Genomic DNA, 136,967 nt, shown 5'->3' on the forward strand with positions numbered 1-136,967 from the left:
ACACGCTCGCTCGCTCTCTCTCTCTCTCTCTCTCTCTCTCTCTCTCTCTCTCTCTCTCTCTCTCTCTCTTTCTCTTTCTCTCTCTCTCTCTCTCTCTCGCTCTCTCTCTCTCGCTCTCATTATCTCGCTCTCACTTCACTCTCATTATCTCGCTCTCACTTCACTTTCATTCTCACTCTCGCTCTCATTCTCACACTGGAGAAGACCTGTCGATTGCCCGCTGATTACGCCAAAGATTGAGCCAAAGATCTGGATCTTACTCCTGCTTCTTTAATCTATACTACATTATCCTCTCCATTCTACATTGTATCTCCCTTCCGTGCCTGCTTTTTCTCCCCTCCCCATTTTCTTCTGCCCTCTCCTCTTGTAAGTCGTCTCCGTGTGGGAAGGCACCATTGCCTCAGTTTGCTTGAACGACTATAAATAAAAGCACAACAAACAAACAACAACAAACAAGACTTGCCAGGAGTAATACTACTTGCTTTCGTGGAGTTTGGCTGGTGAACTGTTCGTGCTCTCGTCTGCAAGCGTCGTGTGGTCTCGTCGGGTCAAATGAAAAACAACTGTATTCACTTTGTCTTGGGGTTTAACCACCGGTTAGACGGGGGAAGTTGCTATACCGTGATGTAAGTCCACCTCGCCGTACCGGGAGTACAGCTCGCTCGACTCGTCTCTACTAGTACTGAGTAAAGAGGACCCACACCTTGTTCTGGTGTGCTGCGTCATGGAGATTTGCAGTCAGATGTGCGACTGAACAATGCACCGAACACTGCAAGGAGAACAGTCTCAGCTTCCGGCCGGTAGAATCTACGCTGTATACCTGGTATACCGTAGTCTACTCAACTCCCGAAGAAAAAAGTTTTTTGATGGCAACATATTATTAAAAAGAGTTGGCACCTATGAATTCAGGGGATGGCCCACGCCTGGTAAAAAGAAAAAGAAAGAAAAAAGAATGTCTGGCACCTATGAATTCAGGGGATGGCCCACGCCTGGTAAAAAGAAAAAGAAAAAAAAAGAAATCATATTAACAAAGAAAACTAAAGAAAAAGAATGTTTGGCACCTATGAATTCAGGGGATGGCCCACGCCTGGTAAAAAGAAAAAGAAAAAAAAGAAATCATAACAAAGAAAACTAACTAATAGCGAAAAACAATACAGCCATATAACAAGAGGTGAGGGTTAACCCAGACGACACTCAGCATTCACTAGAGCTGAGGGGCACTCCAGCTGCTGATCCAAAGGTGCTCGCCTGGATCGATGACCTCTTAAGGTGGCAGACTGGTTTCGCGACCTTTTTTCAGACTCAAACGAGCTTCATCGAGCCGAACTTCGGTACAAATCAATGGATTCACTTCAAATTTTCAACACTGAATCCTTAGACGAACAGATTTCATATAGGACACTACCCAATGAGCTGTGTTTGTCGATCATCATTTCACCGTCAACCAAATTTCCCAGATGACGGGCGAAAAATAGCCGAACTTCGGGACAAAAATACAACAACGTAAATGACAACAACCTGTCAAAAAAAGATCCAAGAGTAACCTACTGGCTATTGAAAGTATCATGGACCAAAACAACTTGGTCCAAAAGCTAAAACAATCAGCCTAGCCACCGATCAAGTCACAAATGTCCGATCGCGCATAGATAAGATACATTTCAATGGAACAAAAATCCATTGCAGTAGGAACTTTCGGCATAAACTGTGGTCCATGATGACACAAATGCACCACAGTTTCCAAAAATGTATAGTTTTCTATACCTAAAACTGAGTCTCAACAGTCAAAGAGTGTCCCAAAGTGCCGGAATAGGGCAAAAAACAGGAATATTCTGCTATCTAAACTAAGTGTTCTCAACTACATTTTCCACTCGAAAACTGCTCAAAAGCCACCAGAAGCATAGGTGACTCCCTCTTCCTCCATTGTATCCTCCTCCAGACCCTTCCTGACTCTTCTTCTTCTTTTCCTAGCCTCTTTCTCTTCTGTGGAGTGCTTTCTCTTGGAGAAATACAGGCGATCAGCATCCATGCATGATAGCCTAGTCGAGGTGCTGCGGGACGTGGCGCACCCCATTTCTTCAAGAACACGCTCAAACATCTTGGAGCCGTGGTTGAACTTGATGACAGCAAGTCCAGCAGATGCCTTGACAGTTTCAACACCACAGAAACCAGTCTTTGGGCAATACTGCCACACCAAACCATTCAGAGCTTCGTTTTGGTTTTGCGTGGCTCCACGTCGGCAGCGCTCCAAGAGTGGCTTGTCCGCTAGCCGTTGATATATCGGCTTGACGGCTTCAAACACTGCAGATGGTAAGGGATTTCGATGAATATATGGTGGTGCTTTCCCAGCCTTCCACTGCTGCCACTTGCAAAAGCTATCGTCATCTGTTGGGCAGAACTGGTGCATTGGCTTTGCATCCGTAGAAGCCCGGTGGCAAATTGACGCCCAAACGAGTCGTGCCATGTTAGTGATTGGGTCGCCAGGTAGTTGAGCGCCATTCCTGATGGCTAAGTTGTAATATGTTTGCAGTGAGTCGCATAGATCATCTGTCAGGCGCCCTCGACCACTAAGCGGCTTTCCATCACTCAGCGGTGTTTTCTTCTTCTTGAGTTCACGCAATGCCTTGCCCAGGCGCTTCGACACATGCCCGACACACTCCTCCTTCGTGATCTCTACGTCTCCGTATGGCTTGGCATTGACAACTGCCTGGAAGCCTTTACTGTCACCATCACCAATGTATGTGGTGTACATCAGTTTCCTGGTAGCGACTGAGCGATTGAACAGTGTCACTACACCTTCAGTTTCCATTGCCGGAGATGAAGCAGCAGTATTGACATCGCACACATGATCCGCACTCCACGCTTCAAATTCCGCCTGGGAGACTTTGCCAGAACGCCTGTCGGACCTCCAACGCTGGCAGCTACTGCAATGTTTGCTCAGAACACAGAAATCCAGAACTTGGCCCGTCTCCCACGAAATAGCAAACACCATGCCGTACCGACTAGAAAACCCACGTTTCATCCAGGTGCCGTCAATCGTCACAGCAACTTGGTCTGGATGATCTGTATCGGGATTACTAAGAGTAGCCTGCTCAGCTGCTTTCAACATGCTTTGCTGAACCACTGCTTCAATACTGGAGCACATAACACTGCTGTGCTCATAGTATGTGCTCTTGGACATGGGACGCGGCAATCCAAGAATGCCAAATAGCGTCGTCATTGCGGAGTACCCTTTTCCGATGCATCTCATAGCCAGTGCAGCTCTCCTGTTAACGTCATAATGACGACCTTGTATTCCCTTTACACCCAGAGCCTGAGTTACGGTTTCACCACATGAGGCACACTGCAAACTGACATGCGGAACAAAACCTTTCAACTGGTCTTCAACAATACTCAGCGTGGGCTGCTGACAAGAGCTGCACAAGGCCGACGAAATCAAGGTGTTCAGGCAAGAGATGTCAACTAGCCGCCGCTGTCCAGCCTCTTCGCCATCCTCTTGATCACTCCCGGAACTGCTATAGTCAGACGCACTGCTGTCACTTTCAAAGCAAAATTCTACGAGCTTTCTGTGCGATGCATCTGCATCTAATTCCTCAAACACGTCGTCAGCTTCAGGTGGCGCTGCTCTGGTCTCTGCCGCTTTCTTTGTCCACTGATTTCCTCTAAATTTAGATGATACTTTCTTCCTTCCTTTACGATGCTTGCGTGAGATGCTGAGGGACATCCGGAAAAACAGTCAGAGCGATCGTGACAATTTGGTCGCAACTGTTGAGTATTTTTGTAAGCACGCACGCACGCCCACGCCTACGCCTGAGCCAGCTACATTGTGCAGCTGAACTGATGTGGATCAGTTCATGACGTTCATCAGCGCGAGGAATGACCAGCATGGTTCCCCTGGCAGCGTAAAACCGCTGGAACTGCTAAAAATCTATAGGTTACGCCGGATGTATTTCCAATAAATTCTCAATTCAAATTTTGAATTTTTCAACGCAAAGGGCAAACTTTGACGGGCTGTATGGCCACACAGAGAGGTCTGACGATGCTAAAACTTCAGTAACATACACTACAGAGCTATACCTTTCATTTGAGATATCAATGAACATATTCTGACAACTTTCGATTTTTTCGATTTTTGACCCGTCTGCCACCTTAAGCTTGCAATCGCCGATCTGTCGGATGAGGGCAAACCCTAGGCGGCAACGAAGGTGAGCCATCACCATGGAGAACGGTTCCTTCCGCTTCTCGGCCAGCATTGATGCCCGAAGAAAAAAGTGCACTCCGATCGTTCTCGTACGGTAGGGTCGGTAGGGTCTACGAGTACATGAACCCTTCACCATGAACCCTTCACCATATCCGGTTCGTGACTCTTCGTGCCACGGAGTGCGTCATGTGATGTGAACGCGCGCGCTCCAATGAAAAACAAAAACAAAAAAACAAAAACAAAAACACACACACACACAAAACAGAAGCATGTCAAAATCATTTCAAATCGATCTGTTTGACTCTATGCTACTGTACAATGAATGTACGACCTTTCAAAGTCAAAATTTTAGTTCGGCTTGAACTACAAAGTCAGTGGAGCTGATCGGCAGACTTATTGTTTGCGTGGTGAGAGCTGGTCTACCCAGCATGGTCTGCTGGATCCGATGCAAAAAAAAAGACTACGATAACAGCTGAGCACTTCAATTTCTCATCGATGCATCATTGAACAAAAGAGCTACAGTGCAGTCATGATTGTAGACCTACATTATTTTTTGTACGTAGCAGTAAAAAAATCCATGCCATACGCGCGCCAGTCAAGGACAACGCGGGGAGGTCGAGTGGACTCATCAAAGGTAGATCTAATAATGATAATAATATTCATGGTAGATAGGATTTCAGTACCCCCGGGCCGCAGTCCCTGGTATCGGCAGATCTTATAGACAGTACAGTCACGGTGTCAAAATTAATTATGAAATACTCGGCTCAGCGCTGACATCAGCTCAGCTGTAGATAAGACTAAGAGTGTAGACAGTAGATCTACTCAGTAGTGATAGCAGTAGTGTTATGTATGTAGATCGGTGGCTCGAATCTTTTCACTCATGTCAGACTGTAGCTCTACTGTACTTGTACTAACTAATTTACTTGTACTTGTAGCAGAGTCATCATGGTCATAGTCATTCTATGAGTGCCGATATGACTGTACGTGTCGACGCGACGTCTGCCACTTGCAAGAAAATAATTGTCACTATTCTGTTCATTATTATGCGCATTGACACAGTCGCAGTACTCAGCATTGTCACTATTGTCAGACTCTGATCTAGATTCTAGCTCTCGTTTGTACGGTTCCCTTGTCCTTGATGCATGTACCGCATGTACACATGTGCTAACAAAGGCGGGAAAAGTCGAGTATAAAAGCTGCGTTCCGTGTGGGTCAGGCTCTTCAGTCGCAGCTGCGCCGTGCAAAGTTTTGTTTTTTCGAACGCTGTTTGTCCACTGGAACTACAGTCTACAGTCTACTGAATTCAAGGCCTCCCGCAGGTCTGACTCCCTGCCAATAATTTTTCCTCCGCTCGCTTGTTTCCAAACCACTGTGATCAGCAACCGAGTCTGAGGAGCTTAGCTCGGCCCATTGCAAGGTCGGCAGCAGGCCGGCGTGGCTTGCTCGTATGCGCGTCGTGATTCAACCATTTAGCAGTGTCCTCAGTGAAGAAATAATCAGTTACAAGTTCTGAAACGTGTGCCGGCTCGGAGCAGCGAAGGTGGTTTTGCTGCAATGACAAGCAGGCTGTATTCCTCATTGCAGCGAGCTCAACTCTCCGTTGAATATCTACATACGAACAGGTATGGTGAAGCCCACAAGTCCTACCGTAATACTAGGCGTATTGGCTTCGTCGTGAATTTTAATTTTATTAATTTTATGTCTTGCCGGCGTGTTGTTGCTCTGCAGTACCACTCACGAGTTCTTGTTTGGAGCGCTGGCCGAGCTCGTCGACAACTCGCGGTGAGTTTTCGCCCTGTTCCCAACAACTAAACACCAATCGGACTTTGGCGGAATGCCACAGGAGTGCTACGTAGTGACATACTCAGTACATGTTGTACATGTGCGTGTATTTGAAATTCTACTGCCCTGCTCAAGCGCGCGACGTTTTTGCAACTGTCCCCGCCAGCTGTTCGCCTTGTATCCCATCCGCTTTGTTCTGATTTTTCCGAAATAGGGCACTGATGGTGTGGACTTTCTTGAGTAGTCTACTAATAACTAATACTTTTCCTTTGTGCCTGGGTTGTTTGGGTATATCTCATTATTCTATTTTGTGATCCTGTGATCGTGGTGTGTGTGGGTGTGGGTGTTCGTATGTGGGCATGTGTGATGTGCATTTGTGGTCTGCATGTGTGGTCTTCATTTGTGTGTTGTGCATGTGTGGTGTTTATTTGTGTGATGTGCATGTGTGGTGTGTATTTGTGTCTACATTTTACTTTGTTGTCCGTGTGCAGAGATGCAGGAGCCAGTCGTATTAATATCTACACGGGTAATGCTTCTTCCCCTGGTTCTTGTGATGTGTGTGTGTGTGTGTGTGTGTGTGTGTGTGTGCGTGCGTGTGCATGTACTCACATATGTGCGTGTGTGTGTGCGTGCGTGTTTGTGCATGTGCATGGTGTGCAAGTGCACGCACGTGTGTGTGTGCGTGCGTGTACATAACCACACGTGTGTGTGTGTGTGTGTTTGACATTGCACAATGTGATCATGCTATCGCGTTGCTTTCTTTTGCGGAGGCTTCCACGGCGACTTCTCACCAATGGACTTTGGAGAGTCCTTTCGCCGCGGAGAATAGTCCGGACACTTGTGGAAATGGAAGGTTGCGTGCGTACATGTGCGGGCGTGTGCACACTCGTATGGCAAGCCTCATCTCATGCGAGTTTTGTCCCCGGTTGTACTGGCCTCGGCATTGCTAGTACACCTTTTTTCTACGTCTTGTGCCATCCATAAGTCCCCCCCCCCCCCCCCCTTCCTCCACCCCCGACCCAATTCCGGATGAGTCCGATATTGACAGCCACCCATTTTTTTGTAGCTGGCTTTTTGTGCCGAGTGTGCCTGCCGTCCCGTCTTGAAGATCTGTTGTGTGCGTGCGCGCGCGTCTGTCTTCTTTTTGGGGGTCAGTACGGACGACTAGCCCAGTGGCTGTGATGCCAGCTTGTTGTATGACGGTGACCGCGGCCAATGAGCGCGATTTATGTGGCAGTGGTGTCGAGTAGCATACTGACTCCCTGCTCCCTGTGATGCGTTCCGCCGGTCCTGCTCTCGAGTGGAATTAACCACCAGGGTTGGACGGCCGTGCCGGTGTTGTCGCTACTGGTCATGTCGCAGCGTGCAGCGTATCTGTATCGGAACAGAGACGTGGTGATGGGCTGCAGCTGTTGCTGTTTTCCACTACCGTGTATTGCCAATGTGTTATGTTTTGTGTGGACGACCACCGCCACGTGGAGTGCGCACACGGCACTGTGGAGCGATAAGATGCTGACTATGCATTTGTGTGTGTGTGTGTGTGTGTGTGCGCGCGCGCGCGTGTGTGTGTGTGTTATCAGTGGTTTTATCAAGCCCGGTCATGCCTCTGTGGTTCTGGTTGGCGTCCTGCCGATTCTCAGTGTTGCAACCCATGCCGTGTGTGTGTCTTTCCACTCGCATAGTACCCATTTGAGAGAATGAGATTTTGCTGTCGTCACATGGACAGCGTAGTCATGGCAGTGACACTTTGTATTCGGTGTCCATTGTTTCGGGTTGATTGTGGCATCTTGGTTTGTTCGGCATGGGGGCTTGCTTTCTGCTAAGAAATGCACTGTTTCCTTGGGGCAAATCTTCATCTTGCGATTCTGCAGATGTCTGGCATTTCTTTGCCCGTGGTCTGCCTCCGTTGGCTCGCAAGTTCACCAAGGCACCTCTGTCTTGCTGTTTGTCAGTCTTGTCACCGGCATTATTTCTGAACACCTACCTTGGTAACAAAGCTGTGAATAGAACAAATGATAGTGACATAATACCATGATAAACAAACGGAATACCCACCTACCTACAGTACCTTGCCATTTGCCGTTTATTTGTCACTTTCATTCTTTCTGAAGATCTGTGTCGTTTCCTCACCCAGTTGCCTGCTATCTGCCCCGTTCTTGTGCATGTGAATTGTCCTGCTGTTTCTTGTGCGTTTGTGTGCGTGGAGCGGAGTTAGCGTAATGGGCACGGTGCGCGAAAAGACGGCAGCTCCTCTGCGGTGAAGCCAGAATCTGCAGTTTCTGGATGTCGGCGCTTCCGATCTGTGCCAGTAATCAGACGACTGACTGAATAAATGGAGTCTGCATAGTCCAGAGTGGCACTGCGGCTGTCTGTTTGAAGGGATTCTGCCTGTGACGGCACCATGCCTGATCATCCCATCACCCCACAGCCATGGTGCCTTTGGAGCGCAAGGAGGGCATTTCGAGCAACTGGGGCCATCCCCGGTACGTGCAATGGAGCAGCCGCATGCACGTCCTGTCGCTCTACGGCCCTCGGCGGAAGGAGCATTGAATCTCTAGTTGGTGGTGTTGATCAACATTCACCAGCTCGGCTCCCGCAGACTTCTGGCTGACTAAGGCATTGTTTTGCTGTGCCCAGTGAGCAGTTAGGCTTGTTTGCAACATCGTGGCATATGGAGTCAACGTGGACAGCGAGTCATTCATCCAGAAGAGCAGCTGATGGTTAAGAAAGTGGGAACAAACAAAGTGTTTGATCTGTCTCCTGCTGTCGGTGGTTTCGTAGCGTGAGTGTTGGATTTCTGTGGCACATCAGCCGTTTTGTATGACTGAGTCGGGTCACTGATGCTTCCAAAGCAGGGCCACTGTGCTTGTCTTCATCTCTTTCAGCAGGAACTTGAGGAAGCGTGCCATTCATCTACTCCCTGCATGATGCACTCCTCATCTTCCCTTTCCTCCTTCCCCATTTATGTTTCCCTTGCTACTTTCTCCCTCTCCTTCCTCATCCTTCCCCATCTCTGTTTCCCTTGCTCATTCCTCCTTCCCCATCTCTCTTTCCCATGGTAGTTCCTTCCTCCTTCCCCACCTCCTCCCCCTTGCTACTCTCCCCCCCCCCCCCCCCCTCTCCTCCTCCTCCTCCTCCCGCGCATCCCTTCAGCCTTCCCTCCGCTGGCCATATCCAATTCTGTTCAGTGAAATCCGATCAAACAAGTAAATTCCATGCCGTGCGCTGTGCAGCTCGAGACCTGGCAACACTGGGATGTGAGCTGGTGTGGAGCGCAAACTTGACTCGCGCGATCGGATTTCGTTGAGCAGCACTATATTTTTAGAAGGCACTGCGGACATGGCCTGATCCAGTGATGATCAGAGCCCCCCCCCCCCCCCCCCCCTTACCTACGGGCAAGGTCTTATACCCCGAAGTCCGAAGTCCCCCTCCCGCCTTGTTGGTGCGCACGTCTCTGCAACTTGCGCCGCCCGACCTCTTTTCACCATCGACGTTCTTCTGCTTGTTGCGAACGTTGTTTTATCAGAGATCCACCGTACTTCATGTCCTACGGCCACTCCTTACAAGGCATATTTGTTTGTGCCGTGGTGTCCATAAGTTACTCCGTCCCTTATAATAATGTTCGGTGCGTGACCCTAATTTGGCGCTGACGTTGTGTGGAAAGTTGTCTTTTAGGGAGCTCCTTTTGGCAGGTGGTGACGTACATGTATGGACTTGGATGTACTGTGGGTGCTGGTGTACCTGCTGGCTTGGTTTTCATGAAGAGGCTTTTCTACTCTAGCGATTGCTCAACTTTGCGCACAAGTTCTGGCCTCGTTGCTAGTGATGCCCTTCTATGGATGCAAGCCATATTCGGCTTGGGAGTGGATCTCTTTCTGCGTTTTGTTTTCGCCCGCCATTTGATGCAAAGTGTGTTAGCTATGCCAGCTAAACTGCCAGCTAAACTGCTTCTCATGCGGGAAATTCTTCCTTTGAGTGAAGCCTCCGCATAGTGCATTTTCGACACTTTTTTTCATGAACTTCTCGATCACAATCTACCTGGCTGAAACCCATATTTGCACATGCTCTACATTTGGTACACTACTCTTTTTCCAGTTTTGATTTTGTGGAGTGGACTAAGAAATGTTGGGTTTTTTTCCTTTCAGGACAGAGTTTCCTGTTGGAGAACCATTCAGAAAACGTCTTTTTAGTTTAGTGAGGGACACTCAAAGTCCAGGACTCCCCGCATTTGATATTTTCTGGGCCTTTGCCCGAAGAACTATTATTTTGGCTTTGTACGCAAGTTTCGAATTCTTATAGATACAAGTCAATCTGTTCCCGTACACTCTTTTACTTATAGTTGTGGCATCATTTATCAGCACACGAAGAGACGAAGCCAGTTGTAAATCTGAGGCCTTTCGTGCCATTACTTCTCGAATCAGTACATGGTGATAATGTGACGAAGCGCAACAATGTCAATTTATACAGCATTATTTGTTCTGACACCTAAACTACTTCTGTTTGCCAGATCCTTAATGTCAACAATGAATTCTACTGGTGATGATGGTCACTTGAAACGAAGATAAGGGGCCACCGGCGCTCACTGCGTAGTTCTGTCTGGCTTGTACTTCTGCTTCCAACACTTTCTGTGGATGAACGCGACGAGCAAGACATATAAAACAGCGTGTGGCGGTGTATTGCTTCCAACGCTTGTGCTTGTGACGGCATACTGCTTCCGATGTTTTCCTCTCATGAATGCTACGAGCAAGACTTGCTATACAGCCTGTGGCGATGTGCTGCTTGCAACGCTTGTGTGCTTTTGACGGCATACTGCTTCCAGCACGTTCAACTGCTGAACGCTACGGGCAAAACGTACAGTACAGCTTGCGGCGGTATACATGTACTGCCTCCAACTCATTCAGCTGCTGAACGCTATGGGCAAGATATGCAATACTGAGCCAAGAATCATCATAATGACTGACAGCGCTGTTCACTAGACAGCAAATAACTCTTATTGGCGATGGTGCCATCGTGAGAATCAAGAACTCAAAAAACTCGACTGATTTCTTCTCCATACTAAGCTCTTTTCTTCTTTGTTTTCTTTCTCTTTATTTGATTGATTTTCCAAAGGCAAATAGATGCCTATCATGGGAATCTCAAACGTGACAATACATGTGTCTCCATCCTCGCCATACATTGCTTTATGTTCGTTTTAGCGACTGTGCACCTTCTTTTCTTTATCGTTTTTGTTGCATACTTCTGATTTTAGAATAGGCCATTTGAACGAAGCTGATCGACAGCTGGAGAACAGCATCATACAAAGTTGCAATTGCGCATGTTCAAGCGGCTGCTGCGTACCATGCCCTGACAAAACAAAAACAATCCCCACCCCTATTCTCCGCGACGGCCACACCATGGCACAGTGGTTAGAGCATCGCTGGCCTCTCCTGGTGGTGTCACTGAGTTTTTTCTTCGTACGTTTTCGTTTTCCTATTTCAACTTTCTCAACAAATAGAAATCAGGTCTGTGAGAATTTATCGGTCTATAAGAGTTTTTTTCTCACTTTTTTTGTGTGTTTCTTCTCATATAATTTTGCCCACTTTTTTATTCTTTTTCTTGCATTTCATTTTGTCATCTGTGTATCGAGCACACAGGGTCCTACAAACATGTCACGCTGCACTCACCCAAGCATGGTAATTTTCTGTATGGCTAGCTGTAATTCCAATTTGCTCGCCACTGCACTTTCTATTGGAACAATCTGTTCAGTGTGTGTCAGGGTCCATACCATGTTTTGTCTGGGTTTTTTTTGGTGTTTGGGCGCGCGCGCGTGTGTGTGTGTGTGTCCGTGCGTGGGCATGTGTGTGTGTGTGTGTGTGTGTGTGTGTGTGTGTGTGTGTGTGTGTGTGCGTGTATGTTCATTGTTCACAGAGGATTGCGCTTCAGTGCGCGGTGAGAAGATTCTATGCTTCCTCGACGATGGCGAAGGCATGTCTCCCGGTGCGTCCTTTTACGCTTGTGTGTGTGTGTTCGCATGTGTGTGTGTTTGTGCGCGTGTGTGTATATGTGTGTGTCTGTCTCTGTATGTGTGCGTGTGTGTGTGTGTGACTGTGTGTGTGTGTGTGTATATGTGTCTGTGTATGTGTCTGTGTATGTGTGTGTGTGCACATGTGTGTCTGTGTGTATGTGTGTGTCTGTGTATGTGTGTATGTGCACATGTGTGTCTGTGTGTATGTGTGTGTGTGTGTGTGTGTGTGTGTGTGTCTGTGTGTGTGTATTTGTGTGTGTGCGCATGTGTGTGTGTGTTTCTGTGTCCATCTTTTTCTTTCAAGATTCCCACCTAATTCTGATCTTTCCTTTGTTTGCTTGCCTATTGTTCTCTTTATCCCTGCCGTCATCTGCATCTCCACGGCAGAGCAAAGCGCAAAGGTAATCCAGTTTGGTTACTCTGGCAAGCGGAGTCGAGATGCCCAATCCATTGGCCAGTATGGCAATGGACTGAAGTCGTAAGTTTACAGCCGCAGCTCTGCTCTCTTTCTCTCCTGTCGGCGATGCTCTCTTTGTGCCTGTTTCAGATATGCACTGTCCGGCTTGCTTGCTTGCTGGAGTGAGAAACTGTCCACTTCAAAACCGTGTGCATCGTCACCTGGTGGCTCCCAAGGCTGAGCAAGGATGAGATTGGCAACTTGAGCACGCCAGCCAGGAGCAATGCATACGACACTGCCAATATGCTATTGCCTGCCCGAGCACAGAGCGGACGAGGTGTGCTACTCATCCACGCTGGTCACCTACAATGTTGATCTGGTGAACCGAGTGCCGCCACACCTGGCCCAGTTTGAGGTTCCCAACCCTGTGTCGCTGGCTGAAATTGGCCCAGCATCTGAGCCAACTTGACGCTGGACGATTGCAACAATAGCACACTCCCGCACTGGTGACAATCAGATTGCCTTCACCAGCTGTCCTGGAAACGTGTGTGGAAGGAGATCTTTCACAGAATGGGATGTATGCATCAATTTCCCACTGTTAGGTTTTGCGGGGCAAGTCCACTATAACCGTACACACCTTGATACCAAGTCTGCATAAATGGTCGTGAACTTTGTGAGGTCATACTCATAAATGTACTAGAATGGGTTGTACCTGCCAAGTATGGAATGACTTGTCCCGCAAAAAGGTGAAGGCCATCTTACAGTTGTAGACGCATGCCTCCCATTACTTTCCGCCACAAATACATCCAAGTTATGAGCCACAATGTGGACAATATATTTCTCCAAATCTCGCGAACCCTTTCATCTTGTAGCGAAGACAGCTCCCACACCCATCCCTCAGTGAATGTTTTTCGATCAACAGGTTGCGGGTTCAATCCCCAGCGCACCCAACACACGTCTGTCTTCTCTTTCTCATTTTCCTGGCTTTTCTTTCATTCTCCTGGGTGGTTACCAACAACCAGTGCATGACAGAGTATGTGGTGTGATGTGTGTGTGTGTGGAAAAAAAAGAAGAAAAAAATAGGGATTCACTGGCCAATAAAGGCCACTTCGAAAGGAAATCTGTGCAGTGTAGACCGGGTTGAATAGTGGCGACCAATTCTTCAGCCTTTGGAGCTGTTGAATGGTGCAATCCACACATCACAAGTTGCTACGTCTTCTGCCGTAGCATTGCCTCTGGCTATGGGTGTCAAGGTCGAAGGTCAAGGTTCGCCTGGAGAGTGGACCCACTCTCTGTGTCAACGATGTCTGGCTGTGTGTGTGTGTGTGTGTGTGTGTGTGTGTGTGTGTGTGATGTGTCTGGTTACCCCAGCAAGTGTAGGTTGTGCATAGGTAACTGTCTTGGCCGTTTTATGCCGATGTACTCCGTGTGGTGTAGACCAGGTGTGCATTGGTGGTCGATTCACATGGCTTCGCCAGTTGTGTGGATTAGACAGTTATCTGGCGCAAGTCTTGATCTGTCTCATTCAGATCTTGTCCGCTATCGTTGCTATAAGAGAAAATCTGTGGGTGCACATCCAGCGCATTTGCAGATTTGCGTGCTTCTCTTGCGACGGGCGTATACATGGTACATGGTGATGTGTGTGTGTGTGTGTGTATTTGTGGGGAGTGGGGCATTATACTTGGCACACAATGCCTGTCTGTGAACAAATATTTCTATGTACATGAACTGTAGTCAAGAACTTTGAAGAAGTAGTGCTAGTTGAGTTTGTTATTTGACTAGGGCAATGCCAACAGGCTTGTCCCTCTTACAGAGAGCCCTAACTAAGCACTATGCTCTTTGACAAACAGCTGGTTTACTCCCAGTGGTGTCAGTGCTGTGTGTGGGTGCTTGAGTTTGATTTGCTGCTACTGCTAGCCTGGCTTGCCATGCAGGCCTGAGTGTGTGGATGGCATGCAGGCCTGAGTGTGTGGGTGGCATGCATGCCTGCCCTGGTGTATCAGTCATGCCCAGACTACAGAGTGTAGTAAGGCCATACCTGTTGGCACTCCCCTAGTAAAAATAATAGCACACTCTACTACTAGTACTGCTTTTCTACCATAGCAGGTGGAAGTACTTGTGCACAAACAGCCAGATGCTGTGTGTAAAGTATGCCTCTCCCCAGACATACACACACACACTGCACACAACCACACACACACCATCAGGCAAGGCCTACTACTGTGCCACCACTCACCAGGGGGTGAGCCTGTCTTGCCAGCCAGCCATGCAGGCATGATGTGTCATGTGGTCTGGTGTGCACTGCCATCTCTGGGTTGCCTGAGCTCACACTGGGCCCCCATTGTGGCTTACATCTACCTGTCACAGCATGTCTTTACACTGTACTGCTTGTGTGGGTCATTCTGTACAGTACCACTTAGACTCTGTGTGTGTCTCTGTGTGTGTGTGTGTGTGTCTGTGTGTGTGGGTGTGTGGTGGATGTGTGTGTGTGTGTGTGTGTGTGTGTGTGTGTGTGTGTGTGTGTGTGTGTCTGTGTGTGTGTGTGTGTGGATGTGTGTGTGTATGTGTGTGTGTGTGTTGATGTGGATGTGTGTGTGTGTGTGTGGTGTGTGTGTCAATGTGCGTGGTGTCTCTGGGATGGCTGGCTTAGTGCTAAGTAGCACAGCTCTTACCATGTAGTTTGTACAATGGACTTGTGTAGGGCCTGATGGAGCTGCTGCTGTGTGTGTGTGTGTGTGTGTGTGTGTGTTTTGGCAGCGTTAAGCCTATGTATCCCTGCCCCAATTAGCCTGCTTCTGTCAGGCAGATACAGACAGGCCATAACATGTTGAGCACGCTGTTTATCCCCTCTCTGTGGCCTTGTTAGATGGGGAACCAGTGCTCTAGTCAGTGAATCTCTTGCATCTCTCTTGTACTTTGATGCTTGAATTGTTCTGGCCAGATGGTATTCTATGACCGTGGTGGCAGGATGAGCCTGCTTTTATGTGCAGGCAATCATGCCCGAATATTATTATTATTTAATTATGCCCCGTGCCAGTGCACAATGTCTGGTTTCTTTTGCTCTTTCTTTCTCTCTCTCTCTCTCTCTCTCTCTCTCTCTCTCTCTCTCTCTCTCTCTCTCTCTCTCTCTCTCTCTCTCTCTCTCTATCTCTCTCTCTCTCTCTCTCTCTCTCTCTCTCTTTCTTTCTCTCTCTCTCTCTCTCTCTCTCTCTCTCTCTCTCTCTCTCTCTCTCTCTCTCTCTCTCTCTCTCTCTCTCTCTCTCTCTCTCTCTCTCTCTCTCTCTCTCTTGTGCAGAGGCGCTATGAGAATCGGTAGAGACTTCATTTTGTTCACAAAAAGGTTAGATAACAGCTTACGTTTTGACTTGCATGCTCTCTCTCTGGATTTCACATTCTTGCCATACAAGGGCATGTGCATTCATCCAGGCCCGGCTGTGATGCCTGATATATACATGTATATAGCACGGCAGACTGCCTGAAGCACTGAGATGTTTTACCCAATGCTCGCGTTCCAATGGGTGACATTGAGTAATACGCTCCCTAGCATCGACTCGGTTGAGCACTCTGTCCTGTTCTCGGTCGCGTTCTCTCCCCTTGTGCAAAAGCTCGCTGTTTTTCTCTCAGCTAGAGCGCCCCAATTGTGTTGCTTTGAGACCACAAGATGCTTTTTTGCCAATCACTCTGAGCTCCGCCGACGACACCTGAACCTAACAAGGTGATAACAGGTAGCTGTCCGGAGATCTGTGTACACGCACACACAAGTGTCGTGTGATGACACACACATCTGCATTGGCTCCAGTGATCCTCGTCTCCAAACTGTTCTCTAACTTCCCCCCGATCTTCTTTTTCTCACCTGTCTTGTTCAGAGGCACGACGATGAGTTGCGTGTTTTTGTCCCGATCATTTCACGAGTCCGAGAAGATCCAGGAGGTCATAGTCCCGATTCCGTCCTGGTCCCAGGCCACCAAGATGCCGCTTGGAAGCACCCAACAGGAAACTGAAAAGGTAGGTGCAGTGCAGGCATATTGCACAATGTGTAGTCTTGTATTTTGGCGCAGTGTGTGTGTATGTATGTGTGTGTATGTGTGTGCGTGTGTGTGTGTGTGCACACGTGTGCGTTTGTGCGTGCCATGTTTTTGGTTCCGAGTTCAACTGGTTGGAACTTTGACTGGACAATGGTGGTCCTGGACAATGTTGTTTGTGAGTTTAACCAATGCCTGGTATCACTCCTGATGAGGAAAGGAGTCCCATTCATTCGTGCAAAATACTTCTTGGCAAATTGAACGTACCAAATGTGGACCACCAATGCAACCCGTGGTTCTTTTCTGGTCTGACGCTTCTACCAACCAACCATGGACAACTATGACAGAGCTAGTTCTCACACCCTTTGTCTCCAAGTTGCCTTACCTTGGCCTGTACTCTACCCGTCACTTTGGCATTCGTGTCGGCTGCTGTCACTTGATCCTCAAAATTAATGATTATCTTCCAATCAAACATAGCTATTTTTTTACACACATTGACGCTGTTGGCGTCTTCGTATTTTCCACAATCCCCCCCCCCCTTCTTTCTGTCTGTAACTCGAAGCTCTGCACCTCTTGCATCGAGCACTCTCTCTCTCGCTCTCTCTCTTGCTGTCTCTCTCTCTCTCTCTCTCTCTCTCTCTCTCTCTCTCTCTCTCTCTCTCTCTCTCTCTCTCTCTCTCTCTCTCTCTCTCTCTCTCTCTCTCTCTCTCTCTCTCTCCCTCCCTGAGTGAAGATTTACTATTCTATTATTTTGGTCAACTGCAATGTCCACCACCTTACGAATTTACTCATCGTCACCTATTTTTTTTTAAATGCTTAGCAATGCCAAGTTCTAGAATTCTAAATCTGGCCGTAAATGAATCTTGCCCTCTAATTATCCCCCCCCCCCCCCCCCCCCCCCATTTACGGGAATTTAACCTGAGTTGTCTCCCATATCATGAGATTTAGCCGCAATCCAAATTTCCATGAGCTTCCTCCTCAATATGTTGCTGCAAATTTTGGCTCACTCGGTTCGGACTTTTGATTGGCACTGCGAGTGAATATCGATATTCGATATTTTTTTCTTTATTTGACTGCAGCTTAGCGGTGCAAAATGCCCGCATTCTAGGCCGTTCTCCGCTCTACACAAATCTTTAGTTTTATTTCAATATTACGCTCCCTTGCTTTGGATTGGTTGAGCTCTCTTTCTGGTTAGCGTCTGCTTTCATAAAAAGCTCGCTGTGTTACTCGCAGTTGGAGCTTGTGGATGCTTTGAGCCGATTCGAAATTGCTTTCTTGTTCGTTAGGCTTCATCGCGATCGGCGCAACCAGTGACTCTGAACTCCGCTAGTAAGACCTAGCAAGGTCGAAACTGCTAGCTGCCCAGAAATCCATTGCAGCAGTCATGTAGAAGCGCAATTTCACAAATTTCAGCAAGGCCTTTGCTGCCCCATTGTCTTTGCCCCTTTGGATTTTATTTTCTCTTCGCTTCATTCTGCACATTCTTCATATTTTGTATGCATTTCGGAAGATTCTCTTTGTGCCCATCCGGTTTCTCTTCGGATTTTGTTTCCTGTTAAATGGCCCCCGGATGGAGAGTTCATTTCATACACAGTGAAGAACCTGTCAATGTGGTCACGCTGATAAGGCGACCACCTGTCCCAGAGGACCACTCGTATAAAAGGGATTTTGTTTTCAGTCGAATAGCCCTGGATGGATACAGATGCCAACTGTACTCGGGGACCTCATTTTGAATGTCCTTTGAGCACACAGTACAACGTGTGTGTCTGGGGGAATACACGATAGCAGGAAGGACAATGTAGTGCTGTCACACAACCTGTCTTCAGCCATCACCCATCTCGGCAACTGGCTTGGTGAGCGCAACCTAATCCTGAATAGTCGAAAGACAAATATTGTTCATTCCTGCCAATCGTCATGACGACAAGACATTGAATGTGCACTGTGCAGCTACGATAAGGAGGTGAATTTCAACAAAGTATTGTTTTCGTATTCGGTACCCAGCAGTAACTGGTCATTCTCCATGTCCATTCAATGAACATGTTCAAAACGAGACTCCTGAACCCCCCCCCCCCCCCCCCCCGAACGAAAACTTTTCATTTTGAAATACATGTAAAAACAACAATTGGTGACCTTCAACGGTCCCTAACAGTTAGGAGTCGTCCGTAAATATCGAACTTTTTTCACCAAACGAATTATTTTAGTTTAGACCCAACCCCTCCTTCCCTCTCAGAACGTACGAAATGTTGACCTCTACATGCGTATACAACAAAAGTCGCAAGAGTGTCACTGCTCCTACGGCCATGTACCTGTATCAATATTTTCTGAGACAAAATTGCTCAACCCCCTCCACCCCCGTAGCGAAATTATTTCGTTTTGTGCAAAAGTTCGGTTATCTATGGACGACCCCTTAGGGGCCATCCGTAAAGTGGTGTTTTTTGGGATATAAATTTCACTTTCTTTTTGTCTCCTGCTTCTATTTCTAACACTTTGATTAGCTTTTTACCTCGCTCTCACCCTTAGTAATCTTCTGTCACCTATTGCACTCGTATTAATTTTGTGATTGTTATTCACTATTGTTCATTTACCTGTATTGTCTCTGATGAGAAGGCTGGGGAAACATTCAAGAAAGCAATATGTTAGGATAATGACAGGGTCCTTGTTGGCGGTGCGCGCTTCTTGCTCTTTTCATCTTGATCACTTGTAGATCGTGCCCTGAACAATACGATATCAACCCCTTGGCGCCTGATGAATTCACTGCGAAAGACCTATTGTGGCAAACTTCCCATTAAACAAACCTTTGCCCGATATTCCACTGTTCATCAGTTTCAAGGAACAAAGGGTGGAACATTTCAACCAGTATTCGACAGACATGTAGCAGAATTAAACGAGCTCTTTCGAACCAACTTTTCTTTCGTGTGCGACTGTATTTCTCGGCCGTTCGCTGTTAGTTTGATTGTTTCATTTTGACAATGGCCTATGGGCAAAATTTGATGAAATTGGAAAGACCATAATTATGAAGAGTTAAGGTGCAGGACGAGATCCATTTTATCACTTTTCGGACCATGAATTCTTATGTCTGGTTTCATCTAAATCCGTGTGTGGATACCAGTTTTGTTTGAAGTGGTTTTTTGTTTGATTTTGAGTGTGAAATTTTGCTTGAAGGTCGCCTAGACTTTTTGATCACACTGAACTTAAAGTCCCAATATCTCACATTTGCCGCTTGTCATGATCTGTATCTAAACTCTTCACATCATTTTTATGACTACCGGTACTAGTGGCTACAATCAACTACTCCGACAAGCTTGGAAGTTACTTGTCCAAACCGGGGCTGGTCCCAAGATGGTTTGGACAACTGAGACTCGACTGACTGTATCTTGACACGTTGCCGTCATAGCTGTGGAATCCTCTGGTTCTTTTATTATGGTTGTACGCTACAAGGCTTTCTGTGGTGTCCGTGTGTGTGTGTGTCTGTGTGCGTGTGTGTGCTTTCTTTTCTTCTGCTCAGCACAAGATCGAGGTCAATTTGATTCAGCGGTTTTCGCCTTTCAAAACCATGGAAGACATCATGGGGCAGTTTGACAAGATTGTTGGAAATGGTTAGTTTCTAACGGATGTTTTAACCCTTTAAGAGCCACAGGAAATTTTCAAAATTGTGCATTTTTTCGTGTTCTTTGGATCATAGCTTCAGTTCTACCCACTCAATCCTCACAATCTAGGGCTTCCTGGAAAGGTCTCCGCGAGAGGAAGAGAATGAGGTCGATCATGATAGCCAGCACACCGTCTATCCAGCGCTAGATCGCAGCGACAGTACGAAAAATGCCCCAAATGCGTCCAATTGCGTCCCGCTCCAGATATTTCATTTTACTCGATCGTGGAGTTCCAATTTTTTCGTTGTGTACTCTTGACAATATCAACAGTGAAACCCGTGCAAATTCGAGTAAGCCAACTTGACGAAAAGTCTCAAAATTCTCAATACTAAAGTCGCACTGCGCGCTTTTGAAATTGCCGCGATCGCGGCTCAACTTACGAGTGATTTATCTCAGGAACCGTTGCTCGCAGCGCTTCGCGGATTGTTTCTCCCGACAGGTGAGAGATTTCTCTTCGCCCTGGATATTTCGATCACTGGATTTGAGCGAGATTGGACTGAGTTACGATCTTTTGAAGTTTTGCATTTGAATGCGTCGTTTACGACGCATTCAAGTATGGGGCGGCTCTTAAAGGGTTAACAATGCGATAAATAGAACAAATGATGCCAACATATTAAATGCCATGTGATGCAAAAAATGTATAAAATGTGAAATGTTTTTCTTTCGATGGTCATCAGTGAACCTACATCGAATGGTGATTTACAGGTGAATAAACAACATCATATGTACTCAAGCAAAGCTAGCGGATGTGCTCGGGATATTCGTTTAGCCGATCTTCTAGAAGTGCAGCTAGACCTTTGCAGATTCTGCTCAACAGCGTTGGCATCGGCAGAACCATACAAGCCCATCCACCCTTCCAGGAAACTTCCCTGATACTTGATAAGCCTCCATTTATTTTCGGAGAATTATTCAAATAAAATCTAAATGAATGAAGATGACGGCAGGCAATTCCTTGAATTCTCCACCTCGTCCTCATCTGCATGTCGAACTTGCATGACGCGTGCCAGAAAAGTACCACATTCTCCAGGTCCTCTTGCCTGCATTACCTGCCAAGTGCTTGGTACAGTCACGTCACACATCACCTGTCCAACAGTGTGCATAGTATCTGTATACTGTAGAGGCAGAACATTTCGTCAATGAATAATTTCGTCCAACTCCAAAGAAAGGGAGTTCGTCCGGTTGAAAATTTCGTCCATGGATAAGAAGTGTGTAGTGAAAAGCTGGACAAATCGACATTAGTCCGGTACTTAATTTAGTCCAAAAGCTCCTTGGACGAAAAAGACGAAATTAAATTCCAGACGAATATTTCTGCTTGTACAGTACCGTATTCACCCACATACAAGTGCATGCCCTTATATCCGAAAAATGCTTTTTTTCCATTTCGCCGGGAAAGAAATACTCCGGATATAAGGGCATGTCTCTTTCAATACGAAAAATACTATTGGTAACCTTGGACGGCCCCATACGAGTACCCATTTGCCTAATTTAGTCACAAATTTCTTCGTTCTTTGCTTACAGGCACGCTGGTTATGATCTACAACTTGCGACTTGGCGACTCCGGCCAGACCGAGCTTGATGTGAGTGGTAGCAGTGTCTGGACCTTGTTTTAGCTGTCCCCCTCCTCCCCCCTCCCCAAATACACTGAACCATACTTTGTCGTATATGCTGGTATGCTGGTTTGTATTCGTGGGTTGCACAGGTCACGCGTACTCATCCGGCGGATATGTGTGAATAATATATTTTGTAGTTCAGTGTTCAAGCGATCACCGCCGCCACCACCACCACCACCACCTCTTTACAGACCTTATATGTACATTGCAGTAGGCGATTATGGCGTTGCCACCACACAAGTCAAAGCAAATGTACCTGCGGATGCGATAGCATGCACGCATGCTTGCAAGTTCTTGCATGTCCTGACCTGCCCCGTTTGTTATTCCTACGGCAGACATACCGTAAAATCCCGCCAGAGCGCCCCGTCTCTCCCATCCGCCCCTCCCTGACTTCTTGTCAGGGACGTGATTGATTGTATCCTCGTATGACTCTGTCACAGTCTGTGATGCCGTACTGTTCTGCAGACGCGTGCTCGACCCCATTGGAAATGTACGCAACAGTGCCCACCCTCTTGACCAGGGATCGCACAAAACCTGAGTTTTGACGGGTCTGTACGACTCCTGGCTCTTGACCTTTGGTGGGTGTACGAGATGCACGAACAGTTTTCGTAGGGTGAGTACTTGTTCATGTACAGTACTGAATGCGGCAAGTAGGACTCGCCCATCCGCCCCTCCCCACCCGAAGCGTCGAGGAGGTAGGGGCGCTCTGGCGGGATTTTACGGTACTAGTACTTATGGTATTTAATTTTCTGTATTTTTACTCATTTCTCTCTCTGTCTCTCGCTCTCTCTCACTCACTCTCTCTCTCTATCTCTATCTCTCTCTCCTCTCTCTCTCTCCTCTCTCTCTCCCTCTCTCTCCTCTCTCTCTCCCTTTGTCTGTACGGTAGTTTTCAACGAAGTTCGACGATATCCTGATGGATTCCCGTGACCCGCTCTATTCCGAAACGGAGGCAAGCATGAAGCCAGAGAGGCGATCATTCCGTGCCTACTCCTCCATTCTCTACTTTGATCCCAAGATGAAGATCTATATCCAGGTACTGTAAAACATGTAATTTAAGGTGCATTAAAATTTTCGGTGCCAGGGACCTGCCAGGTTTCAGGTGTAATCTAGAATTAGGTGACCGGCGTTCCCTTTACATGTACATACATTGCATACTCTAGTCCCTTTCAGGCGTAACTTAAATTTAGGTGCCTGGTTTCTTGCACTTGAAAATACCGCCATTCCGGCAACAGGCTCTCAGCTGCACCAAATAGATAAATAATGAACTTTGCCAATACAGTAAAACCTGGTTAAGCGACCACCAAAGCGGTCGTTAAAACCAGATGGTCTTTAGAACCAGGTCCCACAGTGTCTGTGTAGAACTGTCGGTGCATGGAAAAACGGTCGTTAAGAGCAGGTGGTTGCTAAACCCAGAGGTCGCTTACACCAGGTTTTACTGTATTTCGCCCATTGGGCATCATCAGGGCATGCCTGGTTTCTCTACCGAAATCACCGAAATTAAAGTTACACCGCAAATTGCATGTTTTACAGTAAGCGGAAATCTCAACCAGACCGTATGGTGTACAGGGTTCTCGCGTAAGCGACATAGCGGAGCGCTGCGCCCTCCTTCACTTTTTGACCGCCCCCTTTCGAAATGAATACGCCGCCCTTCAGAGTGCGAGCGCCACCATCTCATATGCATGATGAAGAGACATCATGTCGCAGCACGGCCTTGCACGAGTCATTAATGACGGCGGGTTCCAGTGGCCGGTGAATAAATACATGAAATGGAAATACATACTAGCTGGTCGGTCGCTTACTGGTGTCGTTGAAAGTAGCGGCCAAAATGGCGGCACATTATGCCGGTAAAATCACAAAAAAACTGGGTCCGATGTCCCAGAGGGCACTACAGGGAGGCAACAGAATGGCACAGACGAGAGAAAAGAACGAAAAAATCTGATCAACGGAAGTGGTCCTTCGACAATCACGCCACCGAATAGTCTCTTTGCCTTGAAACTTAGTACAGTTCGTATCGCCTATAAGGTTGGCGGCTATAGTAATATACCGGATATAGTGATCAATGGCTCAAATTCATTTTCATTTGCCATAACTAAGTATACACAGTTATCGCGTATAGTAATAATCGCCTATAGTAATATATCGCCTATAGTGATCAATTTCATATTTCAAAAGACCTTTATTACATTATTTTTGCATCGGTTATAGTGATTGATGTAAAATCAAGCGATGTCAGAGGAGAACAGGGTGTTACTTCTTCGTGAAGAACTTGTCCAGTGAGTGTTGTTTGGTGAGTTTTGCTCGAACAAGTTGCCAAAATATGCCTCCATCATGAGGAAATGCTGATTTTGTGTGTCGGGAGCTACAGCCAGCTACATGACATTGTATATGTATGTAGTGCGTATGTGCACGGCGCGCTGAGTCGTTTGACACCCCACTCGCATACATTGCATGCAGTATCGGTCATAGTAATATATCGCTTATAGTGATAAAATGCTCAAAATCAAACACCAACGCTATAGGCGATACTGACTGTACTCGTAATCCATTGCAGTTTGAACATGGCCCGCAATCAGGGTGAAACGCTGCGAATTGAATCTAACGAGCAAAGACTGCACGTCAAACCAAGTACTGCGTTCAGTCAACTTCGCTTGTAGCGACTGCGGATATAACCACAATTCGCGAATAACGACAGAATTTCCATGCCAGAGCAAAGTCCTATGTAACTATAATAATGAGACTTCGGGTACAAGGACACTTTGCGAATAAGGACACTATTCTGATGCCCCGCGGAGTGTCGTTATACGCAATGCTGACTGTACTGTGGTTTTCAGAGTATAACTATGACCAAGAGTACATAAACCAGAGTGTGCAACTGTGCATATCAGATCTGAAACAGCGCAGTTCGTGCACTACGTCACCCTGATGAGGTCAGCCAAGCCGCGACTTGCGCACAGCTCAAATAATAATTGTCATGTTTCGTAGCCCGGAAATCAGCCAAGTTTGCTTGATTTTAGACGGTCCTGTTTCAGGATTTCGGTGTTTTGTGTGACTGTGTACATCCACCGACAAGTAAAGTCACCAGGCTATCCGTATCAAAAAACCGAAATCGGGACAAATCAGTGACCTGCACCACCGCGACTGGTTACGCAACTTTTCACCGTACCTGTACTCTGGCTTACCATGCTGTCAGAAATGACATAGTGCACGAATTACGCTCCCACAGGAACCATCCCGAGTTGCACACTCTGGTTTATGGACTCTTGCTATGACCAGTAGTGCATAACCCCCCAGAGTGTGCAACGCCTGATCCAGCTCTGCATATGGTCTTGGTCGAGCGTAATCGGATCTTTGCGTCATAATACCGTACACATCTGATGGGAACCCGGGGGAGTCGCGGGTACTCTAGGATCAAAAACAATGGTGCCCTGCCTCGAGACCGGCCTTGCGCTGGTGTAGAGTGTACGCATGGCATCAGAAGATCCGATTACGCTCGACCAAGACCCTATGCAGAGCTGGATCAGGCGTTGCACACTCTGGGGGGTTATGCACTCTTGCTATGACCCCCACTGAAGTATAAGCTGCATCCAGATTTTTTGAACATTTCCTATCAAGTTTCTCTTGAGTCTTTTACTTCGTGTTTTCTGCGATATCTCATCAATGTCTACTGATCGCTGTACTCTTCTTCTCGTCTCTTTCTCGATTCTAATCTCTGTGCAACAGAATGTCAAAGTGCGTACAAAACGCCTGCAAGATCAAGTTTACAACGGCAGGCTCTACCACTACACAACCAAGCGTTTCAAGAGGCGGATGGACAATGAGGTCAAGAAGGCCAAGGAGCTAGCCAAGATGGGTGCGTCGTAGTTTCTGATTTCTTGGACTGTGTTTATGTGCAGGCTTTTAGACCTACTGCTATCGGTCTACTAGTACAGGTCCTCCCTCGTTAGTAGATAATCTCTGGGCCATCGAAAAAGTTATCTTATAACGAGACTTATCTTGTAGCAGGACTTGCAGCTAAAGGTAAAATAGGCACTACTTCGTACTTACCGGGGCTACCCTCGATACAACATAAATTTTCGATGCTTCAACTCGTTATAAGATAATTGAAAATCTCCAACAAAACTCTTCCTTGGATCCAAAGGATCGTCCATATTCACGAATACATAGACATAATACGTTTCCTTTTTCTGCTTTATCCTACGTGTTTTGGCCTTGGTCCTGCATGGTCAATATTATTTTATACTGAGGGTTTGGCACTCCAGGGACCTGGGCAAAGGGTCGTTATAACGGATTTTTTGTACTAAACGGATTATGTTGTAACCGGACTTGTAAACAGTTGTATAGACCACGTTTCGCCAGGGGATTTCAGATTTCTATCTACTAACGGGGTTTATGTACTAACCGGACTTGTTATAACGAGGGAGGACCTGTATAAGGAATTGTGATGCCTTCTCTTGCGGGTCTGTATTTCGTCGTCGGTGTCCCCGCTTTTTCTTGAAATCTGTCTGTTTTGGTGTGTGTAAGTGTGTAGGTGTGTGTGTGTGTGTGTACGTGCCTGTGCGCGCGTGTGTGTGTGTGCAGGTGTGTGTAGGTGTGTGTGTGTGTGTGGGTGGGTGCGTGTGTGTGGGTAGGTGTGTAAGTGTGAAGGCGTGAAAGTGTATGTGTGTCAGTGTAAACATGTGTACGTGTCAACGTTTGTGTGTGTGTGTAAGTGTTTCTCTTGAAGTGTGTCTGTCTTCTTTCCCGTGCTTGCTTTGTGCTTACACAGCGGAGGAGGCAGCACGTGAAGCAGAGTCAACGGCAAGGGATACGGAAAGCAGGCAGGGTACATCCCGAGAAGGACGGGTAAGTAATGCAACGACGTACAGTCGACTCCACTTATAACGATATAGCGAATTTCGTGATAGAGCGAACAATTGTCCATGTCCCAGTTTGAACTGACAGTGTAGGTTCATTTCTGTTATAACGAACTTCGGCTATAAAGAACTAGTTCTCCTGCGCAGTGGTGTTTGTTATATCAGGAGTCCACTGTACACTGTAAACTCTACGCGAATGAGAGAGCAGTGGATGCACACCAGTGCTCACCGCACCGTGCACATGGCCCTCATCTCGTTCCGCACCACCTCCTTTGCGCTCGGTGTACCTATCGTGTGAAATGATCCCACCCACTGGTGCTGCTGCCTCTCTCTCTCTCTGCCTGTTGCTCTCCTCACCCGACATGCTGTGTCTCTCTGCCCGTTCCTCTCCTCACCCGACATGCTGCCTGTCTCTCTGGCTGTTTCTCTCCTCACCCTACATGCTACCTGTCTCTGGCTGTTTCTCTCCTCATCCTACATGCTACCTGTCTCTGGCTGTTTCTCTCCTCACCCTACATGCTACCTGTCTCTGGCTGTTTCTCTCCTCACCCTACATGCTACCTGTCTCTGGCTGTTTCTCTCCTCACCCTACATGCTACCTGTCTCTGGCTGTTTCTCTCCTCACCCTACATGCTACCTGTCTCTGGCTGTTTCTCTCCTTACCCTACATGCTACCTCTCTCTGGCAGTTTCTCTCCTCACCGTACATGCTACCTGTCTCTGGCTGTTTCTCTCCTCACCCTATATGCTACCTCTCTCCGCCTGTTGCTCTCCTCACCCTACAGGTATCCGTCCGCAATGCACAGGCGCAGGCGGCACGTGCTAGCGAAGAGGCCAAGGACCGGAAAGCCATCGCCGAGGCAATGGAAAAGTACGCAAGCGGGCGTTTGAGTTCGGTGCCTTTGTCTAGGACTTGCCGGTTGCCTGTTTGAAATGAAATTTCGTACGGAATTGAAGTTGTGTGTGGGCATTGGCCCTATTCGGTTGCTCATTGTGAAGCGATCCCGGTGGATGTAGAAACTTTACAATGCATGACCAGCCTGGCAGCCAGCTATGGTATGGTATGGTATTCTTTATCCCCAACAGGGTTTCAGATACGCTCCCATGAAGAGATTGCATCTGAAGTGTGAATAGTCATCATGCTGGGGTTTGTTCTGTATGTCACGTGAGCTTGTACGGCATGTTCTGATGGTGGCTTGCTGTTTGACTTAGGTCGACCCACCAGCCCAAGACACTGGACATGGTATTTGGCTTGAACATCGGCAACCGCTCTCAAGACGGAATCTTCGTCTACAACTGCAGCCGGTTAGTGCTGGAAAGTGTACGGATACGGTGTCCGTGTACGTACTGTGATGATGTGCATAAAAGCGCACCCTCACCTGTAATCGCATGGACCTAACGTTATAATGTTATAATATAAGTAGGGCTGAGTCGGGTAGCATTTTCTTCGGGTATCGGGTCCAGGTAGTTTTCCACGGGTAGCACGGGTACCCGATGGGGTAATGTTTCCATGGTAAGACCACAATGCACACCGGCCCCTTCCCTTACACACTGCGTGAGTTATGTGTACACGTGCACTGTAGACCTCTCTCTCTCTCTCTCTCTCTCTCTCTCTCTCTCTCTCTCTCTCTCTCTCTCTCTCTCTCTCTCTCTCTCTCTCTCTCTCTCTCTCTCTCTCTCTCTCTCTCTCTCTCTCTCTTTCTACATGATGTCATCTGCGACTTCGGGTTTTCGGGTACGATTCAGTACCCGTCTACCCGAGGTCCTCACGGGTAGCACGGGTACCCGACTACCCGTGTACACCACTAAAATATAAGTGAACCCAATCCTGCGACACACACACACTGCGACACAAAAGGAGATCTGGAGTTCAGGAGCAATATGGCGGGAGTTTAAATTTTTTTACTTTGAACTGCTATGGTGTTTAGGAGCGAGTTAGGCCAAGGCGCACCGAAAATTTCCCTCCACCGAACCCCCGGTTTTGGAGAATACCGAAAATTTCTGCTTTTACAGTATGGCCAAACCTGCATATGACCTGTATGTTTCTTTGCTCCTCTGTCCTGCACTATTTTGTGCTGTGCGTAGGCTGATCAAGATGTATGAGTACGTGGGAGGGCAAGCTCTGGGTGCACGGTAAGTGACAAGAGCTCTCCCCTGGCACACTGCACTGTACGTAGCCTGGCTCCTTTTGTGTGGCTTGGCCCATTGACAGGCCATGTCTCTGTATTGTTGAAGCATTGGTGTATGTTTTATGGACTAGATTGTTGGGTTTGGTGTTTGCATACACTAGTAAAAATTGTATGTCATCCACCACTGCCATGCCGTCATTTGTCACCGTCTTCGTCAACTTCCCATTGGTAAATGCATTGTTGTTGATGTGTGTTGTGGTTTACTTGTGGACAGTGAGTTAGTGAGAGGGGTTGGTGTGGGGTTGGGTTGGGAAGAAGGGAGAGGGTGAGAAGAGACGAGACTATTGTGTCCGTTTATTGGTGTGGTTTGTGAATGTCACATTGCCTTTCATCTGCCTCATGCCACTGTCGCGCCGTCATTTGCAACTTCATTGTCTTGTCAACGGCCAATGCAACCTATGTCACTGGCATCGTCTTGCCAACGGTAAATTCAACATCATCGTCTTGCCAACGGTAAATTCAACGTCACTGGCATCGTCTTGCCAACGGTAAATTCAACATCGTCTTGCCAACGATAAATTCAACGTCACTGGCATCGTCTTGCCAACGGTAAATTCAACATCATCGTCTTGCCAACGGGAAATTCAACGTCACTGGTGGTTTCTGTCTCTCTCGCCTCCCTGACAACAACTGACGTGTCACTATCATGTCGCACTGGTCTTGAATCACAATCAAATTGTGCAGAGGAGGGCAGATTGCCGACAATATGGGTGGATGTGTGAATGCAGGGTGAGTTCACAACGATATCCTCTTAGATCTAGGAACTTCATCTTCTTTTCTAGCCACTCGCGGACGCCACTGTAGCCATTAGAGAGGTTCCGCATAACGTAATTACGTTAGTAAAAAACGTAGTCGATCTACGGAAAGTCTTACGTAAACTGCATGCGCATCTGGGTTCCGCCATACGGAGTTTTCAAATCACGTAGCTGCCCTTGGCAACTCCGAACGCGGCAGTGTACGATCAGATCGACCTGGGGAGAGAGTCATAAATTTGTACCCCAATCCACTTACGGACCAGCTACGTTATCAGAGCCCTATCTACGTACTCTCCATAGACAACTTTCCATAAGTGGAGTGCAAACTCGCGAATTCACGTGTTTTTCCCGCCCACTAACGTAAAGTTGCTCAACTTTACGTATTGCGGAACCTCTCTATTTACACACTAGGGTACCTCAACTCAAACACTCCAAATACGGTCTCTTTGCTGCTGCATACGTCATTTAAACTGTTCTACTGTTCATCTTCACTACCGTAACCTCGCGCGTATAAGAGCATGGTGACCATGGTGGAACTCAGAGTTACAGCAGAAACGCTTTTGGTTCCTCTCAAGTGTGTAAGACCATGGTGTTATATTCGAATGCGATCGAATGCACGCAGAGTGGTTATTGGTTGCCCCAGCCATGTATTGCTTGGAATAAATCTAAACTGAAACTACAAGACCACCTCTGGTTAGAAGACTATGTATGATCTTCTAAGAGAACGAAAATCACGAAAAATCACGTGCTTAAGTTCAGACATACGTACATGCGCTTATATATGCGGAAGTACGGTATGTCCTTATATTTTTTTTGAAGGGCTTTGTCATCGTCAGTTTCCGACTACAGTAAAGCCTGTGACTAACGACCACCCCCTGGGGCCAGAGAAAGCGGTCTTTGGTGGCAGGTGGTCCTTAGTTAGAGGTTTGCACAGCACAACCACATAATATGAATGTGAGACCGTCCGTGCCTGGCGCAATGGTCTGTAGTACCAGGCTGGTCGCTAATCACGGTGGTCTTTAGTTACAAGTTTTACTGTAGTACCAGGCTGGTCGCTAATCACGGTGGTCTTTAGTTACAAGTTTTACTGTAGTACCAGGCTGGTCGCTAGTCACGGTGGTCTTTAGTTACAGTTTTTACTGTAGTACCAGGCTGGTCGCTAGTCACGGTGGTCTTTAGTTACAGTTTTTACTGTAGTACCAGGCTGGTCGCTAGTCATGGTGGTCTTTAGTTACAGGTTTTACTGTAGTACCAGGCTGGTCGCTAGTCACGGTGGTCTTTAATTACAGGTTTTACTGTAGTACCAGGCTGGTCGCTAGTCACGGTGGTCTTTAGTTACAAGTCGCTAGTCACGGTGGTCTTTAGTTACAGGTTTTACTGTAGTACCAGGCTGGTCGCTAGTCACGGTGGTCTTTAGTTACAGGTTTTACTGTAGTACCAGGCTGGTCGCTAGTCATGGTGGTCTTTAGTTACAGGTTTTACTGTAGTACCAGGCTGGTCGCTAGTCACGGTGGTCTTTAGTTACAAGTCGCTAGTCACGGTGGTCTTTAGTTACAGGTTTTACTGTACTCTCCTTGTGTGTTTCCCGCAGGGACATGAATGGCATCATTGGCCTGGTCAACGTGCCCTACCTGGTGCTGGAGCCCACACACAACAAGCAGGACTTTGCCGATGCCAAAGAGTATCGCCTCCTGCTCAAGGCCCTGGCCGACCATCTGGCCCAGTTCTGGAGAGACTGCGGCTTCGACATGAAGCCGGTGAAGGCTCGAGAGACGTGGTGAGAAAAGTCTTAAGGAAATCATTTTGAATTGGTTCTGCCACACCTGCTGTAATTGTCATGCTGCAGTGGAGTGCATACAGGTAGAGATTGGCTGTAGGGTTGACGGTTAAAGCAATATACCGGAAGTTATGCGACACACGTCATATAGTACGTTTGGCACCCCAAATTCTTCTACATGTATATAAGGGGTTTCTGTGCCCGCTTTGGGCATTTTGCCACCCCAACTGGCTCCTATATATGGCGGATTTGACGTTATCGCATAACCTCTTAAAGGGGAAGGTAAGGCAAAAATCAAAATTTCACCAGTTGTAGTCTTCGGGGTGCTGAGTCAAATGGTCTTGGTCCGAGAAAGCTGAGACGCTCCCTTCCTACTTGAATCCCAATCGAACTCGCGCACTTCCACCGAAACTGGGTGACTGCGCCCTACTAGATGAGGATTTGTATGCAAAATGTCACTAAAAGCGTCATTTCGTTCTTATAAAAGCACGGATTACCGCAATTGGCCCATATGTTGTAGTCTTTTGGACGCTGAGTCGACTGGTTTTGGTCCGAAAAGGCTGCGATGCAGCGTTCCTCCTTTATTCCCAATCGAACATGCTTGAACAAGCGGTCACGTGCTCCTGCGTACACCAGTCACCTGGTCACCGTGCCTGCAGGGTACAACTTACTAGCCTGTTTGAGCTTTTTTGGGTGCAGTCCTGTCACTCGAGTTGAACTCGAGTTGAACCTTGGTGTGAAAGTTGTATACGGCTTCCAAAACATTCAGCAATCTAGCACTGCGTACACGTGACACAATCGAAGAACAATCATCTGAATACACGGCACGACAATCAGGATGCTCAAACAAATGACTAGCAATGGACGACTCATACTTATCAGAACTAACATCAGAACAATCAGCATGTGCGGTGGACACATCCGATATCACATGGCTAGTCGAGTGGACTCTACGCACACTTAGGCTGTTAGGTAGGTCGTCAAAACCTCGTTAGTTACATGTATGTCCAGTGGTTGTCTCTTGTTGTCGCACTACATGTCACGCTTATTGAGTTTTCTCGCCCTTGCACCTTTGTGTCATTATTGCAATTTTCGCTGTCTACTTCAGCTATCTTCTTTTTTGCGCTGTTTTACCACCTTCTTACTGTATTTAATCCACTGTTCCTGTTCCTTTTCCCTTGCCTGTATTTCACCTGACGAGAAGGCTTGAAAGTATACTTGTGAAGACAAAAACTTTCAAGATGTTTGTAATGAGCCTGAAGTGTGTCCTTTTTATGAGTATTATCGCATTTTTGTCTCAGAGGAAACTGTTTACTTAAATGTGACTTATAGGCTATTTTGTACCTAGTCTCAAGAGGGCCTTACTGGTGAAACGAATATCAAAACCCAGTAGCCGGATATTCTTTGGCTTAACGAACGAATGAATATTATTCCTTCATTAACACGAATGACAATCATAGTCATGCCCTACTCTCATTCATTTTATTGGATATTGTCACTATTACTAGGCATGACAAACGGCTGTGCCGCATAGAATGTACTGTTAGATAAGGCTACTTTCGAAGTACATTGGCCCTTTGGGGCCTAGAACTGTTTTCAGAAAATGCGAAATTGCTGTTCTTCAAGGCACATAGAGAGAGTGATAGTCTCAATTATAGTATGCTGCTGATTCTGAGTTTCTGCAATTGTAATACTGTCTTCGACCTTCAGCCTGTGCATGATAATTATCACTTTTTAATGAGTATATCACTATTTAACATTTTCCTACGAGTCCGACCAAAATTGAAAAGACACACTTTTTGTTTATTTTTGTATGGAAGTCATTCAGAACAGAAGTATTAAGGCCAATTCACAATACAACTTCTTGCGACGCGACATGCGACATGCGACTTGCGACGGAGCTGCGACAGCGACACACGGTTCACAATATTCTTCATGTTTGCGACATTCTCATGCACAAGTAGTACTATGCACGTGCACTGCACGTGCACCCAGGTTGGAAACTGTACTCCATTTGTGTATGTCGCGTGTCGCATGTCGCAAAAGTTGAACTTTCTTCAACTTCTGCGACAGGTGCCTCGCGACAGGCAGTTTCTTGTCGCAAATCGCGTGTCGCGTCGCAGAAAGTTGTATTGTGAATCGCCCTTGACGCTCTGCCTCCGCGGTATTGAGCACTGTCATCACACCAGGTACATCCTCTGGTGTATGGATGTCACTCAATGTGCTGAGCAGCCTCTTTTGCGTGCCAAATCAGCACACTGATTTACAATGCAGGACTGGCTCAGTAGGTTGCAGTACTGTTCCAGGTTGTCCGAATGCATTTTCATGTCTATATCTTCCGAGCGGCGCGAGCATTTCCGTTCTGAGTGCTTCATCTCACTTAGCATGGTTTTGCAGCACCGTTAGTTCGTCCCGGCCTTCATGTTTGCTTGCTTCCATTTCTTTCTTGCCCCCGCTCTGGCCGTGTCACAAGGGAGCATTTTGGCTACGACTCGCCTGCCGTGCTTTCCCCGCACCCGGACGAGAGGTTCAAGCGCCGTCGCAACATGAAACTGCCAGACTGGATGCAGTGTGATGTGTGCGGCAAATGGAGGGAAATCCCCTACAACGTCAAGGAACCCACAAGGGACATTCCCAGCAACTGGACATGCAGCATGAACATGGGTGACGGTATCAAAAAGTGAGTTGTAGCCATCAGAGTGGGAGGCGCTGATGAGGAGGAGCGTGCGTTGTTCCTTGTTTTGTTTACATGTGTATGTGTGTGTGTATGTGTGCATGCGTGGGTGTGTGGGTGGGTGTGTATGGTACATGGTGTGGGTGTGTTTCTGTCTGTCTGTCTCTGTCTGTCTCTGTCTGTCTCTGTCTGTCTGTCTCTGTCTGTCTGTCTCTGTCTGTCTGTCTCTGTCTGTCTGTCTCTGTCTGTCTGTCTCTGTCTGTCTGTCTCTGTCCGTCTGTCCGTCTGTCTCTGTCTGTCTGTCTCTGTCTGTCTGTCTGTCTGTCCGTCTATGACTGCCTGCCTGTATCTGTTAGCCATGTGTCCGTCTGCAATGCCATGCCAGTCTTATTTCCTTCGCATTGCATGGTATGTATACTATACCCACTTCCACATTCCACCTTGCTTCCGTATGCCTATTGCAGCGCAAGTCTATTCCTGTTGTAATCGTCTACTGAAGTGTTCTTCTTTTTTTCCATGGCTGTCTATCTCCTCCCCCCCCCCCCACACACACACACACTACGCCTTAGCCCCTATTTCTTTACCATGGGAAGGTGAAATAAATAATAACAAAATTAATAATAGTGTTTTAGAATTGCGATCAACAGAACGAGCTGAACCGACATTTCACAAAGGCTTTTATTGTATTCAAAAAAACGAGTGGATACGAAGGCAGTGAAGAACATGGAAGAAAGAAAAAATGTGATAAGGAGAAAATGATGAACAAAAAATCGTACTTCGAACTAGTTTTCGCACAACACTCCTCAGGAAGCTACGTTGTACTAATGAAAAACAATCCAGAAAGATACTAATAAAGAGAAATGGAGTGAGAAGAAACAACACCTATGAAAATGATAATCCTAGCACTAAGGTAATAACAGGAAAAACTGCGAAAGCACTTAACGAACTTGTAAAGACTACTAGTATACTGTGACACAAGATATGACACCATGGCCAACCAGGGCCAAACAGACAGAACAAGCTGCTACTAGAACAATTTCAAACGAATAATGCTGTCCTTCTGGACACACAGATTAGGCTTATGAATACGTTGACAAACAGCTTCTAACACACTCAACTGCAACTTATAACCATGACGAGCACGGCACAAAACAGAAAAAGAAGAATCAGAATACACCTTGCAGCAATCAGGATGAGATACAAGATGCTTATACACTGATGACTTCCTACTAGAAAACACACGCTCGCACCCACTCTTACTCACACAATCATTCTCGCTCTCACACTCACCGGACTCACTGGACTCACTGGCCGAATCCTCCTCAACGACGTCCTGCCTTGGAGCAATCAGGTCCCGTCTCCTCCCATCCCTTGTCTCACGCTCCTGTTGTGCATTCCGTTGGCTCTGTACTTCCGTACTGAAATAGGTCATGGTGTAATTCGCAGTTGTTCTTGTGGGTCTCGTTGATATTGAGGTAGGTATTGTTGTCGTCTCTGCCGGTGATGCTGCACAGGGTTCGCAGCGAAGTTTGGAAGTCTGGAAAAAGTTTGGATTTTATAATTCAATTTTCCAGGTCTGGAAAAAGTTTTGAAAAGGCGCTCCTTTTGGAATAGTTTGGAAAAAGTTTTGAATTTCGAGTTTTTGGCCGTGGATGTGCTGCACTCCTGCAGTGCAAGTGGCCGTTTTGACTTCCGCGATAGAAGACGCGCTGGCGATGTGTGGTGTTCACTGATGTACGAGTCTCGTACAGTCATTTCAGTGCAGCTCAAGCGCGGCCGGTGATGACTTTTATTTGGCCGTTTTTCGTTACTGGCGCTCGCGCTCGACTTTGATTCTTTGAAGTCGGGACAGCAGGATGGCGAGGTCCTTTCGCACTCAGATGAGTTTGCTGGCGAGGATGAAGCCGTCTTTTGCGCTGAGACGAACACCAGCTATGTAAATGTTTCATGACTTTTATTTGGCCGTTTTTCGTTACTGGCGCTCGCGCTCGACTTTGATTCTTTGAAGTCGGGACAGCAGGATGGCGAGGTCCTTTCGCACTCAGATGAGTTTGCTGGCGAGGATGAAGCCGTCTTTTGCGCTGAGACGAACACCAGCTATGTAAATGTTTCATTGGAACCCCTTCTGGAGGCGGATTTGAACTTACGGAGGGGAACTGAGTTACTCTCGTCGTATGAATTCCCTTGCTATTTTCGGGGGCTCTAGCTGCTGAAGGCGATGCCATTGCAATGTACCTTGGTGAATTTGTTGATGGTAGTGGTACCAGGGAGGATTTTACTACTCCCTGGTTGTACTCGTAGTGGAGAAGACAGTCATGCAGAAGAGATTCATAATTTATTTTTCCTGCACGAGTGGGTTTGGAAATTCTTGAAATTGGTTTGGAAAAAGTTTGGAATTTTGTGTGCTTGGTTGGCTGCGAACCCTGGATGCAGCAAGCGATGATGACGCAAACGTGTCTGCATGCAACACGCGTGGCGTCGCCAAAGCCACATCCACCTCCGCTGGTGGAGGGAGTGACTTGGTCATGGCCACGGGAGCCAATGGTGGACTTGCCGAGTGGGACGCTAGGTCCTGTGTTGGCGAAGGTAGTGGTTGTTTACGGGGTCTTCCCCGCGTGGGACGCTCCAGTTGTGCGCTACGTGGGATAATGTGTAAAGGAGTGTGTTGCTTGATGCGTTCGCTCAGGTATTCATAAGCCTAATCTGTGTGTCTAGAAGGACAGCATTATTCGTTTGAAATTGTTCTAGTAGCAGCTTGTTCTGTCTGTTTGGCCCTGGTTGGCCATGGTGTCATATCTTGTGTCACAGTATACTAGTAGTCTTTACAAGTTCGTTAAGTGCTTTCGCAGTTTTTCCTGTTATTACCTTAGTGCTAGGATTATCATTTTCATAGGTGTTGTTTCTTCTCACTCCATTTCTCTTTATTAGTATCTTTCTGGATTGTTTTTCATTAGTACAACGTAGCTTCCTGAGGAGTGTTGTGCAAAACTAGTTCGAAGTACGATTTTTTGTTCATCATTTTCTCCATATCACATTTTTTCTTTCTTCCATGTTCTTCACTGCCTTCGTATCCACTCGTTTTTTGAATACAATAAAAGCCCCTACCTTTGTGAAATGTCGGTTCAGCTCGTTCTGTTGATCGCAATTCTAAAACTATTGTCGCCTCGACGCCTATTTAAATAATAGTGTTGTGCAAATTTGTCCAACCATCTGTGTGCAGATGTGCCGACCCAGAGCAGAAAAGAAACTTCCAGATTGGTCAGTTGCAACGGGTGCAAACTGCACCGGCACCAGCAACATCTGGAGCTGCTACAGCGTCAGCTGCCACTTCTGATAGGGTGAGTCTTGATGTCGGCTTTCCTGTTGGCGGTCTCATGATCTTGTGTGCTGGTGTTTGTGTGCTGTTGTTGTTGTTGTTGTTGTTGTTGTTGTTGTTGTGTGTGTGTGTGTGTGTGTGTGTGTGTGTGTGTGTGTGTGTGTGTGTGTGTGTCGGCGTGTGTGTGTGTCGGCGTGTGTGTCGGCGTGTGCGGTCGTGGGTGGCTGTGGGTGAACGTGATCCTTATTTGGAAGACTGCTTGGTCGCTGATGATCTTGGTGGCTGTAGGTAACCTGTCAAACTCTTGCTCTCCTAGAGGTCCCGCAAAGCAACTTGTTGTGCATTGTAAGGCTGTTGGAACCTGGCTCCCGCATACATTCTCACTAGCTGATATCATACATCCACCATAGGCAAAGATCGAGAATAACGGTTTTGTGTTGTTTGTGCCATGTGATGCAGGATGCCGATCGAAGACGAAACCGCGCCGAGGAAGCTCCAGCCGAGGTAACTAAACGAATGCTTGTGCGAGTGGGCAGATGCGTTGTTGACGAGCACATACTCCTTATTTCCTGCCGTTGGTGGCTTTGATTCCCTGGCACCGTGCTTCTTTGTTCATTGCATCTGCTGGTCTTGCTGGCTGTAAATGTTTTCATTCCATCTCCGTGCTCTCTCTCTCTCTCTCTCTCTCCTCTCTCTCTTCTCTCTCTTCTCTCTCTTCTCTTCTCTTCTCTCTCTTCTCGCTCTCTTCTCCCTGTCTTCAGGAGAATCGACAGCGGAAGCGAAAGCAAGAGGAAGTGGAGGTAAGTTGTTGCAGGCATATAAAGAGTAGAACGGTTATAGTGCCTTTGATGAGAATACTCCTTCATCTTGATATATCTGCAGTCATTTTACTCTACCGTTGTGCAGAGATGTTGTGTTTGTCTGTCTGTCTGTGCTGTGCTGCTGGTGTGCTTGGTGTGTGTGTATGTGTGTACCTGTGTCTGTTTGTAAGTGTAAGTGTGTCTGTCTGTCTGTCTGTCTGTCTGTCTGTCTACAATTGGGCGTGTGTGTCTGCGTATACCGTAAAGTACCGTTGATCCGCCCCGTCTCTAATTCCCGCCCCCTGTCGATTTTCTCCTTGTGAAGCGACTTTGGCGTATACAACGAAATACGATGTTGAATCGACGCATGCACTGCTGTACACAATACTTGCCAATCCAGGATCAAAATGTGCACAATCCAGCACATTGAGTCTGATCCTCTACGTTGTTGTACATCGTACTGCACTTGACAGCCTTGATCTAATTCCCGCCCCCTGCCGAAAACCCAGCTGGCAAGCGACATGGCGTGGGGGCGGATCAACGGTATGTACGCTTGTGGCCGTATGCATGGCCGTGTTTCTGGAGCGGCTTTTGAATCTGTGGTGTGGTGCAGTATTGAAGGTTCTTCGTTCCTTTTTTTCTTTTACATTTGTTCTTACGTTGTTTGGTATTAGACGTCCGTTCATGTCCCCGCTGCAAAGAGAGCGACACCTACGAACAATGCCAAATCTGTAAGTGAAGCAAATTGGTTTGTTGCGTCCTTTGGCATCAAATTGGTTTGTTGTGATATCCATTTAAAATAAAAGTCAACAACAACATTCTCTTATTGGCCACAGGCCATCGTGAGAATAAAATATTTCAAACATTTTGACACTCGGATGTTGAGCCGATAATAAATAGAGAAAGGAAAGGAACACTATGGATACGAGTTGAGAGTAACTGTCCAATGTAACTAGAATTACTAGATACTATATACAGTCAGTGGACAATTACTCTTAACTCGTATCCATATGTTCCTTGCCTTTCTCTTTGTACATTTTGGTTTCAACTTATCCACGCGTATCCTCCTATCACCTCGTTGCTGCACTTAATTTGTTGTTCGTGTCGGTTTGCTCTTGCCTGTATTCCAACTGAAGAGAAGACTTGAAAGTGTACCTGTGGAACGCTTTCAACAGTTTGAAGAACCTGACGTGTGTCATTGCATCATGTCTCCAATGAACTTTTTTTCATGCTTCAACTTATGTTTCGGATAATGAAAATTACTCCCTGGAAAATCTAGGTTCGAATTGTCAGTATTAAACTGTTGTATCAAGTTTAACTTCATTTGGGAAAGGGTTTGCTTCAATTGGATCCCAGGACAGATATGCTAATGCCATAAATCCGTTTTCTGCACCCTGTCCTCGCCCTCTTACTGGGGAATGGTTTCCATTTGTGTGTATGTGTGTGTGTGTGTGTGTGTGCGTGTGCGTGTGTACATGCATGTGTGTGTACGCGCATGCGTGTAATTGTATGCCCCTACTCGCATGTCTCTGTATAGGTGCCAGTCGAGTCCAAAAGCATTGCACCAAGCATCGTTCCACAGCGCAAAGCTGCAATGGATGTGAGTATTCACAACCGGGCCGGTCCACTTGCTGACAAGCAAGGAGTTGTAAAGTGCTGGTCAGAGAAATCCAACCTCATGAATAAAGTAGCGCCGCGTTCGAGTGCACAGAAGAGTATGTGTAGTGCTAGGGCTGCGTAGTGCCCGGCGCAATTCTATTCATGGGGTTGGATTTCCTTGGCCAGCGCTGTAGCATCTAGGGAGACGGCACGGGCGACTGTAACGCAGAGTGATACGTGTTTTGCTCGAAGACTGCCTGTTCCAGTCGGCGATGCCTCTTTCCTGCGTATCGTGAACCTCCTCCTACCGCGCCTTCACTTCTTATCCAGTTCTTACCCGGCTTGGAATTGTGGAATTTTCCATTCTGGCCTTCGTCTTTGGCATTCATTACACTTGGATCTGTCTCATACACAGCAAAATAGTCTTGTAAATCATCCGAGAAGGTTGTTTTGGTATGCCACCCCGCTTTGCCACCTGGAAAACACTATGAGAATGATCAACAGATCTCAGCTTTGTCTTCAACTTTGTTAGCCATGCTGGGGCACTGAATCTGCAATGTGCTGAATTCATCCATGTTACCAATGTGGAATACTCAAAATCCCTTTCCATGTTTTGCGACATTGAACGTGCTTCAAGAATGAAACAAGAATTATAAATGAATCTTTGAATTAAAGGGGAAGTTAAGGCAAAAATCAAAATTTCACCAGTTGTAGTCTTCGGGGTGCTGAGTCGAATGGTCTTGGTCCGAGAAAGCTGAGACGCTCCCTTCCTACTTGAATCCCAATCGAACTCGCGCACTTCCACCGAAACTGGGTGACTGCGCCCTACTAGATGGGGATCTGTATGCGAAATGTCACTAAAAGCGCCATTTCGTTCTTATAAAAGCACGGATGACCGCGATTGGCCCATATGTTGTAGTCTTTTGGACGCTGAGTCGACTGGTTTTGGTCCGAAAAGGCTGCGATGCAGCGTTCGGCCCTTATTCCCAATCGAACGTGGTTGAACAAGCGGTCACGTGCTCCTGGGTGCCCAAATCACCTGGTCACCACGCCAGCAGGCGACAACTTTCACACCAAGATTCAACTCGAGTTCAACTCGAGTGACAGGACTGCACCCAAAAAAGGTCAAACAGGCTAGTAAGTTGTACCCTGCAGGCACGGTGACCAGGTGACTGGTGTACACAGGAGCACGTGACCGCTTGTTCAACCATGTTTGATTGGGAATAAAGGAGGAACGCTGCATCGCAGCCTTTTCGGACCAAAACCAGTCGACTCAGCGTCCAAAAGACTACTACACATGGCCAATCGCGGTCATCCGTGCTTTTATAAGAACGAAATGGCGCTTTTAGTGACATTTTGCATACAAATCCCCATCTAGTAGGGCGCAGTCACCCAGTTTCGGTGGAAGTGCACGAGTTCGTTTGGGATTCAAGTAGGAAGGGAGCGTCTCAGCTTTCTCGGACCAAGACCATTCGACTCGGCACCCCGAAGACTACAACTGGTGAAATTTTGATTTTTGCCTTAACTTCCCCTTTAAGTTGTATGCCTTGCTTTTTGTCTTGTTTAGGCATCAGCCAAGCTCCGTATGGAACCACAAGTATCCAGCAAAGTATGTTGTATCTGCTCTCTCTCTCTCTTTCTCTCTCTCTCTCTCTCTCTCTCTCTCTCTCTCTCTCTCTCTCTCTCTCTCTCTCTCTCTCTCTCTCTCTCTCTCTCTCTCTCTCTCTCTCTCTCTCTCTCTCTCTCTCTCTCTCTCTCTCTCTCTCTCTCTCTCTCTCACATACACACACGCGCGCGCGCGCGCGTACACACACACGCACACACACACGAATGCACACACGAACACACACATGCAGACAGACACGCGAAAATGTTCCATTAGGTACACTCGTATTGCCCTTGTGCGCGGTCACATGGTTTGAATGACTGTGGGTCGGAACAGTGTCGGAAAATCTGTTTGCAAACATAATTTGACGTTGTCTTCCAGTTCTCGATGCTTGTGAAGAAACAAGCAAATACTGTTGAACTTGATGTGTTATACTAATGCTCATCTTTGGTTTGTTTACCTGTATGATAATCAGTCGTCATCGGCCAAGGATATTGTACCAGATACTCAGGAGTCACCTGCTCAGGTATGTGTGTGTGTGTGTGTGTGTGTGTGTGTGTGTGTGTGTGTGTGTGTGCGTGCGTGTGTGCGTGTGTGTGTGGATGTTTGCGTGTGGATGTTTGCGTGTGGATGTTTGCGTGTGGATGTTTGCGTGTGAGCAAGTGTGTGTGTGTGTGTGTGTGTGTGTGTGTGTGTGTGTGTGTGTGTGTGTGTGTGTGTGTGTGTGTGTGTGTGTGTGTGAGCAAGTGTGTGTGTGTGTGTGTGTGTGTGTGTGTGTGTGTGTGTGTGTGTGTGTGTGTTTGCATGTGTGAGCAAGTGGGTGTTGCATGTGAGCAAGTGGGTGGGTGGATTTGTGTGTGCGCTCATACTCGATGTGCACTCAGTGTGCGTGTGAACGAGGTGTGTACCTGGGGGTTGATCTCACTCCTTTTGTCCCATGACTCTTCCGCCGCACATCTGGCCCATGTAAAAGAGAGTTGCATGCTCTTTGCTATGGACTTGTGTTGCCTTGTAGCATAAGAACGTGTGGCTAAGCCTGATGATGTGGTGATGTGTTGTTTTCTTCATGCTAGCATTCCATAAGTGATGACAGTGACGAGGATGAAGGGCCGATGATCATCCGACGCTCTGCACCCGTAAGTTTGTTTGTTCGCGTTTATGTTACTTCGCACATTAAACTGGAACTGGGCCCAATAACATAAAGGCGAATATGGGAGGAAAGGAACTAAATTACAGGAAGACTGAAGAATCGCGCAAAGTAAAATAGCCCAGGCTCCAGAAGTACTCAGGAACTGACAGAAACCAGTCACATATGCACACGGGTACAGTGTCTGCTCTAGGATTTCCAACCAACCGGGTTCACGTGTACCTGGCACAACTCTTGTAACCGGGTCAGAGCCGGGTACGTTCAAGTGCAGCTATTGTACATCAGGGAGTCTTAGGCCTTCCTGATTGAGTCCCAGCCGGGTAACAAGTGACCCAGTGTTCTTTTTCCAAGCGGGTCCAAGTACCCCCCCCCCAATACTAGTAACCCACACCTGCTTTTCTGGTCTTGTGTCTCTCTCGCAGGCTAGGATCTCACGGCCCAGTGTCAATCGTCCACTAATCAAGGTAAGCATGTGTTATGTCCTGTCCTGTCCCCTTGCCGACTAACAGACATTCTCAAGCTGCATACTTCCATGCACTCACAAACCATCACAGACTCCGAGAGTCCAAGTCGGTTCTTGGCTAGGTCAAACAACAACAACAAAAACAGCGATCAAATCCCAGCATACACACTGCATACTATGATATGGTGATATTATTATTATTACTAACCCTTATCCGTCCGACCAGTCCAAAATCTACGACTATCCGTCGATCAGTAAATCCATCATATCTCAGTCATTTCTTGACCAAATTCCATGATCGAAGGGTCTATCGCCATTGGAAAACACCATGCTATCGTCTCAAACAATTACCGAAGAGCTACGATGCTCCCTTGCAACGATATCGTCCGCCGAAAGTAAAATCACGGCAATTGCGAATTTTCTGCACTCGGGAACTTTTCAAAGTCAGATTTTTCTTTTTTGCATGACAGTTACGTCACCAAGCACATGCTCATGACGTAAAAACCAAATAAATGTTCTGTACACAAAAATTCAAAGTCCAGCGATGGAGGAGAGTGAAATGGCGAAACAATTTGGATTCTGCCCGCAGATCTGGCGCTGGGGCAAGTTTGGCAAGTGGCGGCGCTCGACTTGTGGCTTTATAGATGTCGAATGTGGGCTCTGTGCATTCATCGTGGAAGGACCTTTCCAGGAAGCGCAAGATGATGGAATTCGGCCAATGGAGACTAAAGTTATGATAATTTGAAGGTAAAATATGTCGTGAAATTGCAATTTTGGCCTGCTCAGCGATTTTGTCGGATGGATAAGGGTTAAAAGCATGTCCGCGTAGGTGGCGGGGGTGCCACTTTCGCTTATGCCATTCAGGATTAATGTCTGAAGAGTAATACAATGATACATTGAAATTACAGAAGTGATGTCAACAAAAGCCGTTAGCAATAATACAATAGGACTAATGGAAAACTTCATCCGAAGTATAAAATAAAATAGAATATGCATACAACATGTCTGGCGGAATCACGCGAATCACGAGAATCAGTCCTGTTAGGTGGGGCGGGCTCCACGCCATGCCTGTCGGTCCGCTGCCATTGTGCGGACTGCGTCAGCATCTAGCGGCTGGTGGACGGTAAGTCCATGCCATGATGACAGTTCCATCTGCAAGACCGTTACCAAAGTCGTCCGAGGTCGACCCCTGAAGCGTTCAGTGCCCTCGCCGTTGGCCACGCGAAGATACGTATCCACTGCTAACTGTTGAGGAGCAGTTGGGGCCAAACGAAAGATATGGCCAACGAGACTGAAGCGCTGCCTTGTGATCATCTCGCTGATGGGGACAGCTCCGCAGCGCTTACACAGAGTGCCATTGCTAATTTGTTTAGGGTACCGCATGTCGATGATGCTCCTTAGCTGGGTCCTGTGGAACGAATCCATTCGCGCGAGCTCCGACATCGGTAGGCCCCAAGTGCCGCAGTTGTAGGTAAGGACTGGGATGACGTAGGCGTTGTAGAGCCTCAGCCGAAGACCTTCACTGATCTGGCGCCTCCGGGTCCAGATCTTGAGGAGTGAGTTGAAGGCGGGTGATATGGTGATCCGGTAGCAAACTGTGTAGTGGAAATATAACGACTTGCATAACTGTGTAGTGGAAATATAACAACTTGCATACACTACAGCATGACTAAGAGTTTCTCAGAAAGCATACTAGCCTTGAAGCAGATTCATGTCCTCCTTAGATATAAAGTGAATATCGATGTTTATTACGAAACGAATTAATTTCGGATAAAAATGTGGTACATGTCGAGTTCTGTGACTGTCACATTCATTTCGTTCGTTTCAACCCAACCTCTCCTTCCCTTACCTCTTGGAAGGAGAAAAAGTGTTCACATAATTATACATGTACATGTGCATGCGTGTACAACAAAAGTCGCAAGTGTGTCACTGCATGCTCCTACTTCCATGTACATGTGCATCAATCAATGCTTTCTGAAACGAAATTGGTCAACCCGCTGCCACCCCATAACGACAACGTTTCGTTTTTCACTAAAAAAAAGTTCGATATATATGGACGATGCCTTACTGTTTCCCTAGCAAAGGAGAAGAAAGATTCTGGTTTGCTGTTGCCGCTATTCCGTTCTCATCTGCTTTGTTTGTTGTTCGTGCGTTCAGTCTGCGCCGGTTAGCAGAACGTCATCAAGTGGTGCTGGACGCGGTAGCCAGGATACTGCACCCGATGACGCTGCTGTCAGTGGTCGCTTAGCCAACCTACAAGACGCACCCGGTTTAACCTCAGACAAGTGTAAGTTGTTGCTGCAACATCGTCCTCTTAGTGCCTGTTTTGTTCGTTTCTCTTAGTCTCTCTCTCTCTCTATCTATCTCTCTCTCTCTCTCTCTCTCTCTCTCTCTCTCTCTCTCTCTCTCTCTCTCTCTCTCCTCTCTCTTTCTCTCTCTCTCTCTCTCTCTCTCTCTCTCTCTCTCTCTCTCTCTCTCTCTCTCTCTCTCTCTCCCTCTCCCTCTCTCATTCTCATCCCGTATGGTTTCTACTCGTGTTCTTTTGTTGAGTTTGAGATGGCCGTAAGAGGCAACTCGATAATGAAACCATTCACAGCTCGTACATACCGTATGTCCGCTCCTTTAAAGCCATGGCGGTATATTCGATTATAAAGCCAGTCTCAGTTATAAAGCCATGGGCTTTGTAAATGAAATGACATTTGAAGTTTGTTTTGCAAAATGAAGGAATAAGTACAATGCTAGAAAACTTACAGCAGGGGCGGATCCAGGAATTTTTCAGGGGGGTTCAATTTTTTTCGAGTGCACAGAATTAAATTCGCTTCAAACTGTTTTCGGTTCGGTAGTAACCCACTACACCGGGAGTTGGAAAATCTTTATAGTCACGGTAGCCCTTGGCCAACAAGACAAGGGTAATGCGTTTAGAGCCTTACAAAGTACAAAGCTGCAGCACAGGCAGAAACTAAAGGCCGTGACTGCAGCATTTTCCGAACTGACGGAAGGCGAAGTTCTCTGACTGTCCTCCGGCTGGGACTCCGTGTCGTCACATTCGCGCCGTACACGGCGGAACGAAGTTCAAGCCAAGCTCAATGGCAACTGATCGGCCGCTCGCCTCTTTGGCAGACGTCGCGACATGGCAAACTACACGACAAACACAAACGTTATCTTTGTACTGCGACGGAGGAAGCCTACAGTCCAGCCAGCGCGAAATAAAACAAAACGACAAGGAAGGTAAGGAGGACAAGTGGCAGTTTTTCCACCTTTTGCTCCACCGCGACATGGCGAACTACACGACAAACACAAACATTATCTTCGTACTGCGACGGAGGAAATCTACAGTCCAGCCAGCGCGAAATAAAACAAAACGACAAGGAAGGTAAAGCCTAAACTAGGCTAAAGGAGGACAATAATAATAATAATTCGCGGGATTCGCGTTGGCATCGCTTGAATGTTCAGAAACACACAAACTAGCCTTCGCTTCCGCAGGCCACCACTATGCCTATGCCTTGCACACCTTAGTGGCGAATGCAGACCTCACAAGTGAGTCAGGGGAGAGTAGGACAAGTGGCAGTTTTTCCACCTTTTGCTCCACCACTTGAGTGAACTGTCGATCGTTTCAAGTCACATGATACGCGTACGTACAGACACTTCGATTCGAACGGTACGCGTACAACAGTCCCAACCACTGCATGCCTTGACCTGCACTGCATGCCAGTGAATCATGAAGTCTACTGGCTACGCGGTAGATCTACGCTACACTTCGCTGGCTGCGCACTTGACTAACGTTACTTGGATACCACAAAAAAATCGACTGGACCCATGGTCGAAATTATTTTAGGGGGTTCGTCCGAACCCCCTGAACCCCCCCCCCCCCCCCCCCTCCCCCCCCCCCCCCCCCCCCCCCCCTGTATCCGCCCCTGACAGCCCAGCAGGAAGGGTGAACAAGTAGATTTAGATTGAAATTTCTGTGTGGACTTTGACTTTTATGGCATGGCGTAGTGGGTGAGTCATTTTGCATCTAAAATATCTAGGAAAGCAGCGGTGTTTCGAATATAAGTAGGGATTTCAGGCGGTTTTTTGTTGTCAACAGTGCATACTGCAGTTATGGCTCAAATGAAAGATATGGATGTGATTATCAACCAGCCAAAAAATCAGAGCAATCGGCCAAGGGAAACCAGAGTTATGATCATTTGAATACGGGTGGGTACCCTTCATCGGCAAGTATACAATTAGGATGGGAAGCACGGCACAAAACGGGTTTCAAGAAGGCCATAGCAACACCCTAGCAACAGCCCAAAGTGCTCCAAATCGCACCAAACTTGGACAGCATGATTAGTGGAGCCCACCGGTATAAAGTCACTGAATATTTTTTTGAATTTTTAAAAACTGAACAGAAATAACAACAATGGCGTCCATAGCAACGACCTTAGCAACAGGCTTAGAATCTATGAAACTGCTGCTCATTGTATCAAAATTCACCTGTTGGATAAATGTACATACTGATATGGCATAGCATACATGTACCAATTAATGTTTGAACAAGAAACAGGACAATGAGCTTCCCGGCCGAAGTAAAAATATAGTATACATGTATCTACAAGTGACGCGCTCAGCAAAAGTGGTTGCGACTGGCCTCACAATTAATACGCGACATTGCAATGTTCACATGCCAGAAGGAGAGACAGAGGCTCAGCAGCAGCAACAACAGCAATAGCACTCTCACACACCATTTCAAGCATACATATAGACCTGTTCATCCATGAACACGCGCACCCACCACCAGTCCGTGCGCCAACACCCACCCACACGCACACGTGTGTGCGCGCGCGCGCGCGCACACACACACACACACACACACACACACACACATACTACTACTATAGCATGACTGCCCCATAGGGCCACGTCACTCCCTTGTGACAGGGAGCCAGAGTCAGGGTAAGAGAGTCCATGCTGGCGAGCCACATGCCGGTTGACATCTCGTTTTAGCCGAGAACGTTTAAAGCAACCAGAGGAGAGGAGGGGAGTCAATGCTAAAGGCCGATGTGTCAGGTTCGGCGCGTGGAACACACAACAGATTTCTGCAGTTTCCCTTTTTCTTGCTAATTCTTCTTCCAGATCAATGATTTTCTTTGACAGGCTTTCAACAGAATTTTTTTCAAATTTACTGGCATTTTCTTTTTGAATGTCACACGATTCAGTACCGACATTATGTGCTGGGATGACATCCAGTTCAGGCAGAACGAATGGCTGACAAAGCAGTTCGCTGATGGCGTCCTCGGCTTTGTCCTTCAGCAGCTTCTTCCGTCGGTATCTCACCCGCTTGACTTTCGTCCCAACTGCTTTCGCGTTCACTTTGTCTATTTCCTTGCCATCCACTGCTGACAACAGCAAAATCAGCGACTGCCAATTTATTTGCGTGTTTGTAGTCCACGACAGAAGTTCAAGGACGAGGCTGTTCGTCAGCTGGCCAGGACTATCCACTGCTACCCGCCCTGATGGCGAGTCAAGACACTGTTTACGCGTCAGAGACAGCTTCTTGCACAGAGGGCCAATCCAAGACTCGTCTTTCTCGCACGCCATGGCGTTCTACTAAATTTCGCGTCAGAGACAGCTTCTTGCACAGAGGGCCAATCCAAGACTCGTCTTTCTCGCACGCCATGGCGTTCTACTAAATTTCGCGAACAACCGCGACTCGTCAGCAAGATACAAGGAACTGATCTAATCTAAATCGAGGGTGCGGAATCCGATTATCGATGTTGCGAGTGTGTGCCATGCTTGCATCAAATCGAAAATCGACTTTGAAATCATTGAAAGACGCACAAATCCAGTCTTTTTTACGCCATTTCACCGAGATTGGTACCAAATGAAAGCTCAAAACCTCTACTCTCATGTAAACCCGTTCGATTTTGTCTCCAAGCGTCACTGCACCATCCAGTGACAGTTGAACGCCTCCGCAAATATTGTGCCATGCGCAGATCCCCAAATCAATGCAGCTGCATGAAGGCTCTTTCGGGCCAAAAAGTCACGTGACTGAAATCCCTAATATAAGGCCATGGCTTTAAAGGCGCTGACACACGGTATATGATTTTACTGATACGTTTATATGCTGACTTGGCCTATGTTGAAATGTGCTACGTGTCTTTTATAGATCCACTTGAAAGTCGTGTGGAGGCGAAAGTTAATGAACATTGGTAAGACTACTAATGAGCTTAGTGATGTGGAGCCTTCATAAGCCCATCCTGCTGCATGCTACCCACCTCCTGTGCTTACCATTCACATGCACATACATACACACACACAACCACACACGCACACACACACACACACACACACACACACACACACACACACACACACACACACGCACACACACACACACACACATTACTGACTACATGCCCTGGCTTGCATACATAGCACACGACTGGTATTGACTACATGACCACTCTAAAATAATGATCTATGTCGTCCCGCGTACAATACTCACTGCAGGCACCACTGCATGCTGTGCAGGACTCGTGTCACTTGTTAGCTGACAGCTGACAACCCCCCCCCCCCCCCCCCCCCTGTTTTCTACTAAGGAGGGTACTGTAGGCCTGTGATACACTTTGTTTGTTTTGTTTCTAACCCGTTATAGGTATGCAGGTCGCGTTACCAAGTATCGATTGGACAAGGAAAACGGCTGTTTACGGGTGCGGGTCAAGTTTGATCAGAACCCTCACGACAAGTTTGACAAGCATTTCCCCGTCAACAGTGAAAACCTCCGGCTGAAATCGGTAAGATGGGAGTACGCGCGCGCGCGTGTGCACATGTGTGTGTATGTGTGTACGTGTGCGCGCACAGACGTTTGTCCATGCGTCTATGTTTGCCCGTGCCCCCTCCTCGCTTATCTCAATCCGCACCCTTTTAGCCCTACTTCTGTTTGTTTCACACCGGAACCCACGTCACATCACCCATGCGTGTACATGTGAGCCAGTGCGTGTGCAAGTGTGTACGAACTGCTTTTACTGTGGAGATTGGATATAACGACACTCCTTCGGGAGAGAACAAAATGTCACTATATTCGATCTGTCACTAAACACAATCTTTACAAAGGACTTACTAAAGGACTTGGGCAACAGAATTGTGTCGCTAAACTCAACCTGTCGTTACATGCAAGGTCGTTAGATCCGATCTCCACTGTACATGTGAGTAGAGTGTTATGCTGGTTGAGCTCGTGCATGTAAGCTGATGCCAACAACAATCTTTCCGAGCCCTATGCGTTTTCCTCTTGTTCTCTGCTTTCTTCTACGCAGTCCTCTTCCCCGACACAATCTCGTACTAAGCAAGACAATGGTGGAGCAGCTGTGCACAAGCCTGCACAGAATACCGAGGTCGGTAACACGCGAGATTCGCGAGCCACGTCGTCAATAGCAACCGCCACAGCGGCGGCAGGCACACAGCAGGCTCCTCCACCGCTAGTTGCTGCCGGAGGAGGTACAGCGTCAGCGACATCAACGGCAAGGTCCGCTGCAGAAACGGCTGCTGCAGAAGCCATGAACACGGAGGTGGCCAACAAGTTCCGTACGTCTCTGCAGTATTTCCTGCCACCGACTTGGGATATGAAGAAGGAAGAGATTGGAGAATTGAGCACCAGCCAGCTTGCCGAGTTCCCCATCGTGAGTTTTGTTTTTGTTTTTGTTGCATTCTGTAAACAATTCGTCTGTCACAGTTTCCTCTCCCTGTATGCAGTCGCAGTTCACCTGTCCCTGTATGCAGTCACAGTTCACCTGTCCCTGTATGCAGTTACAGTTCACCTGTCCCTGTATGCAGTCACAGTTCACCTGTCCCTGTATGCAGTCGCAGTTCACCTGTCCCTGTATGCAGTCACAGTTCACCTGTCCCTGTATGCAGTCACAGTTCACCTGTCCCTGTATGCAGTCGCAGTTCACCTGTCCCTGTATGCAGTCGCAGTTCACCTGTCCCTGTATGCAGTCACAGTTCACCTGTCCCTGTATGCAGTCGCAGTTCACCTGTCCCTGTATGCAGTCGTAGTTCACCTGCCCCTGTATGCAGTCACAGTTCACCTGTCCCTGTATGCAGTCACAGTTCACCTGTCCCTGTATGCAGTCACAGTTCACCTGCCCCTGCATGCAGTCACAGTTCACCTGTCCCTGTATGCAGTCACAGTTCGCCTGCCCCTGTATGCAGTCACAGTTCACCTACCCCTGTATGCAGTCGCAGTTCACCTACCCCTGTATGCAGTCGCAGTTCACCGGTCCCTGTATGCAGTCGCAGTTCACCGGTCCCTGTATGCAGTCGCAGTTCACCGGTCCCTGTATGCAGTCGCAGTTCACCTACCCCTGTATGCAGTCGCAGTTCACCGGTCCCTGTATGCAGTCACAGTTCACCTGTCCCTGTACGCAGTCACACCCTGTAAGCACCAAGACCATCCCCATAGGAATGGAGTATCTTTGTTCGCAGTCATGATGGTAAAGGTTTACACCATTTAGGGGCGTACATGACCACAAATGCACATGTGCACAAATACGCGTGCACATACATACATGTACATACATACACATGTGCGCACACACACAAACATACATACACGCACACACACGCGTGCGCGTGACACGTGCGCACGCCGGCCTCTCTCTCTCCCTCTTCACATGCACGTCTTTGTCGTCTCTGTGGATTTTGTTTAGACGGAGTTTTTCGATCAATATGAGGCCTATCTGAATAAGCTTGTGGAGAGCTTCAAGGCTGAATCGGCCAATCAGAAGCAAGCCTCGGAGAATAAACTGGTCAGCTTACGGCAAAATGTTGCTAAGTTGTTGCGCTCTATCCGAGAGGTAAGTAGTGGTGGTGGTGGTGGTGGTGGTGTGTCTGTGTGTGTGTGTGTGTGTGTGTATGTGTGTGTGTGTGTATATGTGTGTGTGTATATGTGTGTGTGTATATGTGTGTGTGTGTGTGTGTGTGTGTGTGTGTGTGTGTGTGTGTGTGTGTGTGTGTGTGTGTGTGTGTGAGGGCGTCGGTGCGTGTGTGCGTGCATGTGGTAGGGTCTTGTGTGGTGTGCACGTGTGTGCGCGTGTATGTGTGTGTGTATGTGCGGAGGCAGGAGGGGGACTCGATCAGGTACACTAGACAGAATCCTCAGCTTGCCATTTGCTAGCAAACGATGTGCTGATGTATGCTCCTTGTTGTTGTATGAACTGGTATTCTATGCCGTGCATGGCGTGCAATCCATGGCCTGTCGACTCACTTTGCCCAGCGTGTTATGAGCGAGGGACAATCCGCTTCAAAGATAATCTCTCCCTGATCAGTGCATTTCGTTGCAAAGTTTCCACTTTTCTATGCACCCTTCCTGATCCACTAGAAGCTCGGCACTCCTCGTTCAATCCTATTGCCAGATTCTACCAGAGGTTTGTATGCTCGCACTTTCCCACAAGAATACATCTATTTGAGCGTCTTCAAAGTTCACCCTCGCTCTTCCGACCTACAGTCAACTTTGCGTATAACGCCACTAAGCGGGGCATCAGAAAAGTGTCCTTATACCCGAAGTCTCACTATATGTATTACAGTTAGATGAGACTTTTGCTCTGGGCATGGAGCTTTTGTCGTTATTCGCGAATTGTCGTTTTATCCGCAGTCGTTATTAGCAAAGTTGACTTTTTTTTTTTTTTATATATACTATGTGCACATCCCTACTTTACTTTTAACGTTTTTCACTCTACCAAGCAGACACATTTGAAACACAATATTTAGTTGTTCCCTTCTTCATGAATGATAATATTATACAGCGGAGATTTCGCTGCCAATGTTCTTAACTTATTCCACTTTCTGCTCCCATTTTGTCATTTGTTTACTTAATCCGAATGGACTTTTTGGGAAACGCCAAACTGGCTCGCAGTGAAGCAGCTGTCTTGAATTCTCAGCGACAAAAATGCTCTTCTCTCTCGGAGAGTGCAGGAGGTTCGACTGGGAGGCATCTTGCAACAAAATTTGAAATGAAAAATCGAGAAGGAACTGCTTTCACAAGATGAAAAGCCACAAGCAAGGACAAGCCAGAGTTCGAGAAAGGTGGAAGTCGAGCCAAGCCCTGCATCTGCCTGCCTGCCTTGTAATACTTCACAGCTCTCGCGACAGCATATTGCCTTTTGATAGTCCTACGTTGAAACACGGCCAACTGCTTGTTGCCCCTTACCCCCCCCCCCCCCCTTCTGCACTTTTGCGCCTTTTCCTTCTGCATCGCATTGTGATAGTCCTTACTTGAGCTGACCTTTTGTCACTCCCTTTCCTTTCTCTTCTGAAATGGTTTTTTCCCTTTCTCTGGCACTACTTTTCTTCAGACCTATGGGACATGGCTGTACATGTATGCCAGTTGAATTGTACCTTTACTGAGACTGCGTGATGGCTGGTTTTCTCTGAGCTCTGAGTAACACAACAGAGAAGAGACTTTGCTGTGTGTGTGTGCTTCTAATGTTGATTCTGTGCGTGTGTGTGTGTGTGTTGTTGTTGTGTATGTACAGACCGGCCAGAGTGAGGGTGAAGAGGCGGATGACACCTCAGACACTGTGGATAAGTTGCTGGAGGCGGTCGTCAATGCTTCCGTCAACCTCTAGCGTTGCATGTGTATGCGCTAGTTGCCGTGGGCCTACACAGCCCCTCTGGCGAGGCTGTAACCTCAAGGTCTCGGCGACCTCGCAGCCTGTCTTGCCTGGCCGTGTAGTGGTCTGCTGATGTTGTGCATGTGTGTGTGTTTTGTGTGTGTTTTGTGTTTGTGTGTATTTGTGTGTGAGTGAGTTGTCGTGGGTGGGTGGGCGGTGTGTCTGTCTGTCTGTCTGCGTGCATCTGTGCGTTTCTACATTATGCAGTGTGTGTGTGTGTGTGTCAGTGTCAATGGTGTCTCCGGGTACCCTGCGTAGCCACTCGATATACGCGGAACTTGTTTAGCTGCTGGAAATGTCGGCGATCAATGATAGGGTGTGTGTCTGTGTGTGTGTGTGTGTGTGTGTGTGTGTGTGTGTGTGTCTGTGTGTGTCTGTATTCAGGCAAGACGTGCTGTGAAGATATTTGATTTATTGCAATTACGGGACTGCTGGTCAGTCTCAGATTTCTTCATTCTTTTCCTTTCTCGCTTCATTACTTTACTCTTTTTTTGCCTCTTTTGCTGTTATTGCTTCTGCTGCTGCTGCTGCTGGTGGTGGTGATGGTGCTAATGAAAAACGTTCACTACTACTGCTATTACTATTACTTAGCTGAAGAACGCACGCATCACATACGAGCGCATGTGGCGGCGAAGGTGCAATTGCTTCTTCTCTCATACTAGGTAGGATTTTCTCATTTCACATTTCCGAACGTCAGTTCCTCGTGTCGCATCCTGACAGAGAGCTATCTAGTCTCTAGCCATGCATCTCTCTACTGGCTGCCCCCGCCCTCCCTTATCACATTCCAACATCAAAGCCACACTAAGGTGTGTACGTAATCTAGTACACTACCTCTTTCCAACCGCTGTCTGTGTCGTGTGTGCTACTCTCTCTCTCTTTCTTCAAGCGCCTTGCTCCTGTATCTGAATATTTTGCAGCGGAGGGCCTGGTTACGTTGAGGCCTGCGGCTGCTGTTTTTGCTTGCTTTGCTCGGTGTAAGTGTGTTTGTGTGTGTGTGCGTGTGTGTGTGTGCGCGTGTGTCCCAGCGAACCGTCACCGTACACTCTTATGTTTCTTCTTCTTCTTCTTCTTTCTTTCTTTCTGGCTATTGTTAGTCTGACTGCTTATGAATCTGAGTGGAAAGGCAATTTTCCCACTTTTGCTTTTTTTGGACCATCCATCTCCCACAAGAATATTATTTGCCAAGAGAAAATCCACGTTACGCTCTCTGCTAAAGAAAGTTGACAAGTCGTAATGGCATGACAGTGAAACGCAATGATAATGGACGCACCAGGACTATGACTGTAAAGTGATGAGGATCTGCAAAGTGTACCAAACACACACGCACACGCACTCAAACTCACACGCGCTGTGGGATCTTTGGCTAGATTAGCGAAAAATTCGAGGTGAAGATTTCCTTTTGTGCTTTTTTTTCATTTTGTTAGGCTCCTTTATCTTCTTCTTCTTCTTGTGGCTGTGTGCTGATGGTTTGTTCTATTCGCTGTTGCTGCTTCTGGTAGGCTATGCTGTGTTTGGCTTGTTCTGTGCCCAAGTACATCGGGCGAATTATCTTTTCATTTTTGTCTTGTGCTGGGGGTGTACACATGAATTCAGCATGCTGGCGAAGTTGACGCGCATACCGAATGCCACTGGAGTTGTGCTGCCTGTGGTGGTCCGCTCTCGTTGCTCCTACATTGTAATCCGCCAGCCTTCTAGAAGACTGGACGGTGGAAGAGTGGCCGATGAAACCGTTTTCGCCAGCAGCCGGAAACCTCTCGTGGAATCTACAGTCCATGTACATGTGTATCTCAAGCTGGCGACCTAACTTGTCCGTGTCCGGCGTCACTTTATTGTAGTACTTGCAGTGAAAACAACAGTTTAGACCCGTACTACAGTGTTGTTCTGTGTGACCCGTGCAATTCTCCTCTTCTTCATTGCCACAGGTGTGACCGGAAAATTTAACCCAGTCCGGAGTTAGAACTTCGGCCATGTTTTGCAAGAATAGTTGGACGGTTGTACCATGGCAAGATCTGTGAAGAATCAGGTTCCTAACCCGAGATTTTTGATCTAAAGTGGATCTCTCCGCTTGAATTCGGCCCAAATCGGGCTTTCAACTTTCAAGAAGGTACATACATGTACACGGGGACCAACCTGGTATGTGAATGGACTGTAACGCCCCCAAACCCAAGATTTTTGATCTAAAGTGGGCCTCTCCGCCTGAATTCGGCCCATATCGGGCTTTCAACTTTCAAGGTACATCATGACCTGTTTTTCGATTTTGACAGCATGTTACAAGGCGAGGACGCGTAGTGCTCCTGACTACAACCATAACCATGACACGTACACGGGGACCAACCTGGTATCTGAATGGACTGTAACGCTGTTCGAACGCTCCTCCGTGTTCTAGTGCTTCTTTGAAGAGTACAGTACGAGAGTGGATGATTATAATACGGTGGTAAAGACGCACCTGGCAATATATGGCGGTAAATACACGCCTGCCCACACACGGTCTCTAGGCTGCAAAGTTCTGGCACAGAGCTCTCCTTCTCACCACCATGCACCACCATCAGTTCGAGCCTGGCGCCTAGTCGATGCATGGTAGGCGGTATCCGACATAGCAGGTGGTAGCTCGTGGCACATTGAAGATGACACAGCAACAACATACCAGGGTAGCTCGATTGCGACATACGTCTCGTCCCCGCTGAACTCATCAGGCTTCTTCTTGGATATCTTCATACGGAGCTTGACTCGGGAGAGTGAAGTTGAAGACATGATGATCACTGCAGCTCGACTTATGGATGATTAATACGGTGGTAAAGACACACCTGGTAATATGGCGGTAAATACACGCCTGGTAATATGGCGGTAAACACACGCCTGCCTGCAGAACTCTCCTCACCACCATCAGTTCTCGCCTGGCGCCTAGTCGATGCATGTTTGGCGGTATCCGATATGGCAGGCTGGTACATTAGCTATAGCGCATGGCACATTGAAGATGACACAGCTGTTTACCGCCATATTGCCAGGTGTGTCTTTACCACCATAATTAATCACCCACGAATAGAGCTGCAGCAGTGTCTTCAACTGTTACTTCATTCTCCCGAGTCAAGCTCCGTATGAAGACATCCAAGAAGAAGATTTTCTAATGAGTCCAGCGGGGACGAATCGTACGTCGCAAACGAGCTACATCATGAAACGTACTAGTATCTACGTCGCAATCGAGCTACATGTATGTTGTTGCTGTGTCATCTTCAATGTGCTACCAGATGTACCAGCCTGCTATGTCGGATACCGCCAACCATGCATCGACTAGGCGCCAGGCGCGAACTGATGATGGTGGTGGTGGTGGTGAGAAGGAGAGCTCTGTGCCAGAACTTTGCAGCTAGCCTAGGCTAGAGAGCGTGTGTGTGGGCAGGCGTGTATTTACAGCCATGCTGCCAGGTGCGTCTTTACATACATGTAAGTACAGCTGCAGTGGTGTCTTCAACTAATAATAGTAATACACGTACATGTACTTCACTCTCCCGAGTGCAGTACTAGTGGTATAATTATTGAAAGCGTTTGCTTCCCACACAGGAGCTCGGGCTTTTCCGCCGACTTGACTTGACACTTGACTGACTCATTACTGCCAACTAGAGCACGCGAGCAGTCCATCGAATTTACTTGCAAGAAAGCCCACTCCCTGCTCAATACTAGTGCACAGTATTTCGGGCGATTCACCCCTCACCAGTTGAGCTTGATCGAGTAGGCTGAGGAAGATTGTGTCTGAAGAACAAAGCTATAGTTAGTGCTCTCCGGGTCCAAACATCAGCAGGGATACAAACTTACAGCGACGCTCCTTTTCCACTGAGACAAGCAGTTACATCTCGTGAATGCTAGTACCAGATAGCAGTATGAGCCAGTGTTGCTCCTGGACGGTGAGTGTGGACAGCACTTTCCAGTAAAATTATCGCCGAAGTAGGTACCACTATTAAATTCGTAGCGGTATTTTGTAGATTATTTATATCGATTTTCTAAGAAGAAAAGAGGACCAAGGAGCAACAAGTAAGTAGTTAGTTACGCTGAGAATGTCCACTAACACCACCATGCAGTTAGTTTACAAGAAGCTCCTGCGATAACATTGCGTCAGTGTCGTACACCGTTATCGCACGAGCTGATTGTAAAGACTAACTGGTATGGTGGTGGTGGTATAGACATTCTAGTGTAACTTGCCGTTTCTTCTTACCAAAGGACGAAACAGTTCTTGTGTCCGCAGATTGAGTAGTTTCTTCTTATAAAAAATAATCCTTGGCTCTCCGCCCAAGTCTAGCAGATTGAGTAGTTTCTTCTTATAAAAAATATTCCTTGGCTCTCCGCCCAAGTCTAACTACATTGTACATGCATATCGATTTTCATTAATTTTGGATTCGCTGACCAAAATGGCTGGACACGGCCAATAAACTGCAATGGGGCGAATAAGGAGAGGCACAGTACTATAACTGTATGAGAGACAGAGATGGCCAGATAAGCACACAGCGGAACAGACGGACAGAGGCAGGTACAGGGCGAAAGAGAGACGGAGACAAGGACAGGCAGAAAGACTCTCTCTCTCTCTCTCTCTCTCTCTCTCTCTCTCTCTCTCTCTCTCTCTCTCTCTCTCTCTCTCTCTCTCTCTCTCTCTCTCTCTCTCTTCTCTCTCTCTCTTTCTCTCTCTCTCTTTCTCTCTCTCTCTTTCTCTCTCTCTCTCTTTCTCTCTCTCTCTCTCTCTCTCTCTCTCTCTCTCTCTCTCTCTCTCTCTCTCTCTCTCTCTCTCTCTCTCTCTCTCTCTCTCTCTCTCTCTCTCTCTCTCTCTCTCTCTCTCTCTCTCTCTCTCTCTCTCTCTCTCTCTCTCTCTCTCTCTCTCTCTCTCTCTCTCTCTCTCTCCATCCAGAGAGAGAGAGACAGACAGACAGACAGACAATTGTACAGAATAGTCAGATAAGCACACAGCGGAACAGACGGACAGAGGCAGGTACAGGGCGAAAGAGAGATGGAGACAAGGACAGGCAGAAAGACTCTCTCTCTCTCTTTCTCTCTCTTTCTTTCTCTTTTTCTTTCTCTTTTTCTTTCTCTTTTTCTTTCTCTCTCTCTCTCTCTCTCTCCATCCAGAGAGAGAGAGAGAGAGACAGACAGACAGACAATTGTACAGAATGACATACTGCACCGTCACATCACAGGCATCTTCATCTTCTGTACGATGACAATCATTGTTGTCCGAAGGTTCTTTGGCCCTACACTATGGGTGAGTCTACATGACATGTACACTCACCCATCCTATAATAGACATGCAGTCTGCGTGACATGTAGACTCACCCATCCTACTGCAGAGTGCAGGGCTACATAATGTCATTGCAACGTTAGGTAGTGCTAGTAGTTGTGTGTCAAGTGCAATAGACTCCGTCACTCGTGAAATATCAGGCTATGAAAAAAAAATGATTTTGTTGCGTTTTCACCCCCAGGCCCAGCGCGCGGTGTCGTGTAAACGCAGCCTTACCTCTCTGGTTCAACGGTTGTTTAGGCTGTTGTCAGTGATGATCCATCGCCCTGTTGTCACGAAACTCGGAGTACATGTACATTGAACTCAAATAGACTCGTGAAACTCAAACAAGGGTACAAGTTAGATACAGTCGACCTTCTTGAGACCGTTTTTTTTTTAAATTTCGGCTAGTCGGCTACTTGTACTACCATTAATTTTCGCCTTTGGGGTTGGACAAGGGGAAGTAACCATGTAGGGACGTGGAGGTATATTATGCTCCGCAGGCCGCGAAAGAGAGCCCGTTACCTGGACCCCTACTCGCGCGGGTAGAGCGAAACTGAGCACCCTGGGATGCGAGCAGCTTTTTAGTACTCCCGGGTCCAAAATCTCACCACCAGGCCGGGATGATCAAAACGTCTGCCGGGTCTGCAGCCTACAAACGTGGATCTGCCGACACTGTGCTGTCGACGACATGTCCGGCAAGGCACCTCCTTGCGTGAAAGCAAGGAACGCTTTTTTTTAGAAAGGAAGCTTCTTCTCCAAAATTTAAAATTTTTGAAAATTATTCCTTCTGAAAATATCATCGCGTTCTTGACCTCGAAGCTGACTGCTGAATGCGATTAGGAAAGAAGATTCCTGAAGATACACCAGACTGATTCTGGCAAGCCGTCTGTCGTCTAGATATGCAGTTGTTCGTCATGCATGGTCAGCAATCAGGCTTCCTCGTTCGTCCTTTCGTTTTCCTGACCACGATGATGACAAGCAGCTCTCATGCTCAGGTTAGTGCTGTACTTGTATGTCTGGGCACACAACACATCTGAGATTCACCCACTGACGTTATCGAACTGAAGAATGCAGCAAGGGTTCCTCGGATTCTCTTGATTTCGGAACAAATTTCCTTCACTTTCACCCTCTCAGTCTCTTCCCCATGCCCTCCATGCATGCACAATGCAGCTTGCATTTCAATTGCTGTTTTTTATACTTTGGCAGTGCCTCTGCTACACTTTCATATAGAGTGAGGTCCTGTAAATAGGATCGAACATTGTTGGTGGTGGTGTGTGTGTGGGGGGGGGGGGGGGGGTACGTTTGCAGCCAGGATGTAGGAATGACACTTCTGCACAGCAGGTGGCAATAGTCAAAACTGGTCACTCTACAAATCCCATACCTGCCAACCTTTGCAAACCTGAGATCCAATGACATACCTAGGCATGAAAATGTATACAAAAGAAGCTCGCGGTGAGGCATGGAACTAGTGCACTTTTGGGTGCCTATTACCGCCCTCGATATCGGGACGGTCCCGGCCAAATCGGGATGGTTGTCAGGTATGAAATCCCAACCGAGAAAACCATTTAATTAAAAGATAAACTCGGCCAGGACATAGCGACTTTCTGTTTGCCGGGGGGGGGGGGGTCATCGTCCGCAATATTGGTAGAGTTACGGTTACATTGTATATGTAGATACATGTGCATCAGGGATTCATAGCACCTGGGGAGACGACATGAGACCTAAGTACCCAAAACGTTGTGAGTTGTGACCCCGGATGGGGTAGTTCTACGTGATCTGTGTTTCTATAGACCTTATTCGATAACGTGATTTTTGGACTCGCCTCCAGGGATTTGTTGTAAGCTGGGGCACGCGTACGTGAAACGAGTGGCAAGAAAGGCCCAGTTCGTACAAGGGAGTAGTAAAATACCGGTATTTATCTACTCCTATGTTCCCACGCCGAGTCCACTGTGCACTGAGTGCAGGTCTCTTGCCGCTCCCTGGTTCCCGGGACCCTGGTTCACGTGATTGTGACGTTTATTGAATAAGGTCTACATGTATATGCGGGCATGCATAAATCAACCCTTCCACAAGGACGGCTCAAACAGGCAGCCAAGGAGTGAAAATTTCGCTCCTGGGGCTAGGAGTGAAACGAAGGCCTCAATTTGCCAGATAAACCTTCTCCATCGAAACGAACGAAGGTGTCGAATAATTCTTTTACCAGTTCACAGTTGCCGTTCACGCGCACTCCCCGGGGTGGGGGGGGGGGCTACTATGCACTTGTAGTGATACTTACCGTAAGCCAAGTGGAACACGACTAGTTGACTGCACAGACTACAGTACAGTATACATGCACATGTATACAGTGAAGATCAGTGCGTGCATAATAATAATAATAATATTTGCGGGATCCGCGTTAGCATCACTTGAATGTTCAGAAACACACAAGCTATAGCCTTCGCTTCCGCAGGCCACCACTATGCCTTTACACCTTAGTGGCGAATGCAGACCTCACAAGTGAGTCAGGGGAGAGGAGGTGAGTCTCTCAACCAATCGGGCGTGTAACGGCCCATAACCCTGTAAACTACATCCTTGTTATCCTCACTCGAGCTGTGAGTACCCAGTTGACCGTGGGTTTCGGCGCAGTTCAACACGCGTAAAAAGTCTTTTTACACGCTCCCTGCTGCCAGCGCGGGTCTCGAACTCGGGACCTCATGATTCGCGTGCATGCCTGCCATAATTGTATGTTGACCTTCGTTCGAATTGAAAAGAGAGGGTCGTTTCGAAAAAGAAAAAAAGCTCGATGGAAGTATGATGCTGCTGACAATTCAAGACTCACTGAAGTCGCCTTTCTGGAATGGATCATGCACTCTAGGTTCATCCAATTGGATATGGACTCAAATCATTGTTACACCATTATTGTTTGGTTAGTTATTGTACATCCCATAGCATGTACAATCAACCTTGTGAATAATCTACCTCGGGTTTACAAAACAACTCGCAAATAACGACACAATCTTCAGATCTAGTGAACATTTGATTGCATACTTCCAACCTCACGAGTAACAACAATGCGAATAGCGACACTTTTCTCATTCACAATCGAGGGTCAGTATTCCCCAGGTTGACTGCAATTGCCAATCAAACAGGAGGGGCGAAAGTCGACCACGGCTGAAAAGGCATAAAGAAAAATTAATGTATATCATGAGCTAGATGGCTGAAGGAGGAAGTAGGTTTTCTGAAAAAGCAAGAAACAGAGGTGAATGAAGCACCAGGTCTGTCCATGCAGTGGATAGAATTATTGCATTGAAAGACAGGCTCTTTACATCAGCTTGCTACTATTATACCTACATTTGCTTTCTGCCTTTTTCATGCAGGATTCTGAAAGCTGGAGCAGCTCTGCTTACCTCGACCACTGAACTTACAACTAACTTCCAACCAAGTACAAGGCAATATTATGATGAATCAAGCACGCTTGCCATCATGTCATCATTGCAAAGTACATCGACAACATAGATTTGGTGCCGACTATGTATGATGTAGAGTGTGCTCTATGTATCTATACTGCTGATTGGCCTACATTGTACTTATGTGGGCTGAGAGTAATCGATTGTGCTATATGGCAGTTTACTTGTATGTCATAGATGTTAACATTGCACACAGCTTCTGAAATGCTTTCTGTTGCACTGGCCTACTGCGGCCCACTGCAAATAGATTGTAGTGGCATGGGCCATGCCATAATTATAGTAGTATACCGGTACTACACCAACAATTTCACTGGTGCACTGTACTTACTGGTACGAGTAGATCTACATCATGCACAGCCTTGTCACTGCTTTTCTCATTTTTTATTAATTTACTGTACTGTACACATTTTGGCACAGCTCTTCCACAAAGAGTTACTAGTATTTTCTTCTGCATACCTACTGTATACAGTGACCTGACTGGTAACATCTATGGCTGTGAAATCACAAATTTCTGGGTTGACAGCCTCGAACCTATACGATTTGTTTCTAAGAACGTGCTATAAGAAATTCAGTGTGTGAGGTAAACCCATGCATGGCATACACTGCTATAGTATGACTCGGGGTAAAGTGTTCCAACGCATACTCATTATAGTGAATAGTTGTGTGACCAACGTTGTTGCTGCTGGATAAATAGTACATATTCTGAGATAACTGAAGCTACACAGCCATCTAATGTTCAGACATGCATCGAAGGGGCCGTAACGAGATCTGCAAGGCATGATTCTATACCTGTATTTGATGCTCTCTAGCCTAGGACATTCACCTGCCTCATTTTCTCTGTGCTGCATTGATGAGTCCATTAGTAACTAAAGGACGAAACAGCATGCTGTCTGCAGATTGGTAATTGTGTAAAGACAGACGTGTATGTAGTGGTAAAGCTCAGATACATGTGCAACATAACAATCCCGGTGTTTGACAACAGCACAAACCTACACCGCAATTCTTAATTTTGGGCTGTGGTGTTCTTAGTATTCCAGGTTGGATGTTCTGTAGGCTTCCACGTTCTTGGGCGCACGACTTTACTGTGCCAAAGAATATTTTCAGCCAATGAACCCAGAGCTTGGTGGCAGATGAGTGCCATGGAACAGCCTTTTGCATGTGGCTTTCACTACATGCACATGTATAACGTTCAATTGATGCGGAAAAATCAGACGAGGACTTTTGCAGTTATGAGCAAGGTCCCCACGAATGGTCATGTCACTTCACAGAATACATGAACTGATAGAGTAGACCTCGGTCCCCTCAGAGAACGCTTGGGGAAGTCGGGTTCAACCATAGATTTATACTTAACAGAGAACGCTTGGGGAAGTAGGTTGCAACCATAGATTTATACTTAATATACTTTACAACAAGGATCGATGTGTTCCTTCGGATGCCCTTTATCGACTTTCACACACTTCTCCTCTCTCCTTTCGTCATAAGCACCATCTCTGTACACTGGTTCATAAAATATTTCTTCATAAAACCCCTTCACACATAATGAAGTACAATTGGTTTTCGACAAGCTCAACCCGTAACGCGCTTATCCTGCCTCTTGTTAAGTCAGCCCGGTATCTAAAGCCCCCCTTGTTTTCCGGTTATTCTCATTGGTTAACTGGGGACATGTCCAAAACCATACTAAGTACTTGAGCTGCTCATGAGCCCCACAATTATCAGGCCCGCCGGTCTGGTTGGTCAGGTTATCACCAGACCAACTTGTTGGCCACCAACAAACGTTTCCTACCGTGGAGGGCGTGTGTACCCGCCATGAAACTACCGGACCAATCAAAAACTGCTTCCGGCGGTACTGATTATAGTACAGGTTTAAGTTAAAAAGCGGCTCCATTTTGTCATACATTAAACCAACTCTGTCATTGCTATGCTACTCAAAAAGAGTAGTGATGTTTATTCACAAATGAATCACAATGCTATCAGAGAAATTCGATATTCTCCAATTTTAGGGGCACTGCAATACTATCCAAAATTAATGCTGCATGGTCATTGTTATGAAGCAGTCACCTCAGTACAGCAATTAAACAGGCTGATTATGTGAACGAGATTCACGGCAAATCTTCTTCCATCAGTGCTGTTCAGTCTTGAGTGGTCCACTGAGACAGGAAAACAACCTGTTCGGTCCTTCCATACGAGAAACAGAAATTGAACATGTTTCAGGGTGGAGGTGGCGAGTATCGGCAATGTAATGCACCTTTAGGCCAACATGACCATCATTCCGACATGGATTCTCAAACACCTTCGCTCGTGAGAGTGCCTCAGAGTGGTATTCATCAACAGATGGCAATCCTGTAAAACACATGAAAAGACATAGCAGCAACAGAAAGAAACCTAATGTTATAGAAACGAATTCGAAAAACAAAGTCTACTATTATTCTAATACAGTGAACCAAGGTACAACCACACTCCAGGAGGCAAGCAAAAGAGCATATAATCCGAAGGTTGCGATGCCTGTATGTATTGTATTTATGTATTTACGGATTCTCCACAGGCTAAATCGAGGGAGTCTTTGTCATGCCACACTGGATACAACATGCTACCAGAATCACTTTCCCCAGAATTGATGATCTTTTCTTAGGGTGTTATATAAGACACATCTGTAGCCACTTCATCTTGCTCACGAAATCATACACCACCACACAAACGGGTCCTTCGGCTATTATACTTTGGGTGGTACATGGTGATGTATGATATTGATAATCTATTGATACCATATTCAAGTCTGACTCTCACCGTGAGATCCTGGCAACAATATTACCTGGTACACGACATATTCAGACACTGACATAAGCATATTTTTGGAACAACAGGTGTGCCTATCTGCTAGTGTAATGTGACACACATGCAGAACACATGCAGAATCAGTCATAGCTAATTTTACCCCCTCACTGTTGTATGCGCAGACTCCACTTCGCGGTGTCAAGTACTCTTCTTTCGGTGGGCTACTCCACTAAGGCGCTTGTCTAAAAGGACTCACATTCATCCTGCAAACCAACACGACTTGCATAGTTTTCACTGTCGGCCAAAGTGCGTGCATTGCACACATTGAGATTCACTCCCTCCGTACAGGCCAGTACAGAGCTGCCCACCAATTGAGTCTGTTTTGCGTACTCAGACTTCTGATTTTCCGTATCTTGCAGTGTTTTGCGTACTGCCGTGTACATTGCATGCATACTTGCACTGTAATGTTTTTTGACACGCACATGCATGTCGGTGGCTGCATTTGGTAGTGTAAAACATGTGTGACTTGCACTCACGACATTATTATTTTTGTGCTACATGTACATGTTGTTGTGGTACGGCATGCACTCGCTTTGGTACAAGACTATTCATCACTCAGCTTACACTTGCAATGCTTCTACACAGCTGATTGATCCTCTCCGATTTTCTATACCATTTGCTCAATTTCTGTAGTGCGCACAAGGAGTGATTTTCCGTACAAATACAGAAAATATGGAGGGCTGGTACTTGGTAGCACTGCTAGTATGGTAGTACCAGGCTAAGCTGGCTGGAAGATCAAATACTTCTTTGGTTCTTTCAGTCATTTTCACGACATATGTTTTCTTTATCATGATCCCCGGGGTGTGACATTCTTATGAATTCAGAAACTCAGTCTTTCTAACCGAGTCTCACGTGCAATGTGAATTTGTTCTTCTTTTCTTCACAATGCCATGTATCGATTCATCGCTTCTTCCCACCCGAGATCCTATGCAACAGCGATTTAAAGATTGGCTTTATCAAATAGTTAATTCAGAGAGAGAGGATCAGTTGTGGATGCTGTGACAGCATAGAGTGTAGATTGGTGTAAACATCATTGCCCAGCAGAACCGTATTCACAGGGATCTGCGTTTAGCATATGGAAGCTATTTTTTTAGAATTTTTACACGTCCAATAAGCCTGAAGAGAAGAACACCTAACTTAGACTGTCCTAACGTTATCGAACGCACTGCCAAAGTAAAAACAACATTTGAAATGCAAACTCGATTGTGCATGCATGGAGGGCATGGGGAAGAGACTGAGGGTGAAAGTGAAGGAAATTTGTTCCGAAATCAAGAGAATCCGAGGAACCCTTGCTGCATTCTTCAGTTCGATAACGTCAGTGGGTGAATCTCAGATGTGTTGTGTGCCCAGACATACAAGTACAGCACTAACCTGAGCATGAGAGCTGCTTGTCATCATCGTGGTCAGGAAAACGAAAGGACGAACGAGGAAGCCTGATTGCTGACCATGCATGACGAACAACTGCATATCTAGACGACAGACGGCTTGCCAGAATCAGTCTGGTGTATCTTCAGGAATCTTCTTTCCTAATCGCATTCAGCAGTCAGCTTCGAGGTCAAGAACGCGATGATATTTTCAGAAGGAATAATTTTCAAAATTTTTAAATTTTGGAGAAGAAGCAAGGAGGTGCCTTGCCGGACATGTCGTCGACAGCACAGTGTCGGCAGATCCACGTTTGTAGGCTGCAGACCCGGCAGACGTTTTGATCATCCCGGCCTGGTGGTGAGATTTTGGACCCGGGAGTACTAAAAAGCTGCTCGCATCCCAGGGTGCTCAGTTTCGCTCTACCCGCGCGAGTAGGGGTCCAGGTAACGGGCTCTCTTTCGCGGCCTGCGGAGCATAATATACCTCGGACGTGAGCCCGCGTTCCGGCGCCGGGAGTTGCAGCTCGCTCGACTCGACTGAGTCAAGAGAACCCACGCCTTTATTCTAGGGTTTGGCGGATTCTGCCCCCGAAAAATTGGCAGAATTCGGTACTTTTTCTGGTAAGTTTCATGCATGTTTGGTATGTGGATAAAGAAATGGACTTTCGATTTGTCACCTTTTTGCTATTGGAAATCAAAGCATATGCCCTGAGGTGTCAGTATTCCAAATTTGAAGCGATTCGGACCAACCGTTGCAGTCATATGACCGTTTGAAATTTGAAAATATTTGAAAAATTTGTACACATCGATGTTCGTACACTAAAAAGTTGAAAAAAATTGTACACATCGCGATGCTCGTGCACTAAAACGAGCTGTCAAGATTGTGGCCGTGGAGTTTGGGAGTTTTGAAGCGCTTTTACTTCCAAATTTTGTTGCCATGGCAGCAGTGACCCGTGCCACGTGCAAAAAAAGTGCAAAAAATTCTTTCCCAAAGGACTTCTTTGCTGTTGCAGTTTCGAGCGCGATGCACAATGTCAATGGGGAACAAGAAGAGCAGGTCGTGCAAGCGTCCTGCAAAGAGAAGATTCTCACTGCACGCAGCACCTGTCCAGGAAGCTGCTGAGGGAGTTTATGAAGCTGAAGCAGTGCCAGAGTCCGCCTCGAAGCGCAAGTTGTACGATGGCGTTCCAAAAATAAGAATACAGTGATCATAATAAAAAATTAATGGATTCAACTGAGCGATAGTGAGTCGGATTCGGAGGAGAGCTTTGATGGATGTGCGCTGGCCTCGAACTCAGACAGTTGCTCCCTCAAGTGATTCCTCGTTCTCTGAAGACTGTCATGGCCCAATCGCTGAAAGTTGTGATTCAGACGCCACTGGACTTGAATTGTTTACGAAATTTGATTTTCTCTGCTTGCTCGTGTAAAATACTGTGGAGGTGAGCTGACCATTGCTGAAACTGCACGTTCTGGCCTTGCATCCACTGTCAGAATCACATGCTGCAATGAAGAGCCAGTGTTCAGCAGGCATCAGCCTGCCAGTGGTGGAGAAGTCAGGACAGTTTTATGAGTGCAATCGCCGCAGTGTTCTGGCATTGCGCACGCTGGGAATTGGCCATGTTGGCTGGCAAATTTTTTGCGGCCTCATGAATTTGCCCCACCTGTTCAGCTATCTGCATTCCAGCGGCACCAGCGAGCATTGTGCAAGGCGGCAAGGTCAGTTGCGCAAATCAGCATGAACGAAGCAGCAGATGAACAAGACAATGGACAGGCCTAAGCATATAACTGCTGTCACCTATGATGGTACGTGAATGAAGCGCGGGTTTTCCTCCCTACGCGGTGCGTTTACGGCAATTGACTGGCAAGTCGGGAAGGTCCTTGATGTGCATCTAGCTTCCAAGTACTGCCATGGCTTCAGCTTGTGGAAAGCTCGCCAGGCGCATAGTGAAGTCACAGCTGACGAGTATGAGAAGTGGAAGTCGGGCCATATCCCTCTCTGCAACCGCACCTGGCGTTTTTGCAGAACGCCAGCTCATGTTGGATAGTATTAGAGTGGCCAAGGCTGAGAAGAAGATGAAGCAGGAGGAAAAACAGCGAAGGAAACAAAGGAGGAGGTGCAGGAAGGGAATTGAGGAGCAGATTGTGGAAGCTGAGGGTGTCACATATGAGGCTGGTGGGTTTTAGTTGGAACAATAGTCTTAGAATCTATGAAAAGGACACCTAAATGTTTGTGCTTTTTGGCCTTTTTCTGCCTTCTTGGACATGATTGCGGCTAGTGTGTTTATTTTAGACCTATCAACCCATACATTTTTGGAATCAGTGACTTGTTGCGCAGGGATTGAACTACAATGGTGATCATAGGACCTTTTACATTGGATTTTGAGCTCCCACAGTGCCTTCTATTTTACGCGTTTTGCGGCTCGTCCTGTTTTGTCTCTGCATTTGGGGTAGTAATACCTGTCAGATAGAGTTCATTGTAGTTCATTCCCTGCATAGGCATATGGACTGGGTTTTGCTGCATTTTGGAACTGTCTATGTTGATACATCTTGCTGCAAAGTTGTCCAAAAAAATTGCTGTTTGTGCGCACCCGTGAAGAATTTGTGTAGCCCATCAAGCATTACTGGGATGAAGTGTAAATTCTCTTTTCGGTGCCTACATTGTGGAGCAGTATATAGTGATTGAACATAGAAAATTTGAAGGCAATCTGCCAATCCGTTTTCATGATATGCCTATTTCAATTGTATGCGGTCTGATTTGGGCCGCGAATGGTGGTGTCCCCCCTTAAGGTTTGTATGGTTCTGCCAGTTTCACTGCTTTTCGAGCAGAATCTGCCACCTTTTCGAGCAGAATCCGCCGGTTCCTACTTTATTCACAAAGCCAATCGCGTGAAAACATGCATGAGAAAGTGGGAACCAAAGCCAAAAGACTACCTGAATTCTGCAATAACTGGAACACCCAATTGAAAAGAGTAGTACGTGGCATGTGGCCTCTAATTTCCTAAAAACCCAATTGAAGTGTAATGTTAATTTAAACACACAAAAGCTCGACAAGAAGCCTTTACTTACATGCACAAGTACACGTAAATGGCCTACCCGTAACCGGCATACAAAGGCGAAGTCACGCCTCTTCCCGCGTCAGCACAGCCAGCGGCAGTATGCTTATTATTATTAGGCCACACTGAAGAAGGTGTGTGGTTCGACTAACATGGACATTTTTTTTACGGGCGGGCGGGCGGATTTTTTTTTTAAATATATTTTTTAGTACATGTAAATACACTGTACTACCTTTAGACACCCAGTACATCGGCATTATTACGCAGTGTTATGCCATACATGTTGTATAAAGGGATCACTGGCTAATACTTTGAAACATTGTGTAGCTCTGGAACGAGAAGAGAATAACTTCAAGCGGTGACTCTGACTGTCCAAATCATCAAGCAAATGAAGAACGATGCGAGTTGAAAGTAAGTTCGGGAACTACTTCGAAGTACAAATTGTACAATGTACCGGTACATGTATTGCTAGTTTGGTGTCGGCGTGCACGAATACATGGGCTTTTTCCATCGACGCTTCCTGTGCTTGCACACATGGAGCAGCAACTTACCGGTACAGGTGAAATATCGTTCCCAATACACGAGGAAAGTGCAATCTCGTCTGTCCTTCATCCCAAAACAGAAGGCCGTCCTTAATCCGGAACGAGGCAATCACTCTCAACCGGACGGTCACTTCAAAATAAGTCTCGCCAGTCTGCCGGTGGTCGTATCGAGTAGACTCTACTACCAGCACAAGGCAGCAGTCGTACCACTCACTGCACTGCACTGCAGTACAACTACAAGTCAAGTCCAAAAGGAGCCGCCTGCGTCCGCAGACTCACGCTGCACAGCACGTAGACGTGGACGTGTTCAGTCCACGTAGATCTACGTCAGTCACACGACAGCCCGCCGAAAAAAAGTTACGGTCGGGCTGAAAAATGTACGGTCGGTCGGGTGAGTCGAACCACAGACCTTCTTCAGTGTGGGAAATGACCCAAAGGCAATGTGCCTATCGAGGGGTTCATTTGATTGAAAGACCAGTACTACTCCCACTGACATACTACACATGTGTGTGTAGTAAAAAAGTATGTTACTGCCAAGTCCTCATCAATATCAAGCGTCCAAGAACGATACAACGCTACATGCAGCGCTTGTTTTAGCTAAAACGTCACACGATCGTAACGTTTGTGGCATCGTTGAGCGCGATCTCTCTGCACGTACACGTAGATCTACTACGGTATGTGTAGACACACGTCAATACTAGAACGCTGATTATGATCTACATTCTACACCGTGGTAGACCTACAGTGTAGATCTACCAGGGAGTCGTGAAAATCTTTCGCGCCTATTTTTGTAGCTCCCTGACCTGCACTGACTAAACACACACAGGGCGTGGAGCTTTGCCCGCCCGACCCCTCAACACCTTCAACTACAAGGCTACATTTATTATTATAACAAAACAAAGTAGTAAATAAACTGTAAGTTGTGCTCTGTTTAGTTCCTGGTGTTCACACCCGTTAGCGCTTTTATTGGCGCTGCCCCTGGCGTTTGCCCTTCTTTCGCCGTGTTCCCAGTTTGGTTCCGTCGCACTACCGGTATTGTAGTTTGTCTGTCTTTGACATCATGGAAGCAAGTAAACCTACATGTATCAGAATGACCACACGGTGACTCCGTGCCGAGTCGCCGACTTCGGCCAAACACTCCTGGGCTTCAGCAGCCAAAGTGTCGGCGCTGGCGTGTTTCCAGGCTCCTTTTCGGCGGCGGCTGTCGGCAAGAATTATTCTCAACAAGCGGAGCGAGAATGGCAGTGCCAGGCAGAAGCTAAGGAGAGATGCACACGTTTATTTCCAGAAACAATGCGCCACTCACTCGCCCTCTCTCCTTTTTCTGGCGAGACACCTACCTCACTGGGATTGTTGGCGGATTCAGTAAGCTATTGAATAGGTAAGATGAAGACTCTGTACAACAAGCGCACATCACCGAGGACGGGAGTAACCGCTATGCCATATTCACAGCCTGGAACATAGCTAGTGGGAGCTCGGAGGGTGCAGACAACTCCCCCCCCCCCCCCCCCCACACACATACCCACATACCCTTTCCTATTAGATAAACGTTGTTCTGTTGAAAACGTGTTGTTGGTTGACAGCATGTTACAAGCGCGGAGGACCACTTTCAAAATGGTCGTAAGACCGGGGCTCTACCAACCGTGGATGGTTAATAGTAAGGGGCACTGTTTCTCCTACACAGTGATCCTCCGCCTTATAACATGCTGTCAACCAACAACAGCCTTTCCTCCAACAGTGTTGAAAAATCGCCGGGGTTCACCCGTTGTAGGACTGTGCTCAGTCATTCTTGCAGGAGATCCCCTCGACAGGCCCAAAGGCAGGGAGTCGTAAAATACCGGGAGGCGACACGTGATGCACAACCGCGTCGGATGATTGACTCAGCTCGGGCACGAGTGCTGAGGGAAAAATATAGAATCCCCATGAGGTCAAAGCGGTGCAGGTCATGCACAAAGGACGCGTTCGCTGTTTGGTCCCAAAGATCAAAAAATAATCCTGCTCCCAAGGAATCGTCCGAGTGTCAGCAGTTGATTTGGTTATTCTAAGTTTGTGCCTTGGCCTTCGAAGTAAAGGATGATGGAGCTTGACAGAGATGCCTGCCAAAGTGATGAGTCCACCGTGGAAGATGTAGATACGCCACGTATCCACTTGGTGACCCGAGTTGTGGAGATGTTCAGCTGTGGACTACTAGTGAGATTCTCTCGTCTGCATTTTTTGGTCTCGTCTTGTCCTTGTGAACACGAATGTATAATCTGTAGCATACTAAGCGCCCCGAACTCACCCATTTGCAGATTTGAGTGCTTCTCTTGCGAGGGGCGTATACCTGGGGTATGTGTGTGCGTGCATGTGTGTGTGTATGCTTCTGTGATAAGTGGATCAAGCAGTATACAGGGTATTCATGGTGATGAGTCACAGAAGGCGTCACCATCCCAGGACACAAAGGAACAACTGGGGACAGGTACTAGTAGTGGGAAGACATTTATCATAGACGGAGAGACGGAGAGAAAGAGGAACTAAACAACTACATTGTGAAAGAGAGAGAGAGAGAGAGAGAGAGAGATTCAAAGAGAGTTGAGAGAGAGATCTGAAGAGAGTTGAGAGAGAGAGAGATCTGAAGAGAGTTGAGAGAGAGATCTGAAGAGAGTTGAGAGAGAGAGATCTGAAGAGAGTTAAGAGAGAGAGAGATCTGAAGAGAGTTGAGAGAGAGAGAGAGATCTGAAGAGAGTTGAGAGAGAGATCTGAAGAGAGTTGACGCAATATATAGGGCCTGGGTAGCTATGGCAAACATGTGTGCGCAAGTAGCTACCCAGGCCAACGGAACGAAAGGTGAGAATGACATAGGGGAGAATGACGTAGCAGGGGCGGAGGTACCTAACAATGGGTACTGTATTTGCCCTGAGTGCATTCGCCGATAGCGTGACTTTCGTCGCAGAGAACTTTGCTCAGTCGGTCAGGCGACTCTGCCTTACGTTTCCTGAAGGCAATGTGTTCAGAACAGTTATGAACAGTTAAGATATGACAAATACTGTGTGCAGTTCATGGACCATAATGTGAAACACTTTGAATGCAGAAGAATGAGGATAGTGGCATCAAATGCTGCATGGATTCTGTTTGATATGCTACTTTTTTCCCTTCCATGGAAAGGTGAGTACATCATCGAACTTCATCTCGAAACTTCACACAAACCGAGAATGGAACTTGGACAACATGAAGGGGCCATGGGCATGGTATGTTTAGTGGAGTTCTATTCCGAAAAGAGGGTGTCATTCGCACTGACTCAATTCAGAGTTGAGTACATTTCGTGAATAACTTACCTTGACATTCCGTCGTCTCCAAAGCAGCGAACTTCCAAAAACAAATGCCACGGCTCAACCTAAGGTAATGCGTGGTACGTATCAGAAACAACCAGCTTTCGCTCCGGAGATCCAGAATAGGCCTCGAAGCATATACATGTAGCAAAAACAATTGAGAAAAGAAGATGACGACGTTTCAATCACGTTTCAAATTTCGCGGGTCGATTGAAGCAATCCCCGGATCGTGAACTGTGTGGCGTGTCGCCTCCCGGTATTTTACGACTCCCTGGCCCAAAGCCTTTGGGAAATCCTTAAAATATAAAATACAAAAAAATCAGGGCAGGCACCACTGGTACGGCTGGTATGGCCATGACAGTGCCAGTTTCTATAAATTCCAGATTTCACAGATGTCCAGTGTATGGTCAATTGTGTGAAGGTACAAATCGGCTATCCTCGTGAAGAGTCTCTCACCTATAAACTGGTCTTCATCGCGACAAGCCTCTGGGTCATCCTAATACAGATAGTATTGTCATGTCCTGTGAGGACTACAGCACTGGCTGTATACACGCACATTACATGATATGTGTGTAGCTGGAACAAGCAGATGTGATGCCGCACACAGCTAGCTAGACACGACCCTCCCAAGACACTGAAACAGGGCATGCGGAAATTATCTGCCCTGCAGCCGACCTGGGGCCGTACCACCCCTTGGGAGCTGGCTCCGGGCCTGTTACGGTGTCTTCCTTGTGATGGTTTCGTCTGCTCCAGTTAAGAGAACTGAATCCAGTGGTGGCATGGGGCAAAGCAACCTTGAAACACAAGGAAGTGAAGCGACATGCACATGTGACGCGTGCATGTGTGTTTGTAATTTTCATCATGGGTTTCAATTTAATGCTGTGTGTGTGTGGGTGTGTGTGTATTTTGCGTGCATATTGTTGGTGTTATATTTTCAAGGATTCTCCAGAGGCAAATGGATCCCATTGTGCACATTCACGGTCCACGTGTGTGTGTGTGTGTGTGTGTGTGTGTGTGTGTGTGTGTGTGTGTGTGTGTGGTGTGTGTGCGCGTGTGCATGCGCATAGGCAGGCGCGGTCATGCGCTACGTGCGCGTGCGCGTCAATTGACTTTCGCTATATTCGTTAGGGAGCACGAAATAACTAAAGTTTGTACCAAACTAAAGTTTTTTTCTGAACGTTCGGGGTGACAGGCCTCAACCGAAAACGAAATTTAGTCCGTAACGAACCTGCTGGTGGAGTGATCTAAGGAAAGATTTCGTGAACGAAAATTTGTAATTCTACAGTAGGTAGGAGGTCGAAGGTTTCGACGTGTGTGTATGTGTGTGTGTGTGTGTGTGTGTATGTGTGAGAGAGAGAGAGAGAGAGAGAGAGAGAGAGAGCGAGAGTGTGTGTGTGTGTGTGTGTGTGCGCGAGCGTGGGCACGAGCTTGGGCGAGAGCGTGGGCGCGAGCGTGTGCGCGAGCGCGTGCGTGTATGTGTCTGTCTGTTGTTGCGTCTGTCTGCACGTATGTGTGTTTCGATCCTGCAATTCCATCAAGGCGGCAACAAGAGCACACGGGTGTGGAGCGGTTTGCCTGAGGATTGTTTTGTGTGAAACTCAAGTTGCACATAGAACCTCTTTCCGACTTCTAAGTGAGAATCCCCTCCCCTGCAGATATTGAGCACTGCATACGAAGTGGAGTTGTCAGCTGGGTAGGTATGGTTCACAGGCATGATGACTACGGCACTTTTGGCCGCTTCCTTCTTCAGACTTTTTCCGTTCACATCTTTCCCTCAACCCAATCAATGCACAATTGGTGGGCTATGGTTTGATATTGTTCTGTAGTATTTTGGACATCTGTTGCTGCTGCTGTATCTACATGTACTGTCGCGGACATGGGAATCTGGTTGCACGTCTAGCGGCCCCAGGGCACTGGCCACACAGCCGTGGATACGTGCTACACACAATGTGACACATGCATTTATGCGCTGCAGCGCGCTGGTTGCATCGGCTCAACAGGACCGTGCACTGACTGTAGAATCTATGCAGCTTTCTGTAGTACTAGGCCTTGGCGGATAAAGCCGGCAGAAAATTGGCAGAATTCGATACTTTTTCTGGTAGGTTTCATGCATGTTTGGTATGTGTATAAAGAAATGGAGCAGAATTCGAGGAATTGCCCGCCATAAGGTTTGTATGGTTCTGCCAATTTCACTGCTTTTCGAGCAGAATCTGCCACCTTTTCGAGCATTATCCGCCAAGGCCTATATCTGTACGCGCTGAGCTGAGGGCGCCGGCCCCGGTCAGTCGACTGGATTTCCATGCCCACGACACTCGCCAGTAGCTTTCTGATGATTGAACATCACTTACCAATGTGCTGGCCTGTGAAATTCGACCCCCTGAGATTTGTGTTGCCAGCACTTTGCAGCACTTCTACCATGCACCGCAATGTACTACTCTGCGCAAAAGCGCGCGCAGCTATTTTAACCACTGGGTCGGATTTCACAAGCCAGTACTGTGCAGGCAAGGGGTTTTCATCAGTTTATTCTCACTTTTCCTACTCGTATCAATGTGTCACACTCCCAGGCAACCATTGGTTGCCTGGACTACAGCCATCATCAGAAAACCAAGAGGAATCACTTGCTGAACTCCGACTAGCCGAGGGAGGTTGACCAATCATTTCAGGTGTGAATGAAGTTCAGAGCCAGGATAGGCTATAAAAGTAACACGCATGTATGCACAGAGAAACTCACATCTATTATCACGAATCACGAAACAGTCGCGTCTATTATCACGAATCACGAAACAGTACCTATTCTTTTAATAAAACACTTGTTTCTATTTGTTGAATTCTTAGTTCTATCATGAGATAAGACTGAATATTCTGATTTGGATGGAGGAGAAATAAAACCAGTTAATTACTTTTACCCAGCATGTGGATGTATTCTGGAATAACTACACTCGTTTAGTTTGTATACGGCTAAAATTCTGGAATGATACCTACACTCGTTTGGTTTGAAGGATCCTGATAGCCAAAATGGCTATCCCTGACGAACTGCGGGGGATTGTAATTAGCGTGGTGCATGCGTGCATGTGTGTGAGCATTGAAAGCGTGGAGAGCATGTTGAAGGTTGATTATGACCTGGATCGTCGATAAAGAGGTAAAACAATACCAGAACTAGCAGCAGCTCTGTGCTATTATTGGGAAATAAATACAAAACATAAATATGAACATTCACGAGAAAAGCAAAGGGTGAGGTAAGCAATTACAACATTTATTTAGAAGTCAGCACGGGCAAGAAACGAGCACATAACAGATGAACAGCGAATGAGGGGCGCATGCAACAATAACACTGGCTGGTGGATCTGGCACACAGACAAGACAGCAGATTGTACGACCAACTTTTCCGTCACCCGAGCCGCTCAATGGGACCGGTGCAGACGAGACGTGAACAGCTGTAGGGCCCGGACAGTCAATTAGCCTCACTTCACCACCGACAGCAGAACGCCGAAAAGAAGAGCATGACTTGTAAGCAGAAACAGACTAATAGGATGATGGTGTGCAGGTTAGCGAAAGCCTTCTCTAACATGTGCACCATGCTATCATTCGCAGAGGCAGAGAGAGCACAAGAGCAGGTGGTCAGCCCAAACAACTAGGCTAGGCTAGCTCGAGCATGATCGACAATGGCGCTTCCAGTTAGCAATCTGCGATAAATTACACACAATGTGCAAACACACACACACACATACGCACACACAAACAGAATAGACACAAAACAAAATCCACTCAATTAATACCATTTTAATACATGTAGCATTCCAGGGCAAACAATAGCTGAACAGGAAACAAACAAAGGGTGATGAAAAAGAGGCGTAGCGAACATCTATTCAACATTATACTGACTTTTCATACAAACTTCCAGTCAAACCCCCCGCCCATCATGCAGGTGGTTTATATTGGGCCTCAGCTCAATATAAACCCCATTATACCGTTGCCCCGGAGTTAGGGCTGGCCTAAGAGGAGTTGACTGTGAGTTTGTATGAAAGTCAGCATATGTATAATACATCCCACTAGTACGCTTGCACGTGAAATATAAACCATCATACAAACCTCGGCTGCGCTTCGGTTTGTGTATTGGTTTATGTTTCACGTACAAGCGTACTGTTGGGATATATTATATACATAGACTATATTACAAACCTCGGCTTCACCCTAGTTTGTCTTCAACTTACTTATTCCATGTACAAACTCAAGGTTAGTTTGTTTTACACATTTACAAACACTCGGAGTCGAGAAAGAAAGAAGAATTGTGACTACTCCACCAAGCTTAGTGGTAGAGCATAGCTGGCCATAAGTGACCATCGCTGCTTACAGGCCTGGTCGTGACAGGCACATTTTCTTTCAGACTTACAGGAAGAAAAATGACCCATGCACTACAAGTTTCACAATACTAATACGTCCTGTTTTTCTTCCAATACATCCTTGGTTCTCCATCCGAGTCTTTTCAGACTTGTTCCCGTTTCCAACCCCCCTCAAGCGTGCGAATTGAAACAGTCATTACGGGTGACATTACCAAGAACAGTGAATCAAATCTGAGCACCTGACACGGGTACATGCAACAGCCCAGAAAAGAAATGCCCCTGGCGTGAGTTTCGAAGTCTGGAGAAAACGCAGAACTGTTGCTGCTTGGATGACGACTACACCAAAGCTTAGCGGTAGAGTATCGCTGGCCATAAGCGAGGGTCCCTGGTTAGAGTCCTGGTGGCGGCGGTCAATTTGTCTTCAGACCTTTCCTGTTTGCTACTTTCCCTCAACCTAATGAATACTTATACCATTAATTGCGAAATGATTTTGTCTTACTATGTTCAATAAAACTATGTATATGCGCACTCATATCACAACCATAGCAACGAATAAATTGATAATCGTGACAAGACAACGTGTCTGGAACACTTATTTACTTGTTGCTCTGGTTGTGATATTGAGTGCGCATATAGTTTTATTCGTTGCATTATTTTAGGATTATTGTCTCCACGTCGCCTTTCTAAATTAATTGTGCCAGCTTCTTTTTCCTTCACAACAGGTACGGTGGTGTTGGACATTTAAAACAGAAAAAGAAGAAGAAGAAAGGACTTGGATGGAGAGCCAAGGATTACAACTAAAAACAGTGGACCAAAAGCAGACACGTTATCCATTGTTTGCCCTACGCTAAGGGGCCATCCGTAAATAAAGATATCTATTTAGAAACGAAAACTAGTCGTTTATGGGGGAGAGGGTTGAGTGCCTGTTCGTTTCTCCAAAAAATATCGACGCACAGTTTGTACGTGTGAGCACGTCCAGATAAAAAGAAAAAATATATCGATTCTATGTACCGTTTGCATGTGTTCGCTTCTCGGGGAGGGGGAGGGTTGAGGAGAAACGACTAGTTTTCGTTTCTTAATAAATATCGGTATTTACGGATGGCCCCTAACAAATATATCAGGCCAGTATCACATCAGTCAGTTAGTTGTTCTCACTCGCCTGCATCCTGCTTATAATTATTGGTAGCGTTTGACAAACCAACGGATAACATGTGAATGTTTGACCTATCTTTATGAACTTAACCCATTCAGCGTTTATCACGTACATGTATGTACAGTCAACTTCGCTTATAACGACACTCGGCGGGGCATCAGAAAAGTGTCCTTATTCGCGAAGTGTCGTTATACCCGAAGTCTCATTACATGTATACAGGTAGAATGGACTTTGCTCTGGGCATGAAAATTCTGTCGTTATTCGCGAATTGTCGTTATATCCGCAGTCGTTATAAGCGAAGTTGACTGTATGTATGTCATATCAAGAGTACATAACCCCCCAGAGTGTGCAACGCCTGATCCAGCAGGGAGGTTATGTACTCGTGGTCATAATACATGTACCTCATAGAAAATGACGCCCAGGAGCTGAGGACGTGGTTTTCAATGCCAAATAAGAAGTGTAGAGCCTGGGTGCCATGCTCTGTAGCCTTAAATGGGTTAAACGAAGAAGACGTTCGGCTTACCTGACACTCCCGAGTGCAGTACCACTTGAGACGGCATACGCAGCACACAAACTTGGCTGGAGCTCCACAACCGATGCACATCTGATTCGGGTCGGACTGAGGGGATACGTCCCTCGGATCTGCCGATGTCGTATCAGCCGAATGGACACGTGCATCTGTGCTGGAACCAATCTCGCCGGCCCCGGTAATCGAACGTTGATCTGCTGCAGGCCGTCGCTGCTGCTGCTGCTGCTGCTGCTGTTGCTGCTGCTGTTGCTGCTGGTGTTGTTGTTGGTAGTGTTGTTGCTGTTGTGTTTGTTGTTTATGATGTATGTGCTGCTGCTGCTGATGTTGCTGGTGGTGGCGTGTCTGCTGGCTGGGATACTGATGCTGTTGTGGCGCGTTGGCGGTCGGCGCGTGGTCTGAGCGTGCTTGCGGCCTGCTCGGTGCACTGTCTGCAACGGGCTCGCGCCAAGCGGACGCACCACGATTTCCGCCTTGTTGGAGTTGTTGTTGTTGTTGTTGTGGTTGCTGCTGTGTTTGTTGTTGGTGGTGTTGCTGATGCTGCTGTATTTGCTGGTGCTGTTGTTGGGGTTGTGGCTGCTGCTGTTGCTGTGTACGCACCTGTCGTTGCTGCTGTGAGTAGTTGGAAGGGTGTCGAGCATACGCATCACCGTCATGTCGATATCCCCTTGCTGGGCCTGCACCACTCGATGACCGGGAACCACCAGTGTTACCGCTACCTTGCCGCGCAGGGCTAATGCCTGGCGCCGCGCTGGGAGAGCGTGAGTTAGAACGCGAGCTGCTGCCGCCCATCGCAAGATGTTGTTCGCGATGCGTCGGCGATCCGTCGTCTTCTTCCTTGATCACGATTCTCTCGGGTTGCTTCGATTGGTGTTGGTGGGTATCTGATGGCTGTCGTGTAGCGGTGTCCGGCTGATTGGCTTGCTGGCCTCGAGGTCTGTACACGGCCACGTATGTTTGCTTGTCCGGTCGATTGTTAGCTTGCAGTCGCTGAGCGGCCGCCTTCTGCCGCTCCGTGTAGAGCTGCTCCAGCTGCTGACGTGGCGCTAGAGGCTGCTGAGGCTGCTCGCCCATCACGACCGGGCGGGGCATTTGTGAAGCCTGCTGCTGCTGCTGCTGCTGCTGACCTGGCGGCGGATGCTGTCCAATGGCATCCTGCTGTGGTGTTGCGTACTGCTGCTGCTGTTGCTGCTGCTGTTGTTGCTGCTGCTGCTGTTGCTGCTGCTGCCTCTGCTGCAATAGCTGGATTTGTTGCTGCATTCTTTGCTCCACGGATCCTTGCGGCTGCTGTTTCAGTTGCTGTTGAGAGAAATTCGCCATGGAGGACTGTGCTTGTTGCGGAGCAGGCTTGCGGGGTTGCGGCGTCGCCGAGTACGGTATGAATGGAGACGTGCGGGGTCGTCTCATCCGCGTGCGAGGATCCTGAAAGCCGCCACTGCCAGGAGGGGTGCCAGCACCACCTCCACTGGCAGCAGCGACCGCTCCCGCACCGCCAGTGTTCAGAGGTTGCTGCATAGCTGCAGCACCAGCAACAGCCTCACCGCCGCCATTCTGCATGTGCTGCATAGATGGCCTCGGTGCATGCTGCTGCTGCTGCTGTTGTTGTTGTTGTTGTTGTTGTTGTGATGGCGCTTCACCGGTGCTGTAACGGTACGCGGCCGATCCACTGCTAACGGCTGAGCCACCACCAGCAGCAGCACTGCCAGCGGTGGATGCCGCTGCGGCAGGTGCTCGGCCTCCGTACGCGCCAAAGTGCTGCTGGGCAGTAGAGTAACCCTGTGTTCCATGTTGCTGTTGCTGTTGCTGCTGTTGCTGCATCCGCCGCTGCATGTAGTGTTGTTGCTGTTGCAGTTGCTGCTGTCGCACCGCTCTAGTACGGCCGTCTCGCCGCTGCAGCTCGGCGTACGCACTCTGAGGCATCGACGTGTTGGCTATGCCTCGACCGCCAGCGCCCACATACCTGCCACCACCGCCGCCGCCAACGCCAGGTGCACCGCCGCCGCCACCAGCTCCCAGGCTGGGCTGCGTGGCCGCCGTCGCCACCGCGGAGGAGGAGGGGCCGCCACGGGATCCTCCACCGGACGTGCTGCGCTGCAAGCCCGCGCTAGTGGTGGGCATGGCGGTGCTGTGGCTCGTCAGCGGTGGAGTGGGGAACACAGGCTGGTTGGTGGCGCTGCGAGAATTTGACACGTACACACGTGTTATCTCGGCATAGTGCTGGCTATTCATCTGCAGTGGACAGCTTTCGAGTTTGACTAGCTCCTTCTCGTTAGGTCGATGGCCGAACGACACGTAGAAGCCGATCAGAGACGAGTTGAACAGCCACAGATTATCAACCACACTGCGGTCCAACAGAAATGGCTTGTTTGCGGTGACAAAGTCGTGCAGCTCCCTGACGCCAGGAAGTGGTGTGTGCTGGTCGATGGGCGTCGGCGCCGTGTGCACCGTGATGTCGGTGTTCCGCTTCGACGCAGCCTCCATCGCGATCTTCGCAGCTGGGTCCGTGTTGCCTAGGAAAGCGCTGGAGTAATGTCGACGGGACGGAGCCAGTTGAGCAGGAGCGGAGGTGGCTTGACCAGAGTGGGCAACGGAGGGCGGAGGCGCCGCACGGTTGCTAGGCAACTCGGCACCGGACGTGGCACTCATCACGGACTGTGGTGACCCACTGCTGATGGGCGGCAGCTCTCTCAGCTGCTTGCCATCGCGTATAGCACGCCTCTTGTACAGATTGGACAGCTGCTGAGAGACGGGACTCTCCATCGGTGCAGCGGCCGCGTCCGCGAGTCCCATTTCAAGCTGCGGACGCTTAGCAGGTGGCGGTGAGGCGGTGCTTGGTCGTACCACTGTCCCTGGGCGACTCTGTGCAAGGACATCAACGCCAGAGTTACACATTACACATTGCATACACATTAACTAGTACACATCACATGCATACACACCACATACACAATAGTTCATTGCATCGTGCGAGAAACTCGGAGTTGCCACATACTCTGCAAACCACCTCTGTGCCTTTTTGTGTGCGGCAGTGCTCCACATTATTGTGCTGAGCCCTTTACTCTGCAGGGGCGTCAGACACGGTACGGTCACCATGGTATTGACCGCCACTACGGTATTGACCGCACAACTTTCGGGTACCCAGCGAATCAATAAAATGCACTACTGGTTTGGGATCGAAATTTCGGACATTGTTCAGAGGAGCCATCCCAGCCCCACGAGTTAACTGTACTTCACGTGGCTGCCCGTACCACACTAAGATACATAGCAACGCCCCAGCGGCTTGACTATTCCATTTCTCTACAGTAAAGTGCTCCAGCGTGGAACGAGGCCTGGGCATGGACAGGCAGGTGAGAACTGGGGGGGGGGGGGACTGGTGCTAGCATGTGAAGGCATGCACAGGCACGCTGGGTATGTTCTGTTTGTTTGTTTGTTCGTTGTTTGCTTGATTTTCTTTTTAACTCTCAGTGACCAAACGAGCAGAGGTACTCAATAGCATGGATGCGAATAAAGGTGCCAAGCACGCTGATGCTCACATCACACACACACACACGTAGACACTGGCGGCAGGATGCACTCAGCATGCTGAGCGTAACCGGGTACCGCCGAGGCAGAGCAGAGCGTAGCAGCGCACAGCACAGCAGTGAGGCAAGGCGAATTCACTGCAGCTTCGAGTTTCACCATGATTGAACGGAGCATGAAACTTCATAATCGCAACAAACTCGTCTTGCTTCACAGTTTCAACAAACCAGCCTTGCTCCACTGTTGCAATGTGTAAATGGAAAGTTGTGGCAACTACCGTAAAATAGTGCTCAAGAGATGCTTCCTACACGAAAGAAGAGAAGAGTTTCAGTTCGATCATGTTGCAACTCAACGTGTTATGTCGAAGCAGTCATCAGACAACGGATACAACCCCCCCCCCCCCCCCCGGGATAGATCACTAGAACTGTCTATGCGTCATGGTGCTAAATATTTGGTGAAGATCACAGAGCAGGCGCCCCTCCCCTCCCCCCCCCCCCCCCATCTACCCCGCGCAAAATGCTATAATACTAGAAATGTAGGTCAGCACACCTAAGCGGTACGGGTTAGAGATAGCGCACACGCCTGTGAAGCTAGTCCATAACCAGTTATGGAGAATAATTTTAGAGCCATGACCTGCGCCTAACAGCTTAGTCAGCATTGTAATTGCAGTGCATAGTGTTTGTCGCCTTATTGTCTCTCTCCGTATTGTCTCTCTCATCTATGCGCATATAATGAGAGACAATACAGAGAGAGACAATAAGGCGACAAACACTATACACTACAGTTATGATCAGTATCAGGGCTTTGCTATCAGTTGTCCCACGAAGCAGTTTCGTCATGTAAACTGTTAAAGTCACAATCCACCTGGGTTTCTTCGCTTCATACTCACACATCACACATCCCACCGTACAGTGAAACCTGTCAGAGGTGACAGCTCAAAGGACCATACAACTGTGCTCCCTATGTCCTGGTAATCTTTATCCTAGCGACCAGGGTCATTCCCAGTTGTGGAGGTCCTCTGACAGACAAACAGACAGACACAGGTGGTGGTCTTACCAGAGTGGTCACCTTGACAGGTGTTACTGTCATACAGGTACAGGTGACCACCTGTCAGGGTGACCGCCTGTCAGGCGACCACTCTGACAGGGTGACCCCTGTCCTAGAGGACCACTACAACCAGGACCAAGGGATGTTATTTCCAGTCAAATGACCCTGGATAAGAAAACCACATGGGCACTGGGACCAGCACATTCGGTCCCTTGGGCAGCTGGCTGCCTTAGGTAGGTTTCACTGTACAGAAGAGAAGAGAAACTGGACCTTTCTGCTGTGACAGAGAGCTGATCACGAAATGGTGGAAACGTTAAGAGTTCATTCGTGATAAGCTCTGTTGCTGCAGAACGATGGTCCAGCCACTCTTCTCCTTCACCAGAGTGCAGACAGGTTGACCGCATTACTTCTCTGGTGAACTGATTTGTCAGAGTTCGGTTTGAGCACCGCTTATGCTTAATTCTTTTTACCTCGGCTTTTATTCCGGACTGTTTAGTGTCTTAGACAGGTTTCTCTGTATTTGTGGTACTGCATAGTCCTCCTAAAGTGGAATCCTGATATTTCCTCTGGAATCAAGAACTTCGTGACATCAGCTGTCCGTTTTGTGAATTGAGCTCTCAGGAATCAAGTGGTAGTGACCTCCAGGCCAGTAAGACTGAAACAGTGGAAACTTCGTTTGTTCTATTGTGGACACGCACTTCAAGCAAGTATCATCCAATCATCGTCTCGAAGTGTTTTCATTCCCCTGAATCTAATTTCTTGGGCACAGAAACTGTGCAGGATGTGAACAACTAGTCACGAAGTTTCGGATCCGGGAGGAAGCACACCCTGAACAACTAGTCACGAAGTTTCGGATCTGGGAGGAAGCACACCCTGAACAACTAGTCACGAAGTTTCGGATCCGGGAGGAAGCACAGCCGCAGCACCAATCCAATTGAATGTACTGATATTTATAAAATTAATAGAAGTTGCGACTTCGGCGATGATTTTGTTTAGGAATGGGTTTGCTCCCACACTGGAGCTCGCGCTATTCCGCCGACTTGACTTGACACTTGACTGACTCACGACTGCCATCCAGGGTACACGAAGTCAAGTCAAGTCGGCGGAATAGCGCGAGCTCCAGTGTGATATTTATAAGAAGAAGAAAAAAGGACCAAAGAGCTACAAGTTACGCTACAAAGTTATCCACTGACGCCACCAGTTACTTTACAATCAGCTCATGCGATAACATTGCATGGCACTGGCCAACGGCACTGAGGTTTTACGCCTAACTGGCAATCTGTGGTCCTTTTCTCGTCTTATAAATTAATCCTTGGCTCTCCACCCGAGTCCAATACTGATATTTTTATACCGTAAAATTCTGTAAATAAGCCCACCCTAAATAACACCCATGTCCGATAATAAGCCCAGTTTTAGGCGGTGTACACTGCAAGTCCGTTTTAGCGCCCATGCCCGAAATAAGCCAAGGGCGTAAAGTGGACTCAAAATGACCAGCGCGCGAGCGTGCGTTCGCGTACAAACTGTAGAACAGTTGTAGATCGAGTGCGTGCCATCCAACTGCACGCAGCACAGTGCAGAACTCAACACTGTCACGGCGCGCGAGGACAGCGCGCGATGTTCCGTACATTCTTGGTTACGACCAAATTTCCAGCTGTGGTTTGATGTACCTGTACCGCTCTCAGTGTGAACGGTGTGGTTCACTGAAACTAGTGGGTTGCTGATAGATTGATCTTCTGCAGATTGCGTCCGAAATAACGCCCATGCCCTAAAATAAGCCCATGCCCAGATATACGCCCGGTTTTTGACGCTCTGCAAAGTATACGCCCGGGGCTTATTAACGGAATTTTACGGTATTATTATTATTATTGTTACCACCTTCGCAAATGTACGTGGGTTTGCAAACTTTGCTTGAATACTGATAATCCAAAAATATAGAGGTTATGCATTTGCATCATCAGTGGTGCTGCTTCGGCAACGAAACCATGGACACTGCAGACTCGCACTGTGTACATAGTGCCCACAAGTGGTTCCACACATTCACCACCATGACATCATTCACATCACCTCTATATCTCCTAGCTAAACCGAGTTGACCAAGGCGTTGGGATGAATTCGATTGCAATTCAAAGTTTCATGACCTTCAACAGGCAATCCCAAACCCACATGGGGAATGAGAGAAACACGGTCGACAGAGGGCCACTGAAACTCCGGGCTACAACCAATCCAATCTCACCGCCATTGGAAACGTTTGCCGCAAGGTCTACGTATCGAGTGCAGTTCAACATGAACATCAGAACGGTCTAGGCTAGCACGCTGACCCCCCAGCTCTTCGGCGACCGACAGAACTGCAGGGGCATTGGAACCGGTGCGGCAGGTGCGGCCAAAGCCGCACCAACAATTTCATCCTGGGATCTTTAAAGCAATGGAATATGGGCTATTTGGGCAACCCAATTTCCCTGCAATTATCCCAGGGGAGGACCCCCTGGACCCTTCATCCATACACGGCTGCCCCAATGTCAAAAACCTTCCGACGTCCCTGTAATATAATACAACACACATGTAAGACAAACTGTACAGAGGCCGCAAGACACACTGCACAGAGGCCACAAGACACACTGTTCAGAGGCCGCAAGACACACTGTTCAGAGGCCGCAAGACACACTGCACAGAGGCCGCAAGACACACTGCACAGAGGCCACAAGACACATGTACAGAGGCCACAAGACACACTACACGGAGGCCGCAAGAGACATGTACAGAGGCCACAAGACACACTACACAGAGGCCACAAGACACACTACACAGAGGCCACAAGACACACTGCACAGAGGCCGCAAGGCACATGTACAGAGGCCACAAGACACACTGCACAGAGGCAGCAAGACACAACCACACAGAGACTTACACCGGGCCGTACAGCCACACCATCCCTGGTGGCCACTAGATGCCGCGTGTCCTGCTCCTGATCATACGTGCTGCCAGCACCTCTGGCTGACGACGATGCCGAGGGCACATACTGCGGAACGTGTCCCACCGCGCGTGCCACGTATCTACCCGGGGGACAAACGGTTAAAGCTGGTTGTCCATGTCCGTGCGCGGGGGCTTGCGAGTAGGTTTGTTGACTGGGTGGCTGTGGCTGTTGCTGTTGCTGCTGCTGCGGTGGCAACGAACGCGGTCGCTGCTGTTGCTGCGTCTCGCCAATCTCGATCGTCTCCACCGAGTTGGAGCGGATGATGGTGCTGTAGGGCCGCACCGGTGAGGCGCGTGCCAGCGCCGCCGCTGCGGTGGCGCCTTGCGTGGGCGCAGGCCTCGACGACGACGACGCCGCCGACAGTGCATGACTAGCTTGTTGTCGTGCTGCTCCGCTGCTGCTGCCGATGCGCTGTTGCTGGTCGGCGGCAAAGCCGGCGACAGGCGGTGCGATGCGAACGCTTGACGAAGAGCTGCCGCCACCGCTGCCTGCGCCAGAAAAATCGACGGCATGCGAGCGCAAGGATGTGCTCGCAGGCTGCCCAGCAGGGTCGGCTGTGCGACCCTGCTGGGCAGCTGCGGCGGGACGGCGCTGCTCCATTGCTACATCACGGTCCAGCGGCGAGAGCAAGGGCCTTTCGTCGCCGGATGACAGTGCGGCAAGTACGCTCTGCTGGATTTGCTCGGGGGCCATGATGGATGAACGTGAACTACCGAACGCGCCGGGCGAAGTGGAACTTCGGCCTGCAGTGGTGGCTAGCTGCGGAATCGACTGGGCGGCATGAGGAGTTTGCTGCTGCAAGTGCGGTGCTGAATGGATCTTGTCTTGCATTACCTTTGGAGCGGCATCTGGAGCATCGATGTCCATCGGGTCTACCAGCAACGGTGCTGTTTGTTGTCTGCCTGCTATAGGAGCGCTAGCGGCCGTGGAGTCCTCAGCGCCACTGGCAGTACGCGTTTCCCGAACGCCGCCGTGACTATGTCCTGTGGAACTGGATGAGTAGCGGGAGAACGCACTTCCACGCTCCTGACTTCTGCTTCCTTCAGCATCAGCGGGCATCTCGGTTGTATGCGTTGGCTCCGACGCTTTCATGATGCGTGCAGGATTGTCTTCAGTGACCGGATCACCAATGAGTAGAGGTAGTGAGTCACATGCCATGTCGTCCATGTCATCAGCATCCCACGCTTGAGACGGCACGTCGATGATTTCGATGCCGGCCGGAAACTGCTCCTCCTCCGAGTTGGAGCCCTCTAAAATGACTGGTGTGATTGAACTTAGTGCTTCAAGGGATGGTGTGATAATTGTACTCTGTGCCTCAATGGCTGGTGTGATTATTGTACTCTGTGCTGCAAGGGATGGTGTGATAATTGTACTCTGGGCTGCAAGGGCTGGTGTGATTATTGTACCCTGTGCTGCAAGGGATGGTGTGATTATTGTACTTTGTGCTGCAAGGGATGGTGTGATTATTGTACTCTGTGCTGCAAGGGATGGTGTGATTATTGTACTCTGTGCTTCAAGGGATGGTGTGATAATTGTACTCTGTGCTGCAAGGGATGGTGTGATAATTGTACTCTGTGCTGTAAGGGATGGTGTGATAATTGTACTCTGTGCTGCAAGGGATGGTGTGATAATTGTACTCTGTGCTGCAAGGGATGGTGTGATAATTGTACTCTGTGCTGCAAGGGCTGGCGCTGACACGGCTGTAGAATCAACGTCGGACAGTGGCAGCTCGGCAGTGTGGGAGTGAACGGCGACAAGCGGAGGGGCCATCTCCTCGGACGAGCTACAACTGCCGGCAGATTCAACAACGGGTATCATATCTTCATATTCCTGCTGCAGCTGCTGAGCATGAAGGTCTTCAGTGTCAACATGATCCGATGTCTCTGTCTGTTCCGGCATGCTTTGCTGCTGCAGTTGTTCTTCCTGCTCCTGCTCAAAGATCTGGTCTAGCTGTTGTTGTTGTTGTTGTTGTTGTTGCTGCTGCTGCTGCTGCTGCTGCTGTTGTTGTTGTTGTTGTTGTTGTTGTTGTTGTTGTTGTTGTTGTTGTTGTTGTTGTTGTTGTTGTTGTTGCTGTGGTGGTTGTGGTTGTTGGTGGTGGTGGTGGTGGTGTCGTTCTTGTTCTTGTTGTTGCTCTTCTTCAAGGTGCTCGCCACTATCTGGTACGGCTGACGTGTCCTCTGTCGGTAGCGGTGTCATTCCTTGGTCATCTTTCTCCGCTGGCTCTGTTTGCTGCAGCTCAAGCTGGTTCTGGACCGGCTGATCGCCTTGCTCCTGCTTCTGGGGCTGCAGCTCCTGCATCTGGTGCTGCAGCTCCGGATTCTGGTGCTGCAGTGGCTGCTGCTGCTGCTCTTGTTCCTGCCGCTGCTGTGGTGACAGTGATTGCAGTCCTGCGCTTTCCTGCCATGGCGCCGGTGGTGAAACGGGACCCATGGCCCGAGCTTGGCCGCCCCCTGCGTCAGCATCAAGGCGCTCCACCGACTTCAAGGCGGGTGCGAGCAGAGCCGGCGGGGAAGCCAAATCAGGGGAGGCCGAATCGCCGGCAACCATGTCCTCGACGATCTCCACGATCTCGGGAGCGTCCGCGCCGCGCGTTCCCTGCGGCGGAACAGAGCTGCTCAGCGCAGGCACCTGCCCGGTGAGCGGTGACCGCGCTGCTTGCAAGGGTTCTGACTGCTGCTGGTAGCTTGGAGAAGCCACTGCAGTCGGTGAAAGCTGAGGTGCCGCTGGTGTACTAGTGTCCATAGCAACGCCAGCGTGCAGCGATGGAGGCTCCTTTTCCGACAGGCCGCCATCGTCGCAGTCCATTGGCTCGTCGTCGTTGTCGCCCTGGTAACGCTCTACAGTGCCGGCACCACTGTCCTCTCGTTCGTCGAGCAACGGCGTGCCTGGGCTCTTGTTCGTCTCTCCGCCAGTAGGGCTGCCGGAAACTGGCCGGGATGCGGCAGAGGTAGCGGCAGCAGGGGTCGGGACATACTTCTCCAGTTCGATTCTCACCATCCCTGCTGGATGCGCGACATGTTCAGTGGACAGAGCCAATTGTTCACGTTCCCCGTCGTCTTCCACAGCCTCCCCTACCGAGGAATGCCGAGAAGAAGCGCTCGCCACAGCACTGGGTGACCTGGATGCAGGCATCGGAACTGAAGATGGTGGTCCTGTTGCCTGGACAGCACTGCTCGGATCGTTGCATGGTACGGACGGTGAAGATGCACTTGGAGCCGGAAAGTGATCTGCGGTTGGCGTTGGTTCGGGCGCCTGCACCCCCGGCAGGCTTGCTCGGCGTTCTGTCGACGGCGAAGTACTGGTCTTTGTGAGACTCGGCATGGAGGACATATCTGCGTCGTCGTCGTCGTCGTCGTCTTCGCCGTGACCGTATCCAGCGACTTGCAGCAGCGGAGTTGCCTCCTGCGGACGCTCAGTGGTCTTGGAGGTCTCGGCAGATGGCTGGGCAGCGCTAGAAGAAACGCCTGTCGTGTGGGACGTGCTGACGACAACCTGTGCTTCAGGCGACCGATCCGACTCAGGACGCATTGCTGCTGGCACGGAGGGCAATGAGCATGGGTCCTTCAGTGACGTTGTGCTACCGCTCGTGCCAGCAGCAGCAACCTGCAGGCAAGCGAGGCGACAGGACAAAGTCGAACACAACAGCACAGTCAGGTTTGGATTTCACAAAAAAGCGGGTATCTTACAAGTAACGCTAATGTCACGAATAGGAAGGTGGATGGGGATACTGTAAAACGACAAACTTTCGCGAGCGATTAACTTTCGCGACTTTCGCGAGCAGGGTCGGATCGCGAAAGTTTGACCCGCGAAATAATTATTATTTGTACGATCGATCGTTTTGCAACAGATCTGTACAGTACATGCGCATGCATCACTCACTGCACTGACTGTAGTGTAGATCTACATTCAAAGCGCTGATCGATGCTTGTACGGCCGGCTATGTCCAACCAAAGAGCGCAGCTGTTGCAACGACGGGTTACGTACCAACACCAGTCTTGCAAGTAACCGTTGAAACATTAGTTGTCGTTGGAGTACGGCGACTTGAACCAGAAGAGAATAAAACGATCGACTGGAGAATGTCTCAGTGTTGTGGAGAGTGTTGTTGAACTTCTTGGAGCATTTGGCCAGCTTGCTGTTGCGTAGATTTTAGTGTTGTACTGCTCGAAGAAGTCTTCTGAATTGTATCGCGATGAGTATCGCAGTGGCTCCGCAGTTCGAAGAGAAAGTCTTCCGATGATCCCTCTTCGAACGTGCCATCCTTTCTCCCAGTACTAGTACTTACCTTATGGTTCTCTTTGATGCCTTGATTCCTTCTTTCATTCTTTGATTTATTCTCTCATCAGGGGCGTCACAGGGCTGTTTGGAGTGGTACGACCGGGGTGTCCCCCGGAGAAAAAATTCGGATTTTTCGGCCAACAGGGCACGTTTTAGCACTCTACAGCCGCAAAGGAGGGTTCCCCTATAGCATTAGACAACCCACTCCAACTAAAAAAAAACGCTTCTCATGGATTTTTTTGTATTTTCTGCATATCATCATATGATCATGCATAGGTGACCAAGGCAAAAATGAAGCTATTGCCCTCGAAAAAATTGCAAAATCCGAAGTACAGTCCTAGCGCCAGCCGCTGTGCAAAAACGTATGTCATGTCCTGCGAAAGTGTGCCGCGCCGCACGGCCGGCCCGCGGACAGTCGCGAAGTACAGTACGTCATGTAATGAATTATGTTAGTTGCATTTTTTATACAGAGAGAAGAAGATCCTTTTTTTGTTCGTTGGGATTGAAAGATCTGCCAGTGGACTGGAGAGCTACAACACTGGAAGCAGAAGAAAGGGCTTGCGGAATCTTCTCTGTCTTCATGGCAACAGGACTTTAGTTTGCGAGAGGCTTTCGTCCTGTCGTCGCGGACGCAATTCTTGTTGCTGATACCAGAAAATTCGAACGAAACGATCTTATGTCGTTTGGTGGAGCGGGTCGTGTCGGTGAACAGCTGCAGAATGTTCTGCCGCCGTAGAGCAGCAGTCCAAACACTTTTCAACCTCGGAGAATGAAGCGCTTCCCTAATTCGTTGACAAGCACGGCGTTCGCGGGTGTAGATCATGTAATGTATTTTCGCATCAGCTTGCAGTAGATCGTCAGGAGCCAGAGGTAGGTCTACTAGGTAGGTGTCGTTGTGGAAAGAATATGTTGTTGTAGCTGACAAGTAACACGTTAGTTGTAGTGTCTCTTGACCGTGCTGATCGCCATTGTAACATGGTAGATCTTGGACATTTTTAGTTCTGGACCCAGTGATCGCCGCCAGCACTGTTTCCGTCAAGTTCGCAGTGAATGCGTCCGTGAGGAATCCATCATCTGGTTGTCTCTACCCGTGACTCCAACCGCCTATCGCAATGGATAGCCGCCTGGAGTCTTGGGGTGCTAGCTGCTAGGCATCAAGTCTGAACCTAATAATTGTATGCTCCTTGCAATGAAAGTTGTGATGTTTCGTACAAGTCCGAAGATCCTTGAATTTTTTTATTGCTTTTTTGGATGAATTGGGTGGACCATCCTGGACGAAAAGTGGTACGACCATGGTCGTAGTGGTCGTACCGTGTGTGACGCCCCTGCTCATTCTGCATGCACTCTGCGCTCAGCACTCCGAGGCTTCGTAAAATAAAATTCTTTGATTTTCGGTGGAAGGTAAAATCGCTAAAATTAATCGCCGCTAACTGGTCCAGTTTGCCAAAACGCTAAATTTAGCCGCCGCGAAAGTTTGTCGTTTTACAGTAGTCAAAGAAATCCATGATCATCTGGAAAGATGAAAAGAAAAATCCAAAGGTGGAGACATAGTGCTGTCCAGTCTGCAGGAAATAACTGTGACCAGCGCATCCCCAGAACCAGTGCAGGCCCGCCGGAAGCAGTTTTCGATTGGTCCGACCTTCCCTCAGCCTTTCCCCGCTTTGTGTATGTCATGGCCAGTACACATAACCTCACCCCTCAAGAGTACACACACACAATGTCAATGGTGGCCAACACAATATTCTGGTGATGACCTGACCAACTGGACCGGTTCCGGCGAGCCTAAAGCGGAATGATACTTGAAAGAAGTTCTTGGAACATTCTATGCCCCTGTTCCGCTGGGCAAAGACACAAATCCATTTTATTCGACGGGGATTGCACGAACAATCTAGCATTTTTCATACACAGCTGCTACGTGTAGCCATAGCCACAATGTTCGTATTTTTTACATTGTAATGATGATCTCTGTTTTATCTGCAAGTGATTGAATTCCTGAAGATGGGCTTTGTTGGAAAATTTGGATGATTTTATTATTCACTGATTTTATTATTTGAAACTCGGATGTTGAGCCATAAATAAATGTAGAAAGGAAAAGGACATATGGATACGAGTTGAGAGTAACTCTCCATCACTGTTACTGGATACTATATACAGTCAGAAAGTGCAATAACTAGGCACAAAACTGACAAGAGTACTGAGACATTCGACGTCCTGACACCTAGCTTCAACACATCTCCGTAGCGCTAACTGACAGCCTTCCAACTTTATGACTGCATATAGTATCCAGTTACAGTGATGGAGAGTTACTCTCAACTCGTATCCATAATTATGTCCTTTTCCTTTCTACTATTTTATTATTATTCCTTTTTGTAGTGATTGTTGTTGCCCAGAGACCGCTTGGAATGTGTCGTGAGGATGTCTGGATAAAGGATGGCTATATTGAGAAATGTATAGCCACAAGCGTAGAAAAAAGCAGGACTGAATCTAAGGGTTCGCCTCGCCAGGGCTGCATTGATGAAGAGTACAAGAGCCCTCGCCTCGAAGCAGGTTCACAAGCCCTTTCCAAGACCGTTCTAATGAGCTATCAATCATGGCGATGCGATAATCCGTTCCAGAGTTATGGCTGTTTGTACAGTGATCTATCAGTGCGTATGGTACGTTTTTTTTTTTTTTTTTTTTTTTTTTTTTTTACTAGAGCCACGTAAACCCGTCATGTGTGAGCCATGAATAAGGGGAGTGGTGGCGTGGTCACGGCTGTTAGCTGCACTTGGATCGCGGCAACTTAGTTTTCTGCACATGAACCATGAAAAATCAATGCATGCTCATGCATGTTCATGCATAACCAGTCAGCTGGCCTGCTCGCCCACGCATTTGACAGGTAACAATTCCATCAAATTTGAGATATCGCTTCGTTCTAAGTCTCAAAACAGTTCTAAAGTCATCAAACCACGCTGGTAATCGATGGCTATTCAACGTTAACATCTTCAGGAAGAATTCAGCCGTTTCCCGAGAGTTTGGGCATCGTTGCCGTTATTTTTCACGGTGTTCTTCTTCCTCCTGTCTGGAGCTGCAATTGCATCCTGGAATTATTTGAAAGGTATTTCGTGCGGGCTGTGGGGGGTTCCAACAGGCATAAACTGACATCGCTATAGGATAACTGGTAACTTTCATCCTTCAAGGAGGTAGAGCAATGAGAATTTTTTTGTGGCGGTCGTCCAATTTTTGTGGCGGTCGTGGCTGTATTTGTGCACTTCCAAGGCTTTCATTCTGCCTGATACTACTCTCTACTGTATGGGAATCGTTGTTTAGGCACATGTAGCTGTCTTATTTGGTAGATCTGCTGTTTTCAATCACTTGGGACACTTTGTCTAGCCTATTGTCTTTCGTTCGTGCCATCTATCAGTTTTGTGGGGTGCCTTGACCCGTATTTGTGAAGTTCTCGAGTAAAGACCCTAATTCTTGACTGGAGACACGTCTTGAATTGAATTTGCTGGGTGAGCCCTCGTTCACGCAGTTGTACTTATCGTAATAGTCAATATATGCTTGCTGGACGGACTAGCGGCTAGAATAGGGATGACCAAATGGTCCAAGTGTGTACTAGTACACGATTATTGTTTCCATCATCGTGAAATGAGCGTTGTGGAATTGCAGTCGTCTGCCTTTGGCACTGAGGACATGAGGAGAGTTGATTGTTACTTCTTCTCTGCAATGAAGCGATCATCAGCTCTCTTTGTTCTAATTATTGAGAGGACATACCGGCATCGCAATCAAGTAAAGATTAGGCAAACCTCGCCAACCTCCAAAGAGAGTCGAAGCTATTTTCTCCAAATGCAAAGACGATCTTTGTGAGTTTGTGACTTGCATTTGCGTGCATACATGAGCAAGTCACGGACCACGGCACGTGCGCGGTTACCATGCCATCTCGAACCGACGCCATCTTTCTAAGTTGCCGCTTCTTGACAGCCGTGTGGTCTGGGATGCTCTGCCGACCTTGGGTGGACTTTATAAAAAAGTATAGCGCAAGTATACTAGTCATTGCCCAGACGCGATGGGGTCTGCATGACGAGTATACTCGTCATAAACCCGGAAAGGGTTAAGCTCACCACTTACCCTCTGTGAGCTACGTCGTCGTCCGGTAAGCTGCTTCTCCTGTTCAGCGTCGGCAAGGCCAGAAGAACCCACAGGCTTCGCGCTCGAGCTACCCACGGCTGTATCCGTTTTCGGGCCCGTGTCCCTCGCCCGGCTTCTGGTGTCCGATGAACCGGCAGTGTGAGACCGCTCGGGACTGAACGGATGAGGTTTGTCGTCAGTGCAGTAGCTGCATGCCCAGGGGGCATCGGGCTCGAGTGCTGCGGAGGGAATGGGCGGCTTGTGGCACGTCTGGTGGTAGCCTGGAGCAGAGCAACACACAGTGACAACAGGGCTTCAGTGACAACAGGGCACATACTAGAAGCAGGGGCGTCGGACATGCTACGGTCACTACGACATTGACCGTACCACTCTCGGGTACCCTGGGAATAAAAAAACTAAAAAAGAGCACTGATCAGGCCTCCACTTTTCGAAATTTTCAGCGGAGCCACCCGACCCCATCAGTAACCGTACCATCCTAAAATTATTCGACGCCCCTGAAAGGAAAGGCTGGACTACTTGGTGCTGTATGTCAACAAATATTCGACGCATATTTATTTTCGGCTATTTTCGGCCTGGTCATGTTTGGCCGAAATTTTGTTTTGCAAGTTTCAGTATTCAGTGTGACAGTTAGGGGTGCGCGGATTATTCCCGGAATAATTTGGGAATACTATCGTCGAGAAAATGTTGGGAATTTTAGGGGGATTCTATCGATCTTTTGGCAGATCCATTGACCTTCAGAAGAGTTTTGGGAGAATTCTGTCAATTTTGATCTGCCCGAGAACAAGCGCGCATGCATGGACACACGTACATGTACATGCAGCAATACCCGGACACGACATAGTAGCTGTGTACAGTCAGATGTACATCTAGTACATGTAGTGTAGATCCTGCATGCAGTGATCACGTGCCTGACCGTCCATTTTGCATACTAAAGAGCATGCGCAAGGCACAGTTCGTGCTGGGGTCTTTTTTGGGGGGTGAATTCTGGAGAAAATGTTTTCGATGTTTTGGGAGAATACTTTTGAAGTTCCGCTGGAAATGCCCAAAAGCATAATATCGGTTGTGTGCGAGCATAATCCGCACACCCCTAGTGACCGTGCATACAGTCAGCAGCAGTACAGGCCGAAAATTTAATGCGGTCGAAATATGTTTTAGCCCCGGGAGGCCGAAATTCGAATGGGCCGAAAATCTGTAGACCTACAGTAGCGTCGCTGCATGAAGAAGTGTGAGCAAGAAAGCACTGCACTGCAAAACCCATACAGGATTAGAACTGGTTTGTATTGTGTGCTACAGTCCATTTCAAAACTATAGACGCGCAGTGTTTTTGAAATATTTCAAATTTGGCTGAAACGTTTTGAGAATAGTTTTCGGAATATTGCTCAGGTCCGCTCCACAATTACTCTCATATAGTTTCTAAACGATTGGATAACAGACGCCCGATTTGGAAAACATTATGCACAAAGTGATCACAGATTTTATGTGTTATAGATGCTGGCATAACGGTTTTTGCCTAGGTACGCGTCTATAGTTTTGAAATGGACTGTAGGGTTTTGGCTCAGCCTACTCCTCGGTAGTACACACACTGTACTGTCGGTCTACAAATTTTCAGCCCATTCAAATTTCAGCCTCCCAGGGCTAAACACACATTTCGACCGCATTACATTTTCCGCCTGTACTGCTGCTGACTGTATCACTGCCACAGTGAGTGCGTTCGATTACACACTTGGAATCGATTCATGAATCCATTCCCATGCATTCAAGTCGTTCGATTTCACGTCATGAGCCCTGGAATCGATTCGGAATCCATTCACCATATTCACATGGGGTGATGTGAATAGCGGGAATCGATTCATGAATCAATTCGCGTGCATGATCAAACGCACTCACTGAAACTTGCAAAACAACATTTCGGCCAAATATGACCAGGCCGAAAATAGCCGAAAATAAATATGCGTCGAATATTTGTTGACTTACAACTCCTAGGGCTAAAACACATTTCGGCTGCAACAAATTTTCGGCCTGCACTGCTGCTGCCGCCTGTATACACTGTCACACTGAACCTTGCAAAACGAAATTTCGGCTGCAACAAATTTTTGGCCAAATAAGATCAGGCTGAAAATAGCCGAAAATAAATGAGCGCCGAAAATTTGTTGACTTACAGTTCTTTGAGATACTATGATTTCAGGAGAAATTATTGTGAAAAGAAGAAGGACAAAATTTTACGAGTTATGACTAACTGTCCACCAATGTAACCAGATCTTATACAGTCAGCGAGTGCGACAAATTGGCCCAAAACTCGTAACATTTTGTCCTTCTTTTCACAATAATTAATTTGACTCACCATCCGAGTTAAATATTGCACACCCCAGGAGAAATTGTTCAAATTGATCAGCACAAACTACAGTCAACTTCGCTTATAACGACACTCGGCGGGCATCACAAAAGTGTCGTTATTCGCGAAGTGTCGTTATACCCGATGTCTCATTACATGTTTTACAGATGGAAGGGACTTTGCTCTGGGCATGGGAATGTTGTCGTTATTCGCGAATTGTCGTTATATCCGCAGTCGTTATTAGTGAACTTGACTGTACTGTAAAGCCAGAAACGTTCGCCGAGTGCAAATTCGACGTTTTCAAGAATTGCACTGGTTCACAAAGAGAAACGTTCGTGCTTCTTCTTTCTAGTTGGATTCTGTATTGTTTGCAAAATTACGGAGCAGTTTGCGATGATTTTTCTCTCGTGAAGCAGTGGAATTCTCAAAAGATTTATCTCTGGCGAAAGCTGGTTACTTCACAGTAGGTATTGTGAACGTGCAAGCATACGGTAATTCCCCGAATAAAAGTCGCACTGTTTTACACTGAAGTCTAAGGGTAAGAAAAGGGGTGCGACTTACAATCAAGCATGCCTTACTACTATGGTCAATAATCAAAACAGTATGGCTCAAACCTGAAAATGGGGGTGAGACTTATAATCGAGTGCGACTGATAATCGAGAAAATACGGTACAATCATGTCAATTGACAACAGAGATGCAGGACGTATCACGCAGCCTTACCTATGCCACAGTTATCACACAGCACGATGAGATTGGGTGCGTCCGAGTCACCGCCTTTGCAGATTACACACACTATCCAGTCAGACTCGTTTGTTGTCTCACTCACTGCAGGGTCAGAATACGCAGAGGTACACGCACACACAGACACACGCACGCGCACACACACACACACACACACACACACACACACACACACAACACACACACACATCCACATCCACATAATTATCATCCCGGCTGCTTGAGCAAGTGACGAGGGGCAATACTTTTAATTTAATAGTACAAACAATATGACAAGCTGGGTCGACATTGTCCCAAAGTTGATAAAATATTCACAGAATGTTGATCCTGTGAATATTATCATTTTATTATTATTACACAAGAGAGAGATTGGATGCTTTGTTACAACTGTGAGCTCCACGTTTTACTACGATCATCAGGCGTACGTAGTAATACGTGAAACTCAGAGTTGTGACAAAGCTTCCAATCTCTCTCTTGTGTACAAGGCTCTACCCTACATGGGCATTGAGCACTCTTCGGACAGTGAAGCAAACCACTTAAATATTTATTATTATTATGTTGATCCTACTCGTCATATAAATTGCGCTATTAATGCCATGAGTTTATTGACTCATAAGTTACAACGGAACCGGCTATTTGAAAATAATTTGAAACTGTCCACCTCTATCCAAGAACGAACTTCCTCGCTATGGTATTTTGTTTACTTGAAACCACGCCGCACCCAGTTCGTAAAACAAGAAGGAAGGAGATATGGTGTGGTGAACGTGGACCAAGAGAGCAGTGTGGAGAGGTGGACAGTTTCAAATGAGTTCATGGACATAATATAAATGTGGCCAAAAGCCAATCAGCACCTGCGTCACGAGGTAACGCCATGGAAGTCAAATTCTCGATTCACCACCAACCAATGAAAACGCACAGATCCACAGGCACCGTATGCAAAGGCATCTTGAGGGTCGTACCTGAAGTGCACATCATTCATTTTGCAGTTGCAGGCTTAGCGTCTGCCACATCACGCTATAGTGTTATGTGAGCACTCGCACGCTCGTGCCTAATCGATCTTGGCACCGTACCTTCAATGTACTGTACTACTTTACACATCTCTTCTTCTATTCCATCGCCACCATAATATTGGGCATCAATGCCCGCTAGGTTTGCGGTGCAAAATAAACCTCAAACAATACCCCCCCCCCCCCCTCTCTCTCTCTCTCTTCACTATTGTTTTATCAGGATGAGGAAAATAAATAGTTACTGCTCACTGTCCGTACCCAGTTTTCACATGTAAAGGAGTTGGATGAGAAATTCGTCTGACCTGTGCATCGTGAGTTGGGGAACCTAGTAGTGGTCACGTGGTGTAGCTAGTGCACCATCCTAATACCGTAACCCTGTGCTACAAGCTACAGGGAAGGTGAGGGAAACACAAGACAAGGAAGGAAGAAACGGGGATGCAGCCATGTAGGGCTCGCGTTACCTGAGGACGAAATTCGACCTGACTAAAAAACAAAACGTCTAAGCTGCAAACTTTGCAATTTCCGGGAAAGAAGTAGATCGGTCACCGCCCCAGCACTATTGTGCACAGCAGCATGCTGCACTCAATCGGCGACCCCAGCCCCAGGCCCTCTCCAAGTACCAACATGTCGGACCGGAAAGTGCCGCAGACCGGCTCAAACGCCAGCGGATCCAATGTGGGATCACCATGATCACTACATGACTAAAACATTGTCAACAAACTATCCCCCACAACCAACCGTGCATTACGTGCGTCTCAGAACCAACAGACACGCGGAACTTGAATTATTTATGCACATGAAAAGCATTGTCCGCTGTCCGTAATTTCTGAACGGACTTTGCGAATGTAGCGTTGCGTACCTTCGCTCTAGTGGACACTACGCAGCGCGCGGAGTTGCTCGAAACTCGCCTGCCACTCGACTGTAGCGAATCTGTCCGTCGACGGGGCCGGGGACAGACAGGCGGAAATGTTACGGAAACGGAGAACATGCACTGGTACTTGTGGAGTGCCAAGCAGTCGCACGGGAAGAGTTATGGCTAGGAGATTGGCAAACACAGCTTGGTCAGGTGAACGCTTGCCCCCCGATGAGCAACAACAGAAAAACACCATAAACACCAGCGTGTTCCGGCTGTGCAACTGACAGAAAGCTACGAGCAGAGGCAGACCATGTCCGCTTGTCGCCGAATGCAGCGTAACGTCGGGGTCTAGTATTGCTTTATTGGTGCACCATGACCAAAAGATTTAGAGGAAGGTCTGGCATTCCAGGCACGACTCGAAGAGAAACTAATCTCCAAAGACGGTGCTTCAATTATTTTTTATTTTTGTGGGCTTGACTATGTTCTTGTCGCCAAGCCAAACGAAAACGTGTCGTTGGCACATGTACTGACGACGGTGACATGATTTGCACTGCCAGTTCGCAAGAACTCCGGGCCACACAAACACTGAAACAGAACATGGTTCATGTCCGTAGACCATGAAAAAATCAAGGAATTTTTTAGAAGTCGAGATCTCATTCATTGTTTTTTTTTCAATTTTTTGAATGAATGGGATCGCGAATTCGCGATCCCAGGACGGGGCCGCGCCGCCGACGCGTCCACGTCCCGGCCAGGATCGTCAGCTCTCGCGGTCTCGGAGATAGCGCAAGACGTGTCGTTACGTGAGGACACACTTGACTTCACAACAAACTGAGCGTAGGATTCTAGCAATCTAGGTCCTAGGAGCGGGGTACGCGTCGATGTAGTTTATGCTGGCACTATTCAGAGACGGTACCGAGCGCTAGCGATACAATGATCATGATTGTAACTCTCTGTTTCGCGAGACGTAGGCGTATTTTTTGTTTGACTTCGAGGAAAAGGGATCTAATTCTCAGTAGATCTACGCACGCGCCGCGCTCGTCGCCACTCGACCATCAGAAACTCAAACTACACAACTACAATTTTGAACTGTTTACTTCAGTTGCTACATGATCTAGTAGTAGTACACCGCGAACAGGACCGGCGGAATCTCAGCTCAAGCGCCCGAACAAGCACTCGTTCTCGTACACATGCACATGAAGACGTCGACTGACTATGTAGTCTGTGTCGTAGATCTTCACTGACTCCAGAAAGGCCAGATCAACAAGCAAGCTGCACCACAATCCACATGCACGTAGTGCGTTCAACGATCTGGACTACACGTACACTACAGCATGCAGCACAGGGCTTATGTACGCAATAGTACTATAGAGTTTAGAGTTTAGTAGTGCAGAATGATACAAATAAATTTTGCCGATCCATTCGTCAAAAAATAATGTGCAAGCTCGGAGTTACCAGGTTTTAGTGGGCTTGACCTGGCGAGCAATGCCACAACAGCTTGAACGGGGCTCGCAGCACTGGTTCTCGGAAAACGTTGCAGGCAGATGAAGAAGACTTACCACTGTGAATCTTGTGAAAATGCGCCTCGTCCCGCGTTCCGTCATCAAACACTATGGCGCAGACCTGTCTCTTCTCGTCGATGCGCTTGATCTTGGCATAGTATATCTTGCCGTCCGTCCAATCGACCAGCACAAGCTCGCCCACCGAAAAGTCAAACTGCATGCCTCGCCGCTAGCACTGTGGACACGACGGTTGACCGTGTCTCTAGCGGATAGTGAACGTTTGCTGCTGTTCCCGTTATTACAACGAGTGCGTCCGCAAGGAAGGGCTCAAGTTCGTTATGAGCCAGGGCCTCGCGGCACCTTGGTGGGGGATTCAGCAGACTCAGGTGCGTTGCTGAGCACGGGTAACTCCAGCGACCTCTGCATGCAGTACAGCTAGCTGTGAGTGCAGACGATCAGTAATACTAATAGTTCACGACCTCAGCTAGCTGTGGAGTAGTAGTAGGAGGCAGACTACGTAGGCCTGTTCGTCTCCCTGTCAATGGAATCAGCAGTTTCTCCACGCATCACAAGACCACACACATAATGTGGGCTGCATGTAAATAATTCCGAGACAGAGGTAGGCTGGCATAAAATATCATAAGCCAACTCGCCCAAAGGCTAGTAATACTAGTGGACAATGGTATAAGGAAAGTTGTGCACAGACACGTCCCACGTCTCAAACGTTTCAAAACAGAATGTCTCAGAGTCACAGTCATATCAGGCAGGCAGCCTCGTCAGCTCACTTGTCCACGATCATTTGCACGAATCTTGGCTCTGGGTTGAAATCGGACGCGTTTCATAAGGCACTTGGCCCGAAGTGCACGGGGCAGGGCTGCTACGGCAACAGACCACAATTTACAAGGGTTTTCGCCGAGCGATCCCAGCAGGCGCGCAGTCGACACATTGTTGACAAGGCCGACCAGGACAAGCGTGGCATATGGTTTTGCTGGGCGTGCGTCTAGTGGGCGGCCTAAGGTAGTAAGGGCTGCACAGCGCGTAGTTCACATCCTAAAACCACTCAAATCCCCTGGCGTGACGTGAGAGTGGACCGCACGCACTACAAAAGTCTACATCACACTGCAGCGGCGCAAAGCCTAATGTCAGTAATGAGCTGGTGCCGTGGTGGCGGTGCAGTCATAGCGCTCTCTATGGCTATGGTAAAGATGATGCGTCGATGATGCTTGTAGGGAGTCTACATACGTACTCATTACTGTCAGTAGACGGTCAGCTACCCGTGCCTGCACTGCAGAGTGCAGGAGGTAGAGTCTCTAGAGAAGTACAATGTACCGGCGTGCTTGTGACGCACGATCAAGCAGCAAACAGTGTTCTTGGCACCGCTGCCAGCTTCCGCACGTCGTCCCAGATGAAACTACTGGCTACCACACGGCCTACTTAGTAGTATCGTGATAAATCATGATAATAGCCGCGCGCCCTGAGCGCTGGACTTTCCCCCTTTTGGTTGATAACACCGCCCTCGAGGCAAAAGACGTGATTATCCAAGCGAGCAGCGAGCAGCACCACCTGGCGAGCGCGAGTGGCGCTTTCCCTACTCATGCGTTTCCTGCTGTTGTACGGTGGTGCCCTATCAAAAAGCAGGCTCCGTTGCCCTTGCCTTGGGTTGCGTGTGGCTAGGCTCGTGGTCAATCCTATCCCGTCGTCTGGGACACGGGCAAGCAGACCACCGCGTGCATACAGACGGTCTGTTGCCATCGACCGAGCTGCTAACTCAGTAACTGATCCCCCGAGGGGCAGCTTGTCACGCATCACCAGCTTGCACCGCGTACCGTGCCAAAAGGGCGCGTCCTGACGTCACTGTTGATAAGTGATCCACGAAGGATATGCTGATGGTGGTCGCTCCGGCGGCGATACCTAATGAGACAATTCACATTGTCATTGTAGATGGCCACCACCACAAGGATCTGTGACGTGGCGTTGTTGGATTGAGTTGTTGTCAGGGCCTAGGCCTAGCCAACAGATGCAGATGTAGTTAACGACGTGACGTCACATGACTGGAAATACTGTGACGTACTAGTACTAGTAGTAACGAATATGTGGTCGCTGATATGATAATGTCACGTGACAGGCTTAGAGGAGGAAGCTGATAATGATGTGCGGCCGAAACGTCACAGCCCTCTTTGACACAGTGTGTCAGGGCTGACTATTACTGTACTGTCACTGTTCGTGCTTCCTTTCTTGTAAAGCTGCAGTCATAATACGTGATGTACATGTACAGTAGCTGTTATGGTTATGGACGAGATACGTACGCTACATATACCCCCCACCACCCGGGAACTAGCACGCAACGAACTTCGTAAGTCGTTCCTGGGGTCGAGTGGAACTGGAAGGCACTTGAGATGCTCCTCCCCTTCTGTGCGGCTGCTTAGTCACGAAGCAGCGGGAGGTATTTCTGATCCTGTAAGCTAAGGCTGTATGGACATGATGTAGTGTAGCGTATACGTAGGTCACCCAAGCATAGCAGTACACAATGCAGAGGGTCAGAAAGTCAACATCATTGTACATGTACTGGCGTATCAGCCCCTGCGATGATGTACAATGACTATGACTGCACATGTACATGTACATGTATCAGTGCTCGTGCACGCACACGCATGACGGCATGTACATGTACAATCAGGACTATTGCCGTATTGGATAGATTTCATGCTGTCATTGTCAAACCAATAACATGAATCGTGTACTACTACTAGTAGTGGTAGGCACATGAGTCATGACTGATAGCACCATCGGCATCACTGAGTATGTGACTGACAGTAAGTGCTAGCCAATAGCCTACATTACATCAATTTTACAATCTTCATTTTGCCTGTGATTTCTGGACTCTAGTCTAGAGTAGAGTCGTGAGTGACCAGTTATACCTACATAATTGTTAGATTGACAGCATGAAACAAGGAGGAGGACACTGTGTTCGAAAACGGTGACCTTACTACAACCTTCCGCGGTTGGCAGAGCCCCGGTCCCTGCGGACCATTTGAACCATAATTATGCCTGATATGGGTATGGCACCCGGTTCTGACCCTCGTTATGCTAGGGGGTTAGGAGACTACTCCTGATTTCGTCTTGTTGTCTTCGCTCTTTTTTAACTTGTATAAAAACTCCTTTTTCTTTTTCTCTGTCAATCTAACAATTGCGTGAACTACAACAAGGTTTATCTAATACTGGTTTACCAGTTTTGGGATTATATCATGTACCTACACATGTACATGTGTTTGTATTTTGTATTGTATATTATTATTTTACTTGGGCATTCTCAACAGACCTAAGGTCTTCTTACAGGGCCATGGCTTCTTCTAAACTCCTTATGTTGTCTGATGATTGGCTTATACCCTGAGACTCGGAGTAACAACGAAACAGTCCTGGTATTGTATTTCCTTTTGTGTACCTCTTCCGTAACTGCAGTCATGTAAAGTCTTAGGTTTTAACTTGTTAGTGCATGCGTGCGTGCGTGCGTGCGTGTGTGTGTGTGTGTGTGTGTGTGTGTGTGTGTGGTGTGTGTGTGTGTCCCATATGGTGCAGTGGTATGTGCAGCGATTTTCAATCGAGAGGTTGCGGGTTCGATTCCCGACGATTATGGTCACACACGTGTTTCTTCTCTTTCTCAGACTTCTGACTTTTCTTTCATTCTCCTGGGTGGTTACCAACAGCCAGTGCATGCCGGAGTATGTGGTGTGATGTGTGTGCGGAAAAAAATGAAAAAAAGACCAAAAAGTAGGGTTCACTGGCCAGAAAAAGCCACTTCATAGCTGTGTGGTGTAGACCAGGCTGAATAGTGGCGGTCAATTCTTCAGCCTTGCAAGTTGTTGAATGGTGCAATCCCAGCACAAGCTGCTATGGCTTCTGCTGTAGCATCGCTATCATCGCCTTCGGCGATGGGCGTCTAATGGTCCAATGGTGTGTGTGTGTGTGTGTGTGTGTGTGTGTGTGTGTGTGTGTGTGTGTGTGTGTGTGTGTGTGTGTGTGTGTGTGTGTGTGTGTGTGTGTGTGTGTGTGTGTGTGTGTGTGTGTGTGTGTGTGTGTGTGTGTGTGTGTGTGTGTGTGTTCATCAGCCTTGCAAGCTGTTGAATGGTGTAATCCCAGTACAAGTTGCTATGTCTAACATAGCTGTTCGCTATCATCGCTTCCGCGATGGGCAGGTCTGAGGTGTGTGCGATAGTCCGTGCATATTGCATGTGCGTACGTGTGTGTGTACATGTATGTGTGTGTGTGTGTGTATGTGTGTGTGTGTGCGCGCACACGTGCATGTACATGTACATGTATGGCAAGCAAGCGAGAGGGAGAGGTCCGAACAACTCAGAAGTGGCGATACGAGGCTTGGAAAATGATACAAAACGAGAAGAAATTTCGGAAAAAGAAACTCTTATTAGCAAAACGGTAAAAAATGGAGACAAACTAGGCTAGGCCTTGACAGATTATGCTAATATTTTGGTGAAATTATGCATTTCGCATTGCTGAAAAAATTGCAGAATTATGCTATTTTGATGCTGAAAGTTAGCATAATATGCCGCATTATGCTCACATAATGCTGCTAATGTACATGTATAATGGATCTGTGCAAAATAACAGGGGAATTTTTTGTAGTGGGCGTTGTACTGTAGTAGCAAAGGTTCAACGGGGTCAACGCACCGTCCGACCTAGCTACGACCGTCACTGATTGTAGTGGACTAGACATATTCTCAAGGGAGTCGTAAACCTACGACTTCCTGGTGCATCTACTTGTACTTGTACTTGTAGATCATGTACAACTGTATGGAATTTGATGCGAACAGGCGGATTATTCCAATTTTATGCAATTCGTATGCAATTTGCCTCGAATTATGCGATTACAGGTCGTCCCCCGTTAATACGAGTCCGGTTAGTACATAAACCCCGTTAGTACATAAGAAATCTCAAGTCCCGGACGAAACGTGGTCACATTCATACAAATTTTGTCGGTTAGTACATATTTCGTTAGTACATAAACCCCGTTAGTACATACATGTAACATTTCTCCGTACCCGCATGCCACCTACCTCAATAGTACATAATTTGTTGGTCTTTTGGCCTTCCAGTGGAGGCACGTCGTGTTCTAGTTTCTACTTGTGGACGCAATTAGCTCAGAAATCAGAGCGCACAGTCATCATAAACCAACAAAGCTCTGTTTTTTTCGAGTGACTGTACAGGCGCGACTGGGCATGTATCATGTAAACTGTAGAATCTTCGCTGACTGTGACCGTTATAACATACTTTTTATGTTATATCGAGGGAATCAAGAATATCTCGCTCCCTAGTCATGGCAGCAAGAAACACTCAGAAAAGTTGAAAAAAGTGAAAAATTCTAGTATACAAGCAAGTTATGTACACTTTCGTTTAATACATAAACCCCGTTAATACATAACATTTGTCAAGTCCCAGAGATTATGTATTAAAGAGGGACGACCTGTATTCGATTTTGGTAGAAATTATGCGAAAAATTATGCTAGCATAATCTGTCAAGGCCTAAGACAAACAATCGTTGTACCAGTAGTCTACGTGGTGTAGCCCATGGCATGAGTGATCGTGGGTCGGATGTGAAGTGTAAATATGACAAGGCTACAGTGGAAATTCACAGTTTTTACAAAAGGAAAAAATATTATTATTATTCACACATATCTTCGGGAACGGATACGATAATTTACTTTTTTTTTAATCCGCGGGATGAGTACGCGTGGCCCATGAACCATGGCATGGGGACCCGCGAATACAAACCAGCCTACATATACTTGAACATGTATGTTCCCTCAGCAATACAAGCAAAGAAAAATGAGACCCCAGGCAGCGAAAACAAAGCGAAGAGAGAGAAGGAAAAAGGGAAGGAAAACAGGAGGTACAACCAACTTCATCACTAATATCGTCGAAGTCGTGACTTCTAAGTTTGTACTGTTGTCCCTCACGCGGACGTGCGACTACATAATGTAGTTGTTGGAAGTGACAGCGTAGTGTTGTTTTTTTTTTTTTTTTTTTTTTTAAACTTCGGCCAGGCCCAGTATGACTACTACAGTATTCATGTCGTCTTGGGGGTCAGACCTGGGGAAGTTGCCATAAAGGGGTGGTGAGCCCGCCTTTCGGCGTAGTGAGTAGCCAAACTCCTTGAGCAACTCTGACTCACGCTGCTACCTGGAGCGTAAGGCCGATTCCACACTACGCCGGAAGTGGCTTTGCCTTGAAGGCATAAAGTGGCTTATAAAGTGAAGCTGCATTCACACCTACAAGACTTAGTGTCGATCACGGGACTTTGCTTTGAAGGTTAGACTGTGAGGCTTTCCTGTGCTTGATGTAGCAACGGCGGTAGTGGAGAGGCTCTTTGTTGGTCCAAATCCTCGAATATCACCCATTTTTGCGTGCCCAATCTTGAAATTTCATTTTGACCACGCTAGCGCGCGCTGTGTAGGCGGATTCCAGATCCTAGGTCGAATATTTGTCAACCTCGCCAACAGGCATTCCAGTCCGGTGGCAGTTTTCGTTGTGTATGTCTCGTACAGTCCTTTCGCCTTGGTTTTCATGTTGTCAATTTTGGAATGGACGATCGACGCAGTATAGATTGCCTCCTCCCGGAGCTGTTCAGCAAACAAATTCAGCTTGATGGCGATCTCCTCCGGCGTAGCTCCTGCGAACTGTACCGCCCGGAGGTCGCCTCAAACGTCCGCTCCAAAGCTCGATCAGCTTGCCCTCAAGCTCCTGGCTAAACATGAACCTAGGCATTGTTGACAGACCACAACTCACCACAACTGAAAGATACGACAGGGAACACATTCGGAAAAAATCGAAAGGCTGAAGAAAAGTCAGAAAAGTGTCCTGAAAGTGAAAAGGTAAAAAGTTGCCTTGAAAGAGAGTGCTGGTGTTGCTTTGTAGACAACAAGCACTTTTCACTTTCGCGCGTTCCTCAAAGTGATCGCCATGGCAACTTGCCTGAAAAGTGCCTGAAAAATGGCTTTTTAGGCAGGATTTGGTGTAGTGTGGAATCGGCCTAACGTCAGTAACGAGGCGCTTGTCGCGCTGGAAATGGAGCGTCTCTGTAAGTTTGTATCCCTGGTGATGGTTCGGCCTGGAGAGTACTACATACATCATGTACAGTATACATGTACATGTAAGTGGTGCTCTTCAGGCACAATCTTCCTCAGCCTACTCAAGTTCAACTGATGAGGGGTGAATTCCCCGAAACACCGTGTATTGATAGGCCGGGGTAATGCTTTCCTGCAGGTTTGCCGAGTGGAAGGTGCGGCTCCTCGTGTGCTCGAGCGCTCCGGATGGCCCAAGTCGAGGTACATGTACATGTACATGTGACAGTGCATGCAAATCCTTTTCTTGGAAACGCAGAGGCACATGAACACTAATGTCTTACCAAGAGTCCATAACCCACAGGGGGTTATGGACTCTTGGTCTTACTCAATACTGATGTACCACGACATACATGTACATGTACATTGTACTTTGAATTGATTATGTACATGCAGTACAAGCATGCACAATGCTGTAGACAGCAAGCTGTTTCGGCCGGAAAGGCGCATCAGTACACGAGCTTTAATAAGGTAAAGCCGAGTTGCCTGCCATGGTGCAAAGGTGGCACAACAGACAAGTCTTTAAAGACAACTCGTTGCTCTAGCGCCAGAGAGTGCTCAAACTACGAAAGGTAGCGAGAGATGCCTAACACAGCAGCACTACAGACTACAGTACAGCAGCCCACCTAGTGACCTACTGCAGAGTGCTCCACAACTCGCACAAGACGAATGTCGAGGAGCGAGATACCCGATGATATAGACAGCAAGCTGTTTCGGCCATAAAGTACTCATCAGTACAGCCACGAGCTTTTGAAAGTAAGCCGAGTTGCCAGCCATGGTGCAAAGGTGGCACCACAGACATGGCGTTGCTCTAGCATAAGAGAGCTCAAACTAAGAAAGGTGGCGAGCGATGCGTCCGAAATTGAAGCAGCCGACCGAGAGTGCTCAACAAGACAAATGTCGAGGAGCGAGATACCCAACCCTGCACATAGCAAGCTGTTTCGGCCATAAATGCCCCGTCAGTACAGCTACGACATTCTTTTTCACATCACAGACTGACTTCTTGTCGAATTTGGCAATCCAAGATTCGTCCTTCGGGATGGAGACTGGGACCGGTGAGTCAACAATTGGAAAAAAAGTATTATGGTGGCGATTTGCTCGACATCTTGTTACAAAGTATGGAGCTGGTCCATCTTTCGAATACATGTACACGTGGAGGACAATGTGCGTAGGGTGCGGAACTCGAATCATTGGAACAAAATAGGCAAGTAAGTAAGTAAGTACATGTACATGTAAGTAAGTAAGTAAGCAGGCACACACTTAGGAAAGCACAAAGCAGGCAAGCAGATAAGCAAATTCATTATTTTACCTTTTTCATGGAGTACAGGGCCTGAGCTCCTTTTTTTCTTATGCGTCCATCCCGTCATGTTTGGTAAGCCGGCAAGGCAACCACAGGCCTTCCTCTCAAAGGAACCCACACTCAACGAGCTCTCAGCAATCCGCTCCACCACTTTGACGTGTCTAGTCAATATCTCACTGACGTAGGGTACCCTGTAAAAGGCTTTATGCCTGCGGAGATTGCCCTATTCAAAATTGAAGTATTTTAAATAATTTTGTAGTAAAATAGTAATAATACTTGCGAGAACCGCAACAATACTTTAGTGGCGGAGACAAAACGAAGTCCCACACAACACTCAGAATGCAGCTAAAAAATCCAAAATAGACTTCAAGGAAGCTACTCAACAGAGACAACACGATGGAAAACTGAGGGATAGTGATAATGAAAACTGTATTTTGTTAGAAGAGCTGGCGATAATATTAATCATGAAAGTCATCAAGCTTGTCACCTGAAGAGAGATGCAAACATTCACACACCGCTACTGCCAGGAGCGACATTTGTCTAAGCTGTTTTCACCTTTGAAATTGCACCATCAGCAATTGCACACTTTACGGACGAGTTTCAATGTCACCTCAGTATGACCAGAGGCAGTGAGCAGCGGCATTCGGCCGTTGACGGTTTCTGTGTTGACAATATAAAGTGTTTCACACGCCAATTACAGATTAGTACGAACAATCATTTTCAGTCTTTAGCGGTGGTGCTCGATCTTGAATTCAAAACAACGGGTAAGGAAGAGGAAGGGCTTTGGTAAGGAACAATCTACATTAACATGTACATGTACATTGTACAGGCGAGGTAACGTGAATTTTCAAGTCCAAACACAATTTTATCCGGACAATCGGCTTTCCTGAAATTCCGCTGTAGAATTCTGTAAATTCTCGTTCCGGGGAGGGGGCGGGGGTGGACGGCACATCACACCAACGGTAACCACTCCTTGTACATGTACATGTACATGACATTGTACAATGTACGTCCTAACAATACATTATACTATTGTCATCGCTCCTTTCACTTCTACACTCTACACATGCAGTGGGAAGGCAAAATGAAAAAAAAAGGTCTAGATCATCACCCCATGGAGGCGGGAACCAGACAATCATGATTTTCAGTACTCTCCTCTACCCGCCGTCCCACACCCCCATACCAACATTGAAAACATGCGAAGTGTCGCTGAACTTACTCGCCGAGACCTCAGTTCAGCGGAGATGCTCCAGTTTCACCACCACAGCTGCGAGCAATGCGACTGAAGCCACCTCTATCAAACAGTATTCTGGTCTCGAGGTTCGTGGTTCGTGGTTTCTCGCATGGTGAAGAATACACACAAGATGATAATTTACTTCTGCTAATGGCGGCTGCAGTGGAGCCTCCAAATGTTGACGAAAGGAGAACCCAGGACATTTCGATTTCTTCTTCTAATGCTGTGTTTCGTTGGCCGCTGTACATGTACATGTACATAAATTTTAGCAGTGTTTGCATTCCCGCACTTCAAAGTAATGCGTTCCACTCCTACTGGTATTACAGTCATGTACATGATCGTAGGTTTATTCCTAATGTCACAGCTCGCGCTTCCCGCCGACAAACTGACATTCAACCTTCTAAGAGAGGTTGAAGTTTAGTTACACGTTTTTTTGCCTTTTTTTCAAAATGCGGTGCAAATCTCAAGTTACGCGTAAACGTGCGACGTACTGTTATACATGTACGTGCGACGTGACGTGAAATTTTGCCTGGCAGGATTCGGGTTTAGTTCACACAAATATCAAATCTTCCAACAAACTCGATAAAACTACGGAAACGCACACAAATTCGATCAGGATAACCAAGCGAAACTTCCAAAAACCCACGTCACGAACTTACATGTACATGTACATGTGTGAGCGGACAAGGTAGAAATGGAACGTTAACTGCAGTCTGGCAAAAACTGTTTTTTTGCATGAAGGTCACCTACAACTATCTGTTTTTCAGATCCCAAAGTTTCAGGCTGATACTATGGTGGGAAGTGCCTTACATTCACTATTTTCTAGATGCCGGTCAGTATTTTAACGTCTGTTTCGGGATGATTTAAACAGTCCACCCTTCAGTACAACCAAAACACTGAAAAAAAACCATTACTTCTTGGCCTGTATTTCTCCACAGGTGTATATCAGTGTGAAAGATGAGCTGATCACACACATGGACTCGTTTGAGGTGGAACCAAGCAACAAAACAACATAACTAGAAACAGCCGGAGCCGAAAAATCAGCTCCAGAGTAACTCGTGATGCAAGGCAAAATAATAGGACTGTTGAAGCTGGTACTCAATCCACACATCAAATACCACTACACACATGTCAAAAATAGAAGAATTTGGCGGACAAATGGCAATTCCAGTGCGTTCTTGCTTCAGCCATGTGTGCACACTCTCATCGTATACTGTTGGCGACCTCGGACTCTGCTCTGATGCATTGAGGCTCCCGACGACTGAGCGGCGCACCTTGGTAATATAGATTGTAACATTTTGGCAGGAGACAGACAGCTCTTGAACACACAGCATCGAAATAATATTCCGGAGACGCACCACCAATACGGTGCCCATTGGCGAAGCAGGACGAGTACTTGAGAAACTGTACTTAACGTAACGTTACACATCAGTCCGCAATCCGAGGCCCGATTTGACTTCTTTCCACTCAGCTCATGTTCACCAGCCTTGACCATTCTGTGTATCTCAATTCTTAAAGCACTCATTTCCAGACAGTGCACGATGCAGGTCTGCCACTTGCATCCAATGCATTGGGCAACAGCTAGCTAGTTGCCCAGTTCTGGGCTATTAAGTCCCTGCATACGTTCCCCTGTGGTGCACGACGCTATTGTTTCTTCAGCTCCTGCGCTGTGTGCTTCAGAGCTCTGAAGTCAGTTCGGCGTATACATTCAGTACAACTCAGCATCCACAGGAACGTTCCCCTTCATTGGTGTTATCATCATCACTGCTGTCACCACGTTCGCCTGCATCCGAAAGATCCATCTCATTTGTTCCCTATGTCTTTTTGTACCGTGCTGAAGCCAGCAGCAAACAAAACGCTGATCGGCACGTCGTTTTCGGCGTAGTGGAAGACGCTCTCGACTACTACCTGACTCAGAAACGCTCTCAGAATCAGAGAAGCTCTCAGCACCTGACAGCAGGCCATCAGCTGATCGCCGTCACCTCCAAATTCGCCCGTCAATACGCCACACGTCGCACAACTAGCTGCCATATCTTCCTTCAGCCATAACGGATTCACTTCAAATTTTCAGTGCTGGACCTTGAAGCCCTGTGCTGAGCGAGGCACAAGCGCATGATGCAAATAGAGCCCTCTAACCCAGGTAAAAAATATGCCACAGTTTGCCAAACTTCAAACGCCTGTATCTCAAAATGATGTCATGCAGCTAACGTTCCATTTCTACCTTGTCCGCTCACATGGACATGTACATGCGGGACAGTCAACTCACGTAAAACACGTCAAATTTTACATGAGGTTTTTTTTAAATGTTTGACATAAAAGTTCATGGACGTAAGAATTTTACGTGAAACTTAACCTCTCTAAGTTCTAATATCACCGCGGAAGTCGCCAACATGTCAGTTCGTCTACATGCACATGTACGTGTCCATTGGTATTGTTCTGAAATGAAATTGAAACATTCCCATCCTGTTTTATCAACAAAAGTCAGATCGGGTTAGGGGAATGTAAATTGTAATAATAATCCTGTACACATGTACATGTGTACAGGATTATGTCATTGTAGGTCTGATTCTGGTTGCAGAGGAAATGGAGACCAAGTCATTGACTGTCTTTGCTGGGTTTCAGCGACAACGCTATCCGATTCACTCAGACAAGCGGTGTAGCGGCGGGCATTACGGCCTTGCCGACCGGTGAATGCCTGGCTGACTGCATGCAGGAAGCCAGTAAGAGCACACAGAGCAATGGCAATAGCGCACGGCACTGTCCGCACCGCTGCCTGCCAGCACTAAGTATGACCTGGTACAGTGGTAGCAAAAAGCGAAAAGGAGCTACATGTAAAAGGTTTATGAATCACAGTTTACCCAATGCTTATACAATTTTGCTAGTGGTGAAACGAATGTCAATACTAGTACCTAGTAGGCGAATATTCGTTGGGGTAGCGAACGAACGAACAAAATTTTAAATATTCTTTTGGTAGCACAGATGGCATCACATGCCCTCCTCTCAGTCATTTGATGGATAATGTCATTATTATTAGGTACATGTACATGTACATGTATGATCAACGGTAGTGCCACGTACATGTAAATGGCACTGACACATACATGTACATGTACATGTACATGTAAGGCTCCTTTTTTGCATTTCATTTTTTTCACAGTCACACCACCAGCCTCTTTTACGGGCAAACAAAACACAATTATTTGCAAGTTATGGAGGAGTAGAACACAATTCAAGTATTGAAAACAATTGAATGAAAGGAAGAATTTGATAAGTAACCCTACTCAAATACAGCAAAATTCAATGAAGCGAGCACTGTCATTTTTGCATTTCATAATTGTTACTTCGAAGTACAATCATGGTATTATGTTGGCATCATTTTGTTCTATTTATCGCAGAGTTACAAGTAGTAGTTCAGACTTCTGAGGGGCTTCATATCGGTCGTGTACTGGCTGGCGACTAATTTCGTCACCACAGCAAGTACTACATGTACAATGTACAATGTACATGTGTACAGCCTCTTTTACGGGCAAAATAAACTGAATATTTTTTCCCAAGTGTTCCAAAAACATCAACTCAAAGTTCTAGAAAGAAAAATAATGAAAAAACACGCAAAAACAAAAACACAACAGCATAATAATGTCATGTACATGTAGTTGGTTGGTTGGTTGGTTGGTTGGTTTTATTATTTTCAGTTCGTTGCCTCAAGTAAAAATGATGTAGTCAAGTGGTTTGCTTCACTGTCCGAAGAGTGCTCAATACCCATGTAGAGCAAAGCCTTGTACACAAGAGAGAGATTGGAAGCTTTGTTACAACTCTGAGTTTCACGTATTACTACGATCATCAGGCAAAAGGTGCCAGTTTAGGTGCTAGAAGACGGGGTCCAGGGTAAGAGGAGTGAGGTGTGAGAATTATGAAGCAAGTCGCCCAATTTTTTGGTATAGTATTGTATGGTATTGATGTATTTGAATTCGGTATCTCAACAGTACAATGTACAACTAGGGAAGATCCGAATGACATACATACATAAACATAAAAGTGGAGTAGGTGCTACAGCTGATCATTTTATCAATGATTGCATTAGACCTCCTTTGTGCCCCTTTGTGTGTAACAGCGCTCCACATTATTGTGTTGAGCCCTGTCCGGCAGCTCCGCAGGCAAAGGCCGAAGGGAATTTCCTCTTTGAAGGAAAGTACCTCCTTCAATATGCAGAAGCTCCGCTGCAGCCAATCGCCCATATCTCAATCTCCTTTTTTACGATTGCAGTGCGAGAGAGTGGGGGTGAAGAAGGAGATTGAGATTTGAAATGAAAGTGTAAGTTATCTCTTTGTCTGTCAAATCCTTATATAGGATATTTCCCAATTTTTGGGAAAGGGTAGATCATACTTTACAAAGTAAAGTTCTTTCTTCAAAAACCTGTTGGAGTCTGCATTCCATGTTTATCAGAGATGATGTCTGCCAAGTGTCACCAGCACAAGGGCTTTACCTTTTCTGTAACAGGCCCTCTCGTGCAAAAGTGTCCAGAATTTTCAAAATCCTATAATATCCATGTAAAGGATTTTGCCTCTTCAAAAATTGGTTTTGTTCTTCCCAGTTTCCCATGCCAATAAAAACCCGAGTTGGCAATATCCAAGCCTAGATATGGCCACATGGAGTTAACAAAAAATCATCTATGGCTACAGAACAAGCACCTCCTAGGCTAGTACCAAAAGAGTATTCCACTATTAAAATATGTGTCCATACTTGAACACAACTGATTTAGTAAATGCCCCATGCATGTAGTGTCCTTAGTTCATATTGGTCTGCGAGCACTTTACAACACTGCTTCAATGCTAGGATGGTGCTAATATTCATCTATTCCACTCCTAGTCTATTTCTACCACTTGTAATTGCAATTCATCAGCAATAATTGCACACAGAGACCTTTCCTGGGGTCTTAGCCATTGGGTAAACTCTATTCATTCATTTTAAAGAAAGAGATGCATTGTGGGAAAGATCGAAATGCATCTTCAATAACATTACCTCCACTTCGACCATTTTCGAGGCTGCAAATGCTGCTGTAAGTCTAATCCTATGTAACTGGTGACAGACAAAGAGATAGCGGACGAACCAAACCTTACACTGACGTTCCGCTCGTCTGCAACTTTTGACGCTTGATTTTGTCCCCCCTCCCCTCCCCCCGTCCATTGAGCGCGTAGCACACCGGTACAGTACTTGGAGAACACTTCACCGCGTCCGTGGAGAAACCTGAAGCACGGTTGCACCCATACAGGGACACATTGATCTCGAGTCACTTATACTGTTATAGCGGTCCCACCCTACTTGCATGACGTAATGATTCTACCGACTAGTGCACATGGTGGTTGCCTGGAATCGTGCCAGGTCGAGACATAATTAAATTATTTTTGTAATATACATGTACTTTAAAGTCCCAACGGTTGTCATGGTCTCCAAGTAGACCATGCCTGAACCAGTACGCATGCATGTTGCTTCAGGCGTGCGAACTTCAATCTTTGCATTGATCACTTCTAATTCTCTCAAGTGTCTCTTCCGCAAGTAAGAGTTCCGGTCAGTTCGATTTGAGGAAAACATTTCGAATTCTGTTCCTGGTGCGGCGCACGGCATGCCTGACGACATGGGTGACACGCCCGCGACTTGCTTCAAGGACGTTCCTGCCTCAAATATTAGATTAGGCGATCGAGTGGTCTTGCTGTGACTCCCACTATACATAATGACGTAAGCGGATAAGCTTATAACGAGCGGGGTACTTCCAAGCACTTATCAGGAATGAAAGTCGACATGTCCTCGGACTGAGTGAGCAGCGAGCATTACTGTGACCCAAGGAAGCGATGATAAAATAACATGAACGCATTGTGAATAGAAGGTTCTCACAAAGCGTGATGCATGCAGAGTGAGTACAGGTGCTGCCAAAAAGATGTAGAGAAGTACATGGAAGTGCACCAATTTGAGTGAAGTTGCCAAAACTCGAGTCAACGTATGCCACTATTTACAGCAGAGCAAAATCCGTAAATCTGAAGCGTGGAAATGTCAAATCGTCCACATCCGAGGAGAACACGCGACCTTTTAAAAAAGCTATCTCAGATCATCAATACTTGGCGTCGCGAACAGGGTTGTAATTGTTTTATGTCGATACAAGTGCGTAATTAGTATTCCACTTTCTGAAATTGAATGTGCTCACCAATTAAATTTAGGTATAAGGCCAAAAGGCAAAAGACCAAAAAACCAATGTCAAGTGACCAGGAAGTTTAGGTACACAGAAGCAGTTTCCTAATGGATGCTGTTCATCAGTGTTTGTGCGGCTATTGAAAATGAAGGTTTCAGAGAGCTGCACGGAAAGTACCATCAAACGAATCAGTCAGTGATTTGTGGAGAGGGAAGCCCAGTCGCCCAGTTCGGACTGAACTGTTGCCTACAATCTACATGTACATGTACAGATAGATTGTAGAAGAAGCCCTCCGTACATTCGTTCTAATACATGTACAGCAATCTGGTTATGTGCTCTTGATATTATTTTAAATTTTGAATAGGGTAATCTCCACAGCCCTAAGGCCTCTGTACAGGGTACCCTACATGTGTGTGATCACGTACAGATTTGCGGAATAGTGAAAACGAGGAGCAAGAGCGAATGTAATGCAAACAGTAGCTCGCATATCCGCGTTGCCTTGATCCTTGAAGGGTCTGCCGTCCACATGTTATACAGTGTCAAAGTAGGCGAAACCGCCTGTTTGTGGTGCGATGTTAATAGACTTCTACAAAAGGGTGATGGCGTTCTTTTTTTACTCTCTTTCTCACTCCTGTGTGCCGCCACCCCATACGTGCTCCCAGCCCTAACACACCTCACTCACATGCACACCCACATACACATGCACACAGCAACAAGAAACAGCCTCTAGCTCTGCGGGGACAGCAGCAACAGCAAGAAGAAAAAAGAATGACTACATTTGCAAACATTTGCAAAGCAAGAAGAAAAAGAATGCCGCGGAGCGCATGCTCCTAATATCTCGCATTTGCGAGCAGCAAATGTTACGTCATGCAAAAGAAAGACAAAAAAGAACTACATTTTGTCGTTTCTTTCCTACGTCAGCCAACGAGAGATGAGGCATTTCCTACGGGTGCGGAAAACTCGGCCTATGGCCGAGTCTGACGCGAACCGTGAACGGTTTTTTTAATCAGCGTTGCCACCGGATACTCTACGAGTTTAGAAACATGACCAAGTTGAAATGAAGTTGAAGGTTCTTGTGCAAGTAATGAAAAGGTCAATTTTGCACTTCTTTGAAGCGTGGCCTCGTCGGCGGCGGCTCGTGAATACGTCTGATGCGCTGCAACCTTGCCACAAGAATGTTCTGCCTCAGAGGCACTCACAGATAATTGGCGGTACATGGAGCCGTATGCCGGCAGCAGTTGGCATACATATTAATATTAGAACGAAGCGCCCACTGACGCAGAACGGTAGGTACTTTGGTGTAGGCGAGAAAACTTTTTGAATCCCATCCACCAGCAGAACGATATTAATAAGGAGCACGAGCGAATGTCTAACTGCATGTACATGTACAAGGACTATGTACAATGTACAGTGCTGGCAACTGAAATCCGATCCCCTGAGAAGTCAGTCTCTGTTTCGTAGTTTTACCATCCCGTGTTGGGTCTTTGCGATGTGAGCGCACCGCTGAGGGGGTCGGATTTCAGTTGCCAGCACTGTAGTCGATACAGCTCAATATGCACAGCTGTGAGCGCGCGCTTCGAAACACCGGCGCTCCGGCCGGCGTCCACGTAGTCAATACAGAGAACCTCACCCGCCACGGAGAGTGAGCAGAAGAAAGCTGAGAGCTGAGAGGGAGATAAGAGGTTGAGAACTTGAGATCGCAAGCCATTCGTTGACCCTCAGCGACCGTATCCCATGTGCCGGTATCGCCGGCCGTGCACTGTTGAAGCGCCTCAGCAACATGAACAGCGGGCCAGCAACACGAAGTCAGGCACATGCTGGACATTCGCTCAAGTCACCAGGTCACGGCAGTTGCTAAAACCTTACATACAAATTTCCGTATTTAATGTGTGTGTGCCATGTGCCATGTTTATTAGCTATTCTTTGCGGTGTTCTGCTGCGTCGCCGTCGATCATACGTCATAACACCGAACTTAGAAACCTACCTCACTAGACAAACTGGTGGTAGTCGGCTCATTGACGAAAGCAGGAAAACTATTGACTGCATCCTGAGCGCTGACGTCGGGAGGTAGCTATTCCCGAACAGCTGGGCCGGGTAGCCATCGCACGATCGATCGTCTGCAAGCGACGGAAGCAGGGAATCGCACAAATACCTTTTTTAAGTTTAGCCTCTTGGTGTGCTCCTCTGGATGGAAGCGACCGCCCGGGCGGCTAAAGAACGGTATCAAGATGATCGTCAGTGTCGCAATGTGCGGCAGTCAAGCAAGAGCTGACCACGAGAAGATCACAAACAACGCTTTCAAAGCATGATCCAGTGGCAGCGATGGGAAACGTTCTGTCTACACATTTACATATTCGCATTGCAAAGTATCAGTTCGACTGCACTGGTACACCTTTGATGTGCATTGATACATGCTTGTTATGTTACCAGTGCATACACAAATAGGAGATCCCCCAGATAGACGGTAGCCTTTGTTTGGGTAATCCTGAAATATAGATTACTATTAGATTGTTATTACATACACATGTACATGTACACACACTTGAGAGGGACGAAAAGCGTTTCTTCTGTAACTCTGAGTTTCACGGTTTTAACCGATCATCAGACAGCAGAAGAAACGCTTTTCGTCCCTCTCAAGTGTGTGTACTAGGCTCTGCACCTTGGTGTATTGAGCACTCTCACGAGCAACCACAACTCCCTCCGAGTTTGTACATGTACATGTGTATGTACCGTAATATTTAGCCCTTGGCGGATTATGCCGGCATAATATTTGGCATAATCTTGGGATTTCTTCAAAAAATTATGCTCCGGCATAATACGGATTCCTACGTGTAAGGTCGGCATAATCTTTCGGTTTAGACAAAAAATTATGCTTGGGGCATGGCCGTGTGTGTATGCGTGGTTTCTCAATCCTTTATGTACAGCGTGAATACATAGTGGAACCAAGCATAATTCAGCATATTTGTTGGCATAATCAAAAGCATAATCAAAAGCATAATTTGACGATTGGCCGAGCATAGTCCGCCAATGGCTAGTAATATTGGTAGTCACTAGTCACTGTGACTTGTAGTGCACATGGTGAGTATGAATCAGGAAGACTGTCATCTCCAAATGACGTACATGTACATGTACATGTACATGTAATTATTATACAAATACTACACAGCAATGAAGCAAACAAATCTCTTTCCGCTGTTACTCGGAGTTTCGTGTGAAAACACTCATCAGACAGCATAATTATACAATGTACATGTACATGTAGCTCCATTTCTTTATCCACAATAATTATAGGGAGCAAACAGGCATGAAACAAACATGTACCAGAAAAAGTAAAACATTCTGCCAATGTTTCTACCGGCAGTTTCCACCAATGCCAATGGCTAGGCATACACTAGCTCTTGTACAACATGTAAAACACGTAGCAGTATGTTAGGACCCACCAGGGAGTACAGTCTGCGCTTCACTAAAGTTCCTGAGGAAGTCTTGAGGTTTTCGAGGGCACCACACGAACGAACCACAATGCATGATTGTATACATGTACATGTATTATACGGCAGGAGTTCGGGGGGGGGGGGCTCTATATTTTGCACTCTAGCTGTAGATATTGTATTGTATTGTGTTGCATTTATTTTACTTCGGTGGCTCAACAGTACAATTTACTACTACAAAAAGGCCCGAAAAACCGATCACAAGGAGATAAAAGGAAAAAAAGAAGGAGCAAACCAAAAACTAGATGAAAATTAATACTTGTAGAACATGTGATACCGAGATACACATGATTGTATAATTATGTACATGTAATTATGTATAATGTATCACAGTGTAATACATGTACAATGTACAGTAACAACTAACTTTGACTAACGACCACCCCTTGGGGCCAGAGAAAGTGGTCTTTAGTGGCAGGTGGTCCTTAGTTAGAGGTTTACAGCGCACAACCATAATGTGAGACCGTCCGTGCCAGGAGAAGTGGTCTTTAGTACCAGGCTGGTCGCCAGTCACGGTGGTCTTTAGTTACAGGTTTTACTGTACAATGTACATGTGCATGTACTCAGCAAGACAACATAACCATGGTCATGTAGCCATGGTAACCGTTAATAGATGTTTCGTTGTTCCCACTTTGAAGCTGGAATCTGGAACCGCAGATTATTAAAGAGGTGGCAATACGGGACCCTTGTCTGAAAGTAATCTTCGCGGGCAGTCAAGAAGCCAAGCGCTTGCAGCACTGGGTCGTTGGCAACTGCGTCTTCAGGTGGGTAACAGTTACCGAGTAGAAATGCTGGATCCACCCTGAACAAACATAACATTGTGTGCAAGCTTAGTTATACCAAGGGTATTTTTTCACGTAGGCACCGACGGATTATGCCGGCAGAAAAATTGGCAGAATTCGGTACTTTTTCTGGTAAGTTTCATGCACGTTTCTTTTGTGGATAAAGAAATGGAGCAGAATTCGAGGAATTGCCCGCCATAAGGTTTGTATGGCTCTGCCAATTTCACTGCTTTTCGAGCAGAATCTGCCACCTTTTCGAGCATAATCCGCCGGTGCATATAAAATTAAAAATTTCACATACTCTTGCTTACTAGTACACGATTGTATACTCTGTATTGGCCCGTGGCGGATTATGTTGGCATAGTTTCTGGCATAATTTTCGGAATTTGCCTAAAACGTATGCCCTCGCGGAAAAGGACTTCTGAGACCCGACGGTCGGCATAACCTTACGATGCTGACTGAAGATTAATGCTCCAGGCATACATGTATTTAGGCATGTTACAGGAAATAGCCTGGTGGATGTCACTCATTATATGCCGTGCTGTCATGGTGCAAGAGACGTAACGTCAGGCACCGGCGGATAATGCTCGAAAAGGTGGCAGATTCTGCCCAGAGTCGTTGTAACGTTGCAAAGTGCAACAAGAGTGCCAGGGTACAGTATAGCACCATCATTGGCATAATTCCAGAATAATATAGCATAATCGCTGGCATAATCTGGGCATAATGGAAAGCATAATTCAGCAATTTAACGAGCCTAATCCGCCAAGGGCTAGTCTGTATTCACATTCACATTTTTTTTAGTACTAATAGTAGAGCCACGTAAACCCGTCATGTGTGAGCCATGAAAAAGGGGAGTGGTGGCGTGGTCTGGGATGCTCTGCTGACCTTGGGTCTCGGCTTCATCACAACCACATTGCAATGGGCTCTGTCTGTTTATCTTTGTTTCCTCGTCTCTCCCTCTGTAACATTATCATTAATTTTGTTCTTTATCGTTAACCTATTTTGCTCTCTTTCGCTCTCTCTCTTTATCTCTCTCTCTCTCTTTAGATAAAGTATGATGTGACACCGAACATACAATCATGTGCATCATATCCATGCCAGTACAGTCCAGTGCAGCGTGTCACAGCTGTTGACCAGGGCTGCAACAACCTCTCACAACTGACCCTCTGGCCTCTGGGAACGCCAGGCATCACCACGCTGAGATGAGGGCATCAGGTTACGGGTTTACAGATTATAAATTTAGGATGTCAAGTGACACATGCCCACAAGGCGATGGAATGTTTGAACTGCGGCTTCGTGCAGACGTTGGCCCATCCCTTCCCCCTCACCATAATAGCCGGGGCGAATCGACGCTTCGCAATATTCCACAGCGTGCGGATGTCCGCTCAGGGAACTTACACAAAATTGGCCATGATAACAGACTCCCAAGCTTGGCAATCGAACGGCCTGATGGAGAAAAGCCGTGCGCAACGTCCGGTGGCAGGGACTCTACCAGCCTCAGCGTAGTCACTCTGGAAGCATAGCCGAGTGATTGTGACGTCAATGCTCCGTTCCGGGAACCGCCAAGGATCGCATCTAAGTCAGTTCCTGCTAGTTGATAGCTGCATGGCTGGTCGCCACGCGGAAGCATTGACCTATTTGAAGGACGTTCGTTCCCTTTTGGGTCACTGCCAATGCATACAGTCTGGCAACTAGCCAGTTCAGTGAGCGACACGCAACATCTGTTCACCACGGAACTTACTCGGATGCGATGGAAGCAGATGGTAGTGTTCGTATTCATGCATACATGTATGCTTATCGCAACTGTTTTGCCTGCATTGCTTTCGATCATGCGTGCGAGCCCCCCCGGGGGCCCTGTACTACTAGTACTACTAGTACTAGTACTAGGCTGTAGTGTAGGCCGCGAGCAATAATCATCCTAGTGCTGTACAATCACGCATAAGGCAAAGTGCGCAGCTAGCTCCGCATGTCGGCTGCATAAAACTGAGTTCACAGAGACGGTTTTTGTTTAGGTCACCGTGAATTATTCACGAAAGTCCAGCCCCCGCGGTTTAACCGTTGCGAATTCACCTTTTGTAGCAGAAGCAGCAATGCGCAACAGACATTACCTATTGCTAAGTCCTTGCTGATACGGTATCACCTAAACCAAACAATTCTCTGTGGGATGATTCTCCCAAAGATTCGCACTCCGGTTTAGTCACTCCGGTTTGTGTACTCTTGCTGTGGGCGGCAGGTCGTTGAATGTCTCAGTACAATGCACGACGTCATGTATTCGATCCTGTAGCTAGTTGTTGCACATTCTGACCGCATGATTATTATTTGTAGCTATACCGGCCCGGGGTGGACAGCGGTCCAACCTTGCCACATTCCAAAGCAGGACACCCATATAAAATGTATGCAAAGGCAACGGTCTCCCATGTAAATGTATAATTATAAATGTGTTGGTCCAAAGCAGGACGGTTGGACAGCTAGCCTGATCCGACAGATATTCTTGACTCTCATCCGATGGTCTCCTCTGATCTACTTGTGCACTGTATTCACTGTAGGCCCTTAGGAAAGGATTGTGATTTGTCAACTCGACTTGGTACTTCAGAAAAAAGATGGAAGGCACCCTCGAGCTATGAGGCAAGCTTGCCAATCATCTAAAGTTTTGTTGTTATCATCAGTCCCTAAAAGCACCACTTGGCAGCGTGCCACCTACTTGGTCGATGCCACTGGGTATGTACATGTGCATGTATTAGGGAGAGGCCCTCCCCACCTTGGCTTGGGCCAGTTGGGGTAGGCTGTGTAGAATGTTCCGGTCCGAGTCCCGAGTGAGCAGTGGATGTTCAAGTGCGTGTCATTTCGTTTGCAGGTGCTTGCCAGCGCGTTTCCATTTCCCGTAAGAGACAGCCCCGCACGACATGGCAGCTGGGTCAAAGACTTGAAGTGCCAGGAGATTAGTAGATCTACAGTGTACAACCCCCCCCCCCCCCTCCCCTGGAGACTGTTGCTCATGTTGTTGCAATTCCATCTTTTCACCACTTGAAATCATGATAATGACAATGAGGAATCCGGCCACAAAGCCTGCACAAATACATAATAATTATGAATAATAAACTGAGGAATCCGGCCACAAAGCCTGCACAAATACATATGAATAATAGACTAAGGAATCCGGCCACAAAGCCTGCACAAATAGTCAAATACATATGAATAATAAACTTTCTAAAATAAATACAAGTACTAAACAGGAATAGCTGCCTCAGAAACCGCTAGCGTGGCGGGAGGCTCTTGTTGATCAATTCTTTGTTGATATTTTCCAAAATATTGTTCTAGACCCTCTAGGGCACACACTATACAGGACCTTAGGAGGGCAAAGGAAATGCGGCACCTTGTAATGGCTGGTTGTAGGTTGCGCTGGTTTTATCTGTTGTTCTCCTATACTTTTTTTTTTGCCTTTTTAGGGGTAAAGAATTTATTTTCTGACTATGCGCTGGTTCTCAGAAGTACTGCGACTGCGGCCATATTAATTTTGTAGATGAAGTTGGGTGTCCCAACGTGGAACAAACGCTTCCAGCCGAACCTGACACTTGACTGACTCACGACTGTCATACGGACAGTAACACAGGAGCAGCCCCAATGCACCTTCCACTCCGCCAAACGTTCAAGAACGCATCACTCCCCCTGCTCTATACACACTGTGTGGAGGAGTCACAACATCGCACACGCACTGACAGTAGCTGTTGGTATGAGTTCATGTACAAGTCATGCTAGTAGATCTACACATAATGACGTAATCACGACTCGAGCACAGAGATTCTGTTGCTGCACCTACTAAGCGGGCACTTTTGCTAGTCTTTGCCAAAAAGGAGACATGGGCTACAGTATGAATGTACATGTATATGTATTACAGAACAACAAGGACAATCAAGGCTTGTTTTGATTGTCCTTGTTGTTCTGCTCTGTATTATGCTCTGCCTCCGCGGTGTTGAGCACTGTCAGTACACTGGCCCGGGTACATCCACCAGTGTATATGTATTATAAGTATTGCTGTTCTTAGTATATAACTCTCTAAACTGCTCTTTGCAGGAACTGGTTACAAACAGATTTAATATAGGCTTGTGCCAAAAAATACTCCATGTCTGATGTCAAATTTTGCTCATGCTCATAGTGGAAAGCCTCTGGTCATATACTCGGTAGCTGCTTTGGCCAGGGCTTGCAGCGTGAAGCTAGTGGCAATATCACGTATGTGATATGGCGGTCGATCGCTACCAGCCGGCGGATTGGTCAGCTCCAGAACAGCGCCGCGGAGATTCGGGTCATTGGTTCGCGCGGGATCGAACTGCTGCGCGGTGACCCACTTCAGGCCAGTGGTGGCCAGCTCTAGCCATTCCGCGTCGCCGTCGCTGGCGTGCAGGTCCATCCAGAGAAGCGCGGCGCACGACACAGCGCTCGTCACCTGGCCGAACGTGCTCGTCGTGAAGTCGACGGCCGTCTGCCGGATCAGCCCGCCGTCCAGCCGGCTGGCGTTCGCGTACCACCGCCCAGAACGCTGGGCCACGTTCAAGTAGCTGACGTTCTTCGTGTCGTTGTAGGCGGCCAAGAAGGGTCTTCCCCACCAGAATGCCTGTCTAGGGTGCAACCAGCCACCGTGTGACTTATTCGAATCGCATGGAATGAAATCGACCCAGTTCCCGACCGGTCGTTCGTCATTGTACAATCGCTCGATGACATCATAGAATGCCTCGCGAGCGGTCGCCGATTTAGTTTGCTTGTACAGCTCTAGATAAGTCCAGTCGTCCGCTAGTGGTCGCCCGCGCCGTCTTTCGTCACGTAGTTCCACCCGCCTTCGTGCAGGAACGACTGGTTCTGCCGGTCCCACAGGTCATAGAGTAGGCCATGGCCGCGCATCCAAGCATTGTCCACCGACCAGGTGACTGCAGCGTTCGCTGCCTGCGCGTACGTCGCATTCCCTGTCGCCGCAGCCAAGTCCCACAGGCCACGCATGCCTTCCAGCATCGTGCTTGATTGAGGCGCATTCGCAGAGTTCTCGTACGAGAGAATCATGCCATTCTCCTTGTCAGAGGATCTGACTTGTTTGTCTAGGATAAACCCTGCGCACAGTTCAGCACCGTCCATCCAGGCGTCGATTCTCGATTTCCACATTTCTGCTGTCAAACCTGCGAGCTGGTCTCTGTTCGTGGCTTCCAGCGCGTCCAAAACGAGCTGTCCGACTCTGCTTGCCGCCACCAGACCGCGTATAGCTTGTCCACCGTGCCAAACCGGGCCGTACGTGTCCCATGTCTTCGATCCAGCATCATATTCGTTCCGAAACGCGCCTCTCCAATTGGAATAGTTGTACTTTCGAGAATTTTTCAGATCCACCGGCAAGGACTCGGTTTTCACCTGCGAAACATTCACCAGCCAATCCGCTCCATTTGTGATATGAATCAGCAAGGCTTCCAGGCCACCCAGCGTCGATACAAGACTGTGATACGCTCCTTTCGCATCGAGTTCCAATTTTCCGCTCCTCCCGTTGGCAGTGGCTTCGCTGGGTCGGACATGAGTCGTTTGAATGAAAAGGAGCAAGCAGATTGTGGTTGGAATCGAGGCTCTGCAGACCATCGTTGCAGGAAGATGCCGGTGATGATATCCTTGTCCTATGGTCCGCTTTTCTTTGGTCTAGAGTAACGCAACACTTCGGCTCGGTACTGAAAGAACTACTTCGAAGTGTTTCCAACAATTCGACGTCGAAGTACTGTCAAACCTCCCCTGCTTTGTAGAGCCTGGACTTCAGATTCTTCAAAATCTCCTTTTCAGGCTTTTGTGCCTAGATCAGAGCCAAGGGCTAGGGATGAATGAAATGACTCACTGACATGATCTCTAGTATGATCTCGTAGACCGACTGACAGGGCAACCGCGCGGTAGGGACTCTCTATCTCTCCTTGTACTTTATGTTGTAGTTGTAGATCAAAAATGCAGTCTGTGCACTCACCACCTTGTCCACTCTTGCCACCCCCCACCCCCTCTCCGGGCCCCAACATCATTTCCCATGCAACATGGCCATGACTCGGACACAGCGAGGAGTAAAGCAGCCATCTCCGCTTATACACAGCTTTCAGGGAAATTCATGTACATGTACAGTAAAACCTGTCTAGGACGACCGCTCAAGAGACCTTCAAAACGTGGTCTCTGTTACCAGGTAGTCTCCTTATCCAGGGTCATTTGACTGCAAATAGCTTCCCTTGGTCCTGGCTGCAGTGGTCTTCTTGGACAGGTGGTCGCCTTGACAGGTTTTACTGTACTAGCATGGAGTCACAATTCTGGATAATGAGCTAGGTTCAAATAGACAAGCAACTACCAGTATTCGTTTTCAGGTTAAGAAGAAGGCATTTGGAAAGCGAAGTGCTGCCGATCACCATGCTAACGCACACGTGGACATAATCATCACACGCACGCACAAACACAACGTATGCAAACATGCCACATAGCTAATAGCCTACTATGTACTTGACAAGTACGCTTTTTCCAAGACCTGAGATCTTGAAGAAGGGCTGAGGCTTCCTGCAGCTTCATCTGTGAAACAACGGAATTCGGGTGGACACACCCATTCCCATAGCGCTGCACATCCGAATCAGTTCTTGTTCTTCATACCTGACGATAGCCAAGTGCCGAAACGTTCTACAGTCATGTAACAACGGAACTGGTTCGGATGTGCAGCGCTATGGGAATGGGTATGTCCATCCAAATTCCTTTCATGAGATCTTGAACTTGAACACATCACCACACCAGCAGCGCTACCCCACTCTGGCTCTGGCAATATACCAGACATACAATGTTTCAGGCAAGAGAGCAGTGCTCCAAGGATCCAGTTTGCCATGCATTTTGCTGGTTGAACAAGACTAAACAACGTGCGATGTCGGCTGGAGAGCGCAGTTGCCACTGTTCTGGTCTGGTGGTTAATGTAAACAACACTATCCAGAAAGAACAGTCGATTGCTACTCAGAAGAATAAAATGTACAATTATCATGTCCCATGCTGACCATAGAGTAACCATGGTGATACTCAGTCATTCAAACATCATCGTTGCCAGGTGCGTGCGCCGGTGCCCTTCAAGGGGGGTTCCGGGGGCCTCCCCGTGAAAATTTTTCAAAAAAGGAAGCAAAATCCTGCATTTTGAGCGAAAAAAGGGGGGTTCCGGGCACCCATAAACCCATATCGGGCACGCGCCTGGTTGCTAAGGTTTGAGTCCAAGATTAATACTAGAATACAAGCCCTATGAGTTTCTCTAGCCAATTGGGCACCAAAAATATTAATGCAAAGCAGAATAAAAGAAAATATGGGACCAAGCGTAAATGTTACCTCTATATCTCTAGTGATGTGATAGCTACTATTATGATCAAGGTGCAGCACACGGGTCATCTAAGTCAAGTGTATACACAGCACATATTCATGAAAAGCATCAGCAGTTATGCATAGGCGTGAAGAGAATCAGCTAGTGTGCAACGGCATGCTTGTCAAGCTCTAAGCAACCTAAGGCAACTTTGCTGAGAGAATCGAAACTCAGCAGTCAGATTTCCTTCAGAGTACGGAGTGTGGAGTGGTGAAAGGAGGAACGGAGCGGCAAAGGGACTAGAACGTTGCTGCTGCGCTGCTGCACCGCGACTTTACAACTCTCTACAAAGCATCTAAACTGAAGGTGTAATCTCCAGGGTTATAGCCAGAAGAAAGGTGAATGGGATCATCGGACCCAAAATTTTGGGATTTTACCGCCATTTTGTGTTGTGCTACTACATGATGATAGTGTACTTATCATGCATATGAAAAGGTAGAAATCACACTCTGAAGGGTGGCACATTCATTTTGAAAGAGGGGGGAGGGGGGTCAAAAAGTGAATGGGGCGGTCAAAAAGTAAAGGAGGGTGGTCAGAAAGTGAATGGGGGAGGGGGGGGGGGGGCGGTCAAAAAGTGAATGGGGGAGGGGGGGGGGGGGGGGTCAAAAAGTGAATGGGGGAGGGGGGGGTCAAAAAGTGAACGGGGGAGGGGGGGGGGTCAAAAAGTGAAGGAGGGCGCAGCGTCCCGCTATGTCGCTTTGGCGAGAACCCTGAACTCTACACAAAGCATTACAACTGGTGACGCAAGCGCATAGCCTCTGAAAAATCAGGTCACAGTGCAGGTGTATTGGGCTGAGGTGTAGGAGCACTGGGTATAAGCTGCAGGTGCAGATTTGTATTTGTATTCATGGATTCTCCACGGGCCTTAGCCTACATCGAGGGAGTCTCCTTACAGATACGTACCTATATCACTGCTGAACTGATACCAGAGTTATTCTGCATCAGAGGGCAATGGGATCTCTTCGGCAACTCTCTTGCCCGATGCCACAGCGCCGTCCAGATAGCCTCTCCAAACACATGAGGTCTCAGTGCCGGCCCAGTGAATTCTGCCAGGTAACAGCAATCATACGTACACATACCACACACACACAGATACGTATATGCACATAATATATACACACACAGATACACACACAGATACACGAAAGGCACAACGGGGGTTTACAGATTTGTCGCAACTCGGAGTTTCTTGCTCAATGCAATCATCAGGCAACTCCTTACACACACACAGATATCTATATGCACGTAATACACACACACACACACACACACACACACACACACACACACACACACACACACAGATATGTATGCACATCCACCGGTCGGTGTGGGTCCACGACCGGGAGGGCCTAGTCCAATCACTACCAGTGGATGTGTCACTGTGCTGCGAAGGAAAACCACCCAAACGCGTGTGGATCCATACAAAAACTGACTTCTGACGTCATCACTTTCAAGCCCTATTATGCCCAATACGTACACTGATGGTCATGCAAAGAATTACAAATTGGAATTGTAGCATTTTGACTCGACCATCGTGGCCTAAACTCCGGCGAATGTCTTGCATTTTTCGGTACGAGACCACAGCACTGCTGACTGCGGACTTACCTTCCGAACGGCTTTATAGCCCGCTTGGAATAGTTTGTTAGCGCTCCGGTTATTGAAAAGCTCACCGGACACCCACCGGCCCAGGGTTCCTTGTGCCAGTCCTACCAACAGAGCACGCGCATAGGAAGACAACACAACTTCAGACCGGTCCTCAAAATCAACAATTGAAGAGTCTAGATGCAAAACATGACAGGTTCAGTTCAGCACTTTTCGGACAAAAGGCCAAACAGAATTCGCTTTTTTAATTTTTTTTACAAGATACACAACTCCCAGGCAGGCACATGGGGCTAGCGTGGGGCTAGCAAAGCTTGAGATAGTGCTGGTGGGTCCTGCCATGCTCAACCGACCAGAGGTCTCGGCATCTTCACATGGCAGGCGCACATACCGTATTATCTCCATCACAAGCGCAGTCTCTTGTAGAAGCCCAGTCTCCATTATAAGCGCACTCCAAGAAGGCTTCGAAGATATACAAGCGCAGTCTCCAATTTAAGCGCAAGGCTTACAATGGAGAACTGTATGGATCATGTCCATGCATGTTTGACGTCCACAGTAGTCACATACCCACATGTTATGGCGCAAGTCTGTGATCCCCGAGATAAACCTGTACAGACTCAGTGTACCAGGGGGTGCAAAACTGCATTCACGTTGTGCCTGGTGGGAAATGTTGTGCTACTGGTAATTCAAAGTATGAGAAAAAAATACTTGTACCGGATGGTTGAAAAATTACAAGCCCAGTCTCAAAATTACAAGCCCAGTCTCTAATATAAGCCCAGGGTCAGGACTGGTTGAAAAAATATAAGCTCAGGGCTTATCATGGAGTTAATACGGTATGTGGGTGTCAGTTTAGAAGTGACATGTATTCTAGTCAGCTTTTGAATGTAACTTTTTGCCGGAAGGTACAATGTACTGTTGAGATACTGAATTCAAATAAATCAATACCATACCATACCATACCAAGGTGCATCTAGACATTATGATCGCACTGAGCTCAAAATCTCAAGGTCTCAAAAATTGTCGCTTGTCGCGTTTTGCATAAACTCTCCAAATGCATAGTGGGACGTGCGATTCCGAACACCACTTGCAGCGGCTGAAATACTATGTCCCGACTAAAGTCTGACAATGCACAGTGCTGGACTGCACTCGCACAAACACTGTTTGAAAATCAACTCTACATGACAACCCATTATAGCGCCGGTGGAGAAATACAAACAACAAATAGAAATACCAGTACCTGTTGGAATTGGGATGGAAATAGAGGATTTACAAGTCCCGGACATTCACAAAGACGCAGACTGCCGTTTTGTTCATGTTGCAGAAAGAGAGATTGAGCTTACAACTCAGAGATCTCTCTCTCTCTCTCTCTCTCTCTCTCTCTCTCTCACACACACACACACACACACACACACACACACACACACACACACACACACACACACACGCACGCACACACACACACACACACACACACACACACACACTCGGTCCTATCCCTCTCACTCTGTCTCATGCCTCTCACTCGGCGCCATCCCTTTCACTCACTCGGCTACTTATCCACCATACCTGAATGACAAAATCGATTGGTTCGAGTGCTTTCTCTCCAAGACAATGAGCTAGGTCAGCTAGGATCTTGGTCTTGAGCTCATCCTCCTGCAGACCACACAATACACGTGCACGAATGCACATACAGACACACACACACACGCACACGCACACGCATGCACGCACGCACACACACATGCACGCGTGCATGTACAAAACACACACACACACACACACACACATACACACACCCCTTGGACCTTGGATGCACACACACACACACACACACACACACACACACACACACACACACACACACACACACATCCCCCCCCCCCCCCCCCCTAGTTCCTCGGTCCTTTTTACTTTTTATAAATAATCCTTGGCTCTCCATCCGAGTTCATTCAGTAGTTGTAGTACAGTCAACTTCGCTTACAACAATTTTCGGCGGGGTATCAAAAAATGTCCGGTTATTCACAAAGTGTCGTTATACCCGAAGTCTCATTATATGTATTACAGTTGGAAGGGACTTTGCTCTGGGCATGGACATTCTGTCGTTATTCGCAAATTGTCGTTATATCCGCAGTCGTTATATCCGCAGTCGTTATTAGCCAAGCTGACTGTAGTATTTATTATTTTACTAGGGCAATCCCCACAGACTGTGAGTATTTTTACAGGGTACCCTAGGTAAGTGCGTGAAATAGAGCTAAATGAAGAAAACCGTAAGTGCGTGAAATAGAGTAAAGAAAAACGGTGGCTGCATACTATGCCATTATGTATTGAAAAATAGGCTGCGTAGAATACTGTTCAACATTGCAAATGAGGCTGCCTGGCGGCATGCTGCTGGAAGCGAATTCCACCTGTCACCAGCCAGGTAATGTGATGTCAATTCGATTTGTATTTCGTCTACGAGGACGAATTTACAGCGTGTAGCAACATTGCCGGTCTTGTGTATTGAAAAACGTCCCACCCTCTCTTGTGTGGGAAATATCTGCGTGATCACGTAACTACTACTTCCGGTGCGTGAACAGTGGAGCATATTATAAACTAGTGATGTGTACGGGTAGCCGGTACCCATGCTACCCGTGAGGACCTCGGGTAGACGGGTACAGAATAGCACCCGAAAACCTGAAGTCGCAGACGACATCACGTACAGTGCACGTGTACAAATTCATGTAGTACTCCGCATGTCTACCCAGGGTGTATGGGGAAGGGGTGCATTGTGGTGTTACCATGGAAACATTACCCGATCGGGTACCCGTGCTACCCATGGAAAACTACCCGAACCCGATACCCGAAGGAAAATGCTACCCGCCTCAGCCCTATTATAAACCCAGCGATACAATATTCACAATGGTTCACAATGTTCTTTGATGCACAGGGACCGCAAGTCTCTGGAAGACTCCATGACTAGGCTGCATGCACGTCAACAAGGACGATGAAGCTGTACCTACTCTTCTCCCAGTGCCTTACGTGTACATGCACTGTAAGACCTGTAACTAAAGACCACCGTGACTAGCGACCAACCTGGTACTACAGACCACTTCGCCAGGCATGGACGGTCTCACATTCATATACATGCGTGGCTGACTGGTTGTGCGGTGCAAACCTCTAACTAAGGACCACCTGCGACTAAAGACCACTTTCTCTGGGCCCCAAGGGGTGGTCTTTAGCTACACGTGTTACTGTAAAGTGGAACCTGTCTAAGACGACCGCTCATGGGACCTTCAAAACGTGGTCTCTGTTACTAGGTGGTCTCCTTATCCAGGGTCATTAGACTGGAAAGAGCATCCCTTGATTCTGGTTCCAGTGGTCTTCTAGGACAGGTGGTCGCCTTATCCGAGTGGTCACCTTGACAGCTTTTACTGTAGATGCTACATGACTCTTACCTTGAGCTGTGACTGGTAAACCGCTTGAATACCACCGGCTAGACCGACCAGCGCCGGGTGCAAACCAGCTTCATCTTCTTTGCTAACGTCAAACACAGCGGACAGTGTGTTCTCATTGTGTGTGCTCTGACTTCTAGATTGCGCCATTGGTGAGCAGCCTATGGACACGGAAGGATATCGGAAAAGAGCAAGATTAGAGGCGCGCACATGCACATCTGTGCGTGTGTGTGTGTGTGTGTGTGTGTGTGTCCCATATGGTGCAGTGGTATGTGCAGCGATTTCCAATCGATAGGTTGCGGGTTCGATTCCCGACGATTATGGTCACACACGTCTTTCTTCTCTTTCTAAGACTCTTCCTGACTTTTCTTTCATTCTCCTGGGTGGTTACCAACAGCCAGTGCATGCCGGAGTATGTGGTGTGATGTGTGTGCGGGAAAAAAAAGAAAAAAAAGACCAAAAATAGGGATTCACTGGCCAGAAAAAGTCACTTCAAATAGCTGTATGGTGTAGACCAGGCTGAATAGTGACGGTCAATTCTTCAGCCTTGCAAGCTGTTGAATGGTGCAATCCCAGCACAAGCTGCTATGGCATCTGCCGTAGCATTGCTATCATCGCCTCCGGCGATGGGCGTCAAAGGTCAAAGGTGTGTGTGTGTGTGTGTGTGTATGTGTGTGTGTGTGTGTGTGTGTGCATGTATGTACGTGTGTATTGTGTGTGTACACGTATGTACGTGTGTATTGTGTGCATGTGTGTATGTGTGTGTACGAGGGTGTGTACAGATCAAAAATTAATATGAAGAAGTATCAAACCACATAGCCAAAGGAATGAGTGACACCGGCTTGACAATCATGTTTTCATGCGTACATGCAACATGATCTCTGGAGCAAAGGAGAGGTGGCATGATATTTAGCAACCATACAGAAGGCAGGGAATGTGAACTGTAGTACACGTTGAAACCGGCATGTAACTAAACAGGAATGAGAACCGCACTCGCATGATTAGAACCCTGTCTTGAACAGTGCCCTGTCTCGAATAATACACCTGGCTTGGGAACCAATGAAAAAATTAGGCCCTCTCTTGAATGGGGTCTCGGGCTTGTCGACAAGGGAATGCGTAAGTTTGGTTTCCCAAGTGATCTTGTCCATCTAATCACCCTGTCGGTGTCATGATCGTAATCGCGGTTCTCGTTGCAGTTTCTTTTGAGTCGGGCATCACTTCTATATCAGTATTACACATACCTGCCAAGTACTGAGAGTGCTTTTTCTGGATCGCCATGGCAAAATCGCGGGATTTGCCTTGGTTTTTCGGGATATGTAATATTTTTACCAAAACAATCCTCTCTCAACTTTTGATGGCACCAACATTTTGATAATAGATGATTGATTGATGGTGATCATCGGATCACACTTACACATGTTCAAGACTGAAAAACGGAGGTTTTTCAGAGACTGCTCATGGAAGGAGCACTAGTGGATCCACTGGTACTGCAGGCTATGGCGGTCCGGAATCAATAAGGACAACTACTGGCCTGTGACAAGTCATTTGAAGTGCTCCAAGTACAATATCAAGCTTGTTTCTTGTACAGTGAATTTCGGGATAATCGACAGGAATTTCAGGATCGCGGGAGTTCATCGAAAATTGCGGGATAATCCCGAAAAAATCTGGATACTTGGCAGGTATGGTTACAAGCTGTTACGGAGTAGGCAAGGTACGTTTGGGCCTGGTTTAAATCCGGCTTTGGAAAATTTATTTTTCATTGCTATCAGGTTCGGTCTCATTTTCTCTGTGCTGCGCTGATGAGTCCACAAAGGACGAAACAGCTCTGTCGGCAGATTACAAGTGCTGATAGTTTTGACTCTGTGTATTTTGATTGTATGTTTTGACTTTGTATGCTCCCAGGGCTGGCGCCACTGGTACAGCCGGTACGGCCATGGCCGTACCAACTTCCCAAAAAGTCGGTCCACGTGGAACGTCCAAAACCGGGGAGAAAAAGTTTCAATGTATGATTTTGTACAGGGAGTCGCCCAGAGTGCAGGATTTGCCGTCTAAATTCCAAAAACATTCTGGGGGAGGACCCCCACACCCCCCTTAAAGATGGCCCTTCGGCCGCACCGCTCCGCGGAAGCTGCCTCCGGCCCTGGCTCCACAGCATAAATGTATCAGCATTCGAAAATAGTGCCCTCTCTTAGATAGTGCCACTTCTGTCTCATGAATAAAACTGTGCCTCGGCGGCACTAATCGTACCGGCACAGCAAGCAGTTTCCAAACATGCAAAGTAGAGCATGCAATGGGAGGTACGCATCGAAAATGGCCGTCACCTTTTTGCAGGCCAAAGTGGCCCCATTTTTGGCAGGTACAACCCATTCTAGTACATTTATGGGTATGACCTCACAAAGTTCATGACCTATTTATGCAGAGTTGGTATCAAGGTGTGTACGGTCGTAGGAGACTTGCCCCGCAAAACCTAATGGCGGGAAATTGATGCATACATCCCATTTCCTCAACAACAGCGACATACCAGCAGTTCGTTCTTTTTGATCATCATCGTCCGCCAGCGGGTTGGACATGGCGACGATTTCACCCGACATTCCCGCTTCTCTCCAGAACGCCGTCTGATAGGTGACGATGAACTTGATCAGATGCCCAGGCGACTGCTGCATCGTGAACGTCTTCAGCGACGTCGGAAGATGCGGCGAAAACGTAATGCGATCTGGGGGAAAAACAGACCACCAGTACGACAAACACAA

General features: G+C 47.4%; 3 protein-coding genes and 2 long non-coding RNA genes across 7 annotated transcripts in view; 2 read left to right on the forward strand and 3 right to left on the reverse strand.

Annotated features, from left to right (window-relative positions):
* Positions 1-5,220: 5,220 nt before the first annotated feature.
* Positions 5,221-55,046, forward strand: LOC135827856 (ATPase MORC2A-like). Of its 2 annotated transcripts, XM_065340286.1 has the most exons (33): positions 5,221-5,820; positions 5,927-5,980; positions 6,472-6,506; positions 11,888-11,956; positions 12,372-12,462; positions 15,677-15,721; positions 16,248-16,386; positions 19,909-19,999; positions 21,569-21,627; positions 22,550-22,696; positions 25,384-25,513; positions 26,429-26,505; positions 27,301-27,386; positions 27,728-27,820; positions 28,601-28,648; positions 29,389-29,433; positions 31,051-31,236; positions 33,710-33,916; positions 37,131-37,248; positions 37,686-37,730; positions 37,988-38,026; positions 38,701-38,757; positions 39,564-39,626; positions 41,193-41,234; positions 41,707-41,757; positions 42,305-42,367; positions 42,801-42,842; positions 44,999-45,128; positions 48,990-49,032; positions 49,479-49,617; positions 50,137-50,499; positions 51,529-51,675; positions 53,353-55,046. In XM_065340286.1, the coding sequence occupies exons 1-33, from the start codon at positions 5,753-5,755 to the stop codon at positions 53,443-53,445; spliced, it is 3,105 nt and encodes a 1,034-aa protein (XP_065196358.1). In that variant the 5' UTR covers positions 5,221-5,752; the 3' UTR covers positions 53,446-55,046. The 2 variants fall into 2 exon arrangements, with proteins under 2 accessions (XP_065196358.1, XP_065196359.1); XM_065340287.1 differs by lacking the exon at positions 29,389-29,433.
* Positions 55,047-59,238: 4,192 nt separating this feature from the next.
* Positions 59,239-62,665, forward strand: LOC135828314 (uncharacterized). Its single transcript, XR_010555627.1, has 2 exons — positions 59,239-59,742; positions 62,104-62,665. It is a non-coding gene; the product is annotated as an uncharacterized LOC135828314 (long non-coding RNA).
* Positions 62,666-64,055: 1,390 nt separating this feature from the next.
* Positions 64,056-66,637, reverse strand: LOC135828272 (uncharacterized). Its single transcript, XR_010555612.1, has 2 exons — positions 66,397-66,637; positions 64,056-64,533 (listed from the first exon to the last, which is right to left on the reverse strand). It is a non-coding gene; the product is annotated as an uncharacterized LOC135828272 (long non-coding RNA).
* A 9,269-nt stretch (positions 66,638-75,906) lies between these two features.
* LOC135828868 (AF4/FMR2 family member lilli-like) lies at positions 75,907-110,477 on the reverse strand. Of its 2 annotated transcripts, none has more exons than XM_065341298.1 (6): positions 110,134-110,477; positions 98,309-98,413; positions 95,234-95,514; positions 86,783-90,451; positions 79,309-82,170; positions 75,907-76,975 (listed from the first exon to the last, which is right to left on the reverse strand). In XM_065341298.1, the coding sequence occupies exons 1-6, from the start codon at positions 110,189-110,191 to the stop codon at positions 76,934-76,936; spliced, it is 7,017 nt and encodes a 2,338-aa protein (XP_065197370.1). In that variant the 5' UTR covers positions 110,192-110,477; the 3' UTR covers positions 75,907-76,933. The 2 variants fall into 2 exon arrangements, with proteins under 2 accessions (XP_065197370.1, XP_065197369.1); XM_065341297.1 differs by lacking the exon at positions 110,134-110,477 and adding an exon at positions 101,749-102,797.
* Positions 110,478-129,029: 18,552 nt separating this feature from the next.
* LOC135828248 (probable flavin-containing monoamine oxidase A) overlaps positions 129,030-136,967 on the reverse strand; it is a 19,576-nt gene continuing 11,638 nt past the window's right edge. The window contains exons 9-13 of the mRNA XM_065340698.1: positions 136,739-136,930; positions 134,221-134,378; positions 132,353-132,439; positions 130,793-130,893; positions 129,030-130,230 (exon numbers count right to left, since the gene is read on the reverse strand). Coding sequence (XP_065196770.1) covers positions 130,116-130,230; positions 130,793-130,893; positions 132,353-132,439; positions 134,221-134,378; positions 136,739-136,930 — 653 coding nt within the window. The 3' untranslated portion in view covers positions 129,030-130,115. The remainder of the gene's footprint in view (positions 130,231-130,792; positions 130,894-132,352; positions 132,440-134,220; positions 134,379-136,738; positions 136,931-136,967) is intronic.

Source organism: Sycon ciliatum, chromosome 12 (genome assembly GCF_964019385.1).
Source record: "Sycon ciliatum chromosome 12, ocSycCili1.1, whole genome shotgun sequence".
Taxonomy (NCBI): domain Eukaryota; kingdom Metazoa; phylum Porifera; class Calcarea; order Leucosolenida; family Sycettidae; genus Sycon; species Sycon ciliatum.

Excerpts from the sequence above, each read along its gene's own strand:
- LOC135827856 (XM_065340286.1), top strand. The coding sequence starts at position 5,753 with ATGACAAGCAGGCTGTATTCCTCATTGCAGCGAGCTCAACTCTCCGTT. Across the intron at positions 26,506-27,300 it reads GTACATCCCGAGAAGGACGG|GTATCCGTCCGCAATGCACA; the intron begins GTAAGTAATGCA and ends CTCACCCTACAG. Across the intron at positions 33,917-37,130 it reads ATGGGTGACGGTATCAAAAA|ATGTGCCGACCCAGAGCAGA; the intron begins GTGAGTTGTAGC and ends ATCTGTGTGCAG.
- LOC135828868 (XM_065341297.1), bottom strand. The coding sequence starts at position 101,911 with ATGCAGTTTGACTTTTCGGTGGGCGAGCTTGTGCTGGTCGATTGGACG. Across the intron at positions 82,171-86,782 it reads GTGTGGCTGTACGGCCCGGT|AGTCGCCCAGGGACAGTGGT; the intron begins GTAAGTCTCTGT and ends GTCCTTGCACAG. Across the intron at positions 76,976-79,308 it reads ACTGCACTCGGGAGTGTCAG|ATTGCTAACTGGAAGCGCCA; the intron begins GTAAGCCGAACG and ends AATTTATCGCAG.